Source organism: Lithobates pipiens, unplaced genomic scaffold, assembly GCF_037356315.1.
Source record: "Lithobates pipiens isolate NorthernLeopardFrog02 unplaced genomic scaffold, aLitPip1_a1.2 Scaffold_25, whole genome shotgun sequence".
Classification (NCBI taxonomy): domain Eukaryota; kingdom Metazoa; phylum Chordata; class Amphibia; order Anura; family Ranidae; genus Lithobates; species Lithobates pipiens.
The window spans coordinates 94,052,507-94,174,402 of NW_027507787.1; the positions used below are offsets into that span (position 1 = coordinate 94,052,507).

General features: G+C 44.0%; 1 protein-coding gene across 1 annotated transcript; it reads left to right on the forward strand.

The window, feature by feature from the left end:
- The first annotated feature begins 22,417 nt into the window (after positions 1-22,417).
- LOC143930415 (uncharacterized) lies at positions 22,418-121,404 on the forward strand. The gene is made up of 7 exons (XM_077454718.1): positions 22,418-22,603; positions 22,680-22,964; positions 54,517-54,627; positions 61,074-61,130; positions 65,131-65,253; positions 67,697-67,819; positions 118,241-121,404. The coding sequence occupies exons 1-7, from the start codon at positions 22,433-22,435 to the stop codon at positions 118,385-118,387; spliced, it is 1,017 nt and encodes a 338-aa protein (XP_077310844.1). The 5' UTR covers positions 22,418-22,432; the 3' UTR covers positions 118,388-121,404.
- Positions 121,405-121,896: the final 492 nt, after the last annotated feature.

Below are 121,896 nucleotides of genomic sequence, written 5' to 3' on the forward strand. Positions count from 1 at the left end.
GCAAGAGACGGGTTTAAATAGTCTGTTTGGCGCCAACACGGACGCACGAATGCGACCGCGCACGATTGCGCGCACCCGCGGTGACGCCCGCGGTCGCAAACCAGAAGACCTGGGGGTCAGTTTTTTCATGTGATTTTCATGACATTGCCCCCTCCCAAGGGGCAGCCTCCGGATGCCCCTTCGGGCAAATTTTTCCGGATTGGCCCTTTTAAAGGATTGAATCAGATTTTTTGCATGAATGTTGTCCTCGGGCTCCCATGAGTTCTCTTCGGGACCATATTCTTTCCATCTGATTAAGAACTGGTTCTGGTTTCCTCTTCTTCTGAAATTTAGGATGGCTTCTATTTCAAATTCTTCTTCACCGTCTGCCAAGATCGGATCAGGAGGAGTGGTATTTCGGTTAGGAAATGGATTGGGAGTGAAAAGTTTCAATAAGGACACATGGAATACCGGATGGATCTTTAGTGAGTCTGGAAGTTCTAGTTCGATAGCAACTTCGTTAATCTTCCTTTTAACTGGAAAAGGTCCTAAAAATTTGGGACCTAGTTTCTTTGAAGGGCACGCCATCTTCAAGTTTACCGTGGATAGCCACACCAAATCACCGGGTACCAGTACTAACTCCCCTCGTCTCTTTATGTCAAAGGCTGTCTTGTTGTGCTCTTGAGTTCTAGTCATTGTTTCTTGCAGAAGTTTGTTGTTGGTTGAGAAAAAGTTCATCTTTTCCTGGACTGCTGGCACTGAGCATTCAGGAAGGGAGTTAGGTAGAAATAAAGGGTGGAAGCCGTAATTGGCGAAAAAGGGCGTCTGTTTGGTGGCGGAATGGAGAGAATTGTTGTACGCGAACTCAGCTACTGGAAGCAGGGAGATCCAATCATTTTGTGCAAAAGAGGAAAAACAGCGTAAATATTGTTCGAGAGTTTGGTTCGTCCTCTCAGTCTGCCCATTGGACTGAGGATGATAGGCGGATGAGAAAGACAGTTCAATATTCAAAGCCTTGCAGAGGGATTTCCAGAATCGAGAGGTGAACTGTACCCCTCGATCTGAAACTATATTGGCTGGTACCCCATGGAGCCTAATGATTTCCTTGATGAATACTTGTGCAGTTTCAGAGGCTGAGGGGGTACCCTTCATGGGAATAAAATGTGCCATCTTTGACAGACGATCAACCACCACAAAGATAGTGGTATGATCGTCTGAAATCTAAGGACAGCATTTTCCAAGGCCTGTCCGGAACAGACAGCGGTTTAACTACGCCCCAGGCCTTGGTCTTACAGCTCTTACTTCTGATGCACGTAGTGCAGGTGTTCACATATCTCTTGCAATCCTCCCATAACTGAGGCCACCAAAAAGTACGTTGTACCAAATCAATGGTTCTAGTGATACATAATGCCCGGCGAGTGCGTGGTCGTGACACAGCTCTAAGATGGATACCCGCAGAGTTTCGGGAATGTAGATCTTGTCTTTATACCACAGTAACCCACCTCTGGCTTGTAGTTCTGGTTCTGAAAAAGGTTTTTGTCCCATGGAGGCGTGTCTAAGTTGGGAGAGAAGATCTTCCTGAAGCAGAAAGAAATTCCCAGGAGCGAGAATGGTATCTGGAGGAGAAATTTCCTGGGACTTGTGGAACATCCGTGACAAGGCATCTGGCTTTATGTTCTTAGACCCTGGGCGATAAGTTACATGAAAAGTGAACCGGGAGAAGAAGAGTGCCCACCTGGCTTGTCTTGGTTTTAGTCTTTTTGCAGATCTTAAGTACTCCAGGTTCTTGTGATCGGTGAATATTAAAATTGGATGAGAAGCTCCTTCTAACAAATAGCGCCATTCTTCTAATGCAGATTTAATCGCTAACCTCTCCAACATCGTAATTTTTCTCGGCTGCTGATAGTTTGCGCGAAAAGAAAGCCACAGGATGGAGCAGGGCCCTAGTTCCTCTCTTCTTTGGGATAATATAGCCCCTACGGCAATTTCGGATGCATCCACTTCTAAAACAAATGGCAGGGAGGACTCTGGATGTCTTAAAATAGGAGCGGAGGTGAAAAGTCCCTTGAGAGTCTCAAATGCTTTTTGAGCTTCAGAGGTCCAATGAAAACGGGTTCCTTGTCTAGTTAGTTGTGTGATGGGTGCGACAATACCCGAAAAACCCATGATAAATTTGCGATAGAAGTTGGCGAATCCAATAAAACGCTGGATTCCTTTCCGGTCTACAGGAGTTGGCCAGTCCAAAATCGCAGCAATCTTCTGGGGGTCCATTTTTATACATTTACTAGAAATAATCAGCCCCAAGAATGGTATACTTTCCTGTTCGAACAAACACTTATCTGCTTTTGCATATAGTCCGTGTTGGCGGAGCCGACCCAACACGCTTTTGACGTGCTTGCGATGGGTTTCAAGGGAGGAAGAAAAAATTAAAATATCATCTAAGTAAACGACAGCGAATATGTCCAGAAAGTCCCGGAGCACATCATTGATAAAGTATTGGAAAGTGGCGGGGGCATTACACAAACCGAAGGGCATCACCAATACTCAAAGTGTCCGAATCGGGTACGGAAAGAGGTCTTCCACTCATCTCCGGCCTTGATACGGATAAAGTTGTAAGCCCCGCGGAGATCGAGTTTAGTGAAAATGATAGCAGTTCCCAGTCTTTGGAATAACTCCGGAAATAAAGGAAGAGGGTACCGATTCTTTATAGTAATGTTTAATTTGCGGTAGTCTACACAGGGTCGGAGAGTGTGGTCCTTCTTCTCAACAAAAAAAATACCTGCACCTGCTGGGGATGTAGACGGGCGAATGAACCCCTTCTTAAAATTTTCATCGAGGTATTCTTTGAGTTTCTCCTGCTCTACCTCTGTTAAGGGGAAAACCCTTCCGAACTGAATTTTGGCTCCAGGAAGTAACTCAATGGGGCAATCATAACCTCGGTGAGGCGGGAGCACCCCTGTCTTTTGTTTACTGAACACGTCTAGGAATTCATGGTAAACTTCGGGAATGGCCTGACGTAATTCGATCTCTGAGTCGATACATAATAAGGTTGCTGGTCTCAGGGAACCAGAGGAACCACAGAACTTCTGGTAGTAAGGTGAAGAGAAAGTAATTTTCCCTGTGGCCCAATTTATGGTTGGATTGTGGGTACAGGCCAGGGCATCCCAAGTATTACAGGAAAGATTGGAGCCGTGATAATGTCCACACGGAGGAGCCGTACCTTATAGTAGCGAGCCCGGATTGCGGAAAGAGGCCTCCCTTACAACTCCCACTACTGGTTTCCTGGTAATGTAACAGGGAACACAGGAGTAAGGAGGGGTACAGGTGCCTGGCAGGATAAACAGATGAGAGGGATGAATTGGTGAGGTTCAGTTTTGCAGACTGGAGCACAACAGCATGGGGAAAAGTCCAGTGGAACAAGTAATCACAGCGGATGGATCAGCAGGTAACTTATAGCAAATGACAGTTCAGTAAAGCAGGAAACTTATAGCAGGTGACACAGTTCAATGAAGCAGGTAACTTGCAGCAGATGAAACAGTTCAATATAGCAGGGAACTGACAGCAGATGAAGACAGTTCTATATAAGCAGGTAACTTGCAGCAGATGAAACAGTGCAGTGAAGCAGGCAACTTGTAGCAGATGAATCAGTTCAATAAAACAGGCAACTTTGCAGCAGATGAAACAGTTCAATATAAGCAGGTTACTTGCAGCAGATGAAACAGTTCAATATAGCAGGGAACTAGCAGCAGATGAAAAAGTCTATATAAGCAGGTAACTTGCAGCAGATGGAAACAGTTCAATATAAGCAGGTAACTTGCAGCAGATGAAACAGTTCAATATAAGCAGGTTACTTGCAGCAGATGAAACAGTTCAATATAGGCAGGTTACTTGCAGCAGATGAAACAGTTCCATATAAGCAGGTTCACCTTAGCAGATGGATTGTCAAAGCAAGCCGGGTCAGATATCAGACTGGAAGCGAAGTACAAGGGAACAGGCAGGAGAATCGTCACAACAAGCCAGGGTCGGGTGCAGGCAGATAGCAGATGGGTCACAGGCAGGTTGGGTCAATCAGAAACGAATGCTACGGTTCAGGTTCACAGGTATAACGCTGTAGAGCAGACAGCAGAGACAATTAGCAAGAGACAGGTTTAAATAGTCCGTTTGGCGCCAACACGGACACGCGACCACGCACGTGCCCGCGCACCCGAGCACGATCGCGCGCGCCACGGTCGCAAACCAGAAGACCTGGGGGTCAGTTTTTTCACGCGATTTTCATGACAGGGATATTGTTCTTCAGCCTAGTGAGACACAGAACAGTATCTCGATCCCTGAAATTGAGCAACTTGGCGATGAATGTTCGAGGTGGTGCGCCTTGAGGGGGAGGTTTAGCTGCCAGCCTGTGCGCTCTCTCCACGACAAATGAGGTGGAGAACTTGGCCCAACCGAATGTGGTTACGAGCAAGTTTTCCAGGAAAGAAGGGGGGTCGGAGCCCTCGGCACCTTCAGGCATCCCCACAAAGCGTAAATTGCACCTCCGTAATCTATTTTCAAGATCGTCTTGCTTTGCGAGCACTGCATTTAGTTGGTATTGTACATGTTCGGTGGTGTTTTGGAGCGGCGGTATTTCGTCCTCCACCCGACTAATGCGGTTCTCTGTCTCAGTGACCCGGTCCCTCAATTTCTGTAAGTCTTGACGGATTAAGGAAATGTCTATCTTCACCTCCTCAAATTTTACAGCTAAGGGTGCTTTTGCAGTCGGATATTGCTTTGAGCACGCGGCAGTGTCTTCAGCGGCCATGTCCACAGGGGAAGGTGAGCCAGTGCCATTTTCCCCCACAGCCCCCCGGTCCTGATGGCAATTTTGAAGCCGCCTCCATCGCTCTGTTTGATGGAGACATGCTCTCTGTTAGTGCAGACTATTGTGGGCTTCCTTGTAGGTTATGTCTGGTGATATTAGCCCCAGGATTTGCATCTACGGATTTTGGGCAAGCGGACACTCCTTGCGCCATGCCGGTCCAGGCCATGCCCTGGGTAAGTTAATTTTGCATGTCACATTCTCCCCATGGGCTGGGTTTTTTGCAGCCGGTTATCGGCTGCTACTGCAGGGGTTAAGTCCTCTGCACACTTTTTCCATCTTAATCGGAAACATCGGGAGGACTTGAGAGTAGAGTATGATGGGAGATCGGTTTGTATGTCGGAGGGGGGTGAGCTAACTCGAATTGGGGTTTTTACGGATGCTACTGGGTCATCAGGTTATAGGGCTTTCTACCAGGGAGTTTGAGTGCGGCACCTTGGCCGCATTCTTGGTTAGACGCAGGTTTTTTGGTAACAGGGTGCTCCTGGTGCTTCTTCCGGTAGTGCTGGCCATGGAAGTCTGGGGAGAGTTGTTTGAAAATTAAAATTAGGTTGAATTGTGACTACATGGGAGTGGTTCATATTATTGACCGCATTTCAGTCCGTCTCAACCCGGTCTAAGGCTGTTGTGCCACAGGGTGGTTCGCTGCCTGCCTCTTTCTATATGCTGTTCACCTCCCTGGGGTAGACAATATGCTAGCGTTCTCATGTCTCGGTTCAGTGGGATACGTTCAGAGGGCTGGCACCAGAGGCCGAGCAACAGGGGGTTCCTTTGCACGGGTGGTTGTGGGAGATTGTAGTGGAGCAGGTTGGATCAGGAGGTCGGTGAGTGAGGTTACAGGGACAGCCTATAACAAGTTATGATGGTAATGGTGGTAGGTTTGTTAGCTTGCGTGGGTGGATCAGGTGCAGTCAGAGGTAAGGATGAGGGTCCTTTATTCTGTCCCTAGGAACATGGTGCGGGGTGTGTCGGTGTCTTCAATAGAGAAGAAGCTGGTGGATTTAGTGTTTTTCTTTAAGTTACAGGGCAGGTGGATGTTACAAAAAATATTTTGGGTTAGACAGGCAGTAAAAGGATATTGGTAGTCACAAAAACGCAAGGATGTTAAGCGGCTGGTGGTCTTTGCAAATTTGTAGGCCAGTTTGGCATGGCTGGGATCACTGTGTTCATTCAGCTATGAATTTGCCTTATTCGAGATGTGTTTTTATTTTTTTTATTTTTTTCACCGTTTTTTGGGGGGCATTTTGGACCAGCGAGCTGGTCAGTATGGCTAGGAAGTTTGGGGGGGGGGGTAGCTGGGTACAGGAGGTGCTCTGGTAGTAAGGACAGGTGGAGCGTACTGCTGCACAGGTCAAAGGCAGACCAGAAGGCCCAGGGTGCATGGGTGCAACTGTTTCCCTTGCCAGGAAACAGTTGCCACAGTGGCTGCTCGGTATGTGTTGGATGAGGCGGCTGTGGAGTGGAATAGGAGATGGGACTCCAGAACATTCCGTAGTTACATTTGCCCTCTGTGGTGGCTGATTAATTGTGGAAAATGGGGGGGGGGGGGAATTTATCAGGCTGGGCAAGTATTTATGGTTGTGTGGGGGTTATACAGTGTTTTGTTCTTTCTTTCAGAAGGAGTGCAGCACGCCTCGTCTGGATCTGGGGTTACTCTTATGTTCTGGGGGCCAGGCGAGCTGCTGTTAAGAAGGATTGTAGGTGGCTAGGCATTTTTCAGGGGGGAGGCGGCTGTCCGCTGGTTAGTGGTACCGGGGATGAGGTGCAGCAAGGAAGTGCCTGAGGTGCATTACTTTGCATGCCTTGACAGGCCACCGGAAATTCTGGTACTACATGTTGGGGGGAAGGATCTGGGGGGTTCGCTCCAGTAGGGAGCTCATTCAGGAGGTTGAATTTGATTTCTGGCGGCTCTGTACAGCCTTCACGGATATGCTGGTCTTGTAGCCCAACATGGTGGCTTGGACTACTTGGCGTATGGCACGGTCATTTCTGAGATTTTACAAAAAGGAAAAAAAAAAGTTTTTATAAAGTGGTGGAGTATTTTATTGTAATATTGGAGTCCAATACCGGGCAGTACTACCCTGGGGGTTGCATGATGGCAGTCAATGTACATTGTGGGTGTGGAGGGGCCCCCAAGGGTAAGGTGTCACCCTAGTGGGTGGTGGTGGTGGTGGTTGGTCTTTTGACGGTGGAAGAAAATATAGTTGAGATGAAAGTGTGGGGGGCTCATCGGTGGTATGTGCCCCTCTGGTGTATTCCAGTTATTAAGGTTAGCTGGAATACGGTAATGTTTCCACTGTGGGTTTGGGTTGTTTCCGAGCTGGTGTCACGGCTGGAGGCCTGGTATGGTAAAAGGCCCCGCAGTGTTACAAGTGGAACAAGTTGGAATTCTGGGTGCCGTCATAAGACCAACAGGCTGATAAGTTGTTTTTGTTAATAAAAAGGCCGCTATGGCCATTTGTACTCCAATTCATGTGTGGTCTCATTCATTTAGTTAAGAGAAAGGGGGATGATGAGTACTCATGGTCGGGCAGACAAAAAACAAGGTGGGACATCTTATCTACACTGGTCATGTCCCACAGAAGGGGACTCTTGACGGAGATGTAAAAGGGCGACACAGTACCTCAAAGATATTCCGAAAAAGTTTCAAGAAATCAGACAGGCTAGAAACCACTGGATCATTCAGTTCCCACAGAGGGGCAGCCCAGGCTAAGGCCTCGCCGGAGAGGCAGGATATAATATAGGCTACCTTTGCCAGATTGGACAGAAAGTTTTAGGGCTGGAGTTCAAAATGAATTGTGCACCGACTAAGGAACACCCTGCAAGCCTTGAGCTCACTGGAGTAACGGGACGGAGCTGGCAGTTGTACTAAATGTGTGACTGCGACCGGAATAGGTTGTACTTGAGGTTGCTGACCCAGGATTCCCAAGGAGGCCTGAAGCTCCTCAAAGCGGGAAGCCAGATCCTGGAGGAATCGCATCACCTGAGTCTGATTCGATTCCTGGGTCTCAAGTCTGCGGACTATACCCTGCAATGGAACATCTGCGGGAAGCGGCACATCAGCCGGCTCCATGGCTGATCAAACTGTCCAGGTGACAGATGCACCCCGTTGGGGTCTGGAGTGCACCTCAAGGTAGTGGACCCAATGGCTGACTGCTGCGGATGGAACACTGGGTGGTTCAAGAAGGCAGGTCCACTAGAGCAACAACACAGATCCCACTGGGAGTTGGAGCATAAGAGTCCCAAGGGTGTGTAGTTTAAGAGCCAGCAGGTGTTCACCAGTGTTGATTTCGTCAACAAAAATGTTTTCCTCATAATTTTCATCAGAGCCTTTTTTATAGTGATGAAAACGAAACTAAAAGTACAGCACATTTTCGTCAACTGACGAAAACTATGACAAAAATAGAATCCGTTTTCGTTAAGGAATGAAAATGGGATGTTAATGGCAAGGAGGGATGTTTACCCTCATGTATTTACTATATTTATCGGTGTATAACAGAATAGGGGGCGGGGATCGGGCGGTCCGCCCCTGGGTGCCACACATTGCGGGGTGGTCAAGCCAGCGGCCCCACCTCTCCTGGCCCTTGGACAGCACTGCCAGCAGAGTCTATCATTAGGAAAAAATCATTTACAGTCCCTTCTCTAATACTGCTCCTCCTGTGTAGGGATAAGCCGAACACCGGTTCGTTTTGCATCCAGAACATGCGAACAGAGTGAAAGTTTGCGCAAACTCTTGAACACCGTTAAAGTCTATGAACGTGAGGAATCAAAAGTGGGAATTTTTAAAGGCTAATATGCAAGTTATTTTCCTAAAAAGGATTTGGGGACCTGGGTCCTGCCCCAGGGGACATGTATCAATGCAAAAAATGTTTTAAAAACTGCAGTTTTTCTGGGAGCAGTGATTTTAATGATGCTTAAAGTGAAAAAATAAAATTGAAATATTCCTTTAAATATCGTACCGGGGCGGGGTGCCTATAGTATGCCTGCAAGCATGGTGGCGCGTGTTTCCCGTGTTTAGAACAGTCCCTGCACAAAATGACATTTCTAAAGGAATAAAAGTAATTTAAAACTGATTGCGGCTGTAATGTAATGTCGGGTTCCGGCAATATGGATGAACATTATTGAGAAAAAGGCATGGGTAACTCTCCATCCCATTATCAGGCCCTTTGGGTCTTGTATGGATATTAAGGGGAACCCCGCACCAAAATTAAATAAAGAAAAGGCGTGGGGCCCCAAGGCCCTATATAATCTGAACAACAGTATACAGGCGGTCCCAAGAAAGACAGGGACTGTAAGTTTGTTCTTAAGTTGAATCTGTTTGTAATTTGTAATTTACATTTTGTAAGTATAGCTCTAGCCAAAGAATCTATTTTTAAAGGGGAAGTAAAGTGGAAGTAAACCCATCGATTTAATAGTTTAAAAAAAACAGTTACATTCCCAGCATGCTGGAAATGCTAACTGTCACATTGGTTGTGCTCTCAACCAAACTGTCAAACTATCCAATGGCTGGCGTCATAACTGATCACATGTGCAGCATCATGACAGTTGAAGATTAAACAAAGGCCAAGATGGCAGCTTCCTTGACTGAAAGCGATAGGAGGGTTTACTTCCACTTTAAGCTTTTTGGAAAACATAGGGGAGGGTTATCATCACCCCTGTAACATTTGTTTTGCTGTCTGTGTCCCTATTCAGAAGATTTCACCTCACTTTCTGTCCCAATGACAATTGGATTTTGAAAATTTGTTTTTTTTTTAGGGAAACAAGGATTGGTGATAAAGCATCAGTGGAGGAGACACTTTTTTCTCATATTAACTCTTACAGGAGAAAATGTCCCTTCCTAGGGGTAGATTTATTCTCACTTCCTGTTATCTCCCTCCGTTTGTAAGTATGAGTCGTTTGTAAGTTGAATGTTTGAAAGTAGGGGCCTACCCTATATACTCTGCAGAAATTTGGGCCTTAGGTGTTGGTGGTACCAGAACACTGTAAGCCCTCACAGTTACTCTTGGTGGGAACGGGCCTTGCTGTGAAATATTATATCAAGAATTGTAATTACATGCCCCTGTTGAACAGGGTTAGAAAAATTGGGCCTTTGGTGGTGGTGTAGTGGTGTTGCCACAACACTCTAAGTCCTCACAGTTACTCTTGGTAGGCGAAGGAACGGGCCCTGCTGTGAAATATTAGATCAAAAATTGGAATTACACTTCCCTGTTGAACAGGGGCAGAAAAATTGGGCTTTAGGCACTGCTGCTGGTACCACAACACTGCAACCCCTCACAAATATTCTAGTTGAGAGCAGGAACAAGCCCTTCTGCAAAATATTACAGAAAAAAATTGTAATTACATGCCCCTGTTAAACAAACAATCAAACAGTCGATGTTCGAATCGAACTTATGTTCGACTCGAACTTGAAGCTCATCCCTACTCCTGTGTCATTTATTGTAAGCTGAAGCTCCTAACCTCAATAGCTTTGTTCTTGTTGGCCGCTCTCCTCCTCCTGCTCCTCCTCCTCCGAGTGTTGCTTTAGATTGAAGGAGGAGAGCGGTCACATGACCATCTATGAATCTTCAGAGGAGAGAAGCCATATGACCGCAGGGTCCATGCAAGAACGAAGCTATGAGGTACATTTAGAGACTTTTATTTACAATATTTACAATTGTGTATGAGAAAGGTCTGGCAGTGATTTATTCTTAACTTTAGAGTACGCTGGCAGTGCTGTCCCAGGAGACTGGAGGTCTCCTGGGAATGAAGGGGGGGGGGGCTGACTGTGCATTGTGGGGGGCTTTGTATTGTGCAGAGGGTGGGGGCTGTGCATTGTACTGTGGAGGGGCTTTGTATTGTGCAGAGGGTGGGGGCTGTGCATTGTACTGTGGGGGGGCTTTGTATTGTGCAGAGGGTGGGGGCTGTGCTGTATACTGTGGGGGGGGGGGGGCTTTGTATTGTGCAGAGCGTGGGGGCTGTGTGTTGTACTGTGGGGGGCTGTGTATTGTGCAGAGGGTGGGGCCTGTGCTATGTACTGTGCACATTCAATTTTAGTTTACTAAAATTATTATATTACACTAAAGTGTACTGGAGATTTTAGTCGACTAAAATATGATGACTAAAATGGGACTAAAACTAAATTGTCATTTTAGACGAAGACTAAGGCCGCGTACACACGGGCGGACTGTCCGTCCAACTAAGTCCGTCAGACAATCCGACAGACAGTCCGTCCTACTTTTGAATGAACGGACTTGACCACACACGATGAACAGACAGTCCGCTGAAAGCTTGCGCGATGACGTGTACAGCACGTACGACGGGACTAGAAATACGACGTCCAATACACTGCAATGCAACCTTCGGCCGTGTAAATCCTTTCTGAGCATGCGCCATACTTAGTCCGTCCAACTTGCCTACTCACGAGCGGACTGTCCGCTGAAACCAAAGTTGGACGGACAATATTACGGAAATTCCGAAAGACTTAGTCCGCCAGACTGTCCGCTGAAAAAGTCCGCTGAAGCCCACACACGAGCGGACTGTCCGTTGAAACACGTTTCAGTGGACCAAGTCCGTCAGACAGTCCGCCCGTGTGTACGCGGCCTAAGACTAAAACTAAAACACTTTCAGAAGACAAAATGGGACTAAAACTGAAATGGTATTTTAGTCCTAAGACTAAAACAAAATCGAAATTTGCTGCCAAAATGAACACTGCTCTTACATCATAATTAAAAATAAGACGCTTTTTGTTACATTCCAGGTGCCTGCGTGCTGCATCTCAGATCTCTCCTAGCTCGCACTTCCAGCATAAAGATCCAGTTGCCATGTAGTCACCGTTTTCTCACTTCCAACTTCACAGGGGGAGTCTACACGGCACAGCATCTGAGCCTAAATAGCCTGCTCCTCCCCTAGATAAATATTAACATATCCGCTCAACACCCAAGTATAAGCCAACGGGCGTTGGCTGTTCAACTATCCTAGTGTGCAATTAACCCACCATGGACCGTTGAGATTCAATCCGTATGTGCAAGTAACCCTATTTATGCTGTATGAAATTAACCTGGGGCTATTAATTTATTTTTATTTTATGTAATCTTTATTTGATTTTTATTTTTTTTTGCATTATACAACATACAAAAGACATAAAAGAATAAAAACATACAAAAAGAATCCTCGTGGTATCATACACTGTTCAATTGAATGATCACAAAAAGGAGGGGAACAAGGGGCAAAGGGAACATCATAGTCAACCCATATCAACCATATCATATGAACACAAACATCAATGTATCGTCCCTGATACCCCCCTGACATGTCGCTAAGGCCCCATTCACACCTGGGCGTTTTGTAGCTTGAAGCCTGAAGCTACAAAATGCTGAAGGGGAAAAAATCAATTATTCTCTATGGAGATGGTTCACATCTCCACTCCAAAACGCCTGAAACCATAAGCTACAAAACGCCTGAAGCTCAGACAAGTTCCGGAACTTTTTTTTTTTTAGGCAGATTTGAGCAATTTTCTTCTTTTTACATTGGTGACCTTATGCCTTGCACAAAATCGTGGCAAATCGTGGAAAAACACAGTAAAAAAGATGCAAAAAACGCTGTAAAAAACGTGGTAAAATCGTGCGTTTTTTTTTTGTGTGAATGGGGCCTAAGGGTGACTCAGACCCCCCAAACATGGATTAGAAACTGGAGAGAAACAAGAGGTAGAAGGATACAAAACAAAACCACATAAAATAGACAAAACCAAATAAAGTAAACAAAATATATTATATTACGGCAGCATTCCATGAAAAACACAGGCCCATAACAGGTATTTGGGTATAGTGGCTGGTCTGTGCCGTTTAAGGATCTGGAGCCTCCACACTCCCAACCCCTTCAACAGGAGGGGCTGCCACGTATGGGGACCCCCGAGAGCCCAGTGTGACTTTACTAGTATAGTGTATACAAGTGGCCCATATACCATAAAACTTGTCATAGCGGTCTTTACACTTCGCCATCCATTCTTCCGCAGCCATTATAACAGGGCATAAACTTTCAAGTCCTGAGCCACTAGCCAGTTCTTAAGAGTTACCCACCACCAGTTGCCCCACCCCTAAGCCCACCCCTAAACACACCCTTGTAAATTATCTCATGAAATTACACTGTTAAATGTTTTAAGCAGAATTAAGTTTCAAAAATAAATATTAACAACAACTTTAACAATATTAACATAAAGCATATCAGTACCCATTAGTGCAGCCTCACTGTGCCCATCAAATGCCCATCAAATGCAGCTTTATGGTGCCCATAAATGCAGCCTCACTGTGCCCATCAATGCACTCTCACTGTGCTCATGAATGCAGCCTTACCGTGCCCATCATTGCAGCCTCACTGTGCCCATCATTGCAGCCTCACTGTGCCCATCATTGCAGCCTCACTGTGCCCATCAAATGCAGCCTCACTATGCCCATCAACGCACCTCACTATGCCCATCAGTTCACTCTCACTGTGCCCATCAATGCAGCCCAGTGGTGGAAACAAAACAAAAAAAGTCCCTAAGTGCACTGTGTTCAGGCACTGGACAAAGTGCACTATGGGAAGCGCCATGTCTATGCAATCACAAGATTGCAGACAAGGTGCTTCATTGGCGGGGTTTGGAGCTGCTCTGTGGCGCAGTCCATCACAACGAACAGCTTCTGCCCGGCGCCCGTAGTGTATCGCTACACCCGGTTGCTTTGTCTTCAGTGTGAGAACAACATCAGCGGGCTACAAAACATGGCCGCGGCGGGAGGTCCCTCCCCTGTACACTGAACACACGGAGAAACCCGGGAATTAGCTGCCGCTGAAGGGGACAGAGACAGACGCGGCATGAAGGAGGGCTGTGCTGCTGAGGACTCATGTAGATGTAAGGCGGGGCTCTGCTGATGGGGACACTTATGTAAGGATGGCTCCGCTGATGGGAACACTTATGAAAGGAGGGGCTCCGCTGATGGGGACACTGATGTATGAAGGGGCTCCGCTGATGGGGAAACTGATGTAAGGAGGGACTCCGCTGATGGGGACACTTATGTAAGGAGGGGCTCCGCTGATGGGGAAACTGATGTAAGGAGGGACTCCGCTGATGGGGACACAGATGTGAGGAGGACTCCGCTGGGCGCACCTGATGTAAGGACGGACTCCGCTGGGGACACCTGATGTAAAGATGGACTCCGCTGGGGGCACCTGATGTAAGGATGGACTCCGCTGGGGACACCTGATGTCATCTGGTGGCAGGCGACTGTCAGGGCTGGTTTAGCCTTTCCTTCTCTGGGCTGGCTGCTCAGCTGTCAGCTAATTGCCAGCTCTCATCTCTCTCCACAGTTACCAGCTGTTCCTGATCATGCTCGTCTGACCTGCCTACTTAAAGCTGTCCAGCTTACTTCACCTCTGCCTTCGGCTTGGTCACATCACAAGAAAGCATCTCCTGTGGTTCTGTTTAAAGACTGGCTTGCTGACATCCCTTCTGGCTCCTTATCCTGCTTGCTGTTGCTCTACTTGGATCCCTGACTTCTGGCCTGGCTGATTACCCAATCTGTTATTGAACTCTGGCCTGGCTGACTACTCGATCCGGTTACTGGACTCAGGCTATGCTTTGACTACGCTTTTCCTATTTACCTTTTTATTTAATAAACAATTATGATTTAGTTGTACTTCTGTCTCGGTCTGATTCATGGTTTCTGACAGTAGGCGAAGGCCATGAATTCAGAAGATACAGTCAATCCACTTGTTGGTAATATTTTTTCCAGATTGGATGAGCAAGATCACCGCATGGATCAGTTTGCCATGGCGTTACAAACGCTCCTGAGTCGCACGGCTCACCTGGAATCCCCTACGGTGGCTGCTCCGGTACAACCTGAGTCGCAGACCGTCCCTGCTGCTGCACCAGTCTCTGTGCAGGCACGCGCCTCGAGTATTACCTCTATAAGAGGTATGTCTGGTTCCGCTCCGCTTCCCCAGCGATTTGGAATTGATCCAGTTCAATGCATCACAAGAAACCATCTCCTGCGGTTCTGTTTAAAGACTGGCTTGCTGACATCCCTTCTGGCTCCCTTATCCTGCTTGCTGTTGCTCTACTTGGATCCCTGACTTCTGGCCTGGCTGATTACCCGATCTGGTTATTGAACTATGGACTGGACTCTGGCTATGCTTTGACTACGCTTTTTCTATTTACCTTTTTATTTTTATTTAATAAACAAGTGTGATTTAATTGTACTTCTGTCTCGGTCTGATTCATGGCTTCTGACAGCGACGTGGCAGGTGACATGCTCAGGGCTCCCACTGATTCAGCATTATGGTGAGTTGAATCATTTCATTTTATATTACAATGTAATAATAGAAATAATGCACTTCAATCATCCTGACACCATAACAACCATGGCGCTGGGATGATTGAAGCACTAACACCAGGTGTTTGGAGTATCTTTATCTGCTGATTTCTGGAATACACATAAATCTATTGTTGTGTAGGTTCTGGGCCTGCTCTCTCTCCCTCTCTCCCTCCCTCCCTCCATCCCTCGTTCATCTCAGGCGCCTCCTTAGAGCCACACCCCTTTAAGGCACACCCACTATTTCACTGAAACCATGCCCATTTTGCCAAGTGGGAGGGGTCAAAAAGGAAGGGTGAGGTTTGGCCCCCCATCCTAAAACTTCACCAGCCGCCACTGATTCAGCCTCTCTGTGCCCATCAAATGCAACTTTACAGTGCCCATGAATGCATCCTCACTATGCCCATCAATGCAGCCTCACTGTACCCATCAATGCACTCTCATTGTGCCTATCAAATGTAGCTTTAAGGTACCCATGAATTCAGCCTCACTATTCACTGTGCAGCCTCACTATGGAACTCCAGTTTTGAGGAGTGGAGAGAGTGCTCCCCACAAGGAGGGATTCAAATAGGGTTAGAGAGCTCTATAGAAACAAGATGGATATATTTTCTCCATACTTTAAGTCCTGGGGGGGTTGAATATTGAGCTTGATTTAAACTGTTTTATCATGAACTGTTAATATTTTATACGTTTATTTTTATATATTGAATTCATTGATGGATTTATTTTATCTAATTATACAATGTCTAAATAATTATGTATTTGACTGTATATGTCTTCTATATATATATATATATATATATATATATATATATATATATATATATATATATATATATACACATATATATATACATAATATAATATAATTTTTTATTTTATATAAAATTTTATGTGAATGTTTTGTAAAGCCTAGATATTATTGCTCCACCCCTTGTGTGTATGTAATGCATTTACAGATTCAGGAAGAATTTAAATGTGTTTAATCGTATAGCGAAGTTATTGTTGGCTTTCTCTCGCCAAACGAGCGGTTAAGATTAAAAGCCGCGGGTTAATTTCATACAGCATAAATAGGGTTAATTGCACATACGGATTGACTCTCATTGGTCCGTGGGGGGTTAATTGCACACTAGGAAAGTGGAACAGCCAATACCCTGGCTTATACGTGGGTGTTGAGCATTAATATTAAGGTGAGGAGCAGGCTATTTAAGCTCAGTTGCTGTGACGTGTAGACACCCCCTGTGACAAAGTCAGAAGTGACGAAACACATTAGGGGTGTGACTACACGGTAACTGGATCTTTACACTGGAAGTATGATCTGTGAGTGCGAGCTAGGAGAGATCTGAGATGCAGACTGCAGGCACCTGCCATGTAACAAAAAGTGTTTTATTTTTAAATGATGTAAGAGCATTACCTTTTTTCATTAACCACTTGCTGACCGGCTCACACCGATGTACATCGGCAGAATAGCACTCCTACTCAAACTGACATACCTGTATGTCAGTCCATAAAAGCAGAATAGCGTGCGCCCGCCGCAAGCTGCGTGAGTGTGCTCATGGGTCCGGCGGACTCAATGTCTGTCAGCGGCCCGCAATCACAGTGAGGAGAGGCAGAACAGGGAACTGACTATGTAAACAACATTTTCCCATTCTGCCTAGTGACATGACAAGGATCTACTGCTCCCAGTGATTGGGAGCAGTGATCTCTGTCATTTTTCAGTAAGCCCACTCCCCACAGTTAGAACACACTGAGGGAACACACTTAACCCCTTGATCTCCCCTTAGTGTTAACCCTTTCCCTGCCAGTGTCATTTTTACATTGGTCAGTGCATTTTTATAGCACTCATCAATGTAATAATGTCCCTAGTCCCCAAAAAGTGTAATTTGGGGTCAAATTTTTCTGCCGCAATGTCGCAGTCCCGCTAAAAATCGCAGATTGCTGATATTACCAGTAAAAACAATAAAATTAAATAACAGTCCCTAAATCGATTCCTGTAGTCTGTAGACACGATAACTTTTGCGCAAACCAATCAATATACGCCTATTGCGGTTTTTTTTTTTTACCAAAAATATGTAAAAAAATATATCGGCCTAAACTGTAAATATCGGCCTAAACTGATGAATAAATTATTTATTTATTTTTGGATATGTATTATAGCAGAAAGTTAAAAAAATATATATTTTTTTTCAAAATTGTCGCTCATTTTTTGTTTATAGCGCAAAAAAATAAAAACCCCAGAGGTGACCAAATACCACCAAAATAAAGCTCTATTTGAGGGAAAAAAAGGACGTCAATTTTGTTTTGGTACAGCATGGCATGACTGTGCAATTGTCAGTTAAAGCAATGCACAAAAAAAATGCTTTGGTCATTAAGGGGGTAAAACCTTCCGGGCTGAAGTGGTTAAAATCGTTACCTAAGAGGTTTTACACTATTGGAGGCTCTGTGTTGATTTTATCTCTACATGTGGAGAGAGGCCTCATCTATTTTCAGTCTAGATAGTTCTGAGCGGAGCTTCGGATTGTCACCTGCTTGGAGCAATATTAATTGCAGATGCGACTGAATTGTATACAATCTGGCGAGCCTCAGTCTATAAGGGCTATAAGAATTGCCACTTGATCACGTTGGTGAAGGATTCTTGGTGATTTTAAGTTGAAACTTTTGTATGAAGATTTGCACCACTGTTTCACAATGGACTTTTGATTGATGAGCTTTTTGATATGGACATCTTTAGAATATGGACACTATTTTTTAAATAATCCTATTTTTTATGTTCATGTATATTATTTTCATTGCGCTACTGTGAATGAGTAGTTTGACACTACATTTGTTTTCACCTATTATTTTATTTTTAAGTAGCAGCACTATTTTTATTCATTAATTTTATATTAGTGCAGTGTCGTTTGATTATAATGATATACTGTAACCTCTATCAACCATCAGTTAGCAGTAATGATGTACTATAACCCCTAGCAACTAATCAGTGAGCCATAATGTGTGCTGTAACCTCTACAAACCAACCAGCAAGCAGAAATGATGTACTGTAACCTCTAGCAACCAGTCAGCTAGTGGTAATGATGTAACCCCTAGCAACCAATCAGTGAGCATTAATGATGTGCTGTAACCTCTAGCAACCAATCAGCAAGCAGACAGAAATTTTGCGCTATAACCTCTAACAACTAATCAGTGAGCCTTAATGTGTGCTGTAAACTCTAGCAGTCAGTGAGTGAGCAGTACTGTAACCTCTAGCAACCATCAGTTAGTTAGCAGTAATGATGTGCTATAACCTCTAGCAACCAATCAGTGAGCCATAATGTGTGCTGTAACCTCTACAAACCAACCAGTAAGCAGAATCAATGTGTTGTAACCTCTAGCAACCCGTCAGCTAGCGGTAATGATGTGTTGTAACAACTGTCAACCAATCAGTTAGCAGTAATGATGTGCAGTTATCTCTAGCAGCCAATCAGTTAGCAGTAATGATGTGTTGTAACCTCTAGCAACTAATCAGTGAGCCGTAATGTGTGCTGTAACCTCTAGCAACCAATTAGAAAGTAGAAATGTGCTGTAGCCTGTAGCAACCAGTCAGCAGTGTTGGTCATCTTACTTAAAAAAGTAATTTAGTTAAGTTACAAATTACTTCTCCCAAAAAGTAATTACGTTAGTAACTCGGTTGCTACATTGGAAAAGTAATTAGTTACTCAGCAAAGTAACTGTGACAGGGGTGGCAGTGGTGGTACTTGAGGGGGTGGCAGCAGTGGTACTTGAGGGGTGGCAGCAGTGGTGCTTGGGGGGGTGGCAGTGGTGGTGGTGTACTTGGGGGGGGGGTGGCAGTGGTGGTGGTGTACAGTACTTGGGGGGTGGCAGCGGTGGTGTACTTGGAGGGGGTGGCAGGCAGCGGTGGTACTTGGGGGGGGTGGAATCGGTGGTGGTGCCATCCTCTCCTGCCACCACCTCTGCCTCTTACTGATCCCATCCCCTACCACCACTGATCTCATCCCTACCCTATCGCCCCCCCCCCCCCATCATCTCTGTTGTAGAAGTGATGGTGGGTGAGTAGGGATGGGATCAGTAAGAAGCAGAGGTGGTGGAGGACTTGGGATGGATCGATTGCACTGCAATTCGAGTCATCATACAGTCACTTACTTGAATGCCTCCAGGGATGCCTTTCCTCATGGGGGGAGAGAGAGAGACCCTCCCCTTCACTCGATTGGTGTCAGCTGACCTAATTTTTCAGTGGCCGCCCCTCTTCCCTACATTCTCTCTATCTGGATAGGTGGGGTGGGAAGGGTCTGGTCCAGACAGTCTCTCTGAGTCTCAGCCTCTTCTCAGCTCAGCGGACGAAAAGCCCCCTTGCCTGCGGCGGAAGGAATGGCCAGGTAGCGCGGCCATGGCGGGCCTCCCAGGCGGTACATGTAATTGTGGTAACGCTGCCCAAGTAATGGGAACTGCGTTACCATGAGGGGAAGAGTAATCAGTTAGATTACTCGTTACCCTCTAAAGTAACTGCGTTAAGTAACTCCATTTATTTTTACTGAGTTACTTACATCACTGCCAGTCAGTGAACAGTAATGATATGCTGTAACCTCTGGCAACCAATCACAGTCGCTACCTGATCTGCTGCAGTCTATCTGCCATTTATTGTATGTCTCAGAGGTAGAGAGTGAAATTGCATGGTGGGGGGTAGGGGTGCCCACTCAATATTAAAGATAGCCCTGAACATAACACTTTAATGACTAACTGATAAGTCACTACCATATGCATATCAGTGCATAACATTTCACAGTGTAATTTGCTTTAGGCAAAAGAAACAGCAGCACTAACAGGGCACAACACAGTATATTACCCATAACATTCTCTCAGGTACATCACAAATAAAAGTGAAACAGGGTAAACAATATTACCAGCAACTTTTGAGTCCGGTCTTTGTGGCAGCCAGGTGCAGTTCTAGACATAATAGCATGTGTCCGGGAAATGGAACCACTCCCCAGTTTTGGGGTGGAAGCGGAGGAACTGGAGGTGCAGGTCTCCCTCTCTAGGCTACATAAGGATCACCCTATCCAAAGCAAGGTTCATAAAGACACGGATGAGCGAGTTTGGGGTGGAAGAACTTGACTGGCCTACACAGAGTTCTGACCTCAACCCGATAGAACACCTTTGGGATGAATTAGAGCAGAGACTGCTAGTCGGGCCTTCTCATCCACATCAGTGACTGACCTCACAAATTTGTTTCTGGAAAAATAGTCAAACATTCCCATAGACACACTCCTAAACCTTGTGGACAGCCTTCAGACAAGTTGAAGCTGTTATAGCTGCAAAGGGTGGGTCAACTCCATATTGAACCCTACGGACTGAGACTGGGATGCCATTTAAGTTCATGTGCGTGTAAAAGCAAGCATCCCAATACTTTTGGTAATATAGTGTATTTTATTAGAAACACAGTGCAATTAACAAGAATTAGTGTGCACCCCAACAATAGGCACCTGCCTACAAGCACATGTAAAACATATTAAAACAACTTGCCTGTATAGAAATCATTTAGCTTACAGTGCATCCAGAAAGTGTTTACAATGCTTCACTTTTTCCACATTTTGTTACAGCCTTAGTCCAAAATTAATCAAATTCATTATTTTGCATAAAATTCTACAGGATATGCCCCAGTAGAAGACTTTTTAGTCAAATCGCGTCAGCCCAGCACCTCCTGCTTCCCACATTGCTTTTTTATCTCTTTGTGATCACGTTTTTTTACCTTTTTTTTGTATGCTGCACTTTGCAGTAAAATATATTTTATTTGAATAAACCATTTTTTTTGGTTGACCTGCGCCATATGGAGCTCCTTTCTTCTTCCTTTTTTATATTTGGGTAGTGATGATTACCTTTCCATTAATATCATCCCTTGTATTGATCCGGTTCTGGAGCTGCAAACCAACCAGCGAGTGGCCTAGAGTTGCAGATTTACTGGCGCAACTCAGCCTGGCATCCACATACCATCGGGAATCCAGTATTACGAGCCTGTTTGACGCACTGCCATACGGTATGTGCGTCCACCTTATCCGGTAAGAGTACCCAACCTCTCATCTGTGAATTTCTCTGAAGTGCATCCGACAGTCTACTCTGATTATATGTTTCAACTTTAGTTGGAGGTTGAAGATATATATATATCTCCGTGTGGACATTGACATTTGTTGAGTTTTTTTGTGTTTTTAATTTTTTTTCGTGTTATATCATTCATTTCACACATACTTGTATGTATGATCTTATCTCTTAGGCCCCTTTCACACGGGACGGATCAGTAATGATCCGCCCCGTGATGATCCGCTCGCTCAGCGGGGATTGATCCGTTGTCCCTGCTGAGCTGGCTGCGGACAGGGCAGTCTCCGCACACTGTGCAGGGACCGCCCTGTCAGCTCTCCGCTCTCCTCTATGGGGATCGGATGCGCATGGACCGTCTGTCCGTGTTCATCCGATCCACTCTGCAGACGGATAGAAAAATAGGATTTTCCTCCGTCTGCAGAATCGGACAGTAGCGGAGGCGGATGAAATCGGGTGTCTGCGGATGTTCATCCGCAGACACCTGCTATCCCATAGGGATGAATGTATGCCCGTATTTCATCCGCAAACGGATGGATGAAATACGGACATATCGTCTGCATGTGTGAAAGGGGCCTTACACAAATACTTTGTTTATAGGTTGTTTTGAGTCACATATATCGATCTCAGCACACTGAGATTGACTTTTTGGATGTTTCCTTTCACTAGGTCACAGTTTTTTAGAGCTATATAATATTTTGGTATTTTGACTTGGACTTTGTTTGAGTGTTAGCTGCTATTTTTTTTATTTCACTTTGATTTGGTTTAGCGCAGTATTTCCCCCTTTTGCTACATAAAAAGGAAAGGTGCCGGGGATGTGGGGGAATGGGGCCTAAAATGTTATTTATATCTTAGCACAGATGTCTAACAAAATTATATTGAATTATTTGAAAATTAAAAGAACTACAGATTGAAATGGAAAGTATATTTTAAATTCCACTAAATTAAAAAAATGGCTTGTCCAGCAATTTTACATTTTTGCAGAAAATACTGTTAATCCTTTTAAGGTTGTTTTTAGAACATCACATATCCAAGAACTTGATTGGAAGCTCCTGTAGCACTTCCCTAACAATTGGGAATTTGTTTTGTTATGTATAGGTAACATAGGTATAGGCCACTTGGTATCCCTGTCTATTTTCCCAACATCATACAAGATGAATGGATGATCAGTGTAACAAAGTTTTCTGTTTCTATGAAACCTAAGAGCGTGACTACATCACAACCACAGAGATGCTCTCTTGTGCCTTATAATGAATCCCTGAGGGAGAAAAGTGTAATTTTAATGAGATCAAGGAAGAAAATAACAAATGGGCCATGTGATCGATGGGTAATCCTGGCTTACTGTTTAGACAAAACTACGCAGGTGATTTTTACACGTTAATCTTGGTGAGGAATTTTTGATTTATTATTCTTAATGTTTTTTCTGTTATTTCTTTCAGTACCTCTTCAAGATGCCCTCTTTGACCAGTGAAGCTAATCTGCCCAGCTATGAAGCTTTACCAAATGAAGTACCTATGGATGCTCCACAACCTAATGTGTACAACAATCCTGCAGAGTTTAATGTACATACAGTTCCTATGGGGTATGAAGTCCCCCCGGCTCCGCAGATGTGGAAAGTGCCTACTGTTGCCCCCCAGTGGAGCTTTTCTGCTGTCATACCTCAAATTACAGAGTCTTCAGCCTTTTACCAGACCTTTTTAAAGGCCAAGCCCAAAGCTCTCGGCGTAAGTATTAAATTACACATATTTATTTAGAGCAAAGATGGTTCGTAGTTTACATGTAAATCCCACTTCCCTAAGAAATTATTTCTGCATCTGTCTTGTAATGAGTAGTTGGCGTCGCTGTTTTATACAGTGCTTAGCACAGTGGTCTTTTTTGAGTTACATTGAAAATGACTGCTTTCTGTTGGGCACATTGTGATTCCCTCATTTCACCAGCAGATAGTACAGGAGGAAACATCTATCATTACAAAACAGGGTAAAGTCTAGTTGCAGTAAAGAGAATGGCCCCTTGTATCAGTTTCTAACCAATAGCCATGCTAATTGATGCTTTTTGCATTGAGACAAAGCCAAAATAGTGCTAAAATGCTGGCAAGCAATCTTAGGTGGGCACTCAAGCCTAGTGGTTGTAGGGGATCTGAGCAGGATTGGTTTACTTTCATACTCTCTCTGATTTAGATTTGATATGGATACTGTCCTCTGAGTCAAGGGGGGTGAGAGTCCTTGACTCATTTACTATGGTGTATTAATTGGACTTTGTACTGACATGGAATTTTATAGATAGGTAACTCCTAGCCTCATATTGATTAATGGTTCCAAATTAATAATAACTACTGCAGTAGGGAACAAACACAAAAGATACACTCCGCATCTTTTTAAATAACTGTTCTGCTTTATCATATCACAATTGAAGGTTTTTATACACATGATTACGTAGGTATCGCATTAATATTACAATTGTGCGTTTATAGTAACAAGGGGCTTAACATAGGCGGACTGATTCTAATCAGGACTTGAAAGAATGCAAACATGTAATGAAAACATTATTAGTGCCGTGTGCACAGTGAGGACAGTGTGCAATGCATACAAAATAGAATATAATTATATACAGAACTTAAAAACTTCCTTTACAGTAAGTTTCAGCTCTAGAAACAGATTTTTTTTGTTAGCAAAGTAGATGTTGAAACTCCAGCACCATCTGCTGGCTGAAAAGGAGATTCAAGAAATAATATAAAATATATTGTATTATCCTAACTAAAATATATATTATTAAGTTATTTATTCCTGACCATAATAAGGAAAAAATAGATACAGCTCCTCCACACATTCCCTATTCTGTACAATTATTAGAAAACAATATTTTCCATGGTAGTGTCCTTTAACTTAACTCAAAATTGCAAGACGACTTAAAAATTGACTGATGGTACACAAAATGTCAATAGGTAGTACAGCATATATGGCACCAATAAAAGAGGTAGATCAATTAGAACTTTGATATGTGGGTTTTGTTTCAATACATTTTTATTAATTTTTTGCACGCTACATAACAATGATTAATCACACATACTGTAAGATGCCTGGAATTAACCTAAGGTATGATCACAACTGAACAGCTTCATTACTCAGAATCACAATGGATCTACACTTGCCTGGTCATCAATATAAATGATACATTAATTAGGCATCGGGATGACCATACTCTCAGGTCGCTGTCATCTTGTTAAGTACCAGAATGTACCAATGAGTATAGCTCTTGGAGCAACAGAAGAGTGAGAGGTAGAAGAAAAGCAGAGAAAGTAATATACTGTATGTGAAGTGGAAAAGGGCACCTGGGAAAGGAGGTTGTACTTTGCAAAGGAGTTTTCCTTAGAGCTTAGCGAATGTGGGAAGGTTTCACTTTGGAATGAATACCCAATCACATTTAAGGAAAAAAACAAAAAAACAAAAAAACAAACAGCATTTTTGCTTGCGCATGGATGATTGGATGATGGTAGTCACCAGAGTTTACCTCATTCACTAAGCTCTGGTACAAAATCCCTTGCAATTATTTGGGTATTCCCACCATAAATGTTTGTGGGTGCCTAGTATATTACAGCCTCTAAAACATTGGTCTGATATGTCAGTATGACATCTAGTCAACCCCTAGGGAACCATGTACCAGGGTTATAAAAGTCTATAGTTAGCTTCCACCAGAAAGGATTCGATTGATTCATGGGCCATACAGTCCCAGATTTGGAGCAATTTTTTTTTTTTCTAAGTGGGAGACATGAATTTTTCAATTAAAAAACAAAGCTCAAAGCAAGGATTTATGTGTAATCTGAGCTTTAGTTATTGAATTATTTAAATAATAGGCTCTCTTCACTGAAGCAGATAGTATTAGTCCTGTAAACCGGTCATATATTTGGCTCAAAAATTGTAAATATAAAAACATTAGGCAGTATTTCTTATTTAAAAAAAGGATAAAACACAGCACCAAAGGTTATTATTGGGAACTGAGATATAGAGGATATAATAAAAATGCAGGATATTAACTCGTGAAACAGATAAAAAGGGCAAAAAACAGGCCTGAGTCGGACTTTAGAGGCACATTGACGATAATGGATAAAAAATTATATTTTAGTGATAACAATTCATTGTGCAAAAAGAGCAAAAGAATAAAGAGTTCAAAACATATGACACACATATGTAGTGCCCTGGGGTTTATTCAGGGAGCACCTCACAAATTTACTTGCGAGGAGTAGTTACCCTGGTCAATTGCTAGAGATCCACTGATTTCTCCCTGTTTGGTCTTGTTGTATTTTTGTCTTCTACCACTAGATGGCCGGGCACTTGGTGGTACTAGATATGAGAAGGGCCACCCAAGGACAGGTTATGGGTATATGGGGTATCTCAGCCAATGAGCGGGGGTTTTCTTGAATCCCTTGGCCTGCTGGGAGAACCTATATATTCGGGTGAGGTCAGGTGATCTATGTTCTGTGCCACCTGGATGGCTGTCTGGGTGGACTAGTGTCGTATGTCCCAGGATGCTAGGCTGGAGATTGGGCCTATTCTGGGGGCATCTGGCTGCCAGGCTGTCTGAGGGCCTATCCAGAAGTAAGAGGGCAGCGCAGGGTTGGGATTGCGGCTTGCAGTCCAACCATAAATTACGGTTCTGCTGGCTGGAGAACCAGTCGTGGTCGGAGGTAAAAGGAAAGCTGTCCCCTTTAAGGGATTAACCACCTTTACCAGGGACCACAGTAAGTAAATTAAGCAAGTACCGGAGAAGTTTTCTCACCGAATGGGCACAATGGAGAATCGTGAAACTTCAGGCAGTGATCAAGTCAGGGACCCCGCTAGTGGAGGTGACACTTGCGGAGCAGCCTTGTGAGTAAAGCCAGGTACCAAGCAGGTTAGCAGGGGTGAAGCTTGAGAAGTATCTGGAGTTCCAAGCTACAGACCCAGCAGGGAAGCGTGGGTGATGTTTGAGGGAGATACCACTGCAAAGCTATTAGGAGCTCCAGGGATTCAGAGTCAGTGAATCCTAGTGTCCAGTGAGAGACCTGTAGCTCAAGGGGCTGAAGAACTACAAGCATAAGTGAGACTTTGCTACACATAAAACATGAATAGATGGTGCAGAAAATGTCTGTGCACTGTATGAGCAACAGTGAGCCCCCTGTGGGATGCACAGGGGCTTAATGTTACTTGTACGGTGCACATACTCTTTCTGCACTATTTATTCATGTTTTATGTGTGTTATATGTTTGTAACTCTTTATTATTTTGCTCTGTTTTCACAATGAATTGTTATCAATAAAATATAACCATATTTGACTCAGGGCTGTTTTTTGCCCTTTTTTCTGTTTTATGAGTTATTATCAGCTAATACGGATGTGGCCACAGGAGTGCTGATCCAAAAATCCTATACGTCACCCCTCTAACCCTATAGTGAAGAAGATAACCATAAATGACAAAAAACTGAGAAAAAGTAACACAACACCAAGGAATTAGAGAGTGCTGTTCAACCCTGATTTCAATGGAAAAAAGAAAAAGAATATCCCCTATGGTGGGTTTTTTAGGCAGCAATATAATATCTATAATATAGTAAAAGGTATATATTTGTACACAGTAAAGATTTAACTACTGAAAAAACAGAATATTGGGTGAGTTTATTATTTTGTAATATTTATTAATAAAAAGGAGGATTAAATAACTGACATATTAGTCAAGAATTGAACTCCACTTGGCAATAAAAACATAGTGTAGATGCACATATATAGACAGAAAATAGATGTATCACATGAACACTGTACACCTGTATATACAATGAAGAAATTACACTGATGCGTTTCGACCCTCACAGGGGTCTTCCTCAGAAGATTTTGATACTGGACATATGACCTATAGTATACTATGTCAACTGACTTATTGTCAATTTGTGTTTCAAAGAAATCAATTTTTTATAACCATTTTGTCATTCTTTCAATATATGTACAATTGATGCGGTTTTCATATATATGTATATAATACCTGTAATTAATATCAATAATTGGGTGAGTTTTTATAAATCTTTATGTAATTTGACACATATGGCGATTATGTATGTCTTCTCTCTCCCTGCCTCTAGATGGCACCTCTGACCTATATTGCCGCTGTTTATTATAGGGCGGATTAATTTGGCGTGACTTCCCGGCCGGGTGAGGGGATGGGTCCGAGCGCGCGCGTGCTCCTCCCCTAGGCTCCCATGGTTCAAACGGGTAGGTACCGCCCGCCTCTCTGGGAGATGATGCCCGGCCGGAGGCATTCCGGAACAACTCCGGGCGCGGCATCCTAGTGCGCACGTGCGATCTCAGCGAGTGCGCACGACATGCTGACGTCACGCTAGTGCGACGGAGCTGTATCCATTTCGTCATTTCCGGAATGGCACTTCCGGAACGCCGGGGGGACCACATGCGGTCGGCCATGTTGGCGACCATGCAGGATGGATCGGCAGGCGGAGTACTGGGTGGAGCCCATCTGTGGCAGTTGGTAATGGATGCAGCTGGGCTATTATTGTTCAGATACTATATATACTCTGTCCTAAGGGAGGGCAACTTATCCCTCCCTATTCAGGAGATTATTTTTGCTGACTGTCTGCTGTGTACTGGGGTAAGTTACTTCTTTGACTTTACTAGGCACTTTTGATCTACTCTAGATCACTAGGCTCACTTTTGCCTTTATATTTATTCACAGACTCATGTCCCCTGTGCCCTATTGGGCCATATAAGAGCGCAGGGTGAGTGTCTTCTGGACCCTTGAGCCTTGGATCATATTATTTCACTTTTTTATCAGTACATCTGTTTTGGCCCATCTTTTATAGAATTCTCCATCCAAAATACACATATAGGTAAATCTTTTTTCTCTCTGTGTTTTGCCTTAGCATGTTGCTTTAGTATTTTCACATCCACACTACAATGTTTTTCTTTTCACTTATCACTTTTTCACCACTTGTGGTATGGCATCAAGTCTTTCACGTTTCCTTCTTACATCACTCACTGGTATGGTATTGGATTTATGGTCTTCATGGGTATACTATCTCTCCCTAACACACTTTTTGTCAGCCTTTAATCATCCTATGCCTCTTTACTCACTATTAGTAGGGGGCTCCCCTTATCTTTGGAGATGGTAATTTCTAATCAGCTTCTTTGCGTCCTGTTCTGCTACAGGGGTACCCCATCTGGCCTTCGACTGTTGATGCCTGTATCCCCCTCCGTGTATTACATTGGAGGTGGATTCGTGCATGTGATCCCTCGTAAGTCATACCTCTGGACTCCGTTTCCCTTCCTTCCCTCCTCTGGGTTGGTTACAGCGACAAAGGCCAACTGTACGATCTTTGGTACATCTTTGCAGGGCGGGAGAAAAGTAACTTAGACCACGTGTGTCTCTCAAGGAGTATCTCCACTGTGGACCATAGTCTCACTGCTTGTGATGCACATTAATTGGTAATTATACAACATTGTGATGTTTGCCTACAGCAAATTGTTCTTAATGTAATATGATGAACAACTCTTTTTTTATATATTCATTTATAGTTGTTTTTTCTTCCATAATAGACAAAATCTTCTGAGGAAGACCCCTGTGAGGGTCGAAATGCGTCAGTGTAATTTCTTCATTGTATTTACAGGTGTACAGTGTTCATGTGATACATCTATTTTCTGTCTATATATGTGCATCTACACTATGTTTTTATTGCCAAGTGGAGTTCAATTCTTGACTAATATGTCAGTTATTTAATCCTCCTTTTTATTAATAAATATTACAAAATAATAAACTCTCCCAATATTCTGTTTTTTCAGTAGTTAAATCTTTACTGTGTACAAATATATACCTTTTACTATACTATAGATATTATATTGCTGCCTAAAAAACCCCACCATAGGGGATTGTCACGTACCTAGTAGGCGAGCCCGGAATGCAGGAAGCGGCCCCTCGTAGCCCCTGGCTGAAGAACCCCTGGAGGTGGTAACAGAAGCTCAAAAGTTCAGGGGGCACAAGTGCCTGGCAGGTAGATGCTGGTCCGGATGGGCAGCAGGACACCAACAGCGAGTAGATGGAGCTGAAGACAATAGGCTGGTGTAGGCAGGCACAAGTGGTAGACTGGCTGGCAGACGGACGTCAGCGGATACAGCAGCCACAGGATATCCAACAGGTAGGTAGAAACAGCAGAGTCGGGTACAGGCCGGGTCAGCAGGTAGCGGTCAACGTGGTACAAGAGGGATGAGGCAGAGGCGTAGTCAGACAAGCAGGAGGTCGTAGGCAGGCAGCAACGGATCAGGGTCAAGGTCAAGCCGGGTAACAGGAACCAAGGTAACAGATACGGGTATAGGATAGCAGAATCTCCGAGCACGCTGTAGACTGGACAGCATGGATGGAAGGGAGCAAGTGCCTTAAGAAGACTATAGGGCGCCAAACGGTCACACGACGAGTCAGCGTGCGCGAGTGGACGTGCGCCCGTTCGTGCCCCCACGTGCACGCGTGCGTTCGTTCAAGCCGACGCGAGTGCGTCCGATCGCTCTAGCGCGCGTTAACGGAGCACGACGGGTCTTTGACAACAAGCTTCTGTGGGTAAGTCTCTCGTGCGCAAACGAGACGCCAGGACGATCGTGACACTGCCCCCCCCCCCAAAGGGCAGCCTCCGGATGCCCAACCGAGCCATCTTACTCGGATGGGAGTTCTTAAAGGCACGGATGAGTCTTTTAGCGTGAATATTAGATTCTGGCTCCCAAGAATTCTCCTCCGGGCCGTACCCCTTCCACTTGACCAAAAATTGAGTCTGGTTTCGCCTTCTCCTGCAATCCAGTATGGATTCAATCTCAAATTCAATCTCTCCATTGACCATCACGGGTTCTGGAGGGCCGGTCATCCTGTCAACGAAGGGGTCCGGGACTGCGGGTTTGAGTAGTGACACGTGGAAGACTGGATGGATCCGGAAGGACTCTGGAAGCTTAAGTTCGAAAGCCACGTTATTCAGTTTCCTTTTGATCGGAAAGGGGCCCACAAATTTCGGACCCAACTTCTTAGAGGGGCAGGACAGTCTAAGGTTCAAGGTAGACAACCAGACCTGATCCCCAATCTTGAGATCCAGCTCCCCCCTCCTTTTCCTGTCAAAAACTTCTTTGTTGTGCTCTTGGGACTTGGTCAGGGTCTCTTGTAGAAGTTTGTTGTTTGATTCAAGGAAGTTAAGACGGTCCTGTACTGCTGGTACCGAACATTCAGGGAAGGTGCCAGGCAAGAACACTGGGTGGAAGCCGAAGTTCGCGTAGAAGGGGGACTGTTTGGTGGCAGAGTGGACCGTGTTGTTGTAGGCGAATTCGGCCATCGGCAGGAGAGAGACCCAGTCATCTTGGGAGAAGGAGGAGAAACAACGGAGGTACTGCTCCAGAGTCTGGTTCGTCCTCTCAGTCTGGCCGTTGGTCTGTGGATGGTAGGCTGAGGACAGACAAAGATCTTTAAGGCTCCGCAGAGCGCTCTCCAAAATCTCGAGGTGAACTGCACCCCCCTATCGGATGTGATGTTAACGGGAATGCCGTGGAGTCTTACGATTTCTTTGATAAAGGTGTTGGCTGTCTCTGTAGCTGAGGGAGTGCCCTTCATGGGCAGGAAGTGAGCCATTTTGGTAAGTCTATCGACTATAACGAAAATTGTAGAATAGTTCTCTGAAGGGGGAAGTTCAACGATGAAATCCATGGAGATCATCCTCCATGGTCTATCAGGAACAGGCAGCGGTTTTAGCAGACCCCAGGCTCTTGACTTGCTGCCTTTGCTCCGGGTGCAGATGACACAGGTTTCCACGTACCTCTTGCAGTCGTCCTTCATGCGAGGCCACCAGAATGTGCGTTGGAGTAGTTCCAGAGTCTTGAATACCCCAAAGTGGCCGGCCAGTGGGTGATCATGACAGGCGGCCAGAACTGGGGTCCGAACTTCTTGGGGAACAAAGATCTGGTTCTCATGCCACAGAAGGTCATTGCTGGAGGACAACGGGATACCGGGTGGAGGCGTTAGGCCTATGGAAGCCTGCTTAATTTGGGATACCACATCCCCCTGGAGCAGAAGGAAGTTCCCCGTAGAGAGGATAGTATCTGTGGATGGCGAGCTCTCCGATTGGTTGTACATGCGGGAGAGAGCATCTGGTTTGGTATTCTTGGATCCGGGACGGTAGGTGATGTGAAATGAAAATCTGGAGAAGAAGAGTGCCCACCTGGCTTGACGGGGCCTCAATCTCTTTGCGGTTTTAAGGTACTCCAAATTTTTGTGGTCCGTATAGACCAGGATCGGGTGGGTGGCTCCCTCCAGCAGATAGCGCCACTCTTCGAGTGCGGATTTTATTGCCAGTAACTCACGATCCCCGACGTCGTAGTTTCTTTCTGCCTCCGACAACTTGCGGGAAAAAAAAGGCAACTGGGTGGAGTAAGGACTTGGCCCCCTGCCTCTGGGAGAGTATCGCTCCTACTGCAATCTCCGAAGCGTCGACCTCGAGGATGTATGGTAGAGCGGGATTGGGATGTTTCAGGACAGAAGCGGATATAAACAAATCTTTTAAGGTTTTGAAGGCCTCTTGTGCTTCGGGGGTCCAATGAAACTTCTGAGACTGCTTCGTTAGTCCGGTGATGGGAGCGATAATTGCAGAGAAACCCTTAATGAACTTGCGGTAGAAGTTCGCGAATCCCACAAATCGCTGAACTCCTTTTTTATCGGAAGGGGCAGGCCAGTCCTGAATTGCGGAGATCTTCTGGGGATCCATCTCAATTCCCCTCACCGAGATAATCAGGCCGAGGAACTGGATGCTCGGTTGTTCGAAAACACATTTCTCGGGCTTAGCGTATAGACCGTGAAGACGGAGACGGGTCAGGACCTTCTTAACGTGTACCCGGTGATCCGCTAGAGAGGGGGAGAAAATCAAAATGTCATCAAGGTAGACAATTACAAACAGGTCAAGGTAATCTCTAAAAATGTCGTTGACAAAATGCTGGAACGTGGCAGGAGCGTTACACAGCCCGAACGGCATCACCAGGTATTCAAAGTGCCCGAAGCGGGTACGAAAGGCAGTCTTCCACTCGTCACCTTTCCTAATACGGACGAGGTTGTAAGCCCCCCGAAGATCCAGCTTAGAGAATATTTTAGTGGAACCTAGTCTCTGAAAAAGTTCGGGAACCAATGGCAGAGGGTAACGGTTCTTGATGGTGATTTTGTTCAACGCCCGATAGTCCACGCATGGGCGTAGAGAGTGGTCTTTCTTTTCCACAAAGAAAATCCCCGCACCAGCCGGGGAAGTAGAGGGTCGGATAAATCCCTTTTCAAGATTTTCGTCCAAGTAGGATTTCAGAGTACTGAGTTCAGATTCAGACAGAGGAAAAATTCTTCCAAAGGGAATCTCTGCCCCCGGGAGTAGTTCGATAGGGCAGTCGTAGGGCCTATGAGGTGGTAGGGTTTCAGCCCCTTTTTTACTGAACACGTCTAGGAAGTCGTGGTATTCTCTAGGCACAGCTTGTCGGGTGTCATCATCTGCTTCCAAACAGAGGAGGGCCGGAGAGTCCCCGTTAATTGCTGGGTAACAATGCTGGAGGCAGTAGTCCGAAGGGAATTCAATTTTTCCGGTGGCCCAGTTGATAAGTGGATTATGTGCCTTCAACCAAGGCATGCCTAGAATGATGGGGAACAGAGGAGATTTGATGACGTCTAGGCACAGGAATTCTTGGTGAGTCCCGGCGATGACAGCAGAGAGGGGACTAGTCTCCTGAGTCACCGGTCCTGATTCTAGAGCGGACCCATCGGCCAGGTATACCGAGAGTCCCTTCTCTCTCGGTCTAAGGGGAATCTTGTTCTTCAGGGCAAAGGACACGTCCATAAAACCACTGCATGCCCCCAAATCAATAACTGCGTGGGTTGAAATAGTCCTTCCTGGGAGCTGCAAAAGAACAGGAACAGCCAGGTGAGAGGAGTTTTCAGACAGCACTGACGAAGGAACAGGTGGAACAAGAAGGCACTTACGTATCTTGGCTGGGCAGGAGCGAACAAAGTGCCCTGATTCTCCACAGTACATACAGAGGTTGTTGACCCGGCGTCGTTGGCGTTCCTCTGGGGTCAGTGATGGACGGAGTAGCCCTAACTGCATCGGTTCCGGGGGATCCAGCGTGGCTGTGGCAGGAACTGAAGGAGCTGGGTGGGCGGAGCTAGGCACCCGTGGCAACATCCAGACAGGGCGTGCAACTGTAGAAGAACGTTCTTGGCGGCGTTCCCTCAAGCGCCTATCAATTTGAACGGAAATGTCTATCAGGGCCTCCAGGGTTTCGGGAATGCCAACACGTGCCAACTCATCCTTCAAAGGCTCGGACAGGCCCATGCGGAACTGATATCGCAGGGCTGCGTTATTCCAGTCCGTGTCAGCGCTCCAACGACGGAACTCCGACACGTAGTCCTCCACAGGCCTGCGACCTTGCTGCAGAACGTGTAGGGCTGCTTCTGCGGTTGCAGCGAGTTGGGGGTCCTCATAGAGTCTAGACATTGCCATAAAAAAGGTGTCTAAGGTGTCTAAGGATGGGTCCTTGCGCTCCAGTAGGCGATGTGCCCAGGCTTGAGGTTCGTTCGTTAGGAGGGAGATAACGAACCCCACCTTGGTCGCCTCGAGGGAGAAAGTCCTTGGTTGCAGGGCGAAGTAGAGCTCGCAAGAGTTACGGAAGGCTCTAAACTTGTTCCGGTCACCCGTGAACCGCTCTGGGGTTGGTACTCTGGGTTCAGGTGGCATCATCACCACTGAAGGCGGGGCGTGGCCCCCTGGAGCAACGGGCGGAGAAGCAGATAGCGCTTGGACTTGCTCTTCCAGTCTGCCGTAGCCTTCCTGTAGACTCTTTACTGCCTGGGTAAGACCGGCCAAATGGCGGCAAAGCTCGTCCATGGGGGAGGCTCCCTGCGCAGGCTCGGACATGGCTGTCCAGTACTGTCACGTACCTAGTAGGCGAGCCCGGAATGCAGGAAGCGGCCCCTCGTAGCCCCTGGCTGAAGAACCCCTGGAGGTGGTAACAGAAGCTCAAAAGTTCAGGGGGCACAAGTGCCTGGCAGGTAGATGCTGGTCCGGATGGGCAGCAGGACACCAACAGCGAGTAGATGGAGCTGAAGACAATAGGCTGGTGTAGGCAGGCACAAGTGGTAGACTGGCTGGCAGACGGACGTCAGCGGATACAGCAGTCACAGGATATCCAACAGGTAGGTAGAAACAGCAGAGTCGGGTACAGGCCGGGTCAGCAGGTAGCGGTCAACGTGGTACAAGAGGGATGAGGCAGAGACGTAGTCAGACAAGCAGGAGGTCGTAGGCAGGCAGCAACGGATCAGGGTCAAGGTCAAGCCGGGTAACAGGAACCAAGGTAACAGATACGGGTATAGGATAGCAGAATCTCCGAGCACGCTGTAGACTGGACAGCACGGATGGAAGGGAGCAAGTGCCTTAAGAAGACTATAGGGCGCCAAACGGTCGCACGACGAGTCAGCGTGCGCGAGTGGACGTGCGCCCGTTCGTGCCCCCACGTGCACGCGTGCATTCGTTCAAGCCGACGCGAGTGCGTCCGATCGCTCTAGCGCGCGTTAACGGAGCACGACGGGTCTTTGACAACAAGCTTCTGTGGGTAAGTCTCTCGTGCGCAAACGAGACGCCAGGACGATCGTGACAGGGATATTCTTTTTCTGATAACCATAAATGAAACCTAAAAAGAATCCTAAATGCGGTAATGCAATACAGTGCAAAATAAAGTGCAAATTGTGCTCACAATAGTTACCAATCTATAACATATGCAGTAAATTTCATAGTGTAATTATATAACAAGTCCATAGTGATCAAAAAATTAAAAAACATGAAAATATGAAAAAATATGAAAATTTAGTGATAATCATAAAGTTCATAAAGTTCATCAATGCAGAAAAATGGTGACACTCAATCACCAGATATCTTGTATGTCGATACATTTTGTGAATATGACAGCCAGTTTGATCCTCCACGAGTCATACCAAACAAACTCACCAAATAGAATGGCTGGTAAGATTATAAACCAGCAGCTGCTCCTTTTAAGCAATAGATGCTTTGATCCAAAAAGCTGCTTGAACTACACAGTTTCCTCTCCAGAACTTGTGCCACGACCCACAAATTGGTAAAATGGATGGAGGCTCCAATAGTGTAATAACGTTTTTTTAAAAGGATTTATTAAAACAATAAAAAATGCACGCACATTTCATAAGGTGTCAGACCCGGCACTAGGGATTGAATGCATCTGTGTATTCCAAATCGTTTCCAGCCGCTAATGCTGGACGGATGGCGAACGTATCGCCATCTGTCTGTTTTGAGCGGATCTTGTCGGATTGGATGGCAGGTGGGTGTCAGCGGACACATCTCTGCTGACATCCGTCTGCCCATAGAAGTCAAAAACAGGCGGATCCAAGTGGGCCAATCATGTGAAAGTGGCAATAGAATATATACTTTCCTTAATTTCGATATTTCATAAACCAAAAATGAGAATAAGATGTAGAGGTTATAACTACCAATGTTTCCTATCCATTTACACAGGACAGCATTCACAAGAAATGTGTTTTTCATTTGTGCAAGAGGGTACAGGAGGCTAAAACACTGATGTGCTATTTAGAAATACATATTAAGTTTTTTTTTTTAATCGAATGAATACACAACTGGAATAAATCAGGGGTCTCTTGCAATTATCTACTTTACCCCCTCATTCAACCAGTACCAATAAATGTTGCCTAACCCCTAAAACTATCCACTAATCACTAGGGGTTAGTTCATGGCACCCTGCTCACATTATGCTCTGTATAACAGGCATGAGCTGGTGTGCCTTGTGTAGAAACCGTCCAATCCATTGTACTGCATCACACTGTGAAAATTTTTTTTACTTTGTAAAACTATAGTGAAACCCAGACCTACTTCCACTTCCCATCTTGGCGCTAATTAAGTATCAGATTTCTTAAATTGTACAGAGTACACAGATAAGTTCAAAATACATATTTAACGTTATATGTAAAATACCATTAGCTGCCGCTTAAATGCCATGCATAACAATATTGTTAAAATAGTAATGAAAATAATACACAGCAGCGCTACTGTCATAATGAATTGTGACCAGCTTTCATGTGTTAGAACCACCCAAGTAAGTACAGTTGATAGATGGTGAGTAAAGTCCCAGAAGACACACAAGTGATGATCCTACTACAGTAAACAACAGTCACTTCACACCAGAATCCGTGCGTCACACTCCCCTTTGGGGTTCACACTCACCAGAGAGACAAACACGTCAGGCATTGATATGTTTTAGCAACTGTCAGCCTCAGTATCATGTAGAGGGTCAGACTTTATCCTGGGGTCTTCACCAGTACTCAAATAGAAGAAAGCTCAAATAGTGTGATAATGTTTTATCTCACGTTTATTGTATTATAGTTTCAAGTCAGTAAATTCCATACATTTCCATGAGTCAAACTTCATATGAGATTATCAATCAGCGGTTACCACATGTCCATGGCAGAGTGGCTGGGATTTTTTAATGGTGTGGTGTGTTTGAAATTGGAGGAATTAAGCCTGCAAAGAAAAAGAGCGAAAATGAATAAATAAGAGATTAAAATCAACCAACTGCAATCGCAGCTGGACCCCATTAAGAAATCCGAGCAAATCATTGATTTTAATAACTGCAGCAAAAAAGACTAGACAAAGTAGATAGGGACACCCATAAGAAAAATTAAAAGATTTCATCGAGATCTGAATGATTTTAAAACTAAATCCATTTACTGTTGGCAGAATTGATCCCAATAAAAGTTAATTAATTGCAGATAGCCATAGCCATGTGGAAAGAATTCAAACACATACTCCCTTTCCTCCATGACCAGTGCATAGTAATGTAGATAGTGTGAAACCAATTTATCAAACAACTGAGTATTTGAACCCTAAGAGGGGCAACAAGAGGGGAGAGGGGGGGGGGGGAGAGGAAGAGAGGGTACCAACAGGAACCCACCACCTCCAGTTTATGACAATTCTTACCATGTACCCATAGCCAATATGTTTGAGCCCTTATGGCACTATGGTAACGATAATGATACATACCCTCCACGCCATTTTTTAGGGAGGGGGGGGGGGATCAGAGTAGAGGCTGTGGATATCCGGAATATATAATTTAACTCATGTTCAATTGACCCCAAAAGAAACAAATATTTTACATCTCGGTTTGAAATGTGGTCTGAAAATAAATTAGAAATAAATTTAATGTATTTGTTGATGCCAATAAATACATGAGGAAACTCACTATTAAAAAAATTTTTTTAAATAGAAATTCAAACTCAGTCAGCTCAAATGGTAATGCTTCAATAGCTGTGGATAGTGGGTAAAGAATAAATCATTATTCAACCCTTCCAATCTATCAGCACATCATTTGGAAGTCTTCAAAGGATTAGTGTTAAAGGATTTGGAAAAAGTGGTCCATAAAAAAGGTGTAAACCCAATATTATATACGGGAAGGTATAGAACTGCTTGAAACAAGGAATGACATGATCATCTGACCAGCGAATAAGGGTGGGGGAGTGGTAGTCTTGACTAAAGAATTTTATAACAATTAACAGAGATGTTATCAGATTGTGATACATATAAAAAATTTGAGAAATACCCTACCTCACAATAAAATAGAGAATTTGAGGCCTTAGTTGAACATGGTTACCAGTCGCATGTTCCTCCTAGTAGCACTCTCATTCCTATTATTTATAACCCCCCTTATACCCTCCCCAAAATACACAAAGACCTCCAAAATCCCCCAGCTAGACCCATTGTAGATGGCATTATGTCTGTCACGTCATGGATGGGCCAGTACCTGGACCATTTCCTCCAAAAAAGTGTTATAGTGATAAAAGCGTATCTCAGAGACACAAAAAATCTGTTACAATTACTCGAAGTGAGGTTTACTGGAAATGAAAGATTAATTCCTCGATTAATCGATTCATTTTTTTGATTGATCAAAATTCTTTTTTTTTTTTTTTTGATCAAAATTCTTTTGATCGCTACTCACCTCTCCGCCGGCTTCTGGGTCTTCAGGGAGTTCTGTCGGAGATCCAGTGATGTCACGGACTTCGATATCATCAGCTATGCATGACGTCACCCGCTGCTGCCCTATGGAACTAACACGATTGTCGGCTTTACATGCTGTGTTTTTATCATCTTTATGTGAGTAGTTTGTGTTTGAACACAAAAATTAAAACTTATACTTAACTGGTGAGCACGTAGATCTTTTATTTCTACCCATGACCTGGCGTCCTTGCTGAGATCTAAGAAGATGTGAGAGAAGTTTATGGTCCGTGTTATCCCTTTTGATACCCATTTGCATGACCACCTGTTTGCATATGGGTCCATGCCATAAAGTGAGAGTGATTAGTTAGACCAGAGGTGGAGGGATTGTCACGCTACTGTGGAAAAAAATTACTTACGTCAGTATTTGTGTGTCAGTATTTTCTGAGAAGTTAGGTCATGGATTGTGGAAACTAACTAGTGTCGGGTGATTGTATATAGTGTATACCATATTTACCACTGACTAATACAGAGTTGCAATGCAAGGAGATCAGCTAAAAGTAGTTGGATCTGTAAGTGCGTTATAATCAAAATTAATCAATTAAAAAAGAAAACAATTGATTGAACAGGAACATTTTAATCAGTAACAGCCCTACTGAAAATGATGAGATCTTTTTAGTCTCTGCTGATGTGTCGTTGTTATACACGGTGTTACAGCATGACGATGCCATATTGGCCCTGAATTGGGCTTTGAGCCAAAGAGGACTTACCCCACCCCCAGAAAGTTTTTTTTTACGAGATGCCCTTGATTTTTGCCTTTCCCACAATTATTTTTGGTTTAATAATGAGTTGTTTTCCCAAAAGAAAGGTGTAGCCATGGGCGCTAAATTTGTGCCTAGTACAGCAAATTTATTTATGGTTGAGTGGGAGGATAAATTTGTGTTTCAGAAGAAGAGAGATGAGCTGCTATTTTACAGGCGTTACATTGTCAGCCTTATGTTTATTTGGGCAGGTACTGAGTGTTCTCTGATAGACTTTTTAGACTATCTTAATAGTAACAAAAATAATATAATTTTAACTAGCGAGTGGAGTAAAAAACAGATTTTTTTGGATGTCAGTATCCATACCAAAGGGTCAAATGATGCGCGTTAAAAGGAATTGCTCAACACTAGAGGATTTTAAGGTACAATCTGAGGTATTAAAAGAACGCTTCGTGGAGAAGGGATATGATCCCCAAAGACTGGATATTGTTGTATGCAAGGTAAAAGCTATCCCGCATGAGGAATGTTTGAGAAATGGGACAACATCTAGGACACAGAAAGACCAGCAATGGAGTTTTATTTCAACATTTCATTCACAATATAAAGAACTAGTCAATTTTTAAAACTCATTGGCATGTTCTATGCCTATATAAGATTCTGAAACTTGTTCTGCCCACAGCCCCTAAGTTCATTTACAGAAAGGCCCCTAATGTGGGAGATAGGGTGGTAAAGAACATTTTAGACCCGCCTTGCAGACCCTCCATTTTTTGGGATAAAGAGGGCTTTTATGCCTGTCGTAAGTGTAAGGCATGTAGGGAAGTGGCTGTTCCTATGAGAGGCGTAGTGAAATTTACCTCAACTGGGAACCAGAGAGAATTTGAAGTGAAAGAGTTCATCATTTGTAACCTCACGCATGTGGTGTATGCTTTGAAGTGTCCATGTGGGCTTATGAATGTGAGCCGCACTAAAAGACCCTTGAAGGTCCGGATTGCGGAACACTTACAGAACATTAAACTTGGATTTAAAGACCGCAATTTTTTGTTACATTTCAAACTTCACCACAATCAGGACCCCTCAGGTCTGTGTTTTTAGGAGGTTGATCATGTAAAGCCATTGTGGAGAGGGTCAAACCAAGTGAGGGAACTCTCCAAATGTGAGACGTACTGGATTTTTTAAATTGATACCCTTACTCCTAAGCGATAAAAAATGTGACATTAGGTATAAATTGCTTTATTAGCGATTATTGATGTTCTTATGTTACTGACTTCACATAAGAGGATGGTTGGGTAATTTTAATATTATACTATTAAATTATTAGTATTATGTAGTTATATTGTATTGATTATATCATATTATTGATTATTACTCTAGTCTTCTGCTCTGCATTGTATGGTATCTATTGCTGTTACATAATTAGTACAGCTTTTATATTAAGCATTTATATTGCAGGCGGTCTTTAATTTTAATCATAGCTTAATATTATTTTTATATTTATTAGTAATAAATTATTTTAGTATATTATGGTATGAATTTTAGGAGTGTATTTTATTTAAATGTATTGCTTTTATTGTATGATTAATTATAAAGTATGTGGTACAGTTTTGTCCATTTAAAATATGTCCTTAGGAGGATGTTGCCCTATTGAATATTGCATTATGATAGACTGTTATGGATCTATTGGCAATTAAATTACACTATGCTCAATGTATGCGGATACAAAGGATATCTGTGTCATGTATGGTATATATTAGTATGCTGTCCATGCTGTAGTATTGACGTGCTGTGTTGGTGTGAGCTGCATGCACTTACAGGGTTAATCTCTGCATATCAGTGGGCTGATATATAGATCCAGTACGCTATACCATAAGGCCACACCCTCAGAGGAAGTCGTGATGATGAAACACGCCAGGGCGTGACCTTACAGTGAAAATTACCTGTGGATTCTACAATGAGGGAGAGACAAACCAGGAAGTAAGCGGTGGATGCTGCCTTCCTACAGTGTGGGTCTCATCACTACCTGGGTCGTGGTAAATGCTGATTGATGCCTAGATAATCTCAAGCGGCACAGTGGTGTAGTGGTTAGCACTCTCGCCTAGCAGTAAAAAGGGTTGCTGGTTCGAATCTCAACCATGACACTACCTGCCTGGAGTTTGCATTTTCTCCCTGTGTCTGTGTGGGTTTCCTCCCATACTCCAAAGACATGCAGGTAGGTAAATTGGCTTCTGTCTAAAAAAATAAAATAAAAAAAAAATGGCCCTAGTATATGAATGGGGACCTTGGATTGTGGGCTCCTTGAGGGTAGGGGCCAATGTGAGTGTGCAATGTACAGGGATAGGGACAATTATAGACACTCACTAAGGTTGAACTGGATGGACTGGTGTCTTTATTCAACCTTACTAACTATGTAACTATATGAAGTTTGGCTGATGGAATACACTGACTTGAAACTTCAAAAAATGTGAGATAAAACAGTACCACTCTATTTGAGCCTTTCTTCTATTTGAGTACCGGTGGAGACCCCAGGATAAAGTGTGACCCTCTCCATGATACTGAGGCTGGCAGTTGCTAAAACATATCATATGCCTGATGTGTTCATCCCTCTGGTGAGTGTGAACCTCAAAGGGGAGTGTGATGCATGGATTCTATTGTGAGGTTTACTGTAGTAGGATCATCACTTGTGTGTCTTCTGGGTCTTTACTCACCATCTATCAACTGTACTTACTTGTGTGGTTCTAACACATGAAAGCTGGTTATAATTCATTATGACAGTAGTGCTGCTGTATAGATTTTAGAAACTTGAGCTGGACTCTGTGTACTATTTTCATTACTATTTTAACAATATTTTTTTATCTATTTATTTAAAATTACAAAAAAAGACTTAGTTGAATTTTATGTTTGCACGTTTGGCGAATACCGAACGTTATGGCCCGTTCGCGCCAAATTCGTGTGGCGCTCACGGCCCACAATGCACTGTGCCATCGCAGTGCATTGCTGGCTCATGATTGGCCAAGCATGCACTGTGACCCCGCATGCTTGGCCAATCACAGCGCCAGCAGCGAGGAGAGCCATGATTGGAGATTGTGCGTGTTGTCTGCGTGCCTTGACCACACTATACACCATTATATCCACCTATATAGCTAGCTATATTGCTCTTCTGTAATAGAGCTTACAGTCAGTTGTAGGAGATTGTGCGTGTTGTCTGCGTGTCCTGACCGCACTATACACCATTATATCCACCTATATAGCTAGCTATATTGCTCTTCTGTAATAGAGCTTGCAGTCAGTTGTAGGAGATTGTGCGTGTTGTCTGCGTGTCCTGACCGCACTATACACCATTATATCCACCCATATAGCTTGCTATATTGCTCTTCTGTAATAGAGCTTTCAGTCAGTTGTAGGAGATTGTGCGTGTTGTCTGCATGCCCTGACCGCACTATACACAATTATATCCACCTATATAGCTAGCTATATTGCCCTTCTGTAATAGAGCTTTCAGTCAGCTGTAGGAGATTGTGGGTGTTGTCTGTGTGCCCTGACCGCAGTATACACCATTATCCACCTATATAGCTCTTCTCTAATTGAGCCATCTGCCATCTGCAGGAGTTAGTTGGTGTTGTGTGCCTCCAGCACAGCACATTATACACCAGTATCTACCCTTTAATTCCTGTTCTATAATAAAGGCATCTGCAGGAGTTAGTGGGTGTTGTGTGCCTCCAGCACAATATACACTACCCAATTGCTGGTTTTGCCATCTCCCTTCAGGCCATTACCATGTCTGGAAGGCCAACAAGGAGAGGCAGACAGGCACGAGCCGACAAAAGAGGGCAAGCAGGCTCTGTGTCTAGAGACAACAGTGCTGGTCGTGGACGCGGTGCATCGTCATCATCAGCACGTGGCCATGGGACACGCTTGTCCTTATTTTCGGCAGCTGGACGTGTTGAGCCGCATCATGCCGGAGACTTGGTAGAGTGGATGACCAAGCCCTCTTCATCCTCCTCATCCTCTCTCCCAGGCTCAGGGTACTAGCAAAGCAGCTGCCAACGCATCGTCTTCCCTCGTCTCAATGTCATCATCAGTGACTCCTTCCCTAGACCCACCACGTCCTCCTGAGGAGTCCCCTGAACTCTTTGAGCACAGTGTTGGGTACATGTTCCAGGAGGATGCCCAGTGTTTTGTAGGCTCTGATGATGATACTCAGCTAGAGGAAGGCAGTAGCGTGAGCGCAGAGAGAGGGGATGCTCAAGAAGGACAGCAATCTGGCAGTCATGTTCCACAAGCTGCAGCATACTACTAGGTTTGCTAAAGCGATGAAGAGGGAGGGGATGATGTGGGCACTGGCTCCACGTGGGTGCCTGGTAGGAGAGAGGAGGAGGAGGAGGAGGAGGAGGAGGCACATGTCCAATGAGGCAGGATGCCCTCCGGGGGCCAGCTTAGGAGCAGCACATCAACTGAATCCCACCGCAGAGCTCCACCTGTGCAGGGCGCTGCCTCTGTGCGTTATTCTAAAAGTTCTTTGGCGTGGGCCTTTTTTGAGACGAGTGCATCAGATCGCACCGCTGCTATTTGCAACATATGTCTCAAACGTATCTCGTTTGGCCAAAACATCAGCCGCTTGGGCACCACATGCTTGACCAGACATATGTTGACCTGCCATGCAGCTTGTTGGTAAGCGTACCTCAAAGACCCACACCAAAGAACAAAGCGGACCTCTCCTTGCTCCTCATCAGCTGGGATCTCCAACCCCACTAGACCTTCAGTCCTCTCTGAAACCTGCTCTGAGAGGAATGAAGGTGTAGAATTAGGTGTTTCACAGCCAAGTGCTTCCGGGCACTCTGCTAGCAGTACACCCACGTCCGATTATAGAAGGCAAATTTCCCTGCCCCAGCTGCTGGACCATCGAAAGAAGTTCACTCCCAGCCATCCACATGCCCAGCGGTTGAATGCTAGCTTGGCTAAATTGCTAGCACTTCAACTGCTGCCTTTTCAGTTGGTAGACTCGGCCCCCTTCCGTGAGTTTGTACAATGTGCGGCTCCTCAGTGGCAGGTCCCCAAACGACACTTTTTCTCTCTACCGGCATGTGGAAGGCAATGTCCTTGCCTCGCTGGAAAGGGCGGTCAGTGGTAAGGTGCATATTACCGCTGACTCATGGTCCAGCAGGCATGGACAGGGATGTTACCTGTCTTTCACGGCCCATTGGGTCACTCTTCTGGCAGCTGGAAAGGATGCAGGACAAGGTGCAGTAGTGTTGGAGGTTGTTCCGCCACCACGCCTCCAAAATGCTACTACTGGTTGTGACACACCTCTCTCCTCCACCCCCTCCTCTTCTTCTTCCTCCATGGCCTCTTCCAGTGCTCTGTCCTCAGAACCAGCGGTGCTCCGTAGGCGTTCCAGGGGCTACGAAAGTACGCAGGCAAAACGATGCCATGCCGTGCTTGCGCTGGTTTGTTTGGGGGACAGGAGCCACACTGGGGCAGATATTTTGTCAGCTCTGCAGGGGCAGGCCAAGAGGTGGTTGACGCCATGCCAGCTTGAGCCAAGAATGGTGGTTTGCGACAATGGCACCAATGGTGGTGCAGTGGTTCTTGGGCAGGCCCCTGGGATTACAGGATGTCCTGAAGCAGGCCAGGAAAGTCTGTGTGCATTTTCGACGATCATTTTATGCCTGTGCTCAGCTGGCTGAGCTCCAAAAGGAGTTGAACCTGCCCAAGAACCGCCTTATATGTGACATGCCCACCAGGTGGAACTCAACGTTGGCCATGCTGCATCGGCTGCACATGCAGCAGAGGGCCATCACTAAGTACCTGTGCAATTACGGCACCAGGACAGGGTCAGGGGAGCTTGGTTTTTTCTCACCAAGCCAGTGGGGCATGATCAGGGATGCATGCACTGTCCTGTCACCGTTTGAGGAGGCCACAAGGATGGTGAACAGTGACAGTGCATGCATCAGTGACGCTGTACCTCTTGTCCACCTGTTGGAGCATACGCTGTGTGGAATAATGGACAGGGCACTTGAGGCAGAACAGAGGCAGGAAGAGGAGGACTTCCTTGCCTCTCAAGGCCCCCTTTATCCAGACAGTGTTCCTGCTGTGCCACCCATCACACAGGAAGAGGAGGAGGAGGAGGATGATTGTGTCAGCATGGAGGTGGAGGCTGGCACTCAGCATCAGCAGCTTGTCTTGTAGGGATGATTTACAGTCCCAAGAAACCTGTGGACTTGTACGTGGCTGGGAGGAGGTAGCTGCGGATCATGTTGTCCTTAGTGACCCAAAGGACTCCGGACCGAATGCCTCAGCTAACCTACGCTGCATGGCCTCCCTGATCCTGCAAAGCCTGCGGAAGGATCCTCGTATTCTTTGGATCAAGGAGGGGGACCATTACTGGCTGGCCACTCTCCTTGATCCACTGTACAAGGGTAAGGTTGCCGAACTTATCTTGCCATCGCAGAGGGAGCAGAGGATGAGACATCTCCGGGAGGCCTTGCAGAAAGGTCTGTGCAACGCGTTCCCAGAGACTGGGAGGTTACAAACTCCTGGTCCTGGACAACGTGTTGCTGAGGCATCATTCAGAAGGAGCGGTGGAGAAGGTGGCCGTCTGACCGATGAGTTCAGACAATTTTTTAGTCTGCAGCCCCAAGGTATGATTGGTTCCAGCAACCATCGCCAGCGTCTGATTTACATGGTGCAGGAATACCTAGGGGCAAGGTCAGACTTGGAGGATGGATCACGGGTCAGAGCTTGCACAGTATGCAATTGAGCTACTGGCCTGTCATGCATCCAGCGTTCTTTCGGAACGCACCTTCAGTGATGCTGGTGGCTAGGGATGAGCTTCGTGTTCGAGTCGAACATACGTTCGACTCGAACATCGGCTGTTCGCCCGTTCGGCGAATTCCGAACGCTATGGGCCGTGCACGCCAAATTCGTGTGGCGCTCACGGCCCACAATGCACTGCATCATCGCAGTGCATTGCTGGCTCATGATTGGCCAAGCATGCACTGTGACCCCGCATGCTTGGCCAATCACAGTGCCAGCAGCGAGGAGAGCCATGATTGGCCACAGGCAGGATGCCTGTGGCCAATCATAGCTCAGGCTGTGTAGTACACGCCCCACACTATATAAGGCCGCCAGCGCGGTGGCCTTGTGTAGTGTGTTGGTGTCTGAAGCAGTTTGTGGGTGTTCTGTGTACCTTCAACACAGTATACACCGATCGTTATCGGACAATTTTCGATCTTGCTCTTCTGTAGTGGTTGTTGTCTGCGTGCCCTGACCGCAGTATACACCGCTATATTCACCTCACCTATATAGCTAGTGATCTATCTTTTATAATAGAGCTTGCAGTCAGTAGTGTTAGGAGCTTGTGCGTGCTGTCTGCATGCTCTTTACCCAGTACACACCGCTATATCCACCTACATAGCTCTTCTCTATTTGAGCCCACTTGCCATCTGCAGGAGTTATTGGAAGTTGTGTGTGCCTCCAGCACAGCACAGTATACATCTGTATATACCCCTTTATCTCAGGTGTTCTATAATAAAGGCATCTGCAGGAGTTAGTGGGTGTTTTGTGCCTCCAGCACAATATACACCTGTATCTACCCTTTATTGCTGTTCTCTAATAGAGCCATCTGCAGGGCTTAGTGGGTGTTGTGTGACTCCATTACAGTATACCCCTTTATCTCTGGTTTTCTATAATAAAGGCATCTGCAGGAGTTAGTGGGTGTTGTGTGCCTCCAGCACAATATACACCTGTATCTACCCTTTATTGCTGTTCTCTAATAGAGCCATCTGCAGGGCTTAGTGGGTGCTGTGTGACTCCATTACAGTATACCCCTTTATCTCTGGTGTTCTATAATAAAGGCATCTGCAGGAGTTAGTGGGTGTTGTGTGCCTCCAGCACAATATACACTACCCAACTGCTGTTTTACCCAACTCCCTTCAGGCCATTACCATGTCTGGAAGGCCAGCAAGGAGAGGCAGACAGGCGCGAGCCGATAAAAGAGGGCAAGCAGGCTCTGTGTTTAGAGACAACAGTGCTGGTCGTGGACGCGGTGCATTGTCATCAGCACGTGGCCATGGGACACGCTTGTCCTTCTTTTCGGCAGCTGGACATGTTGAACCGCAACATGCCAACGACTTGGTAGAGTGGATGACCAAGCCCTCTTCATCCTCCTCATCCTCTCTCACCCAGTCTCAGGGTACTAGCAAAGCAGCTGCCAACGCATCGTCTTCCCTCCTCTCAATGTCATCATCAGTGACTCCTTCCCTAGACCCACAACGTCCTCCTGAGGAGTCTCCTGAACTCTTTGAGCACAGTGTTGGGTACATGCTCCAGGAGGATGCCCAGTGTTTTGTAGGCTCTGATGATGACACTCAGCTAGAGGAAGGCAGTAGCGTGAATGCAGAGAGAGGGGATGCTCAAGAAGGACAGCAATCTGGCAGTCATGTTCCACAAGCTGCAGCATTTTGCCAGGTTTGCTACAGCGATGAAGAGGGAGGGGATGATGAGGGCACTGACTCCACGTGGGTGCCTGGTAGGAGAGAGGAGGAGGAGGAGGAGGCACATGTCCAACGAGGCAGGATGCCCTTCGGGGGCCAGCTTAGGGGCAGCACACCGACTGAATCACACCGCAGAGCTCCGCCTGTGCAGGGCGCTGCTTCTGCGCGTTATTCTAAAAGTTCTTTGGTGTGGGCCTTTTTTGAGACGAGTGCATCAGATCGCACTGCTGCTATTTGCAACATATGTCTCAAGCGTATCTCGCGTGGCCAAAACATCAGCCGCTTGGGCACCACATGCTTGACCAGACATATGTTGACCTGCCATGCAGCTCGTTGGCAAGCGTACCTCAAAGACCCACACCAAAGAACAAAGCGGACCTCTCCTTGCTCCTCATCAGCTGGCATCTCCAACCCCACTAGACCTTCAGTCCTCTCTGAAACCTGCTCTGAGAGGAATGAAGGTGTAGAATTAGGTGTGTCACAGCCAAGTGCTTCCGGGCACTCTGCTAGCAGTACACCCACGTCCGATTATAGAAGGCAAATGTCCCTGCCCCAGCTGCTGGACCGGCGAAAGAAGTTCACTCCCAGCTATCCACATGCCCAGCGGTTGAATACTAGCTTGGCTAAATTGCTAGCACTTCAACTGCTGCCTTTTCAGTTGGTAGACTCGGCCCCCTTCCGTGAGTTTGTACAATGTGCAGTTCCTCAGTGGCAGGTCCCCAAACGCCACTTTTTCTCACGGAAGGCGATTCCGGCTCTCTACCGGCATGTGGAAGGCAATGTCCTTGCCTCGCTGGACAGGGCGGTCAGCGGCAAGGTGCATATTACCGCTGACTTATGGTCCAGCAGGCATGGACAGGGACGTTACCTGTCTTTCACGGCCCATTGGGTCACTCTTCTGGCAGCTGGAAAGGATGCAGGACAAGGTGCAGTAGTGTTGGAGGTTGTTCCGCCACCACGCCTCCAAAATGCTACTACTGGTTGTGACACACCTCTCTCCTCCACCCCCTCCTCTTCTTCCTCCATGGCCTCTTCCAGTGCTTGCGCTGGTTTGTTTGGGGGACAGGAGCCACACTGGGGCGGATGTTTTGTCAGCTCTGCAGGGGCAGGCCGAGAGGTGGTTGACGCCACACCAGCTTAAGCCAGGAATGGTGGTTTGTGACAATGGCACCAACCTCCTCTCCGCCCTCCGACAGGGACAACTGACCCATGTGCCCTGTGTAGCTCACGTCCTTAACCTGGTGGTGCAGCGGTTCTTCGGCAGGTACCCCGGCTTACAGGATGTCCTGAAGCAGGCCAGGAAAGTCTGTGTGCATTTCCGACGATGCCTGTGCTCGGCTGGCTGAGCTCCAAAAGGAGTTGAACCTGCCCAAGAACCGCCTTATATGTGACATGCCCACCAGGTGGAACTCAACGTTGGCCATGCTTCAGCGGCTGCACACGCAGCAGAGGGCCATCAATGAGTACCTGTGCAACTACGGCACCAGGACAGGGTCAGGGGAGCTCGGTTTTTTCTCACCACGCCAGTGGGGCATGATCAGGGATGCATGCACTGTCCTGTCACCGTTTGAGGAGGCCACAAGGATGGTGAGCAGTGACAGTGCATGCATCAGTGACACTGTACCTCTTGTCCACCTGTTGGAGCATACACTGCGTGGAATAATGGACAGGGCACTTGAGGCAGAACAGAGGCAGGAAGAGGAGGACTTCCTTGCCTCTCAAGGCCCCCTTTATCCAGACAGTGTTCCTGCTGTGCCACCCATCACACAGGAAGAGGATGAGGAGGAGGAAGAGGAGGAGGAGGATGATTGTGTCAGCATGGAGGTGGAGGCTGGCACTCAGCATCAGCAGTCTTGTAGGGATGATTTACAGTCCCAAGAAACACGTGGACTTGTACGTGGCTGGGAGGGGTAGCTGCGGATCATGTTGCCCTTAGTGACCCAGAGGACTCCGGACCGAGTGCCTCAGCTAACCTACGCTGCATGGCCTCCCTGATCCTGCAAAGCCTGCGGACGGATCCTCGTATTCTTTGGATCAAGGAGAGGGACCATTACTGGCTGGCCACTCTCCTTGATCCACCGTACAAGGGTAAGGTTGCCAACCTTATCTTGCCATCGCAGAGGGAGCAGAGGATGAGACATCTCCGGGAGGCCTTGCAGAAAGGTCTGTGCAACACGTTCCCAGAGACTGGGAGGTTACAAACTCCTGGTCCTGGACAACGTGTTGCTGAGGCATCGGTCAGAAGGAGCGGTGGAGAAGGTGGCCGTCTGACTGATGCTTTCAGACAATTTTTTAGTCCGCAGCCCCAAGGTATGATCAGTTCCAGCAACCATCGCCAGCGTCTGATTTACATGGTGCAGGAATATCTAGGGGAAAGGTCAGACTTGGACACCTTTCCCACCGAAAATCTTCTGGCTTACTGGGTCTTGAGGATGGATCACTGGCCAGAGCTTGCACAGTATGCAAATGAGCTACTGGCCTGTCCTGCATCCAGCGTTCTTTCGGAACGCACCTTCAGTGCTGCTGGTGGCTTTGTTACCGATCACAGGGTGCGCCTGTCCACCGAATCAGTTGATCGACTGACCTTTATCAAGATGAATCAGTCTTGGATCACCCACAGCTACCAAGCACCTGAAGCTGATGTAACCGAATAATTTTTTTTGAAATACCACATCCCTTCAAGATTGCCTATGCTGATGCTGAGTGACTGTCCTGTTATGTTGATTGTCTATCCTCTTCCTCCTCCGCTGATATGTTGGAAGAACATTTCTGGTTCTGGGTGATGCCATCAGCCCAATTTTTCTGCCCCTGTTTAACAGGGGCGTTTAATTACAATTTTTGATGCAATGCTTTGCAGCAGGGCTAATTCCTGCAATAAAACTAGAGTATATGGGAGAGGTTGCAGTGTGGTGGCACCAGTGCCTAAGGCCCAATTATTCTGCCCCTGTTTGACAGGGGCGTTTAAATACAATTTTTGATGCAATGCTTTGCAGCAGGGCTAATTCCTGCAATAAAACTAGAGTATATGGGAGAGGTTGCAGTGTTGTGGCACCAGCACCAGTGCCAAAGGCCCAATTTTTCTGCCCCTGTTTAACAGGGACATGTAATTACAATTCTTGATATAATATTTCACAGGAGGGCCCGTTCCTGTGCCCACCCAGAGTAACTGTGAGGACTTATAGTGTTGTGGCACAAGCACCACAACCACCAAAGGTCAATTTTTCTACCACTGTTCAACAATGGCATGCAATTACAATTCTTGATATAATCGTTCACAGCAGGGCGCTCCAGTGCCCACCAAGAGTCACTTTCAGGGCTTACAATGTTGTGGCAAAACCAACACCTTGTTCCGCCATTTCTGCAGAGCATATAGGGCAGGCCCCTACTTTCAAACATCCAATTTACAAACATCTCCTACTTGCAAACGGAAGGAGACAACAGCAAGTGAGATGAAAAAAGATGTACGACAAAACAAATTATACAGGGGTGATAACCCTTCCCTATGTTTTCCAAAAAGCTTAAAAATAGTTTTTTTGACTGGAGCTACACTTTAAAAATGTACCAGTTGAAAATTACAAACAGATTCAACTTAACACAACAAACCTACGCAGTCCCTGTCTTGCTTGCACCGCCTGTATACTGCTGTTCTGAGTATATAGGGCCTGGGGGCCACACGCATTTCCTTTTTTTAATATGGGTACTGGGTTCCCCTTAATATGCGTACAAGACCCAAAGGGGCTGGTAATGGGCAGGGAGGGCTACCCATGCCATTTTTCTCAATGATTTTCAAACATATTGCAGGAACCAGATATAACATTAAAACTGCAAGCAGTTTTAAATGATGTTATTTCCGTTTAATGTCATTTTGTGCAGGGACTGTTCTAAACACGGGAAACACGTGGCACTTCACAGGCATACTACAGACACCCCCCAGGCACCATATTTAAAGGAATATTTCACTTTTTTTTCACTTTAATCGTCATTAAATTCAGTGCTCCCGCCAAAACGGCCATTTTTAAAAACATTTTAGGCATTGACCCATGTCCCTGGGGCAGGAGCCAGGTCCCCAAACCCTTTTTAGGACAGTATCTTGCATATTAGCCGTTAAAATTAGCACTTTTAATTTCGAACGTTCGAGTCCCATAGACTTCAATGGGGTTCTAAAGTTCGTATGAATTTGGTGTCCGTTCGAAAGTTCTGGTGCGAACCGAACCGGGCGGTGTTCGGCTCATCCCTACTGGTGGCTTTGTTACCGATCACAGGGTGCGCCTATCCACCGACTCGGTTGATCGACTGACCTTCATAAAGATGAATCGGTCTTGGATCACCCACAGCTACCAAGCACCTGAAGCTGATGTAACCGAATAATTTTTTTTTAAAATATCACATCCCTTCAAGACTGCCTATGCTGATGCTGAGTGACTGTCCTGTTATGTTGATTGTCTATCCTCTTTCTCCTCCGCTGATATGTTGGAAGAACATTTTTGGTTTTGGGTGATGCCACCAGCCCAATTTTTCAGCCCCTGTTTAACAGGGGCATGTAATTACAATTCTTGATATAATATTTCACAGCAGGGCCCGTTCCTGTGCCCACCGAGAGTAACTGTGAGGACATATAGTGTTGTGGCACCAGCACCACAACCACCAAAGGCCCAATTTTTCTACCACTGTTCAACAATGGCATGTAATTACAATTCTTGATATAATCGTTCACAGCAGGGCGCTCCAGCGCCCACCAAGAGTCACTTTGAGGGCTTACAATGTTGTGGCAACACCAACACCTTGTTCCGCCATTTCTGCAGAGCATATAGGGCAGGCCCCTACTTTCAAACATCCAACTTACAAACGTCTCCTACTTGCAAACGGAAGGAGACAACAGGAAGTGAGATGAAAAAAGACGGATGGCAAAACAAATTATACAGGGGTGATAACCCTTCCCTATGTCTTCCAAAAAGCTTAAAAATAGATTTTTTGACTGGAGCTACACTTTAAAAATGTACCAGTTCAAAATTACAAACAGATTCTACTTAACACAACAAACCTACACAGTCCCTGTCTTGTTTGCACCGCCTGTATACTGCTGTTCTGAGTATATAGGGCCTGGGGGCCCCACGTCTTTCCTTTTTTTAATATGGGTATGGGGTTCCCCTAATATCCGTACAAGACCCAAAGGGGCTGGTAATGGGCAGGGGGGGGGCTACCCATGCCATTTTTCTCAATGATTTTCATCCATATTGCTGGAACCAGATATTACATTAAAAACGCAAGCAGTTTTAAATGACTTTTTTTCCGTTAAATGTCATTTTGTGCAGGGACTGTGGAAACACGTGGCACTTCACAGGCATACTATAGACACCCCCCCCCCCCCCCCCGGCACGATATTTAAAGGAATATTTTGCTTTTCTTTTTCACTTTAATCGTCATTAAAATCAGTGCTCCTGCAGGAGCCAGGTCCCCAAACCCTTTTTAGGACAGTATCTTGCATATTAGCACTTTTAATTTCGAACGTTCGAGTCCCATAGACTTCAATGGGGTTCTAAAGTTCGTACGAATTTGGGGTCCGTTCGAAAGTTCTGATGCGACCGAACCAGGGAATGTTCGGCTCATCCCTACTCCTCAATGACAACATCACAGAGCTGGTGGATGTTAGAGACCTTGCGCTCTTCCACCTTGCATTTGAGGATGCCCCACAGATGCGCAATACGGTTTAGGTCTAGAGACATGCTTGCCCAGTCCATAAGCTTAACCCTCAGCTTCTTTAGCAAGGCAGTGGTCATCTTGAAGGTGTGTTTGGGTTTGTTATTATGTTGGAATACTGTCCCGTGGCCCAGTCTCCAAAGAGAGGGGATCATGCTTCAGTATGTTACAGTACATGTTGGCATTCATGATTCCCTCAATGAACTGTAGCTCCCCAGTGCACTCATGCAGCCCCAGACCATGACACTCCCACCATCATTCTTGACTGTAGGCAAGACACACTTGTCTTTGTACTCCTCATCTGCTGCCACATACACCTGACACCATCTGAACCAAATAAGTTTATCTTGGTCTCATCAGACCACAGGACATGGCTTCAGTAATTCATGTCCTTAGTCTGCTTGTCTTCAGCAAACTGTTTTCTGGCTTTCTTGTGCATGATCTTTAGAAGAGGCTTCCCTCTGAGACGAGAGCCATGCAAACCAGTTTGATGCAGTGTGCGGCATATGGTCTGTGCACTGACAGGCTGACCCCCACCCCTTCAACCTCTGCAGCAATGTTGGCAGCACTCATATGTCTATTTCCCAAAGACAACCTCTGGATATTACGCTGAGCACGTACACTCAACTTCTTTGGTCAACCATGGTGAGGCCCGTTTTCTCAGTGGAACCTGTTCTGTTAAACAGCTCTATGGTCTTGGTCACTGTGCTGCAGCTCAGTTTCAGTGTGTTGGCAATCTTCTTATAGCCTAGGCCATCTTTATGTAGAACAACAATACTTTTTCTCAGATCCTCAGAGAGTTCTTTGCCATGAGGTGCCATTTTGAACTTCCTGTGACCAGTATGAGAGCATGAGAGCGAAAACCCCAATTTTAACACACCTGCTCCCCATTTACACCCGAGACCTTGTAACACTAAGGAGTCACATGACACCGGGAGGGAAAATGGCTAATTGGGCCCAATTTGGACATTTTTACTTAGAGGTGTACTCACTTTTGTTGGCAGTGGTTTAGACATTAATGGCTGTGTGTTGAGTTATTTTGAGGGGACGGCGAATTTACACTGTTATACAAGCTGTACACTCACTACTTTACATTGTAGCAAAGTGTCATTTCTTCAGTGTTGTCACATGAAAAGTTATAATAAAATATGTATATATGTATGTGTGTGTGTATGTATGTATATATATATATATATATATATATATATATATATATATATATATATACACACACACACACACACACACTATGTATAAAACTGTCTTCTTTTTTCTCTCCAGATTGTTATTATCGTGGCCGGCCTCGTGCAGGTTGCTTTGGGAATCGGTTTAATATTTACTATCTTTTCCATTTCTTTGCCCAGTGGAATCCCCTTCTGGGGACCTATTATTGTAAGTACTGAAAGCAACTTTTTGAGTCCAAATTTTCAATGTATGTGGATAGATCATAATATTGTATTTTATGCTTGTGGTGTACCTCAAAGCGATGTTTAACCAAAAACGTACTACTGTATATTGCAGCTTACCAGTCATTAGATGTGCTGGCTGTATTTGTTTTCTTTTTTTAGGCTTTTTCCCTCTGTTTTCCTCTGGTGATCTGGCCAGTAACGCACATCCTGTATCAGAGTGGCCCTACTCTGGATGAAGGAGCATAGGGACACCTTTGGACAGCAGCATTGTTAATCTGGGGAGGAGTGGTAGATGTATGGCAGATGCAGATATACTAACAAACTGAAGCCAAACTCCAGCTTACCCTACAGTTACACAAGCCGTTACATCATGCAGGTTTTTATTTTGTTTGGTGAAAATGGTTTTACATGCATAAATAAAAGCTGATCATTGTTAGCAACCCTGTCAGTGGTAGATGGTTTGTCTAGTCTGTTAACAGCAGTGGTGGCTGGTCCTCAATTTTTTTTGGGGGGGGGGGGGGGGTCACAAAAAATTCTGCATAAAAACATCTATTGCAGCCTCACTGTACCCATTAAATACAGCCTCACTGTGCCCATCAAATGCAGCCTCACTGTGCCCTTCGAATGAAACTTCACTGTGCCCATCAATTACAGCTTTACTGTCCTCATCAATTGCATCCTCACTGTTCCTGTCAAATGCAGCGTCAATGTGCCCATCAATTGCAGCCTCACTGTGCCCATTATGAGGGGTTCCTACCATCCTGGTGCTGAGTTCCTGGGTCTGTACACATGTGCACATCAATTACAGCCTCACAGTGCGCATCAAATGCAGCCTCACTGTGACTGTCAAATGCAGCCTCATTGTGCCCATCAATTGCAGCCTCTCGGTGCCCATCAATTACAGCCTCACTGTGCCCATCCAACGCAGCCTCTCTGTGCCCATCAATTGCAGTCTCACTGTGCACATCATGTGCAGCGTCACTGTGCCTGTCAAATGCAGCCCATCAATCAGATCACTGTCTCCATCAAAATGCAGCCTCACTGTGCCTATCATTCAGCATCACTGTGCCCATCAATCAGCATCACTGTGCCCATCAATCAGCGTCACTGTGCCCATAAAAATGCAGTCACACTGTGCCCATTATTCAGCATCACTGTTCCCATCAGCGTCACTGTGCCTATCAAAATTCAGCCTCACTGTGCCCCTCATTCAGCATCACTGTGCCTATCAAAATGCAGCCTCACTGTGCCCATCAGTCAGTGTCACTGTACCCATTAAATACAGCCTCACTGTGCCCATCAAATGCAGCCTCACTGTGCCCTTCGAATGAAACTTCACTGTGCCCATCAATTACAGCTTTACTGTCCTCATCAATTGCATCCTCACTGTTCCTATCAAATGCAGCGTCAATGTGCCCATCAATTGCAGCCTCACTGTGCCCATTATGAGGGGTTCCTACCATCCTGGTGCTGAGTTCCTGGGTCTGTACACATGTGCACATCAATTACAGCCTCACAGTGCGCATCAAATGCAGCCTCACTGTGACTGTCAAATGCAGCCTCATTGTGCCCATCAATTGCAACCTCTCGGTGCCCATCAATTACAGCCTCACTGTGCCCATCCAACGCAGCCTCTCTGTGCCCATCAATTGCAGTCTCACTGTGCACATCATGTGCAGCGTCACTGTGCCTGTCAAATGCAGCCCATTAATCAGATCACTGTCTCCATCAAAATGCAGCCTCACTGTGCCCATCATTCAGCATCACTGTGCCCATCAATCAGCATCACTGTGCCCATCAATCAGCGTCACTGTGCCCATAAAAATGCAGTCACACTGTGCCCATCATTCAGCATCACTGTTCCCATCAGCGTCACTGTGCCTATCAAAATTCAGCCTCACTGTGCCCCTCATTCAGCATCACTGTGCCTATCAAAATGCAGCCTCACTGTGCCCATCAGTCAGTGTCACTGTGCCCATCAATCAGCATCCCTGTGCCCATCAGAGAGCAGCCTCACTGTGCCCATCAATCAGCACCACTGCGCCCATCAATCAGTGTCACTGTGTCCATCAGAAAGCAGCCTCACTGTGCCTATCAATCAGCGTCACTGTGCCCATCAGAAATCAGCTTCACTGTGCCCATCAGTCAGCGTCACTGTGCCCATCAATCAGTATCACTGTGGCCATCAGAAATCAGCCACACTGTGCCCGTCACTCAGTGTCCCTGTGGCAATCAGAAAGCAGCGTCACTGTGCCCATCAATCAGCGTCACTGCGCCCATCAAAATGCAGGCTCACTGTGCCCATCAGAAATCAGCCTCACTGTGCCTATCAATCAGCATCTAAAATGTAAAAAATGGACCCTCGCGCCACTAAGTGCTAAACGTGAAAATGTATCTAAGTACGTGTAAAAAATGGAAAATATACCAATACACAATATAAGTGAAATAACCAGTGAAGTGATACAAAAGTGCAAGTGCTACTAAATAATACAAAATGCAGCGGGACAAAATAGTAAACACAAACTATCGCATCAAAATGAATAAAATAAAGAGTCCTGCGCAAATCGTGCCACTAAAAAAATTGATGATGAATATAAAAATATAAAAAATAAAAACAGTCAATAAAAAATCAAAAATTAAACACACCGATGAGTGAAGGTATAAAGTGGAAAACAAGAGAAAGAACGGGACCAAATGTTCCAAAATATATAAATCCAGGCTCTCAGAACTCTCACCTCAAGATGAAATATTCAGACAAATGAAAATAACCCCAAAAACTTCTCCTTTGCTTCTTTGTATACAATAACCAAGGAATTGCAGATAAAGCATGTAGTATACACTTCTGCCACTAGAGGGCCATTTCCAGCTCTTGAATGTAATACTGCAGCTATGGACTTGTATTTCCGTGGTGTGGAACTTGAAAAGAACACAGAGGAGAGGGGGAAAGGGGGAGAGAGAGGGGACTCCAATCGTGTAGTGGTTTCAATAAATGAACAAATTTATTAAGCGATAAAAATGGACTCTCCCATTTAAAAGAAAAAATTCAAACAGATAGAGTAAGATGGAGATCTGGCGTCTTCTGCCAGTCTTACGCTACTTCCGGTTTGTCCTACGGCCGTCAGCCATCAGAAATCAGCTACACTGTGCCCATCAACCAGGGTCACTGTGCCCATCAGAAAGCAGCCTCACTGTGCCTATCAATCAGCGTCACTGTGCCCATCAGAAAGCAGCTTCACTGTGCGCATCAATCAGCATCACTGTGCCCATCAGAAATCAGCTACACTGTACCCATCAATCAGCGTCACTGTGCCCATCAGAAAGCAGCCTCACTGTGCCTATCAATCAGCGTCACTGTGCCCATCAGAAAGTAGCCTCACTGTGCTCATCAATCAGCATCACTGTGCCCATCAAAATGCAGCCACTGTGCCCTTCAATCATTATCACTTTGCCAATCAATCAGCATCACTGTGCCCATCAGAAAGCAGCCTCACTGTGCCCATCAATCAGCGTCCCTGTGCCCATCAATCAGCGTCATTGTGCCCATTAAAATGCAGCCACTGTACCCATCAATCAGCATCACTGTGCCCATCAATCAGCATCACTGTGCCCATCAATTTCAAGTCCACCTCACCAACTAACCCACCACCACATCTTCCCATATTGCAGAGTAGGCTGCAGCACAAGGCACTAGTGATTGATTCTTGGCCACCGCTGGTACTAACCATCCAGCCGAGACTAACAGAGGAGGCGCCACTCAGGCCGTGCATTCCATCCAGTGACAGGCCCAGTGGGAAACCGCAAGTAATGCTGCGGCTCCGTGTAAAGCACCGCTCACGTCCTCTGGACCGTTCCAATGACAAACCCCACACAGACAGGATAATGCTGAAGTGGGAACGTTCCTGTCACATTGCTCTGCATCCCGAAGACACTCCAGAGCAAGCCAATAAAGCATCTGACCTGACATCAGGTGATTGTGAAGATGTCACGGTTCCAATAGACACCTGTGTGTCCGTCGCCCGGTAAAAACTTAAAGGGATACTTTTTTTTTTTTATATCTTTCTGGTTAGCATGCTGCTAGAGTGCTGACAGGAGATGGAGCCCATCCAGGCTGAGGTTGCCGCTCCATTCATTGCAGCAGGAGATCACATATATACGACTTCCAGGGGCCGCCCTTCCTTCTTTGAACCTGTGCAGGAGCCAGGATGGGCTCCTTTCCCTGTCAGCACTCTAGCAGCAGCTGCAAATGCACTGTCTACATACCCCCTCCCTATCGAGCCTCAGCGGCCCACCCACTTTTCCCAAGTCACAGCCTCAGATGATACACAGAGATGAAACATATCTCCCTACATCATTTTTGTTTGTATATATGCTGTCTTCAGCTTTCTACACTGTTTAGAAAGTAAACATCGTATGAAATTTTTTTCTTTCTGTTCCACCACTGGATGTCTAGACAGATGCCACGTACAGATGATCGGAAATTCCAACCAAACTGTGGATTTATTTCCAACGGATGTTGTCTCAAACTTGTTTTGCATACACACGGTCGCACAAATGTTTTGGGAGATTCCGATCGGCAAAAACGCAGTGACGTACAACACGTACAACAGCACTAGAAAAGGGAAGTTCAATAGCCAGTGTGGCTCTTCTGCTTGATTCTGAGCATGCGCAGAGTTTTGTGCGTCAAAATTGTGTACGGATTTTGTTGTCGGAAAATTTGAGATCAAGCTCTCAAATTTTTGTTGTCGGAAATTCCGACAGAAAATGTCGGATGGAGCCTACACACAATGGAAGCTGATAGGCACATAGGCAGAGGAATGAAGAAACATGCAGAGCTGGGCTGTGAATAGACAAGCTCTCTACCAATCTATCTCTATGTACCCACCCTGACACAAATTTTAAGCTGCTTTTAGCTCGTGTGTCGGAGGGGGGGTTGTTAGAAGTTATCATGCTGATAACAGAGGAATGAAGCAGCAGAAAGACACAGGACTTAGGCAGGGCATTTTTTTCAGTGTGAATGTGGGAAAACGCAGTTCCGGCACTGAATGTATGTAATTGCTATTTGTAATGGCAGGGAGGTGCTGGAGGATACATTGCTGGCTGCTGGGGATCTGGTATCTCTGGAGGGGATCTATTGTTGCAAGGGGGACTTTTGTTGCTGGTGGGGAATCTATTGTCGCTGGGAGGTACCTGCTATTGAAGAAGGAGTCTATTGAAGCTGGATGCTGGGAGATCTATTGTTGCTGGGGTGGATCTATTTTGCTAGGGGGAGGTATTGTTTTTGGCGGGAGATCTATTTTTTCCTCAGGTGTTCTATTGTTTGTGGGGGGTCTATTGCTGCTGGCTGCAGGGAATCTATTTTACTGCTTTCCTTGTTATCATTATCACATTCCATACAAATTAAGTAGCACCACAAAATGATACTTGGTTCTGTATTTTTTCAAAAGGGGTGATACTGAGAGGTGGATAGGGGGTGGAAACAAGGGACAGTGCTCTGAGTTGGGTAGGTGCTGGAACCAAGGGACAGTGCTCGGTGGTGGGTAGGTGGTGGAACCAAGGGACAGTGCTCGGAGGTATGTAGGTGGTGGAACCAAGGCACAGTGGTCGGAGGTGGGTAGGTGGTGGAATCAAGGGACAGTGGTCGGAGGTGGATAGGTGGTGGAACCAAGGGACAGCGCTCAGAGGTGGGTAGGTGGTGGAACCAAGGGACAGTGCTCGGAGGTGGGTAGGTGGTGGAACCAAGGGACAGTGCTCGGAGGTGGGTAGGTGGTGGAACCAAGGGATAGTGCTTGGAGGTGGGAAGGTGGTGGAACCAAGGGACAGTGCTCGGAGGTGGGTAGGTGGTGGAACCAAGGGACAGTGCTCGGAGGGGGGTAGGTGGTGGAACCAAGGGACAGTTCTTGTAGGTGGGTTGGGGACAAAGAAAAATGGTGAGTCAGAAGAAGGGAGTACCTGCACCTATTCTCCAAGAAAAAAAGCCCTGGACTTAGGGCTTTGGAGAGAGATAAGTAAACACTGCATATATATGTGCCTACGTCAGATTTCATGAATGGCGTTTACATCCACTTTAAAGTAAGAATGAGAAGTCTGTGTCATGGCCAGGTGGCTGGAGTTGGGAACTTCAGTGCTCATATCTCACTTGCAGTGTTTTTGTGGGGAAGAGGAAGTGATTTAAGTTGCTAAATTATCTGACTATAACTGAAATATAATATCTAGATGGATTAAGAATGTAATTAGACTGATGGCAATAAGTATTTGCCCAGCTATAAGGCATACCTAATATTACCCTAATAAATCTATTTTATTGTGTGTATTTCTGTAATTGCATTTATACATTTTTAAGGTGTTTATTTTTGTGTAGTTAGAAAAAAAACAATACAAGCTGGAAATTATTTGTATTTATTTTAATGATGAATGTGCTGTATTTTGCAGTATGTCATTGCTGGATCACTGACAATCGCAGCCAAAGCCAAACCTAACATTTGTCTGGTGAGTTTAGCATACAATAAAGGAGAAAAATATACTTTGCCTACTGTGCATATTTTACACCCTCATTATATAGATATAATCAATGAGAAAAGGATATAAAATTAATAATGATCTGGAAATTGTATTTTGGAGCTACAATATATAAACAAATCTTTACAGATTAGTAACATCCTTGCATAACATTTTTAGAGCATTTTGCAAGACAAGCCACATTTTGAAATACATTTTGAGTTGTATATCAAGACATCGCTTGTATACCAAGTAGCGTCATGTCACAACTGAGTATAAAAGAGAAGAGAGGCACCTCTAATGCTCCATACACACAATGAGATTTTGGACGAATGATCATCCGTTTTTTTTTTGCATACTGATCTCAGATTGAATCTGATGAGTTTACTAAAGTCAAGAAAATTGCTGTATGACAGAAATTTTTTTTGGAAGTGATGTCGTGTTGTAATGCATTTGTATTGCATTTTAGAACGATAGCTGTACTGATTAAACAAAATCGTTCGATATGGCATTGTATAAAAAAAAATGTCACGCATGTCCAATAGAATAATATAGGATGAACTGTCATGATCGCCTCTCAGAAGCTCTGTACTAACGATCTGATTATTGTACAATCGCTTTGAAAGAGGTATTTTCCTACGATTTTCTGATCGTGTGTACAGGGCTTAAGTGTACCAATATAGTTACATTTAATGAAGGCACAACGTTTGTCAACTCATATGGTTGATGATTAAAATAGGCACATCTAAGTATGCAGGCTACTGGGGTAAAGCTGTCCACATAAACCATCCTCCGCACCACTAGGCTTGTGCAATTCGTTTCGTAACGAATCGAAATTCGCCCGAATTTTGCATCTTTCGGACATTCGGATGCATCCGAATGTCCGAATAAAAAACGAATAACAACGAATACGAAAGAAATATAACGAATGAATTCGTATGAATTTGATAATTCTTTAAAGATCGAATGAAACAAAAGGTCAGCTCAAAGTAAATCTTATAGTCCAATCAGCTAATACATTTTGTGCCGGAGGATGGATTACTGGCAAAGTGCATTCCTGAGAACTGAGTTATGCAGGCCATACACGGTCGAATTTCGAATGAATTTTCTTTTCAAAATCAGAAAATTTGTTTCTTTTGTGATCCGATGATGCCACCATTGATTTTCGAAATTCGGCCGACCAAGCCTTCAATTTCACCTCATGTTGCTACAGAAAAGAATTTTCTTGGCTGGGAATCTTCTTTTCTCTCCGTACATTTTCTTTTATCTCCGTACATTTTCTTTTATCTCCGTACATTTTCTTTTCTTATTACGTTTCTCGCACGATTCTCCCATCATTGATTAGAAAATCGTTTGTTTTTCTAAAAATTTCCAACATGTCCGATTCCTCAAATTTTATTTCCGCACGAAAATCGGCTGTTGCTGCAGCCCACTAATGGTGCGAAATTCATACGAAAATTCTTAGATACGATTTTCGAAAGAAAATTCTTTCGAAATTAGAACCGTGTATGGCCGGCATTAGAAGGGTGTTGTATTGTATTTGAGCCGAGGAGAAGAGACGTTGTCATTGTTTGTGTTAAAAGATTCAATAAACAAATGACTTTCCAAACTACGAATCATTATCACGAATTTCTATACATACATAAATAGCGATTTTCAATGAATACGAACTAATGAATTCAACACTCTACGAATAATAACGAATTATCCGAAAACATATTAATGTAACATAACGAATATAACAGAACGAAATTATGTATTTTACGAATGACGACGAACCCAAACTAAACAAAATTTTCCGTTGTGCACAAGTCTACGCACCACCATCAACATCGTACCTTCCACGCAGCGCACCTCGAGCGGTTCGGTTGATCTACTGCAGGGTAGTCTTCCCGGTTACAATTGCAGACTGAAAACTGTAAACTGAAGGACTAGGAATAAATGGTTGTGGAACTAATCATTTGAGTTTCCATTATTTCTTATGGGGAGATTTGCTTTGATATTCCATTTCTTTTGGATTACAAGCATGTTTCTGGAACTAATTATGCTTGCAATCCAAGGTTTTACTGTAATATATATATATATATATATATATATATATATTATGATATAATAAAACATTTACAAAATTAAGACATATAATGCTGGTCCCATTAGGTAAAAATTGTATGGCTGGTGATGGTTCAAGCCCTGGGCAATTAAAAAAGGGAATTTTGGAGCTTGAAACTGAAATATGAGTACAGCATTACAACATGTACTATTGTAGCCCAAATTTGATTAGATAGAAGAGCATAACATTCTCAGTTTAGATCAGTGTTTCACAACCTTTTTTCAGTCAAGGTACCCTTTAAAATTTTTCACAACCTTGAGGTATCCCTTTCTAAAATATAAAAAAACATATAGTTTTACATAATACAGCAACATGCACAAGCTTAGGACACCCAACATTACAGGTGACGCAAAAACACCTATGTAAGCTGGTAATGACTAGTATTCTAGTGGCTCTTTTTCCTTAATTTCTCTCCCTCACTCAGCTAATGTGACCCCAGTGCTGATAGAGAGTGGCAGGGGAGGGGTAAATAAGAAGGTGTGCAAGGACCCAATGTCCTCTATATCAACTGATGGCGTTATTGGTTGTTATGACCCTGGTGGCTAGAGGGGACAATAAAAACCCATGGCTTTGTGTAACTAAAAGGCTTCTACCCACTAGCTTATATACATTTTTTGCAATTTTTTTTAGGCATTTTGCCAAGGCACCCCTAAAGACACACGAGGGCACCCTGGTTGAAAAAGCCTGGTTTAGACCACACCAAAATTTATACAAAAGGTTATTTATCTGATATAACTCTTGTACCAGGACAGGAATGCTGCATATGAAGATGCAAAATACAAATTTTCCTTCGTTAAAAAAATTGTGCAGGAATAGGTTCTTTTCTGGTATGTTTCAAGCTAGGCACAGCAATTTCTCAAGCTTTGAAACATTTGGTTGATCTGGTGGAGACGAGATGAGCCACCACAAGTGATGTGATTGCGGAGACTGATCTTACCCAGAGCGGCATGTGAAATATTTGACATAACTGTAAGGTTTTCAACTAAAGTATTAAAAGAAGTGTGGCCAAAGTTTTTTTTTTTTTTTTTTTTTTTTTAATCTGCACTCCTGTGACCAGTTTTAAGCTGACAGCGGGCTAAAGTCTGCTGTTGGCTTACATCACTTAGCCGGTCCAGGTTGGGGAAAGATCCCAAATTTACAGTCGGATCCACCCAGATGCCTGGATCGGCAGATAGCCACTCCTCTTAGCAGCACCACAGGGTGTCTGAGCCAGCCGCTCCCTCTCCTCCCCAGCTTAGTGCTCCAGTGAGCACTGGAGGGGCAGAGCAGAGAGCTGGTGACTAAGAAGATGTAAAAACTGAAAAATTCTCTCTATAAAAGATAAGTGCAATTGGGTTTGTTCATGAAGGAAAGCCTTTTTACAAGAGATTTAAATAAAGAAGTCTCCAAAGGAAAATTAGTTCAATTGTTAACAAAGGGGACTATAATAAAAAAAAAAAAAATAATTATATATATATAATATATATATATATATATATATATATATATATATATATATATATATATATATATATATATATATATATATGCTAGCTTACAAGGCAAGTGATAGCAATCTGCTGTCTCCCAGTGGATTGATGTAAAGTGTGCATAAATCCACATCTCCAATTCTCCTAGGTAACATTGGTGCCAAAAAATATGGTGGCCATCAACATTAGGTACTTTTAAAACACTTTCTAAATATTAATGTCCAGTATACAGGTCAGGTGTTTTGTAAAGTCTGAAATTGTGGCCATTGTGAAAAATCTGCATGCCTAATCTAAAGCTAGAGGTATTTAAAAAAAATAAATACAAGTATTATTTACATGAATAGTGAAAAGTAAACAGATATATTTGTACGCTAAATAAAAAAAAATCTGTAAACTGTTTTACCTTGCCCAGGTGAAAGGTTCCTTGGCTTTGAACATCATTACATCAATATTCACATTTATTGGAATAATCCTGACTTTTGTCGACTTTCACATCGTCTGGTGCTTTAACCATTTATCGTGCCACAGAAGAATTGTAAGTTTTAGACCTCAAGTTTTTAATGCTATTTGTCTTTTGTAGGACCAAAGTGACTAAGTATGACTGGAATTTTGAAATTTATGTGGAAGTTTTTAGCAGTTTTTTTTACCCTTGCCACAGTATTGTTGTGCTATCCTCAATTATAAGGCAAATGGATCCAGCCATTGATAGAGGTTGTTCATACCCAACTTGTCACTGGTACATGAGTGATATCAGGGACCAGTAGATCAAGTGAAGCCTAATCAATACATTACTAACATGGCAGATTGCCAGCATACTGGAAGCAATCAAACCAGCAGCAGCTGAGACTGAACAGGCCTAACTAATCGTTCAGCTGCACAGATTACCGTGAGCTAGAGCTAAATTTGCCTGACCCAGAAATGGTTACAGCTGAGCCAGCACTAAATATACCTAATCCTAGCACCCAGGGGTGGACTGACAACTCATGGGGCCCCCAGCAATAAGAGACCATGGGACCCCTTGTGTCCACACTCAAGCCACACCCACAGAAAGCCCCACCTACATATTGCAGCTCAGCTGCATAAAGGGGAAATTTAAATATCTACAGCAGCATAGCCTGCATGGAAGTTCCCAGCTTCTTTACATAGAAGCTGCTGGGCGCTTCCAGGTTTAAAGGTGACAGCCTTATTTATGATGCAGCCAGGGGTATTTTTGAAAGCAGTATGCCTGTGTGCGAGATCATAATTTGGGCCCTAAGAGGAGGGAGTGAAGGGGGGGCAGAGAGGGAGGTGAGAGACAGAGGGGCTAGAGAAAGAGGGGAGTGGGGTGAGAGACAGGGAGAGGGGTGAGAGACAGAGGGGGTTTGGGGGGTAAGACAAAGAGGGGGTTAGAGAAAAGGGGGGTATGAGAGACAGAGGAGGGGTGAGAGACAGAGGGGAGGATGAGAAGGAGAGGGTGTGTGAGAGACAGAGGGGAGGGTGAGAGGGAGAGGTGAGAGACAATGGGGGGGGGGGTGAGAGAGCAGGGATACAGAGGAGGTGTCAGAAAGGGGGTGAGAGAGAGGAGAGTGCAGAGTTCAGGAATGTGCTACGTGCAGAGGACAGCGTTCAGGAGTGCATTACATTCAGAGTGCAGGGTTCAGGATTGCGCTACATACAGAATGCAGAGTTCAGGATTGCGCTATGTACAGAGGACAGTGTCCATGAGTGTATTACATTCAGAATGCAGGGTTCAGGATTACTCTACCAACAGAGTGCAGCATTCAGGATTGCGCTATGTACAGAGTTCAGGATTATGCTAAATACAGTCTAGGGTTCAGGACTGTGCTACGTACAGAGTTCAGAGTTCAGGATTGCACTACGTACAGATTGCAGAATTCAGGATTGCACTACATATAGAGTGCAGAGTTCAGGATTGCGCTACGTACAGAGTGCAGAGTTCAGGATTGCACTGCATACAGAGTGCAGAGTTCAGGATTGCACTGCATACAGAGTCCAGAGTTCAGAATTGCACTACATACAGAGTGCAGAGTTCCAAATTGTGCTACGTGCAGAGGAGAGCGTTCAGAAGTACATTACATTCATTGTGCAGGGTTGAGGTTTGTGCTATGTACATAGTGCAGGTGTGCATATCTCACAGAACACCCCCCCCCCCCCCCCCCAGTTCAGAGCTCTCCCATAAAATGTCATCCCCCAGTACGCCCTGGCCAGTGCAGAGTGCCGCTATCCTCCTTTTCCAGTACGGACCTCTCCTCCCTGTCTAGGACACAGGGCTCCTCTGCCCTACAGAAAAGAATGGACTGTTACTTACAGGAGGTAAGGCTGCCAGCGCGGGCTTCTTGTGATGCTGCAGGCTCAAGGATAGAGCTGTCTTCTGTGTTTTATAAGTGACTGTAGTGAGCGGCAATGCAAGGGGCCAGCGCTGAAAGTTCTGGCTGGGAAAAAAATCCATTATAAAAGTGCATTAATAAACTTGAAGCTGCCAGCTGGTTGGGCCCCCTACATCGGCGTCCCTGGGTACCACCATCGCCTCCTCTGCTCCTCTCACCGGCAGTCCCCTGCTCTCTGTGACACATGTGCAGCCTCTAATGGGGCCCCCTACTTACCCCCAAGTCCTCGGAACATGGCCGAAGTGCCCAACCGGCGTCAACCCGCCCCTGCTAGCACCGATCTAATACTAAATCATAGAGGTTGATATTTTACCCTGCCTTATTTATAGCAACTTTAGTGTTTTAGCCACAAAACGGCTACCCCCACCCACTCTAGATTATGCTAGCAAAGCAGTAGCCTTGAAAATCACCTGTGTTCTAAGAACAATTTACAAATGCTTAGAAAACATTTTGAACAATATTTTGGTGGGCAGTCATTCTAAAACTCTAAAAACTGTGGCCATTGCTCTATTTCCTATATTTGTAGTCAAACTATATCTTATGACTACCACACATGATTTCGCAAAGTTCTTGTGTTTGTGTATTGTACAGGTTGGTGGATATTTTATTCACTCCATCCTTCTACTGACAAACCTGCTGCTGTTTTGCACATCTATAGCTGTCTCTGTATTTGGATGCCGTTCTCTGAGTCATGCATCATCCATAGTCCCTCAGGTGAGAGAAGCATGGAACATGGGCCTTGGTTGGTCTTCAATTAGATGTTATCTGAATATCTGGATGGCCAGGCTGAAGGTAATACAAACTTATCCCTACAAACGAAAGCTGCAAAGGTAAAATGCAGAAGTGTTTCTATTAGCTGTACCATGGTCTATGATCTTTCCTGGCCAGAGAGAATGAAGATCAAGGGGCATCTGAAGACATCTTTACTGGTGAGAATGAAGATCAAGAGGTATCTGTTTATCCATAGAGAGTGTTTCTAGGGTTCTAAAAGACCTGGGGCATGCCTAGGAACCTAAATTAAAATGTTTTAGGGTTTTTAGTATATAACAATATAAAGAAGGTGAGGCTGTTCTCTTTCATGTTTGATCTCCTCTCCCTCTCTCTGGCACTTGGAAATGCTGATATAGAAATCCTCTTTGAACCACATTTATAATTTTATTAGGAATCTAAAGAGGGAATGTTATTTATATGCTTTACCTATCTCTCCATGAGCACATTTCCAAAGCTATTAGTATTTACATTTTATGATGGTTTTTGATCCCACCATCTGTAGATTAATGTTCCCCTGCATGATACTCCATGACCATGATCATAATGCATTCTAATCTACTTCATCCCTTTGAGATATGAACATTGAATTATTGTCAGGTTAGTATAAATTACATAGTTACATAGTTAGGTTGAAAAAAGCCCATCTAGTTCAACTATAAAAATAAATAAATAAAAAATAATATCATACAATCCCATATACTGAATCCTATACCCACAAGTAATCCAGAGGAAGGTGAAAAACTCCAGCAAAGCATGATCCAATTTGCTACAGCAGGGAAAAAAAATCCTTCCTGTTTCCCCAGTGGAAATCTGATTTTCCCTGGATCAACTTTACCTATAAATGTCAGTAACTAGTTATATTATGTACATTTAGGAAAGAATCCAGGCCTTTCTTAAAGCAATCTACCAAGCTGACCAGAACCACCTCTGGAGGGAGTCTATTCCACATTTTCACAGCTTTACTGTGAAGACACTGTCATGGACTCCTGTACTCAAGATGAGTTTGTCCACCGTAAATGCTTCCTTTGTCCAGTACCAGCACAATCCAAGGTCCCTTAGCCCACCCAGCCACTTTGTCGAAGCATCAGTGTAGGGTAAAACAACAAGTTTATTCAAACACATGAACAAAGATACATACTCGGGGCACAATCACCCCTCCCTTTGATTCAGGCCGGGGTAAACCATCCAATCGGCAATAAGGGACACACAGATTGGAATTCTTCTTCCATGAAGGTGGAAGAGGAATGGAATGGTATCTGTGCCTCTCCTCTCCTGCTATCCAGGCCTTGGTTCCAGGTGGCGGTTTGGATGTGTTCACGACCAGGAAGTATGATCCCACTGCTGCCAACCAATTGTGACAGACCTTGTACTCAAGATGAGTCTGTCTGCTATAAATGCTTCCTTTGTCTGGTACCAGCATGATCCAAGGTCTCTTAGCCCACCCAGTCACTTTGTGGAAGCATGACTGTAAGGTAAAACAGACTGTTTGTTTGTTTATGCAAACACATGCACAGAGATATACACTCAGGGGACAATCACCCCTCCCTTTGATCCAGGGCGGGGTAAACCATCCAATCAGCAATAAGGGGCACAAAGGTATTCAACACTTCAACAATAGAGCACCTTATCAGCAGGGAGGCTGTTGGAGAATTCCCCCCCATCTCCACCAGTAGCATGACACAGGGGGATTCAAACATCTCATCAGTAGACTGTCTTTGGGGGGGGGGGGGCTGCTAGAGAAATCCCCCCTCCCCTCTCACAGCTAATCCACATAGACATACGTCCCATAATAGTTTGCTTTAAAGGCAGAATCAAACAATAGAACAATGGGCATTTAACAAACACATAACAACCCTCACCAACCTCAAATTATCTAGCAATGGTCTGAAATACTCTCTAGCAGTCTTAAGGGTTACATAGTTACATAGTAGGTGAGGTCGAAAAAAGATACAAGTCCATCAAGTCCAACCTATGCGTGTGATTACATGTCAGTATTAAAAGGTGAAGGATTCTGCTCACAAACATTAAAGTTCTAAGTGAAAAGAGCCTCTTCACTTCTTCAGCACAAACCACACACACAGAATCCAGGACGACAGTGTCAAAAGGAAATGCTGAGTCCGGTGTGGTTGTACGGTGAGTTGGGTTAGGCAGACCCAACTGAAGTTCTCGGTCACCCTGTGCCCCTAATAGACACAGGGTAACTTACACATAGGAGGGGTCAGGGAAGCTGGACAAGGAGCTTACAGTTCTCTCCAAGGTATACTGGGTTCGACAAGCCCCCCCGCCCAAAGTAAATCCAGTCACACATCTCCCCTTTCGGGGGGGGGACTAACAGAGGAGGAGACCCCAGGAGGGTTGACTCTGGAGTTAGTCCGTAGTCCCAGTTCCCCTAATGCCGGTATCCACAATGTACCCCAAATAAATTGTCCCAAACATAGCATTAGTCACCCAGCCACCCGCAGGAGATGGTTTCTTGTGATGTGACCAAGGCGAAGGCAGAGAGGAAGTGAGCTGGACAGCTCTAAGTAGGCAGGTCAGACGAGCAGGATCAGGAACAGCTGAGTAACTGTGGAGAGAGATGAGAGCAGCCAATTAGCCAACAGCTGAGCAGCCAGCCCAGAGAAGGAAGGGCTAAGCCAGCCCTGACAGTTAGGACTGCAAGCATGCACAGGGTCCTGTGAAGAGGCCTTGCAGCTTATGCATGCGTTTGCAAATAGGTGCTAACTAAACAACTGTTTTTAACGCAAGCTGTTGGACAGGTTAACTTGGTCAGTTGGTAGACTGGTTGGTGAGTTGAGCTATGGAATGTTCTGTTTCTGTCTTTCTCAGAACATACCCGCCACTGGGGAGAAGTGCGGACTGGCCCTTCTCCCTGGAGTCCTTTCAGCCGTTGGATAGAAGACAGAGTGGCTGGGCTCACTTCATCATGCTGTTGGTAATCTGGGCTGACTGCCCAGCATCGCTGTAGTATACAGGTGGATACCACATCTTTTGTTAGTTGGGGGCAGAGGCCAGCAGCACTACCCTTTGCCAGCTCTTCTGCTGGGTCGGTGGCATCATTCTAGGGTGTCGTCTGCTGCTGGGAAGGGAAGCTGCTCCATCTCTCTTAGACCCCTTTCACACTGAGGAGGTTTTCAGGCGCTGTGTAGCGCCTGAAAAAATGGCCCCTTTCACTCCAGTGTGAAAGCTGGAGGGCTTTCACACTGGAGTGGTACGCTAGCAGGATGGTGAAAAGTCCTGCTAGCTGCATCTTTGGAGCGATGAAGGAGCGGTGTATTCACTGCTCCTAAATCGCTCCTACCCATTAAAATCAATGGGGCAGCGTGGCTATACCGCCGGCAAGGCGCTGCTGCAGTGGTGTTGCAGCGGGGCTTTGCGGGCGGTTTTAACCCTTTTTCGGTCGCTAGCGGGGGTTAAAACTGCCCCACTAGTGGCTGCATACCGCTGCTAAAAGGACGGTAAAGCGGCACTAAAAATAGCGCCTCTTTACCACCGATGCCCGCACCACCCCAGTGTGAAAGGGGCCTAAGCCTCATCTGGCTGTTGGGAGGACATGTCTCTGGTACTGTCTCCCAGGTGCATGGATCTTTGATGGGGGAGGAAAGATCCCTTCCTCCACCCTGGCCAACTACCCTTGGATCTTAATCCAGTTCTGGGGAGTGACCGCCACCTTCTCACCCTGGACGCTCTGTCCAGTTGTCAGCGCTTCAGCTGGAGAAGTTTCTGGTAACTCCACAGAAGCTGCTGGCAGAAAATCCGATGTCTCTGTCAGTGTTGTGGAAGAAAGGACAACTGTCTCTTCTCTCCTGGAATCTGAAGCTGCTGTTGGTGCTGGGCAGAGCTCAGTGATCTTTGGCCCTGATGCCAGCTCTTCTGCTGGAGGCTCACCAGGTTGTCCTTCCTCAGCAGAGAAGTCTATTAAATCCCCAGTCTCTGAAAATGGTGTATGGGGATAAAAGTTCGCCATCTCCTGTTTGTAGAGCAAAGAAGATGTTACTGGTGCTAGGCAGAGGCTAGCAGAGCTCTGTCCTGTTGTTAGCAATTCAGTTTGAATTTCAGTAAATGTTACCTCCTCCAATGAAAAGTCAATTAAGTTCATACTTTCTGTGATCTGTGGCTGGGGATTGAAGACAGCTTCCTCTGGCTGCTGGACAGACACATCTAAACTCATCTTCTACAGAAACAGGTTCATCCAGATGAGTTAAAACTTGCTGCATCTGCCATAAATGTTGAGCTTCTATAGCTGGAGGTGGAGGTGAGCAAAGCGCACTGTTACTCTGCCCCATGGCCAACACTTGAGCTGTAATTTAGGACTGTTGGCTGGTACTTCTGCATAGTCCCAGGCAAAGGGAGCCCCACTCTGCTCCTGAGCAGAGTCTAACAGCTGTATGTAGGTGATCTCCAGCTCCCATTCCTGAATGGCCAGAAACACCAAATCTTCCTGTGCTCAGAGCACTTCTGAGACATTCAGTCTTCGCTCTCTGTACTGGTTTTTTCCTCCAAACACCACTCCAGATCACTCCCAAAGTCAGGGTCCTTGGTCAGCCTCCAGTACAACAGTCCCAGGCCACCATAGTTAAAGCCTTCAGTGGGGCTGTCATTCGCTGTCCATGGGCACACTTGGGCTACATACCACTGAAAGGCTCTGTAGCTCTCATCCAAGCGCATATCTGCTCGGATCAGGCTGATTAACTCAGTTATCCACTCCTGGTTCGGTTGTTCCCCCAATACCAGCACTCTCACTTACATGGATGGAGGGGACAATTTCTCCCTGGTGACACTGCTCTAGAGCTAGTGCTTTCTTCCAGAGTTGCCAACGGACAGAATCATACCATCCCAGCAGGACCTGCACTGATACTGGTCCCCTGTGCTGTATCTGCACCTCTCGCAACCTCCTTTGGAATTCTACTTCCATGAAGGTGGAAGAGGAATGGAATGGTATCTGTACATCTCCTCTCCTGCTATACAGGCCTGGGTTCCAGGTGGCGGTTTGGATGTGTTCACGATCAGGAAGTACGATCCCACTGCTGCCAACCAATTGTGACAGACCTTGTACTCAAGAGGAGTCTGTCTGCTATAAAAGCTTCCTTTGTCTGGTACCAGCATGATCCAAGGTCTCTTAGCCCACCCCGTCACTTTGTCGAAGCATCAATGTAGGGTAAAACAGACTGTTTGTTTATGCAAACACATGCACAGAGAGATACACTCAGGGGACAATCACCCCTCCCTTTGATTCAGGATGACTTCCATCACAGAAAGCTTTCCGTATTTGCAGATGAAATCTCTTTTCCTCTAGAGGTAAGGAGTGCCCCCTTTTCCTCTGTGTTGACAGTAAAGTGAATAACTCAACACCATGTTCACTATATGGACCCCTTATATATTTGTACATGTTAATCATATCCCCCTTTAACCTCCCTGGCGGTAATCCCGAGTCTGGCTCGGGTTGGGATTTTACTAACAGGAGCGGTAACCCAGAGCCAGACTCGGGATCGCATCGCTGGATGCAGGGGAGGACACAGGGAGAGTTACTTACCTTGTCCCCTGGATCCAGCGATGTCCTCCGCGCTGTGTGATCGAGCCGTCCTCCGCTCGATTCACAGTGCCGAATGCCGCCGAGCTCCGTTCCCTGCGATGTTACGGTGCACGGGAGCGGAGATCTGCGGCAAATTCAAAAAAGTAAAAAGACACAAAACACACACAGTACTGTAATCTTACAGATTACAGTACTGTATTAAAAAAAATACACACCCCCTTTGTCTCTAGTGGTCTGTGCAGTGCCCTGCATGCACTTTTATATTATAAATACAGTTTTTTCTGCCTGAAATTTGGAGATTGTCCATAGCAACAAAAAGTGTCCCTTTTTCATTGTTTTAGGATTTGATTACATTATTGAATAATTTTTATTATATTATAAACTTTATCATATCCGCGATGTCTACTAGACTCTGGTTTGAACAGATTTAAGAGAGTTATTCCTAAGAATTACAGGACTACAATATAAAACGCCAAATTTCCATGCAAAATAATTGTACCGCTTTCAGCACCTAAAACCAGACTGAATCATACCGCCAGGGAGGTTAATCTCCTCTCATATTTTGCCTTCTCTGGCTCCTCCTCTCCTCCATCAACCTGATAATGAACTTATTCAGCAAAAGATTTCTGTTTTCATTTCATACAGTATGTAGACAGGTGCTGTCCATTTTCTCCACTGCAGGTGGTGCTTGTCCACAGCAGCAATGCAGATGCAGAAGGAAGTCGAAGGGAACCTAGATCCTCTATGGTTTCCTTGGTCACAGGGAGGCAGCTATCCGATTGGATGCCGGCACCCCATGTGACTTTGATGGTCATCTTGGGTGAGGCAGAGTCTATTGAAGACCCTGGCTCCTGGGTTTGATGCACATTTTGCACATAGCTAGAGTATGAACAGGTCGCCCGTATATGTCAGGGACAGTGCTTAGAATCAGGGAAAGGTTCCGGAGGAGTAGGGAAAGTGCAGGGACAAGCCATCCTTCATGGAAGCTTCCCCAATTGGGTACAGACTGACCAGGCCACATTGCGCTCCTTGAGAAAGATGCTGAGGGCACCTCGGAGTCTTCAATCTACTGTCTCATCACTGTTACAACTTGGTAGTGTTCCCAGGTGGGTTGCCATCCTGCCAGGACTGCTGTATATTACTTATATTACAATATATTCTTGTTACTGCACTTGGACTTGTGCGTTTTCTGGCCACTGGATCACACTGCACCTACCTACACATACCTTACTTCACCATCCCCGGCCAGTGAGACGTCTGCTCTGGTACTCCTTCAGAACTCCATTCCTTCTACACTTGCCCCAGGCAAGAAGACTGATTGTCCCTCTGGCAACGGCTTCTCCTTTGCCTCTGGCAATGATCAGGATCCCCTCAGGCTGAGCCTCTTTACACGTGGCTAGGCCTCAGGCCTTCAGGCCTACACCTCAGCTACACACACACACCCAGGCCGCAGCCTGGGTGGAAAGTACCCAGATCATCTGACTCTCTCCAAATAAATAGACTATCCCGGCATCTTCGTTGGCCAAAGAAACTCCTGCTGATTTGCTGAGAAAAGCATATTCACTCATAACCTGAATTCACTGTAATCTATCTTTCTAAAGTCAAAGGCAACAATGCCACCTATTGACAGAAGAGAGGAATCACAGTTGTACTCAGAGTCACTCTGTGGATGGTGAGGAAAGGAACAAAGAGCAACAAGGAAACAAAGACCTGAAGTGTGCCAAAGGTCACGTGGTCAGTATGCCTAAAAGGGGGCATACCCAAGTATGAAATGTAAAGAATGAAATTAAAAGAAAAAGGGAATGGGTGGGTGGGACACGAGACCCGACGTCCAACGAGAAGGAGGCAGAGGAGGGCAGGCTTTATGCAGCCTGACTCCTCCTACAAATACAGGCTTACCCTGCGGTCAGCCTTTACACTTGTACTCAGAGTCACTCTGTGGATGGTGAGGAAAGGAACAAAGAGCAACAAGGAAACAAAGACCTGAAGTGTGCCAAAGGTCACGTGGTCAGTATGCCTAAAAGGGGGCAAAAAATAACACAGTAGGAAGAAAGCTCAACAACCAGATGACCCAGTGAATAACGTCTAACCTGGAGTGGTGGCAAATGAGTTATGCCTTTGCCGCAGAGAAGGAAACGCTAAGAAAGGCAGTAGCCCCTCCCCTGGCTTCAGGAACCACAAGGCCAGCTATAGCACCCCCTTGAGCCCAACCCAGCGACCAACGCAAGATAAACCTGAGAGTACGTGAACGTCATAAAATGAAACCCACAATGGAAAGTCAGCTAAGCACAGCAGGGAGTCCCCACCGCTGGAGACCTGAATGGCTTCAAACGGAAAAGCCGAAAATAAAACAACCTGACAGATCATTCAGCATGAAATGCTGGGACTTAACTGGATATGCCCAGAAAGTGCTGAAGGCTGATACAAGCTGGAGGAGGCAAAAAAGGAAACTAAAACAAAACAGAAAAGCAAAAAGGAACTAGACGTTTCACCATCAGGACTGGAAACCTAACCTGGAAACATGCCAAGCAGTGTCATGGGCCATCCTGGAATTTAAAACAAAACCCAATGATCAAGGCTGCAGTGCCAACCAAATGGAAAACCAATCTACCACAACTGGAACTGACAAGAAAGTGCGTCACTGGAACCTGCTTCTGAGACCCGAGCCTACAGATACTGGCCCAGGCCCCGTGATCCACGAAAGCCCCTGAGCCAGTAGAAACTGTGGATCAGTGAAAAACTGACTAACCAAACTTTCCATACCCCAGGACAACTCCTGGCCGGAGACGCAGCTAGGAAATTAAAATAAATAGTGAGGAATGGCACCCAACTGATCAGGAACACAACTAGCGAGAGAATCGTGATCAAACAAAAAATACCTGCGACAAGAAAGAAACCTGCGATAAGGAAACGTGACTGAACGAAAACATGAGAAGCGTGAACTGATCACCGTGAGCGGCTTAAGAACCGCAGCTGGTAGAAAACACGACCTGCCTAGGAAATGCAGGTTGCACAAATCGATGAAAAACACAAAAGAAAACCCTGGGGGGTACACAAGAGAAAAGAAAAGCATAAGACACAAAACGTTCGGCATATAGGAATATGTAAGAACACGAGAAAAGGCAAGAAAACACGAGAAACAAAAGAAACATGGGAAACGCGAGAAGATGCATGAGACACGTAAATAGCATCAGACACGTACAATACATCCGACACTAACAAGCATGAGGAACGTAAAAAAGCCTGAGAATCATGAAATTACACAAGGGTAATGACATGAAAGGCATAAGACATGAAACGTGCGGCACATGGGAAATACGGAAGGAAACACCGGACAACACGTAAGGAAACATGTGAATACGTCAAAACCATGGAAATACGTCATAAAATGCTTAGAAAAACATGGGGAAACGTCAGAAACAAGGGAAACACAAGAAGTTGCATCACGTAAATAACAGCCACGAACATTACATCCGATACGTGAATTGCATGAGAAATGTAAAAACCCTAATAACCATAAATTTATGAGAACCATAAAAGCGCAAGAACTGTAAGTCGTTTAAAAACCTTCAACTGCCAGCAAAACACACGAGAACGCATTTGTATGAGAAACTGTGAAATTGCATGGAAAACCATCAAATGTATGAGAAACACCAACTTCATATGTAAATCACATGAGAGACCCAAATCACATGAAAAAACAAAATTGCGTAAGAACCGTAACTTCAAGAAACACCAACTGCATGGAAACCGTGAATTGCATAAACTGAATTGCATGAGAAAACGGCAATTGTATGTAAAACCGTAAAACGAGTGAGAACCGGGCATGAAAACAAAGCATGAGAACGTCAAATCGAATGAGAACATAATCGCATGAGAACGTAAAACGAAACGAGAACATAAAATGCATGAGAACGTAAAACGAAAACGAGAACATGATTGCATGAGAACGTAAACGAAACGAGAACATGAGTGTATGAGAATGTTAAAATGAAACGAGAACATGGGTGCATGAGAACGTAAAACGAAACGAGGACATGAGTGCATGAGAACGTAAAACGAAACGAGGACATGAGTGCATGAGAACGTAAAACGAAACGAGGACATAACTGCATGAGAACGCAAAACATGAAATGCCAAAAAAGCATGAAACGCAAACGCATGAAACGCAAAACGCATAACGCTGGAAAGCGATAGAGAAACCTGGAAAGTGAGAGAAAACCTGGAAATCGAGAGAAACCATAAAAATGCATGAGAAACCGTAGTTGCATGAACCGTCAACTGTACCACGGGAATACGTCAGAACCACGGGAAACGTCAGAAAACGCTATGAAAACATGGGGAAACGTCAGAAACATGGGAAACGCAAGAAGTTGCGTGAGACACGTAAATAACATCTGATACGTAAATTGCATGAGAAATTTAACATGCCTGAGAACCATAAATTCATGAGAACCATAAATGCGTAAGAACTGTACGTCGTTTAAAAACCGCCAACTGCCTGCGAAACGCACGAGAAACGCAATTGCATGAGAAACCGTAAAATTGCATGGAAAACCATCAATTGTATGAGAAACAACAACTTCATAAGAAAAGTAAATCACATGAGAGACCCAAATCGCATGAAAAACAAAATTGCGTAAGAACCGTAAGCAACGTGCTTGAAACCAACAAGCATGAGAATGTCAAATCGAATGAGAACGGAAAACGAAACGAGAACATAACTGCATGAGAATGTAAACAAACGAGAACATAACTGCATGAAAACGTAATCGAAACAAAACATGACTGCAAGAAATGCAAACGCAAGAAACGCAAATGCAAGAAACGCAAATGCCTGAAGATGCAACTGCCTGAGAAACGCAATTGCCTGAGAAACGCAACTGCAAGAAGATGCAACTGCCTGAGCGATGCAACTGCTTGAGAAACGCAACTGCTTGAGAAACGCAACTGCAAGAAGCTGCAACTGCCTGAGAAACGCAACTGCCTGAGAAACGCAACTGCCTGAGAAACGCAACTGCGAGAAAACGCAACTGCTCGAGAAAACTCAACAGCAAGAAACGCAACTGCAAGAAACGCAACTGCAAGAAGATGCAACTGCATGAAAATGCAAATGCATGAAAACGCAACTGCAAGAAGATGCAAATGCATGAAAACGCAAATGTATGAAAAACGCAACTGCAAGAAGATGCAAATGCATGAAAACGCAAATGCATGACAACGCAAATGCATGACAACGCAACTGCTTTGAGAACGTGACCGCTATGAGAACGTGAATGGCCTGAGACCGTAAACGCATGGGACCGAATCGCATGGGAAAACCATAAAATGCACCAGAACGTAAAACTGCATGAGAAAACCGTGAATAGCACGAGAACGTGGAGCTCAGGCGGGGGCAGGCCACGTGGAGCTCAGGCGGGGGCACGCCACGTGGAGCTCAGGCGGGGGCACGCCACGTGGAGCTCAGGCGGGGGCACGCCACGTGGAGCTCAGGCGGGGGCACGCCACGTGGAGCTCAGGCGGGGGCACGCCACGTGGAGCTCAGGCCGGGGTTGGGCACGCCCCGTAGAGCTCAGGCGGGGGTTGGGCACGCCACGTGGAGCTCAGGCGGGGGTTGGGCACGCCACGTGGAGCTCAGGTGGGGGTTGGGCACGCCACGTGGAGCTCAGGCGGGGGTTGGGCACGCCACGTGGAGCTCAGGCGGGGGTTGGGCAATCTAAAGGACCACAACATACATGTATATACCCTGGTTGCCCATCATCATGGGGATGACTGCTTGACCCAGAGACAGCCAGCTCCCAATGACATTAGCAATTAATGGGTTAACGAAAATGTGAACTGTATAACACCAACAAAAAGGAGAGAAAAAACACATGGGGGGAGGAGTTCCTCTTAAGGCTAGGTTTTAGAATGGTGCCTTAAGTATACCTATATAGTATTCTAGAAACTTCTGACTTTTAGGTTCTGTTGCATAAAGAATCTTTATATGCAGCCTCTTTTTTTTTTTTTTTTGTGTCCAGTGAGTGTATATCTGCAAATTGCAGCTTTTTTTTTTTTTTCCAACACTCTTGATGCATTGATCCTGGCATGGTAAACAAGTCCCTGACTCTGCTTCGATTGCCTGGGAATTCCAACACTTTTACAAGTCCCTTTACTATCTCCAATTTACTTCCCCCATGGAGAGTTCTACGGCTTTTATTGAACAGGTTTGGGCCTATCTGCAGAAGTCTGCTCTTCCTCGGTTGACAGAGGACATGTTATCTGAACTAGAATGACCTATTACTTCTGACAGATGGAAAATGGTTCTACCACAGCGCTCAGGGAAAAGACACAGAGGATTCCGGAAAGCTCCCAGGCTGGAAACACATGTGAGGGGATAGGGTAAGCCGGCGACGGCCGCCCACCCCCCCTCGCCAGGAGAACCGGCGGGCGCTCCGCATGTGAGGGGAGAGGGGGAGCCGGCCGATCACCTCCCCCTCCCCCCCCTCGGAGAAACGGCGGCTGCACTGCACATGTGAAGGGGGAGGGGGGGAAGGGGAGTCGGCGCGGCCGAATACCTCCCCCTCCCCCCGCCAGGAGAATCGGCGGTGCAAGCCCCCCCAGTGGACGAGCGCTTACCGCAGAATCACCCAGGGAAAGCCTGGGACAGGAAACCTCCCTCCCCTCCAGCCGAGGCAGCCGGGAGAAAGCCGCCCCCGTGCAGACAGCCACCGTCTGGTGAAGCGCCCCCCCCCCCTGCAGCTCCTCACAGGGGAAGGCTGTGGCTGGCACAGCGGGAGAAGGAGGCGGGTGGACGACAAGGGGGAGCCTGAGACAGAAACCCCCACCCCCCCTCCCCTCCAGCAGAGGCAGCCGGAGAAGGAGGCGGGCGGGAGGAAGGATCCCCCATGCAGACAGAAGCTGCCGGTGAGAGAACCACCCCCCCCCACCACCGATGCCCACAAACGGAGCTGGCGGGGGCCAAAAGCACCCCCGTCCATGAGCGCCCGAGCCGCGGCATGTCATCCTCCTCCAACCCGCCGGAAGTGACGTCAGCCACACGAGACCCGACGTCCAACGAGAAGGAGGCAGAGGAGGGCAGGCTTTATGCAGCCTGACTCCTCCTACAAATACAGGCTTACCCTGCGGTCAGCCTTTACACTTAAACTCAAGCTTAGGAGAAAACTATTTGATGAAGACTACAAATTCGCCAGGCTAGTTACCACCTAGCACAACTACATTTACTGCTAGCCCTGTTTAGGCCAAGAGTGCTACATGTACTATTATTAAATACAATCTGCTCATTCAAAGGACACAAGAATACCAAGTAACAAAAATTGAAATTGAAACACCACTTGTCAGTTAATCAGTTTACCTGTTGCGGACGGCAAATATCCCCAGATGTACTGAATACACTGCAGCTATACTATTATATTATCACCTTCTAGGCTGCACAGATGCTGTTGGTTATTTGGTTTTAAATATGACCCTGAGGAGGGAGTATTTTATTGTGCTGCAGCACTCTGAACAATGAGACCACTGCTCACGCACAATACAGCTGTTAGGATCTCCAGTGGTTCAACAAACCCCTTGCACACTGCTCCAACGAACAACACTAATAACTGACTTCTCTCAAACTGGCTTGTTGAAAAAAAAAAATATTTGACTAGTGTTGCAGCCGATTAGCTGTTGTGCTTATCAGTGTATTCCCTGCTGTCAGAATACAGTGGCACAGCAGGGAGAATTCCTCCATCCATCTTGCTTGTATGTCTGCTGGCTGATAAAAGAAACTGATCCATGTATGGCAGGCCTTAGTCCTAAGACCGCACCCTTTTTTATAACCATTTTTATGCATCTTCGTGATTTGGGAAATTTGTAGATTGTTTAGACCACAGGTTCCCGCAAAATGTCATATAATACACATAGCCAAGCTGTAGGTTGTGAATAAGATGCATAACACATTTTAGCTGCTTTTAGATTTAATAAAGGAATTTGTATGTTAAACACAGCTTTCTAAGGTTATATGTACAGTATATAGATTTTTGAAGATAGGGATTTTTTGATGATGTGCATAGGTCTGTAGAGGCCTGGAAGTCAGGATTGGAAATGTTTTTGTATTTTGTATTTGCTATACCTTGAGCCAAGAAAGTGGGCAGATTCATTCAATATCTGTAAATACAGAATAAGAACATGTACTGAGAAATATGCCCAGCATAAAAAAAGTAGTGATACTGTACAATATCCATAAATGCAGAGCAAATACAGATACTGAGAATTGCACTCCGCCACAGAATAAGTGGTGATGTTCAGCATCCCCATACATAGAAAAGAAGGACAGAAATTGAGAATGAACAAAACAAAGTAAGATATGTGCTACTGTGTTTTGTCCATGCATTAGAATAAGGGCATATATTGCCCTTATTCTATATTGAGAATTCAAACCAGCATACAGAACAAGAGAAGCTGTTCTGGGATATATGAGTCCATATACAGTATAAGAACAGATACTAAGACTTACACTCAACAGTGGTGGCCCGTCCATACAGGGTGCACAGACGTTGCCCCCCCCCCCCCTCATCAGTGCATCTGGCCCGCTAATCTACACGCAGGAGATCGAGGTACTACTGTGCAGCATCCATATATACAAAATAGGAAGAGATCAATATTATTATTATACAGGATTTATACAGCGGCAACAGTTTGCTCAGCGATTTACAACATGGGGGCAGACAGTACAGTTACAATACAATACAGGAGGGATCAGAGGGCCCTGCTCATTAGAGTTTACAATCTAGAAATACTGAGAAAGTTTCCAACTAAAAAGTATAATCATATAGGTTATGGTGTGGTGGATTCAGTTGAGCTAAAGTTCCCCAACTGAACCAATACAAAAAACCATAATGTCTACTTAACGCAAAAAGTATCTTCTTTTCTCAGTTCAATAGTAAAAAAAATTGTTAAAAACATTATATTAAATAATCTTAAAAAATATATACTAAATAGTTTGTCCTCTATGGGGTCAATTCACTAACGTTTACCGCCTTTGATAACACAGTCAAGTGACTCATTTGCATAAATTACCACATGAATAATAAATAAGTAAATAAAGTCCAATTCATAAAAAAATATATATAATCATTTTGTTGGTAAATATTGTCAAAAAGCATGTGGTACGCTGTTAAGTCCAATTCAAACAGAGCAGGAAGTAAAAAAAAGCCACAATATATAACACCAGGGTTTTACTGGTGGTAACCAGTGCAGTATTTTCTGCTTGAGAGACAGAGAGTAGGGTTAGCAGCATTACCAGCGATGGAGGTGTTTGAGTGCAATTTAACATGCCCAGAAGGCATATGAGAGGGAGGAGAAGGGTGATGGCTCCACAACATTTTGCTGAGAGGACTCTCCTGTATGATTTTACAGAGACTGACGCTCTTCAGAAGTTCCTGCTGACCAGGGAGCTGATCCTTATGCTGTATGTGAGGCTGCGGATAGTACTGCAGACCACCACCCAGTGCAGTCATGCTATACTGAGCATGACGAAGTTGCTCGCCATGCTCCATTTCCTTGGCAAGGCTTCCTACCAGATGGTTGTGGATGTTGTTGGGATGTCCCAAATTCCTTTTAAATGTATTACTAGTTATAGTAGGTAGTTTATTTGCTAGTGAAGGCTAAAAGGTTAGTGTAGATTAGCTCATTTGGGTAGGTTAATGAATAGTTGTATTATTTTATATTTAGAATCATTCTCAAATGTCGAGGTTAGTGGGTTTGGTACTCTGACTTTCCCTAACCTGATATAGCCCTACCCATCAAGGCAAAACTGTAATCTAACAAAGGAAAAATGTCAACTGAGACTTCCCCGAACCCAAAATGTTGGAACTCTGAATAAGCAAGCATACTATAAACTGAAATTTAGCAATCCCAAGTCTGAGAAAAAGTTGCCTTAATGCTAATTTGTATCTAAAAAACAGTTTTGTTCTTTTTCTGGAAAGACTTTATGGTTGATTTACTAAAACTGGAGAGTGCAAAATCTGGTGCAGTTGTGCATGGTAGCCAATCAGTTTCTAATTTAAGCTTGTTTAATTAACCTCCCTGGTGGTATTCCTGAGTGCATATTCCCAGTATTGCATCGCAGGATCCATGTACAGCTTACTTACCTTGTCTCCTCTTGATCTATCACAAGACCAAAAGCTCTGTTCCCTGTGTAGAAATTGAGTTATTACTGTATTAATAACTATATTTCAATAATTCATATTGATGAGGAAAGTTCCAAGAAAATCCGTTCAGTTCTCGTGTAAAAATACCAAAATCGATTTAATAATAAAAATAGCAAAATATTACAAGAACAGTGTCAAAATGTAGAATATAAAATAGCATCGATAAGTTTCTTATTCTTAAAATGAAGATAAATGTATCTTTGTGTATGTGTGTGTGTGTGAGAAAGTTTGTCAGCCTCCTCCAAAGTCTGTGTCAGTCTGCGTCTCTGCAAGTCTGCCCTGTGAAAACTGCCTGTCTGTATTTTCTACCCCTAAAACTAAAAACCCCCACCCTTTTCCCAATTAAGAATGGTTTAACTGAGCCCTGTTGTACCACAGGGAAAGCCCGCGAATTCTGAATGAGCAAATTCCCTCCCACCTCATCCAACAGGATGTTGAAATACAAAACCGTCTCTAAAACATTCCATTGGGATGGCAAAACTGCCATGTATTAAACCATTTAAGTTATACAATACAAGTTTCCTATCTTCTAAACCAAATTCTACATATATCAGTAAATAGATTATATACGTTTAAAATGCAATGTACATAATGATAATCCTAATCAGGAAATACTGTAATATAAAGAAATAACATGTATCATACTGAAACTCTGTCTTTTAGACAAGGATGTAACATTACCTCTTAAAATGGGGGAGGGGAATGATCAACTGGCTCTAAATTACAGCCATATGTGAAATGTACATAGAACTACTTCCCATGAAATGCATATGAAGCTTTAAAAACACTTTTACATAAATATATGTAAATATACATATATATACATACATATATACGCATATACATGTACACAGACATACACATACATATATATATATATACACATATACACCCATTTCACTTTATCCATATCCAGAATATATAATGATATACATTAGCAAGTCAATCATACTCAAGACCCAAACCATATATACATTTTAATATTCTAACAATTCCCTCTCAAAATGAATGATTAAACAATCTTTTCATTTTAAATCTGTTATCAATATCTGAATCTAAATCTGAATCTAAATCTAAATCCATTTCTAAATCCATTCATACCTCAAACGCATCACATTTGTATTCATTCATACAATTAGATCTTAAGATAATTGACTCGAATGTACATTTTCAAATTTTGATTCTATATAAGGAAAAGTGAATTTCATAAACCTTTTGCTTCATATACCATAAAAAATATTTTCACCCTTATTATTTTCTTATTCTTTTACCAAATAAATCAATCCCCTTAATTTCATAATTCATAAATGTAACATTGTTGTACAATACTTTGAAATATGAATATCACTTCAAAAATGTATGATTCATATTTTTTCCCTCCAAATTATGTTTAGCATAAACCTTGTCAAAATTAAACATAAAATATGTTTCTTAACTTCAATTTGTTCATATATGTGAGATGATTTCAAAACTAAATAGTTACATATTACAATGTAAAAGTTACTCCTAACTTGTCTATATGACTTTTAAGAAAAATGTACTCTGTCTTAATTAACACCAGATGTTCCCTCTAACTAGAATGACTCTATTGTAAGGATGTTTAACCTTTTCAACTCTGAAAATACACTACATGTGTTTATAAAAATCAATGTGTAAAAAATATCTCATCTTGATATGAGAACCATATTTTGTCACATAAAAATAATATATAAAAAACTGCAATATCTGATGGATAAATTATTTCATCAGTAGTCAAAAAATCAAAAGTCCATTGTTTTTAAAATGTCCTCTCTTATCAGAGGTTCTCTTGAGGGTTTTTTTTTTTTTTCTTCTTCTTGCTGCACTCTGTAAAGTTGAAAAACTTTATTGAACATAGAAAGACAACAATAATTATAACGAATGAATCTCTTCTGTCAATTCTTCTCCCAGAACGGATATTCTTAAATTTCAATATTTTGTTTTCATCTGGAAGGTCTAGAAATATAAAATTTCTTTCTTTTGGTGACTTACAAGTCAGATCCTAAAAAAGAATGCAGTATCATTATTTTGAATTTAAATAAATGCAAAATATACCTTCTTTTATTTATTCATTTAACATACCAAAATTCTAATATTTTATTATGACATACTAAACATATTTTAATAATAACATTTCTAATTACCTTACTTTGCTCTATTTTTCTTAAACTGACCAATACTCCTTAATTTATTAGTTTGTGTATTTAAACTATAACAAGACGCAATTTCTCTTTTTTTGTCATGATATAAAACCTTTGTTTTATCAAACGAAAGAAAAGGTTTTAATTCAACCGTAGAAGATTGAAGCAAACTATATATTTACTTCTCCTCTTTAATATTTCAGAGTAATGCGTGTTGTACTGTACTTCTAGCATTTTCCAATTCAGCATTTTCTGTAGAACTTTTGCTGAATAGTATAACCATGCTTTGGGTAACACATACCTGATGAACAATTCTTAATAGCATTAACAAATCCTGGCTCACAGCCTCTCTCAGCACTTGTTCTAACAATACCATTTACAGGCTTTCTAAATACATTTAACTGAGAATGTTCTGTTATCACATCTACCTGTATGGGTTTAGATTGTACAGTTTTAAAAAATGGGCAATATTTGTCATATAATTCACCTGAATGAATTCTCTTTAAAAGAATTTTTACTGACCGATAAGGTGTCTGTAATATGATCTTACTAGATCTCACAATCTTTTCTGTTACTTTGACTGCAAAATAAACACTTAACAATTGCTTCATATTTGTGTCAAAAGTCTTTTCCATATTCGTCAATCCTCTGGAGAAAAAACCTATTATTTCCGGTTCACCATTTTTTACCTGGGACAAAATCACTGATATGGAATTCTCAGATATCTTAGTAGACATTAGAACAGGTGTAGATATTCCAATTTCAATTGCATGCAATGAGACAGCATTCTGCAAATCTTTTTTCAACATTTCAAAGGCATTTGTCTGGGTTTGAGTCCATTGATCAAACACAACATCTTTTTGTTTCAAGAAATCCATTAATGGTATAACTTTATCATCATATTCCTGTAAAAACTCTTTACATAAATGTACTTCACTCAAAAATTGATATAATGCCTTGTAAGATGTTGGAATTGGAATAGCAGAAATGTTTCTAACTTTTTCCTGTGATAACTGTCTCTGTCCCTGACTAATTTGCATATGAAGAAAATTGACTTTATTTTTCATTAACTGAACTGACTCTGTGTTCAATTTCAACCCTGCTGTTTGTAACAAAGTAAATAACTCCATCAACAGAGTGACATGTTCCTCTGTATTTTGTGTAGACAGCAAAATTTTGTCCACATGTTGAAAAATACATTTTGGTCTAGAAAATTTTGATAAAACTTTCTCCAAGCACTCGTGTACTAAACCATCACTGATATCTAATCCTGGAATTATTCTAGTGAATGCATAAGTTTCTTTATCAAAGCTGAAAGCAAGTTTATAATGACAGCTGTTTGTCAATGGTACTGAAAAATGACTATTGGCTATTTCCAGTACTGAAAATACTTTGGCCTTGGCATCCATTTGTGACATTAAATTTAAATTAGGAACAATAGGTTTGTTATTTGTAATGCATTTATTCAGTGATCTTACATCAACTGATATAGAATACGAATCATCAGCATTCTTGATAGGCCAAATACAATTATTTACCACTGATTGTGCCTTCGTTAATATTCCTTGCTGTAAAAATGATTGTACAATGTCAAAAATAGGACCTATTGATTCTTGTGGCAACTTATTTTGAATTTGGGGCTTCGGATCTCTTCCCTCAATTTCTATCTCAATATCTTTAAACAAACCTGTATCCATTTTGGTCTGACTCCAAAGACTTTTATGTGCTCTAACCGATTGTTCCAATTCGAGATTGGTTCCTGTGTGTGGCCAATTAAAATCTGAAGACATGTCAGCGACTGCTGTACAAATACTTCCAACGTTACTGTACTTTGAGGAATCTATTAACATAGATTTGGGCCTAGATGAATCTTTCCCTATAGTAGAATTACTTAAATCAATAATCCAATCTAATTTACTAATCACATCCATGCCTAAAATATTCTCTGTATTTTGGCAACACCATATGTCTATATTTGTTTTTAAAATTCCGGGAATTTCGAGAGTCACATCAGAAACTTTAACTGCAACTGTATTTTCTTTTCCATTGAAATCAATTAAATTACATTTTGGAGAATCAATATTCACAGATAATTTGTGTTTAGTTAAACTGAGTTCAGATCCTAAATCTATTAACCATTTAGTATTCTTACCATTTAATAAACCACGTAACCATGGCCTTCCACTTTCATCTATTAAAAGTGAAGTCACATATTTTAATCTTGGAGGTGACTCAGAACCTTTTTCCCTAAATCCTGATGGTGATGGAAGTAATCCATCCCTCTCATTTTCATCATTGTTTGTCATATTGATTGAACTGTCATTAACAGTCAATGTACTGATCTGTTTGACTTCTGAGGCATAAGGCAAATCAATCAAACTATTGTTTGAAGAAGAAAGAATAAATTGCTCAGAAATATGTTCTGTATTTTCTACTTTCAAAGTTTTCCTTTGTGTACTATGTATAATGGGAATAACATTTCCTGTCTGCTCTGAACCTTTAGCTCCGCCTGTGACGTGTAGCTCATCATCTCTGGGTGTGGCATTACACGTGGCAACTCTTTGAATGCCATTTTCTCTTTGTTTGTCTAAAATATGTCTACATGCTGAAACTTTATTTAATATTTTTCTTTTAAGCAAAACTTCATGTTCCTGGTCATATTTTCCTATAGACCGCTTAACTGGTACCAAAGATAATTTTGGTTTAAACAAACCTTTCTGTTCTTGGTCATCAACCTTGATAGACCGCTTATCTTGTACAAAAGACTTCTGCATAGAATCCGCATTAACATTCATAGAGTCTGCATTATTAATCTCTAAACTCTTGCTTGACTCTGTTTTAAACTTTACATTATCCTGTAACTCAGACAACTGCATATCCTTTATTTGAATTGCACTCTGCAAATCATCTATCCGCTCAGACAAACATACCTGAGTCTCTGTTTTCCCCTTAGTACAAACTACATTTTTTTCAGGAACTCCTGATATCATTGTATCATAAACTTTAATCAATTTAATCAAATTCCTAACCTGTTTGCTGAATTTCTTAAAAGTAAGTTTTGACTTTTGTATTTTGATATTAGCTTGTAAGCATTCATTGAACATGTAACACCATAATTCATCGTCTTTAACAAACTTTGACAGATTTTTAAATTCTAATTCACTCTCATCAGACAATTCATGAATAAGATTCATACTTACCAATGTAGGATAAGCTTCATTCATGTAACACGCGTTCCCTCTCTTGGCGGGAAATTACTTCATCAAGAAACAGATTTTCTTGCACGTGCGCAAACGTCTCACCAATTTTGATAATTCTTTTTCTTCCAAGTTCAATTCAATGATGCCGAAAATGTGCTTTTTCGATTTCTTCTGAAGCTTGACTCAATAGTCAATGTTTGTGCTTCTATTCCCTCTCGTCAAGCGAAAGTAGAAATATTTTAAAAAAAGTTCGATATTCGGATAAATTGACACTGGCAAGGCTCGCCAAAAATGTAGAAATTGAGTTATTACTGTATTAATAACTATATTTCAATAATTCATATTGATGAGGAAAGTTCCAAGAAAATCCGTTCAGTTCTCGTGTAAAAATACCAAAATCGATTTAATAATAAAAATAGCAAAATATTACAAGAACAGTGTCAAAATGTAGAATATAAAATAGCATCGATAAGTTTCTTATTCTTAAAATGAAGATAAATGTATCTTTGTGTATGTGTGTGTGTGTGAGAAAGTTTGTCAGCCTCCTCCAAAGTCTGTGTCAGTCTGCGTCTCTGCAAGTCTGCCCTGTGAAAACTGCCTGTCTGTATTTTCTACCCCTAAAACTAAAAACCCCCACCCTTTTCCCAATTAAGAATGGTTTAACTGAGCCCTGTTGTACCACAGGGAAAGCCCGCGAATTCTGAATGAGCAAATTCCCTCCCACCTCATCCAACAGGATGTTGAAATACAAAACCGTCTCTAAAACATTCCATTGGGATGGCAAAACTGCCATGTATTAAACCATTTAAGTTATACAATACAAGTTTCCTATCTTCTAAACCAAATTCTACATATATCAGTAAATAGATTATATACGTTTAAAATGCAATGTACATAATGATAATCCTAATCAGGAAATACTGTAATATAAAGAAATAACATGTATCATACTGAAACTCTGTCTTTTAGACAAGGATGTAACATTACCTCTTAAAATGGGGGAGGGGAATGATCAACTGGCTCTAAATTACAGCCATATGTGAAATGTACATAGAACTACTTCCCATGAAATGCATATGAAGCTTTAAAAACACTTTTACATAAATATATGTAAATATACATATATATACATACATATATACGCATATACATGTACACAGACATACACATACATATATATATATATATACACATATACACCCATTTCACTTTATCCATATCCAGAATATATAATGATATACATTAGCAAGTCAATCATACTCAAGACCCAAACCATATATAAATTTTAATATTCTAACACCCTGTGAGCGTCGCAAAGCACGGAGATGGAGCCTGGCACCAAATTCAAAAAGTGAAAAATACATACAGTACTGTACATTGTAATCTTACAGATTACATTAATATACCGTATATACTCGAGTATAGGTCGACTCGAATATAAGCCGAGGCCCCTAATTTACCACAAAAAAACTGGGAAAACTTATTGACTCGTGTATAAGCCGAGGGTGAGACATGCATCAGCTACTGTTACAGCTTAAAAGAGTGGAAAAGAGGGTCAAAAATGCCCATCTGCAGCTGTATACCTCCCTGTGTCCCTCCCTGTGTCCATCCCTGTGTCCATCCCTGTGTCCATTGCAGCCTACCTGTGTCCTGTGCATGCCTCCGTGTGCCAATATGCAGCCTCTTTGTCCTTCTGCAGCCTCTGTGTGCCATTTTGCACCGATCTGCATGTATAAAAAACATACGGCGGCCATGCCAGGATTCAAAAGCCGCACCTCTCCTCCTCGTCTGTGACAGACGGTGGCCATTCCACTGTTCAAAAGCCGCGCCTCCGTCTATGATAGGCGGAACACTCAATTTCCCAGCAGTCAGTGTTCCGCCTATCACGGACATCCTCTCATCCTCGTCCGTAGTATGAGGATGAGCGGATGTCCGTGATAGGCGGACCACTGACTGCTGGGAAATTGAGTGTTCCGCCTATCACAGACAGGGAGGCGCGGCTTTTGAATAGTGGAATGGCCGCCGTCTGTCTGCACGACACGCTGATCGGGTAGGCAGACGGCGGTGACTCGAGTATAAGCCGAGGGGGGCACTTTCAGCCTAAAAAAAGGGGCTGAAAATCTCGGCTTATACTCGAGTATATACGGTACATCAAATAATTTCACATCCTTTTTGTCCCTGGTGCTTTGTCCAGTGCCCTCCAGGCAGTTTTATATTGTATATATACTGTTCTTTCTGCCTGGAAACTGGAGATTGTCCATAGCAACCAAAAAGTGTACCTTTACTTCAAAAGTGGTTTTAGACCAGATAGAAAACAGCAATAATAAATTAGAATCACTTGTAGAATTGAGCGATAGTGATTTGTGGGGATATTAGTCATCAAGCACCGAAAGTGACGACAGCTACAATTCAGCAACTGAGCAAATGTTTGTGTTTTTGATTTGATTACATTATTGAATACGTTTTTTATTATTATATTATTATTTGTTATAATTGTTTATAGTTATTTATTATATTATAATTTATGATTTAGTGTTTCAAACTTTATTATACTCGGGATGTCTACTAGGCTCTTGTTTGGACAGATTTATTTGAGTTATTACTAAGAATTACAGGCCTACAATATGAAACGCAAAATTTCCATGCAAAACATTGTACCGCTTTGAGCATCAAAAATAGGACATAATCATACTACCAGGGAGGTTAAAATGAAAGTATGGGGTTTTTTTTTTTGCTAATCAAACTTACCTCAGTGGTTGGAGCATCAGACCGACACTGCAGCTGTCCCCCGGCGTCTCTGCACTGAGAACCAAGCCACTGAACAACGCTGATGGCTCGGTTCTCACTCCTCCCAAGCAGAGCGATGCCGAATGTCACAGGAGTGCAAAATGAATTGCACCCCTGTGACTCTTAGAAGAAGCCCAGCCTAAAAAGCTCAGGCTGGAATTCTCCTTTAGAGTGGAAGTAAACCCATCGATTTAAACAGTTTCAAAAAACGGCATGCCGGGAATGCTAACTGCACATTGGCTGTGCTCTCAACCAAACTGTCAAACCACCAAATGGCTGGTGTCATTACGGATCACATGTGCAGCACCGTGGCAGCTAAAGATTAAACAGAGGCAAGATGGCAGCTTCCGTGGATGAAAACGATAGGGGTGTTTACTTCCACTTTAAGTTTTGATTAAAAAAAAGCTGATTGGTTTCTATGCAGAGCTGAACCAGATTTTGCACACTCCAGTTTTAGTAAATCAACCCATTTGCTGGTTACATTTTGAGGTTTATATCTGGGGATGTGCAAATTATTTAAAAGTTACATTGGCAAAAGTTACAGTGCCACTCTCACTCTCTGGGCTTTTTATCTATTTTGTTACATTACAGCCTTTATTTCAGTGTTTTTTTTTAATCTGAATTATATGTGATGGACCAGAACACAATAGTCTAAGTTGGTGAAGTAAAATTAAAAAAATATGTAGCGCTGGTACTCCTGAACCCGCTATGTCTGTAAATTTCTTTTTTTTTTTTATATTTTAATATTCTTTATTCCGTTTTCCTTCACGTTTACAAAACATCATAATACTCAATACACATTAACATCATTTTTTTTAAAAGGGGGGGGGGAAAAAAAAGAGGCAGTAATAAATCACTATTACAAAGCTTATATCTCATTACAATAATTCTTATTCTCTATGTTCCGTGTTACCTTACTTATCGTCGGTTTATCCCTATCCCCTCCCTCCTCCCCCTCCCTTCTCAAAAACCCAGCTTCCCTCTTTAACATTGCAATTCTACTACACTTTTTCTTTTCCTGCTTTTAAGATATTTACTAATAGCTTAGATTGAAGTCTACCTTGCCTTATTTAAATTTAAACTTTTCTCTGTCCTTTTCCTTTCTAATCCATAGGGTATCCCATCTCATTTACCCAAGGGCTCCATATTTTTTAAAACTCTCTAAAATTACACCTTTTTACATGTACTGTCTTCTCTTTCCATATTAATTCACTATTGGCTTGGGTCCATTCACTCACCAAGGGGGCCCTTTCCGCCTGCCATCTTTGAGCAATTATTCTACGCGCTTGAAATAGACAGCGCATAACTGCCACCGTAGTACATTTTTGTTCTCCCGGCTCCTTCCTATAGCCCAGCACACAAAGTATCGGGGTCCATTTCCAATTCTACCTCAAAGATTTTATTAATGGTTTCCACCACACCTCTCCAATACCGAAACAACTTTGGACATCGCCACACCATGTGCATAAGGTCTCCCTGTCTCCGGCATCTAGGGCAACTGTCATCGGTTTTCCTACCAAACAAATATAATCTCTTAGGTGTCTAATAAGCCCTGTGTACTAGCATCAGATGTGAGATTTTTTGTGAGGGAGAAACCGATGTCATTGGCCCCAGTTCCATTATTCTCCTCCACTGCCCATCTGATATTTCCCCAATATCCTCTTCCCACCTCCTCTTTAGGTTCGGGTGATCAATTTCCTGATTAAGATTCATACATAGCTGATTATAAACTACTGATATACACCCGCTGACCTTATCCATTGTAATTACCTTCCAAAGTAGAGGTGTTTTATCCCACAGTGGCATATGTACCCCAAACTGTGCTGCTAAAGCGTGTCTCAACTGTAGATATCTAAAAAATGATTGTTGTGGTATATCATATTCCTTTTTTAGGTCCAGGAATGTCTTTAAGACATTACCATCATATAGTTGGATCAGTTTAGTTATGCCCTGCCTTTCCCATATTTTAACCTTCCCAATTGAAAGTAATTCCGGTAAGTTTTTGTTATCCCATAGAGGCGTAAATTCTGGCAACCCTGAGTACCCCATTATTATTTTTAGCGTTTTCCATACTTTACCCACCATCCCAGTTACAGAGTTATTATACTGGAAGGAGTCTGCCTCCAAGACCTCAGCTATGGATTCATGTAGGGCTCCTATCGTCATGATCCCTCCTTTTAGGTTTCTTCCATGCTCCGAGTCACAACCCGCCAGATGCTGCAGCTGCTCCGCCAGATAATAGTTCCTGGGGTGTGGCACCGCCAGGCCCCCTCTGTCTATTGGTAGCTGCAAGGTCTGGAGCCGGATCCTAGCCGTACCCTTCCTCCAGATAAGCTCCCGGAAGAGGGATTCAAGCTTTTTAAACCATTTTTTGCATATCCATACCGGTGCATTATGTAGGACGTATAGCAATTGGGGCATCCATATCATCTTAATCAAACTACAACGACCCATCACCGATAACGGGAGCCTGCTCCAGACGTCACATTTTCGCTTAAATTTATTTAGAAGTGGCATTAAGTTTTTGTTAATGTACTGGTCAGGGTTTGCTGTCAAGTATATACCGAGATATTTCATAACATCTACCACCTTCACCTGTGGCACCCCCGGCGCAACCGCAGCATCCAGGGGGTCGACCCGGAGCAGCTCAGACTTCCCCCAGTTTATAACCAACCCTGTAAACCTTCTAAAACCTTCTACTAGACTGACTGCCTGCTCCAGAGACGGACCAGTATCCCCCAAAAAGAGGAGGACATCATCCGCATATAAAGCGATCTTTTCCTGTCTCTCCCCCTTCCTTTGGAATCCTTTTATCCCCAAGTTTGCCCTAATAGCGATTGCCAATGGCTCCATAGCAAGTGCAAAGAGCAGAGGCGACAATGGGCAACCTTGCCTTGTCCCTCTGCTCATTTCAATCTTTTCAGAATACTTGCTATTGACCCTTACCCTGGCACTAGGGGCATTGTACATCATTTTGATCCATCCAATAAAGGAGGGGCCAAATCCTATTTTCTCCAGCACACGCCAGAGATACTTCCACTCTAGGCTATCAAAAGCCTTAGTTACATCCAAGGACATTATGGCTCTTGCCCCCATGTACTCTGACGGTGTCTGCATATTTAAAAAAGTCCTTCTAATATTCATGCTGGTTGATCTTCCCAGAATGAATCCCGTTTGGTCTGGATGTACTAACTTTGTGATAAATTGATTCAGCCTATTTGATAATACCTTGGCTAAAAAATTTTCATCCGAGTTCAATAACGAGATTGGCCTGTATGAGGCCACCTCTAATGGGTCCTTTTCTGCTTTGGGAATCACAATAATAGTTGCTTCTGTCATCGAGACGGGCAATTTCCCCTTCTCCACTGCCCCTCTTAATGTCTTATACAACTCTGGAAGCAGCGTCTCTCCATAATATTTCTATATCTCTACCGGAAGCCCGTCAGGTCCTGGGGCCTTTTGATTAGCCATCCCAATCACTGCTTGTTGTAGTTCACCAAGGGTTATCGGGGCATCTAATTCTTCCCTCTCCTCCTGAGTGAGAGTCACCATTTCCAATCCCTCCAAAAAACTATCCATTTCCCCTTCCTCCCCCACTCCTTGTGAACAATACAACTCTCTATAGTAATCTCCAAAGGTTTCTACTATCTCCTCCCCTCTTAGGGACAGTGCCCCATTCGGAGTTCTGATGCTAGAGATGACAGACGGAGGGGAATTTGTTTTTACCAGCTGAGCCAGCAATCTGCCCACCCCCTCCCCTTCCCCAAAGTAGCGCTGTTTCTGAAATATTCGTTTACTCTCCTCTTTCTTTTTAATTGCTATCTTATACCCTTGTTGTTTATTTAACCATATTTTTTGTTTTTCTGGGGTTGGATCTTTTACATAATTATTTTCAGCCTCTATCAGTTCCTTCCTAATACTCTCCTCCCACATCCTAGATTTTCGCTTAATTCTTACTACCTGCTGGATCAGGATGCCCCTAAGGAAAGCCTTTAGAGCATCCCAAGTTACACTAGTTGGGGCGGTACCCACATTGAAACTTATGAACTCTTGTAGTTTTAACGTGACCTCCTCTACATCCTTTATTAGTTCAAACCAAAATGGGCTAATCTTCCAACCCACTTGGGTTCTCTTCTCCTCCGTGTTTAGTACCACCCTTATCAATGAGTGGTCTGAGATCCCTCTGGGCATGTATACTATGTCCCTTATATTTTGTGCCATTTCTACATTCCCTAGGACCAGATCTATTCTAGAAAGGGTAGCGTAGGATCCTGAAAAGCAAGAATATTGTTTAACTTTCGGATTTCTCTCTCGCCACAGATCCATTAACCCTATTTCCTCCAAGAAGCAACACAACCTAGTTTCACCCATATTCCTGGGCCGCACCCTAGGGGGGTATAGCATAGCTATCCAGTTGCTTTCTCATGCTCTTAACCTCCGATTGCATTGGGTGTACATCATCTTCTAGTTGACTCATTCTTGTTTCCAACACCGTTGTTCTTTCAACTACTTTTTGAATATCTTGACAAACTAGTGATATTTCCTCCTTCATTCCTGTTAGCTGGACAGCCAGTTCTCCCAAAGAAAATTTACATGCATTTACCGCTTGCAAAACATCCTTCAGAGTTGGGGCCTCCTCCACAGATGGACTAATACTCACGGCAGGCTCCAAATCACATTGGATATCCCCCTGGCTCTTATTGCTTTTACTCTTATGTCCAGATACTACCAAGGCCATTGTAGATGATTGGCCTTGGCTTTTTCTACCGCTTCCGGAAAACTTCGGGAAACTTCTGCACTTCGGCACCTCCTCGGCGCCCGCCCGAGGCTCTTCCAACAGGCTCCTCTCCCGCTGCGCTCTCCCAGAGCCTACTCAGCATCCAACAGCAGCCTGTACGTTCATCAATAGAGAGACAGCGTGGCGGCGGCTAGCTCACATCTCTCACTCACATGCCGCACACCACTCTCATCCGGCCACTCCCCTGCTTGTGGTAGGTTCTTCCTGATGTCTGTAAATTTTAGTTTTTTCTCAAGACTATAGTTGAGTCTTGGGGTTAATTGTTCTAAATTGTGGTTTTGGCATCAGTTTGGCTGTGCTGTATTGTTCTGCCTGGTCATAGGTGCAGTTAACACCTTTGACAGGCATTAGAAACCAGTCTGGTTGGATGCATTGTGTACCAATCTCTCTCTCGGAGCCAATCAGTGTATCAGGGAATTATTAGACCAGACTGTGTGGACTGCACAGAGGAAACCCAAAATGCATGCAAGTGAAATAACAAAAGTGTTTATTATAAATGACAAGAAAGTGAAAACAGTGCACTACCAACCACAAACAACAAGTAATATATACAATAAATGGGAAATACCAGAGTCGTCAACAAAAGCCAGGCCGAGGTCATACAACGGGGAATCAGTAGATGGGTAAGGAAAGGGAACCAGCAGGAGAGGGAGAGGACGGATGGATGGGCTGCAGAGCAGGGATCTTGGGTAACAGGAGACAAGAGGGACAGGTCCAGGATGGGCTCAGGATCAGGAGGGATCAGGTCAGGTAGATACAGGCTCAAGGTCCAAGTTCAGGCAACAAGATCAGGGCACATGGAGAGAGTGATACCAAGACAAGCATGTGAGGGCTTGCCGGGTATTTATAAGACTACCAATGATTAACCTCACGTAACAGCTGAGCGCAGAAGGTGTTGTCTGCTCCACACTGCTGGAGTACACCCGCTGGTGGGCACCGGTACTACAGCCCAAGGATCCAATAGTGCCACCAGGAGTTAGGTCCTCTTATTACAGGCCCTGGGTGTTAGAAGACACCCGCTGGTGGATACTGGTACTGCAATCCAAGAGACCAACAGCGTCACCAACGGGTGGACCTTTTCATGACACAGTGGGTGCGTTGTCTCGCTGTGTATTCTGGGAGAGAGTACTTAAGGTGCTGAAGTCACGTGGTTCTGGGTTCCGGTCCAGAAGTTATGTTCTGACTCCATAGTCCTGGTCCTCCTAACCAGCCCCCAGAGGCCCTCATGGCCTGGGGTGCGGATATATCCGTTTCCGAGTCTCGGTACTGGCTATTCCGAGGCACAGTAACTGGAAGGATGATTCTAAAGTGGTCCGGTCTCGGGTTTTGAAGAGGCCCAGCAACTCGTCATGCAATCAGGGGAGAACTCATTGGAAGAGGGCCACACACAAGGCTGGCTGCTCGGTAAGAGCCTGGATGTTGAGCTGTATGGACGCTAATTGAATCCACATTTCTTACGGTATCGCCGGACCGCCTGCAAGATACTGGTATTGCAAGAACGTTCGTTCCTATTCCTATCCTTCTGTTACAACTAAGTTCCTGTGAGAGACTTTCTGTGTTCATCTAAAAGTTTGCAACCAAGTCTGTGGCAGGGACTTTGCTAAGTTTGATTAATATGTCGGCTGCTAAGTCCCAAAAAACAGGACTTATCCGACAGTGGAAATATCCAGCTGCGAGTGGCTAGATCCTGGGTTATCTAGAGAGAGATATTTATTAAGTGTCAGCAGTTTCAAAATTCCTGAGCTTCCATACCTGTACCCTCTATTTCCAAATGAGAGACTGCGTTACTGTTCAATGATTTTAAGCAAATAAAAATTCTAAAAGGAATTCAAGTGTCGGTCTCTGCAGTTATTGGGCCATCAACCTCAGGAACCCCTAGACAAGAACGACGAGTTACGAGGAGGTAAACGGTAAGCCCAAATCAAACCAGCCTCTCTTTCGGGGGTCAGTGCTACAAATATATACATAAAACTATTTTTCAGAAATAAAAAACTGATAATTGTCATTTGCGTATGTATTCACCCTCTTTGTTATCAAGCCCATAAAAAGCTCTGGTGAAACCAATTACCTTCATAAGTCACATAATTAGTGAAATGATGTCCACCTGTGTGCAATCTAAGTATCACAGGATCTTTCATTACATATGCACACCTTTTTGAAATGCCCCAGAGGCTGCAACACCTAAGCAAGAGGCACCACTAACCAAACACTGCCATAATGACCAAGGAACTCTCCAAACAAGTAAGGGACAATGTTGTCGAGTACAAGTCAGGGTTAGGTTATAAAAAAAATATCCAAATCTTTGATGTTCCCTAGGAGCCCCATCAAATCTATCCTGACCAAATGGAAAAAACATAGCACAACAGCAAATCTGGCAAGAGACTGCCGCACACCAAATCTCACGGACCGGGCAAGGAGGGCATTAATAAGAGAGGCAGCACAGAGACCTAAGGTAACCCCGAAGGAGCTGCAGAGTTCGACAGCAGATACTGGTGTATCTGTACATAGGATGACAATAAGCTGTACGCTCCATAGACTTGGGCTTTATGGCAGAGTGGCAAAAAATAAATGCCACGTTTTGAGTTTGCAAAAAGGCACGTGGGAGACTCCCAAAATGTATGGAGGACGTTGCTCTAGTCTGATTAGACTAAAATGTACCTTTTTGGCCATCAAAGAAAACGCTATGTCTGGTGCAAACCCAACACATCACATCACCCAAAGAACACCATTCCCACAATGAAACATGGTAGTGGCAGCATCATAAAACAGAGGGGGGGTGTGTTGCGCTTCCTTAACCGCTTCCTGCCCGCCCTATAGCCGAATGCCGGCCTTAGGGCGGGCGGCTTCCCGTGCCTGGCCGTCCCTGGACGGCCTGGTGTTTACTTCCGCAATGCGCGCCGCCGCGGGCGCGCATCGCGGAAGTTCTGTGTTTGCCGTGTCCCCCGGGGACAGGCAAACACAGATCGCTGTAAACGGCCAATCACAGCGGCCGTTTACAGCGTGATCGGCGTGTCCAATGGGAGATGATCTCATATGTAAACATATGAGATCATCTCTCAGCGCCGCTCTCCCTCCTCACACAGACAGCGTGTGAGAGGGGAGAGAAGAACGGCTGCAGCAGCCGTCAGTGTAAAAAAGAAAAAAAAAAAAAAAAAAAGTAAAAAAAAAGTTTAATAAAAAGTGCCATCCTCCCCCAGAGCCATCCTCCCCCAGTGCCACCCCCCCCCCAGTGCCATGCCCCCCCCCCCAGTGCCATCCTGCCCCAGTGCCATCCTGCCCCAGTGCCATCCGCCCCAGTGCCATCCGCCCCAGTGCCATCCTGCCCCAGTGCCATCCGCCCCAGTGCCATCCGCCCCAGTGCCATCCACCCCAGTGCAATCCACCCCACCCCAGTGCCACCTGCCCGCAGTGCTATCTGTCCCCAGTGCCACCTGTTGTCAGTGCCATTTGTCCCCAGTGCCATCTGTCATCAGTGCCACGTATAAGTGGCATCTGTCATCAGTGCCACGTGTTATTAGTGCCACATAGTGCCATCTGTCATCAGTGCCACGTATTAGTGCCATCTGTCATCAGTGCCACGTATCAGTGCCATTTGTCATCAGTGCCACCTGTCAGTGTCACGTGCCATCTGTTGTCAGTGTCACGTGTCATCAATGCCACTTATCAGTGCCATCTGTCATCAGTGTCACGTGTCATTGGTGCCACGTATTAGTGCCATCTGTCACCGGTGGCACGTATTAGTGCCACGTATTAGTGCCACATGTCATCAGTGCCACGTATTAGTGCCACGTGTCATCAGTGCCACATATTAGTGCCACGTGTCATCAGTGCCACGTATTAGTGCCACGTGTCATCAGTGCCACGTATTAGTGCCACGTGTCATCAGTGCCACATATTAGTGTCATCTGTCATCAGTGCCACGTGTCATCAGTGCCACGTATAAGTGTCATCATTGCCACGTATCAGTGCCATCTGTCATCAGTGTCACGTGTCATTGTCCTGGTATTTCAAAAGTGTAATAAGTAGTCAACAAGTTAGATGTGTAATTTATGCTCCTAGAACACGTGATGGCGCTCCCTGCATGTTGGGCCTCTCTATGTGGCCAGGCTGCGAAAAAGTCCCACACATGTGGTATTGTAATACTCAGGAGGAGTAGCAGAATTTTTTGGGGGGTGTCATTTGTGGTATACACATGCCACGTGAGAGAAATAACCTATTACAATGACAATTTTGTGGAGAAAAATAAAGAAAATGAAAAATCTTCATTTTGCAAAGAATTGTGGGAAAAAAATGACAACATCAAAAAGCTCACCATGCCTCTTACTAAATACCTTGGAATGTCTACTTTCCAAAAAGGGGTCATTTGGGGGGTATTTGTACTTTCCTGACTTGTTTGGGTCACAAGAAGCGAGATAGGCCACCAGTACATCAGATGTGATCAATTTTGTGCGATTCGCACCACAGCTTGTAGACTCTCTAACTTTCACAAAGACCAAATAATATCCACTAATTTGGGTTATTTTTACCAAAGATATGTAGCAGTATAAATTGTGGCCAAAATTTATGAAGAAAAATTAATAATTTGCATAATTCTGTCACAGAAACAAAGAAATATGCGTTTTTTTTCAAAATTTTCGGTCTTTTTTCATTTATAGCGCAAAAAATAAAAACCCCAGAGGTGATCAAATACCACCAAAAGAAAGCTCTATTTGTGGGAAAAAAAGGACACAAAATTCATTTGGGTACAGTGTTGCATGACTGAGTAATTGTCATTCAAAGTGTGAGAGCACCGAAAGCTGAAAATTGGTCTGGGCAGGAAGGGTGTTTAAGTGCCCAGTAAGCAAGTGGTTAAATACCAAAAGAAAAATAAACAATAAACTTATGTGATAAAAAGTGACTGTCAATCCTTCACAAAATATAAAAAACAAGTGCAAAGTGTGTGGTACTGTAAAAGTGCATGGAAATGAACATCTGATATAAAAATATTAATAGTGCATCATACCAGTGTCTATACAGTAAAAAACAGGGGGGCTCCAGCTATACAGTGCAAATAGTGAATTGCAATAGCTATATAAAATAAAGTGAATCGTCTAAGATAAAACACAAAAAGGGAAAATCAAACATCTAAAATAAAACTACAAACATTATATATCAATAACTTAGTGTAGCAAATAATCCAAAAAAATCTATGAATGGTTTAAAAGTGCAAAAAACATAAAAACCAACAGTATAATCCTTAGTAAAAAGGAAATAAAAATAGCAAAAAAATAGCAGCGACAAATAGTGAATCTCGATAGTGTCCCATACACAGTCCAATCGTGCAGATCTAAAATGTCATTTCACAACCAAGCATAAAGTGCAAATGTGCCAAAGTAGCTCTCCTCCAATCGGTATCCCGTGTTAATGTGGAAAAAAAAAAAAATAATTACCTCACAGCTGTAAGGCTACAGCGAGAAAGTAAATTTGCAGGGGAAATTCCGGGGGATCAGATGGGCTGTGACTGGGACTTCTGACAGTGCCGCTCTTCCTTGTAGTTTTAGTCAAACAAACAATGCACAAAATAACAAGTAAAAGATATCCTCCATAGTGTAGTAGTTTTAAAACGAACGATTTATTTGTAAAACAAACTATATCTACTCACAAACAGGAGCGAATAAACAGGCACACACAACTAGACGGATCGATGGATGATACGAACGTCACTTCCGATTTCCTATGCGTTACGTCACGAATGGACCAGTTGAAGTCCATTCGTGACGTAACGCGTAGGAAATCGGAAGTGACGTTCGTATCATCCATCGATCCATCTAGTTGTGTGTGCCTGTTTATTCGCTCCTGTTTGTGAGTAGATATAGTTTGTTTTACAAATAAATCGTTCGTTTTAAAACTACTACACTATGGAGGATATCTTTTACTTGTTATTTTGAGCATTGTTGGTTGACTAAAACGACAAGGAAGAGCGGCACTGTCAGAAGTCCCAGTCACAGCCCATCTGATCCCCCGGAATTTCCCCTGCAAATTTACTTTCTCGCTGTAGCCTTACAGCTGTGAGGTAATTATTTAGGATTATCCACATTAACACGGGATACCGCTTGGAGGAGAGCTACTTTGGCACATTTACACTTTATGCTTGGTTGTGAAATCACATTTTAGATCTGCACGATTGGACTGTGTATGGGACACTATCGAGATTCACTATTTGTCGCTGCTATTTTTTTGCTATTTTTATTTCCTTTTTACTAAGGATTATACTGTTGGTTTTTATATTTTTTGCACTTTTAAACCATTCATAGATTTTTTTGGATTATTTGCTACACTAAGTTATTGATATATAATGTTTGTAGTTTTATTTTAGATGTTTGATTTTCCCTTTTTGTGTTTTATCTTAGACGATTCACTTTATTTTATATAGCTATTGCAATTCACAATTTGCACTGTATAGCTGGAGCCCCCCCGTTTTTTACTGTATAGACACTGGTATGATGCACTATTAATATTTTTATATCAGATGTTCATTTCCATGCACTTTTACAGTACCACACACTTTGCACTTGTTTTTTATATTTTGTGAAGGATTGACAGTCACTTTTTATCACATAAGTTTATTGTTTATTTTTCTTTTGGTATTTAAGGAAGCGCAACACACCCCCCCTCTGTTTTATCTATTTTTATTGAGAGTTCACTCATAATAGTGTCTGCTGCTCCGATTAGAACTATTTTTTCACTCTACTTCCAAAATTGTTCTTCTTTGCCATAGAGCGCAGGAGCCTTTTTACATATATACTAAGTGGCAGCATCATGCTGTGGGGATGTTTCTCAGAAGTCGGCACTGGGAAACTGGTCAGAGTTGAGGGAAATATGGATGATGCTAAATACAAGGATATTCTTGAGAAAAACCTGCACCACTCTGTGTGTGATTTGAGGCTAGGACGGAGGTTCACCTTCCAGCAGGACAATGACCCCAAACACACTGCTAAAGCAACACTTGAGTGGTTTAAGGGGAAAAGTGTAAATGTGTTGGAATGGCCTAGTCAAAGCCTTAAAGATTGCTGTTCACAAGTGCAAACTATCCAACTTGAAGGAGCTGGAGCAGTTTTACAAGGAGCAATGGGCAAAAATCCCAGTGGTAAGATGTGGCAAGCTCATAGAGACTTATCCAAAGCGACTTGGAGCTGAGGTGGCTCTACAAAGTATTCACTTTAGGGGGGCGAATAGTTATGCACATTGACTTTTTCTCTTCTTTTGTCCTATTTGTTGTTTGCTTCACAATAAAAAAAAAATCTTCAAAGTTGTGGGCATGTTCTGTAAATTAAATGATGCAAATCCTCAAACAATCCATGTTAAGTCCAGGTTGTGAGGCAACAAAACACGAAAAATGCCAAGGGACTTTTGCAAGGCACTGTGGGTTCATTTTTTTTTTTAATGTTCTCTGTTTCTTCCTAATTCAGGAAATAGATTTTTTTAAACCAAAAAAAAAAAAAAAAAAAACACACATTTGGATTAGCTTCACCATATAGTAAAAGATTTTCTTTGCTGCTTCCTTAGGAGATTGAGGTGGCACCTACTTACAGGTGTGCTTATTTAGCTCTTACTACTCCACTGGAAATGTTCATGATAGCACCCCTACAACATCCAATACAATACCAACTTCTGTATAATTGATTAAGGGTGCTACAGTCATCTCATCAAAACATTTTAAAAAACATTGTTTTTCTATAACGGACATGACATGTCTACACCTTGTAGTTAACACCAAGGCACTAATGTATGCACCAGATGGATTACATGATATTGTAAGCAAGAGGGTCCATTTCAGAATATAACGAAATCACTTGGTTTATTAACAAATGTGCTGTTTTTGGAAATTTTATTTTAAAGGTTGGTGATTAACCACTTGGGATCCGCGCTATTGCCAAATGACGGCATTAGCGCGGACCTACTTTTCCGGGACTACGTCTATTGACGTCGTCCCGTGCACGAGGGGCACGCGCGGCGCGCTCTGTGATCGGCGAGTCCATGAGACTCGCCTGATCACCGATCCGTGCAAGGGGTCAATCCCGACCCCTTATCACGTGATCAGCTGTCAGCCAATGACAGCTGATCAGGTGATAGAACGGAGCCGGCAATCGGCTAGTATTCCTCCTCGCGCTGAAAGCACGAGGAGAAAAAAAAAGCCGATCGCCGGCGGCCGTGATCGGGACATCAGTCCCGATCACGGCCAGCAATTCAAGCGACCATCTGCCTCCTGCCAGTGCCCACCTGCCCCCCGCAGTCCAATCCTGAATAAAATTAAGTGCCCCCCCGTCAGTGCCACCCAGCAGTGCCCATAGTGCCACCCAGCAGTGCCCAGTGCCACCCAGCAGTGCCACCCACAGTGCCACCCACAGTGCCCACAATCTGCCTCAAAGGTGCTTCACCCCAGTGCCGCCCATCAGTGCCCAGCAGTGCCGCCCATCAGTGCCCAGCAGTGCCACCTATCAGAGCCACCTATCAGTGCCACCTATCAGTGCCCATCAGTGCCACCTATCAGTGCCCATCAGTCCCATCTATCAGTGGTACCTATCAGTGCCCATCCGTGCCACCCATCCGTGCCACCCATCCGTGCCACCCATCCGTGCCGCCCATCTGTGCCATCTTATCTGTGCCCATCTTTGCCCATCAGTGCTGCCTTATCTGTGCCCATCGGTGCCGCCTTATCTGTGCCTATTAGTGCCGCCTTAACTATGCCTATCAGTGCCCACCAGTGCAGCTCATCAGTGCCCACCAATGCAGCCTATCAGTGCCGCCTAATCAGCGCACTTCAATGAAGGAGAAAAATGACCCGTTTGCAAAATTTTAGAACAAACTATTAAAACATGATTTATTTTATTTTTTTTGCATCTTTTTTTGTTTGTTTAGCAAAAAATAAAACTCCCAGCTGTAACTAAATACCACCAAAAGAAAGCTCTATTTGTGGGAAAAAAAATGATAAAAATTTCATTTGGGTACAGTGTTGTATGCCCGCGCAATTGTCATTCAAAGTGCATCAGCGCTGAAAGCTGAAAATTGGTCTGGGACTGAGGGGGGTTTAAGTGCCCAGTAAGCAAGTGGTTAATATTTCCTAAATTTCCAGTTTAATTTTGCATGTTGCTGTAGATTTGAGTTTATTTATCACTCATACCGCCAATCCTTCTGTTTCATAGTTAGTAAAGTTGAATAAAGACACCAGTCCATCCTGAGTGAGTGTCTACCCCTATCCCTGTACATTGCACACTAACATTGGTCCCTACACTCAAGGAGCCCACAATCTAAGGTCCCCATTCATATACTAGGGCCAATTTTGGACAGAAGCCAATTAACCTACCAGCATGTCTTTGGAGCATGGGAGGAACCGAAGTACCCAGAGGAAACCCACGCAGGCACAGGGAGAACATGCAAACTCCAGGCAGGTAGTGTCGTGGTTGGGATTGCTAACCACTACACCACTGTGCCGTTCATTGACTTTATCTCTTATTATTGTAATTTTCTTCTTGAGCTGTTTTTCAGTTACCAGAATTTTTTCTCTCTTAGCAAAGCTTTCTTATTGGGCGGACATTTACATTTACTCACATAGTAATACTTATTTATTTAAAAGAGTTTGGAATGTTCACACACTAAATTGTTTGAAGAATCATTTCAATTATCCAATCATGTTAAAAGAAAATCTCTGCTTACTTATTTCCCCTGCATATAATTGGATAATAAAGTGAATCTTTGCACAATGCATTGTATAAAAAAATGGCAATTCTTTGGTTGAAAAAGCTTTGGTTCAATAATCGTTCAACTTTAGAAAGGTTAGTGGGCGCATTTTGATTCTCGAAATAATTTTATGCCAAAAGAAAGATCTGTCAAGTCATTAGCTTGTTGCCTAATCAAACTATTTTGTATCCATATATGGCCAGCTTTAGTATATAAGACTTCACTAAAACATACTGTACATCATTTTTATATTCCATCACAGTGGTGATCAAAGCAATAAAAAAAACAAAAAAACATGGGGTTCAAAGTCATCACCTGGTGGATAGCAGGGGTTGTTTATGTACTTATATTTCCATGAAATAAGATATATGTAAGGGAAACAAAAAATGAACAGTATAAGGATTTCCTGACAGGCTCCATGGCAGCATACGTGTGGGTTAGCGCCGCCTCCATAACTACCCAATAGGACCCCTTCTCCCATAAATCTTTGCTCCATGCTGCTATCCATGTTCCTTTTTTGTCCTCCTCCAGGTTTTTCTCCTACCTGAAAATATCTTCACTACGATCAAATCGGCCGACTATCAAGCTATGTTCCTCCGATAGGCCCTGTATGTTAAGCATGGGTATGGAGTGTATGGCAGAGTAGCGCTGAAGGCTCGGCTTTGAGCAGAGATAAGTGTGCACGGCTTATTACCTGTTATGTGAGGTGGCCATTATCTGCCAGGATGACCGGTGGTGTGTGCTTGAACAATCTCGGCCAGGTGATCGTTGGTGGAGTGGTGAGCTGTAAAGTTTCCTTTTTTTCATGGCAGCAGTGTTTATGTGTTTTTCTAACTGTGTTTCTTTCATGTGTCCCCAGCTGGTTCTTTTGCATAGGCGCTGACGCTTCCGCATTCCAGCAGCCTCTCTCCACCTGTTTCCGGGTCCAGAACTGCGTTCTGCGCATGTGCGGACCCAATCCAAAGCGAGGGCTGGTTCCCGCGCATGCGCGCGGGCACCTCGCGTCTGACGTCGCTGATGACGTCATGAGCGCCATATTTAAAACACAGTGAGAGCTGTCAGAGCCTGGGAATGATTGCAGGAGACTCGGCGACTTCCCGGGGCCATTTTCTGATTGGTGTAAGGTAGGTCATGGTCTGCGCTGATGTATTGATGCTCCTGTGTTTTGTTTGGCTGCTTATGGGGGTCTATTGTTGTTTTAGCCAGCGATCTTTAGTTATGGATGCCTCACTGCCTGCTAGTGACCTGCCGCTTGTAACAGGTATGTACTGTACATGGCTGGATTGCTGTGTATATGTGGAGTATTCTTTAGCATGTGATACCAGCTGCTCTATATATTTTTTTCTCTCTTTTGTACATCTCCTTATAGCCCTTCTAGGTCCGAGCCGCAGTATAGTGCTCATAGTCGCAGTGGATCGTCAAAATCGCACCACCGTAAATCATCGTCAAAATCTGGTCACCATAGGTCTTCCAGATCTGAACAACGCAGCAGGGGTTACTCGCACTCGAGTTGAGGACCAGATAAATCATGTTGGGGTTGTAAGATGCCCATTCCATCAGACAAATCGCTCTTGCTTTTTTAAAGCCGCAGATGAAAGAGATGGTGCAGATCAATGCCTGGAGTCTATGGTGAGAAAAGTGGTAAAGGAATCCTTGCAGCACAGGGAAGTTCATCACTCTATGGAATCCCCTTCAGACCCATTGTGTCCTTCAGGAGGTGAAGGGCTATTACAAGAGACCTGTTCCCTTGTCAGACAGCGATTCGGATCCAGAGGACCCAGGAGTGGGATTTGATTATGCTTTAGTACCTGCTCTAGTCAAGGCAGTGAAAGAAGCTCTAAAGTGGGAAGAGCCTATTACTTCTCCCCCAAACAAAGAAAGTTTTTCAAACAACTCAAAAATGAACGGCAATATTTTCCTTTCTTATCTGAATTGGGAGAAATCATTACTGAGGAGTGGATCAAGATTGATAGGAAAAGCTCCATGCAGTCGTAAGTGTTTAAACTGTACCCCTTTAAAGAGGATGATGTAAAGCACCTTGAATCAGCTCCTTTGGTAGATGCAGCACTCATGTGTTTAGTCAAATATGTGACTCTTCCTTTGGAAGACACGGTATCTTTCAAAGATCTGTTAGAGAGAAGAATTGCCAGGGATGGCTTGTAAACCAACTTTGGCATAAGCCGCAGTTTCAAAGCCTATGGAATCCTGGGCCGACAATGTGGAAGAGTTCTTGAGAGGTATCTCAGTGAATACGGCTAAAGACTCTCCCATTCAGGAGATTAGAATGGCATCAGCCTTTCTTGGGGAGGCATCTATTGACATCACCCGCCTGCTGTCCCGGGCTATGTTGGCAGCAGTCTCGGCATGCCGTGCTTTGTGGCTCCGTCCTTGGTTGGCGGATCCAACATATAAGCAGGCCTGGTGTCGTATTCCATTTGAGGGAACCTCCTTATTTGGTAATAAACTAGATAGCGCCATATCTCGGGCCACGGGTTGGAAGTCTCCCTCAAGACAGACGTCTTCAGAACCAAAAACGTCTTTTTCCAAGAAGGCAGACTTTGGATTGCACTAGAGAAGCGCACAGTTATAGACCCGGCCGGGAGTTCTCTAGATCCTGGAGGTCCAAACAATCTTCCCTTAAGAAAATCTCAAAAGGGAGTTCCGCAGGTAACCAAGATTATACTAAATCTTTTTGAAATTGGGCCCGCTCAAATATGTCAGGTGGGGGCTCGCCTTCTTCACTACCGGCATGTTTGGGCGACCTCAATTCGAGATTATTGGACCGTCAAGACTCCTCTGGTCACAAGTGGACTTTCATCAGCACTCTGAGGTTAAGGTTCGTTCCCACAACAATTCCAGGCTCAGAGGAAAAGAAACAGGTCCTATTGACCTAAGTAAGTTGTTTACTGGATCAAGGTGCGGTCATACCCGTGCCAGAAGACGAACGTGGCGAGGGCATGTATTCCCCTCTGTTTATGGTTCGGAAAAGAAATGGCGCATGGAGGCTGGTGATAGATTTGACCCACCTCAATTCCTTTATTCGCAAGGAAAAGTTCAAGATGGAATCTCTTCTAACGATCCAACAGTCTGGAAAATTGGTTAATATCAATCGATTTGAAGGACGCATACTTGCACGTGCGTGGGAAAGGATTTTCAGCAGTTTCTCTGTTTCGCAGTTGGCGAGCAACACCTACAGTTTACTTGTCTCCTGTTCGGGTTAACAACATCTCCTCTGGTCTTCTCCAAGGTACTCCTAGCTGTAATAGCTCTTCTCCGAGTCAAAGGAGTTTGTCTCCATCATTATTTGGACGATTTGCTCCTACTATCTCAGGACAGAGATCACATTCTGGAGCACAAGAGTTTAGTCATCTCCACTCTGCAGGCGTTTGGTTGGCTCCTGAACCTGGAGAAGAGCCATCTGGTTCCAACTCAAGTCATCATGTTTCTAGGGGCTCAGTTCGACACATTAAAAGGCACTATCTCCCTGCCGGAGGAAAAGATCAGTGTGATCCGAGACAGGATTCACGCAGCTCGGGAATCATCTCATTTTTCAGCTCTACAATGTTTAAAGGTGATCGGCACAATGACAGCCACCATCCCTATAGTGAAGTGGGCCCAGTGGCACACTCGTCCCTTCCAGAAAGGGTTTTCTGCAACAGTGGGACTTGTCCAGTCAAATACAACGCATTCTCCTGACCCCAGTGATGAGGATGCCTCTCCTCCATTCTCGCAACCATCATTCGATAGTTCCCATTTCTTGGGTGATAATAACTTCAGATGCCAGCAACCAAGGTTGGGTCGCTCATTGCCTTTCGGATGTAGCTCAAGGAAGGTGGTCGTTCCCGTCGTTGGGGGTGGTCTCCAACATTCTGGAGTTGAGAGCAGCCTTTCAAGCGCTCTTAGCATTTCGCCATCTGGTGGCAGGGGGCGTCAGTGATGCTAAGGTCTGACAACACAACCGCGGTGGCCTATGTAAAGAAGCAAGGGGGGACTCGCAGTTGGTCCCTATTATGGGAAGTAGAGCCGATAATGAGTTGGTTCAGGGGGTTCAGGGATCCTGAGGCGTTCGGGACAGATGCTCTCACGGACTTTTGGAAGTTTCAGAGAGCCTACACCTTCCCTTCAGTTCCTGTAATCCTGCAGCTCCTTCTGAGGCTCAGAGGGGAGAAGGTGGAGATCATTGCGATAATACCATTCTGGCCCAACAGGCCTTGGTTTCCTCTGCTGCTCCTCAGTTATCAGGATCCAGTTCCCCTGCCTCTCAGGCCAGATCTACTGTCCCCGAGCACGCTATTACATCCGTGCCCATCCTGTCTACACCTCAGGGCATGGTTCTTGAGAGGGGAAGGCTAGAAGCTCTGGGTTGCCCAGAAGACGCAATTCCAACCCTTCTTAGTGCCAGGCGGAAGAGTACGAATAAAGTATACGAATGCATATGGGCCAGGTTTATGGTCCACATGTCTTCTAGGTCAAATTCATATAATTCACCGGCAGTCCAAGATATATTGTCTTTCCTTCAGTCAGGGCTAGACTTGTCTCTGGCAGTTAGTTCTTTAAGAGTACAAGTTTCAGCCATTTCAGCCTTTACAGGAGTTTCGTGGGCAAATCATACCTTAATACGATAATTCTTTAAAGGAGCCATAAGGCTTAGACCTCAAAAAAGACCCAGGTTCCCCAAATGGGATCTTTCTTTAGTACTGGACTTTCTTTCTGATCTTGGAAGAAATTTGGACGCTCCCTTGTCTTTAGGAGATCTGACTATCAAGATTGAGTTTTTGGTGGCAATAACCTCAGCCAAAAGAGTGTCGGAGATTAGGAATCTTGGCTCGGTGGAACCATTTCTAACCTTTTTTTCCGACAGAGTGGTTCTGATCCCTATGCTTGGGTCAAATCCAAAAGTTACGTCAATATTTCATGAAAATCAGGAAATTGTTCTATCTACGTTCAGAATGTCAGACAACCAAGAGATTCACCCTTTGGATGTTGGTCGCACGTTGAAGCAATATTTGGATGCCACAGCTCCATTCAGACGAACAGACTTTCTTTTTGTTCTTCTCTAAGGCAAAAATAAAGGGATGCGAGCATTAGTTGGATCAATCTCATCTTGGGTGGTCCAAACGATTCAAAGGGCATACAAGACAAAGGGCTTGGTTCCTCCTGCACCAGAAGTTATCTGTTATCTGTATCCTGGTCTTCAATTAATACTTTTGTTTCCCATTATTGTGTGGAGCCAGCTGCGCTTTCTTCTGGTAATTTTGGTTTGCAAGTATTGTCAGTGGACAATGAAAAATAAAATTCTGGTTTCTTTGCTCAACATTTTTAGCCCACCCGAGTGTGTTTGGCGAGTTATTTCCCACACGTATACTGCCATGGAGCCTGTCAGGAAAATTGAAAATTTATATCAGACACCGTAATTTTCCTTTCCTGATAGGGTCCATAGCAGCAGGAGTTCCCTCCCAAATGTTGGAGTAGGCTAGTTACGGAACACGGATAGCAGCATGGAGCAAAGATTTATGGGAGAAGAGGTCCTATTGGGTAGTTATGGAGGCGGGGCTAACCCACATGTATGCTGCCATGGAGCCTATCGAGAAAGGAAAATTACGGTAAGTATCTGATATAAATTTTAAATTTTTTTGTCAATGCACAGTTAAAGCTCTACAGGAATTAGAGTAGGATCAAAGGACCACATTCAATTAAAGACACTTTTTTGCAAAAAAAATACTAGTTCAAAATGTGTTCCGTTTGGACATTTTTTTTATGCTCCTCTTCTACTTTTTCCTCTGTTCCCTGTCTGTGATTCCTTTGACCAGTCTCCTAAATACTACAAGACACAGTAGTGATATAGGGTCTGGAGTAGGAGCTATACACCCAATGGGGAACAAGGAATCTGGAACTCCTGGAAGTGTTGGATTCTGAAGATTCTTCCAGTGGCAGCTTCTCTGCAATAGAACAGCAAATGGCACTGTGGGCAGCAGAAAAGATGAGTATTAAAAAATCTTGAATGGAGGGGAAACATTCTGAATTATTTTTATTTGAGATAACTATAGATAATAACTTATTAACTAAGTTATTAAAGTTGAAAGCTTTTAAGGCCCCTTAGATTTCTTCCTCAGGTGTTATACGAACCTGGGAAAAATGTTTGGACAATGTACTGGTCACTGTGAGTGTAAATTAATACCTATTGATACATAGAAATGGACTTCCACCAGCAAATCGGGGGTATATGCACATTATGAACACAAAATAACCAATGAAAAAAGATCTAAAATACCTAAAAGGTGCAAAAATGAGTAAACAAGAATATATAATGTAGAAGAGGGACAGCATTAATTTAAAAGAGTGGTCCCACAACTCTGAGATTCTTTATTTCGCATTACCCCTCACTGACATTTCCTCTCGTATAGGTTACTGAAATTCTAGTGCCACACGCCTGATAGTGTGTCCAACTCTGCATGCCCTTTTTCTCTCAGACAGGAATTCACTAGGTCATGTGTCTACCACCTCTTCATGCCTTCCCAATGTAGACTACCACCAATCATGCATAACTTCCTCTAGGCCCCCAGGAAAGAACTACTGATTCTCAAAACAAAGGTCATGAGATCTGATAGACCCCACCCTCAGTTTCCTAGTCCTTTTTGCGCTTTCTCTGATACTGACAGACACTGCAGTATCAAGCTCTTTATTGGCAGGGTCAACTTGCAACTGTCCTAATTACATTACCTACTGATTCTTTTGTGATGAGTAAGGAATAATTGGCATCCACACATAACTGTTGTTGACCTTATTTCCATTGAAACACATCTTCTTAACAGCATTCAACATAATGATTCAGACGACAGTCTCTCATTATTGGCAAGGGTGTCAACAAGGAGAACATCCTCAGTAGGCCACTTACTTCACAAAAAGGACAGGGAACTCTCTTCACCTCAATGCCACAGGGAAGACTTTCTTGAAGACCCCAGGGAAGCATGGTCCAACAGTGGTACACTATCCTGGGGTACAGAACCCCCAACAGCATCTACATTTTGACATATCATCTTCTAATTATCTTGAGATATCTAATTATCTTGAGCAGGGGCGTAACTATAGGGGGTGCAGCAGTCGCGACCGCAACTGGGCCCTGTGATGCAGGGGGCCCATGCAGCCCCCTCTACATATGCAGCATAGGCAGCTAGGGGTACCAGTGCACCATGCACATGGGTGGCTGGAGGTGGAGGGTGACTAGCAGAGCTCCATGCTTGACTATCGCACTGGCTGCTCTTTAGTTGTGGATTCCCCGCATGACCTGTGTCCTCGGCCGGCTCCTCAGAGTACCCCTCTCCTGCTCCATGCAGTACACTGGATGGAGCCCAGGTCAACATGGATGAGTGCGCGGCCTGCAGCTTGGTCATGGTGAGTGAGAGGACCCCATCCCCCACACACCATTACATACCCCCTCCATCTCCCCCTGTGGACAGGGGCCCCTTCTCACGTGGGGACAGGGACCTCCATCTCCCCTGGGGACAGGGACCCCTTCTCACCTGGGGGCAGTAACTTCATCTGCCCTGGAGAAAAGGACCTCATCTCTTCTGGGGACAGTCCCCCAATGGGGCACCTAAAAATTAAAAAAATAAAAATCACCGATGCCAGTGGTGGAACTACAGGGCTCACAAAGGTCATACCTGTGACCACGCCCTGGAGTTCCACCGCCGGACTCGGAGGGAAGGGCCCTGGCTGGGGTTCAGGGGGCCCTTAATGGTTTCTTGCATCGGGGCCCTGAAGGTTCTAGTTACGCCACTGATCTTGAGCATGACCTATCAATACTTGGGTTTTTACTGAACTGTGCCACACCACACATGCTTACATGCTCTCTGGGGAAATCTACCTTAAACTAGAGAAATCTACCAATCAAATATAGAGCAGGCCTCACTAAGATTTCCTTAACTGAAATGAATGACATCCACTTAAGGTGTAATTTTGTCTTAACACATTATTTGATATGTTGGTAACTAAGGCTTAGGGTAAACGGATGCTTCAGTTGCATTTATCATGCGTTTAGATTGATTTGTATGGAGGTGTACACTAGTACATAGTTGGAAAGTGCCCTTCTTTCTTTAGGACAGTCTATTCTATTTTGCAAATTGTCCTATGTCCTGCCATTGGTATGACAGGAGAGTGTGCCTGGCTTGCAATGGAGCTAGTTTACACATGTTCGGGATGGCTACGGTCCACGTTTGGAAAGGGTCCTTTTTGTCTTTTGTCACAATTCAGGTGCGAATTCAGGCAAAAATGTGGACCTGATTCGGACCTGAATCATTGAACAGGGAAATATCGCACCCCCTGCTGTGAGCCACAACAAACAAAAAACTTGACAGAGGTTCTAACCCTTCCTTACCTTGTTATAGAATAAAAAATAAGTTGCAGTTGTAGCATTCCCTCATTTATTGTTACTATATGTGTATTAGTATATTATAGGGAGGTCAAGGTCATGAGAACCACTGCCAGGTTGCAGCTAGGCTTGGCATTATGGACCACTGTTATGGGAATGTGCATATACTGCACCAAAGCACACGTTGGCATAACATACTATTATATTACAATTAAGTTGAGTGTAGACCTATTACTTTATGATTGTTAGTTCTTTTATAGGAGGTTACTCCTCACATGCATTTCTGTTGGTGGTAATGTGACTTCTTCCATAGTTATCTCTTCCTATTTATTCTTCTCACACTCTATCTTCATGAGGATAGCTTATATAATAATTTGAGACTGAACAAAAGCATACGTGTGAGATGAAGCATATTGACCAAAGTGCTCAACTGGTGTTCAGAAATGATCCATGCCCTGAACTTTCTGAAGATTTCATGCATAAATATGTATACTCTAGTCACCTGAATGTTTAATGTAATACCATGGAGGTGAGTGTGGTAGGTAAAAGAAGGTGCAGTTTTGAAAAAACACGAATGATTAGAAAAATCTGTGCATTTGATCCCACAGTGGTTGACCAGAAACTAAAGCCCCATACACACGATCGGGCTTTGTACAAACTTTCCCGTGGACTTTTGTACAAAGGCAGTTGGCCGTAAGTTTGTATTAAATACACACGATCTGACTTTTTAGGCAATAAACACAAATGTAGTGATGTTTCAATGTACTGATGACACTTCAAAAGAGGACGTTCAATTACTCCAACGCCACCTTTGGTCAACTTCTGTATTGTTGTCTGATCTTTTGCATTCGTTCTGAGCATGCGTGTTTGTACATTGTACAAAAGTCAGATGGTTTTCTGTACACACGATCAGACTTTGCTCAATCGGACTTATGTTGTCAAAAAGTTTGTCCGTTCGTACAGCCAACAAAAGTCCGATGAAAACTGAAAAAGTTTGTCCGATGGAGCGTACATATGGTTGGATGTTGCTCCAAAACAGCTAATTTGCATGTTTGTTGTCAAAAAGTCAGATCATGTGTACGGACTTTAACTGTGTTTGGTGCAAGGACAAAGTACAAACACAAACAAAAAAAACAAAACAAAAAAAAAGTACAAAGTACAAACACGCATGCTCAAAACCAATGCAAAAGGTCAGACACTAATACAGAAGTTGACCAAAGGTGGCGGTAAAGAGCAGAAAAACCACGTGATTTGGTGAAAGTTGGCTGAAAAAGTCTTGCCGCGTGTATGCAATACAAGATCTCGGCCAACGCCCTTTGTACAAAAATCCACAGGAAAGTTTGTACTAAGTCTGATCGTGTGTATGAGGCTTTAGGGTAAACCTTTCAGAGAATAAAAATTGGGGCCACCATTGCTAACCTGTTCCTCTGAAAATCCTAGTTGTCTGGCTGTCATGCTAACCCATTGGCTTCAATACTTGGAGATACTGAACTGGAACAAATAAGCAGATAGACTGATATTTCACTCACTTAACCACTTGGGTACCGCGCTATTGCCGAATGACGGCATTAGCACGGACCTAGATTGCCGGGACTACGTCTATTGACGTCGTCCCGGTTACGAGTGGCCTGCGCGCCCCATGAGGGGCGCGCGCGGCGCGCTCTGTGATCGGCGAGTCCGTGAGACTCGCCTGATCACCGATCCGTGTAAGGGGTCGATCCCGACCCCTTATCACGTGATCAGCTGTCAGCCAATGACAGCTGATCATGTGATAAAACGGAGCCGGTAATCGGCTAGTATTCCTCCTCGCGCTGACAGCGCGAGGAGAAAAAAAAAAGCCGATCGCTGGCGGCCGTGTTCGGGACATCAGTCCCGATCACGGCCAGCAATTCCAGCGGACACCTGCCCCCTGCCAGTGCCCACCTGCCACCCGCAGTGCCATCCTGAAATAAAGTAAGTGCCCCCCTGTCAGTGCCACCCAGCAGTGCCCATAGTGCCCACAGTGCCACCCAGCAGTGACCACAGTGCCACCCAGCAGTGCCCACAGTGCCACCCACAGTGCCACCCAGCAGTGCCACCCACAGTGCCACCCAAAATCTGCCTCAAAGGTGCTGCACCCCAGTGCCGCCCATCAGTGCCCAGCAGTGCCGCCCATCAGTGCCCAGCAGTGCCGCCCATCAGTGCCCAGCAGTGCCACCTATCAGAGCCACCTATCAGTGCCCATCAGTCCCATCTATCTGTGGTACCTATCAGTGCCCATCCGTGCCACCCATCCGTGCCACTTATCCGTGCCACCCATCCGTGCCATCTTATCTGTGCCCATCTTTGCCCATCAGTGCCGCCTTTTCTGTGCCCATCGGTGCCGCCTTATCTGTGCCTATTAGTGCCGCCTTAACTATGCCTATCAGTGCCCACCAGTGCAGCCTATCAGTGCCCACCAATGCAGCCCATCAGTGCCCACCAATGCAGCCCATCAGTGCCCACCAATGCAGCCTATCAGTGCCGCCTAATCAGCGCACTTCAATGAAGGAGAAAAATGACCCGTTTGCAAAATTTTATAACAAACTATTAAAACATGATTTTTTTTTTTTGCATCTTTTTTTGTTTGTTTAGCAAAAAATAAAACTCCGAGCTGTAACTAAATACCACCAAAAGAAAGCTCTATTTGTGGGAAAAAAATGATAAAAATTTCATTTGGGTGTTGTATGACCACGCAATTGTCACTCAAAGTGCATCAGCGCTGAAAGCTGAAAATTGGTCTGGGACTGAGGGGGGTTTAAGTGCCCAGTAAGCAAGTGGTTAACTAATCTACATACTGGTTTCAAGCTGGTGATTCAGAAAGAATGGAAACCAACAAGCATTTTGGAATGAGGGAATTTATGGAAGGAGCCCCCATATTTTTCATGTAATGGGCTGAATTTAAAGAATAACTGAGAGATCTTCAGCAGCCACATAGGTCTCTTCTTTGTCATGTGTGTTATGCCTCATACATACACGGTCGGACATTCCGACAACAAAATCCACAGGATTTTTTCTGACGGATGTTGGCTCAAACTTGTCTTGCATACACATAGAACGTGGTGATATACGACGAACCAATAGCCAGCGCTGCTCTTCTGCTTGATTCCGAGCATGTGTAGAACTTTGTGCGTCAGAATTGTGTACACGCGATCAGAATTTCGGTCAATGGATTTTGTTGTGGGAAAATTTTAGATCCAGATCTCAAATTTTGCGTGTCGGAAATTCTGATGGAAAATGTCCGATCGAACATTTTCCGTCGGAAAATCCGACCATGTGTCCGCGACATAAGAATCTTCACTTATTTCTATAGAGAATTCTGTTAGGTGTCAGACTTCTGCAAAGACAGCAGCGTCCTCCCTGCAGGCCAAACCACTTAAATCTCAGAAAAGTGAGGGCAATAAATGCCAGACCTTGGATGTTTGCTTGGGAAGGGGGCCATTTAAAGGATAAGTGTACTAAATGTTTTTGAAGAACCATTCTAAATATATATACTTCATTTAGACCATAAGACTCAGGTTAGTTTTCAAAATATTAATATTTGCTTTGAAGTGTTAGGTTTTCTGCTGAGCTGTCTAATCTTCATTGCAGGTATTTGTGATCCAGAATGACGTGGTGATTTCAATGCCCCCTTCAGTATATGCAGCTATGGCACCAGAATTTCCTCAACCACCATCAGCACCACCTCCTCCACCACCTTATATGGTCCAGGAAGACAAAGCCAGACCAGAAGCCTAAGAAAGCTGGTGAAAAATATAGTCTAGAGGAAACAGTGGATACAAACTGAACCTATGATATACCTGCAATAAGTGTAATGTGAAAAATAACTAATTTTGGACCCAGTTAGTTTTGGGTGGGGAGAGTTAGACAATCTTTAATTTTTGTAATGTATACCATACAGGACACCTCTGGAGTCACTACTATTTAAAATGACACTAAACTGTATACTTATTTTTTTTAAACAATTCATACACATTCATTACATAATGTCCCTGCAATCTATTTTTCATGACATAGTTTCTTTCTATATTTATTAGCCTCCTTGTTACATCCTCTGTGAGCTTTTCCCCCTCACTTCCGTTTGTTTAAAACAAGCAGTACATGTTACTTGTGGTCATACTACACATGCCATAGTCCAGAGTCTCTAGTCCAACTTGAGTGAGAAAAAGAGGCTGGCTACGTTCTTACAGTGGGACCGTGAAGAACCAACATAGCCACCCCCTAACAGGAAGTCAGATCACAACCGAAAAAAAGAAAAAGAAATTGGAGACTTGGAAGAGGCTGTGAGCAATAAAAAGTACTTTTTTGAATTAAGAATAGATAGTGTATTAGAATATTGGAATTTTTCAAATGAAAACCACATTCACTGTTAGAAATTTGTTCATTCGAGAAACATTTTCCATCTTGTTCCTTAGAATTTGCTCATCTCATAAAGCGTTGATTTTGACCCCACTAATAACAATTAGAAAATCAAACAAACATTCTTGACATGAAAAGTTTTGAACACAGTTCTACCAATGTATGTCCAGCTTTAATCAGGCACATAGTGTTGGGATGGGACAGAAGAATGACTCTTCACAAGGTGACATCCATTTCTTGGCTGATAGTGACAAAGGCAAGGCCTGAGCATTTTCACTTGGGGGCTTGCCTAAGCTTATGGAAATATAGACTTTTAGATATCAGTGCTTCCATAATATAGTCATGGGGCTGCTGTGGTACTTTTAAAAGTTTTGCTGATAGTCGGCTAATGTGCCTTATGGAGCACACTATACAGAATAACTTTTGTTTCAAAATGCTTTTATTTAGTACTTAAGCATGGATATACTGCATTACCTATACTAAGACATATACAGTATCTCACAAAAGTGAGTATACCCCTCACATTTTTGTAAATATTTTATTATCCCTTTCCCTGTGACAGCACTGAAGAAATTACACTTTGTTACAATGTAAAGTAGTGAGTGTACAGCTTGTATAACAGTGTCAATTTGCTGTCCCCTCAAAATAACTCAACACACAGCCAATGTCTAAACGGCTGGCAACAAAAGTGAGTACACCCCTAAGTGAAAATGTCCAAATTTGGCCCAAAGTGTCAATATTTTGTGTGGCCACTATTATTTTCCAGCACTGCCTTAACCCTCTTGAGCGTTCACAAGTAGCCGCTGGAGTCCTCTTCCACTCCTCCATGACGACATTACGGAGCTGGTGAATATTAGAGACCTTGCGTTCCTCCAACTTCTGTTTGAGGATGCCCCACAGATGCTTAATAGGGTTTAGGTCTGAAGACATGCTTGGCCAGTCCATCACCTTTACCCTCAGCTTCTTTAGCAAGGCAGTGATCATCTTGGAGATGTGTTTGGGGTCATTATCATGTTGGAATACTGCCCTGCAGCCCAGTCTCCAAGGGGAGGGGATCATGCTCTGCTTCAGTATGTCACAGTACATGTTGGCATTCATGGTTCCCTCAATGAACTGTAGTTCCTCAGTGCCGGCAGCACTCATGCAGCCCCAGACCATGACACTCCCACCACCATGATTGGGTGCAGGCAAGACACACTTGTCTTTGTACTCCTCACCTGGTTGCCACCACACACGCTTGACACCATTTGAACCAAATACGTTTATCTTGGTCTCATCAGACCATAGGACATGGTTCCAGTAATCAATGCCCTTAGTCTGCTTGTCTTCAGCAAACTGTTTGCAGGCTTTCTTGTGCATCATCTTTAGAAGAGGCTTGTTTTTGGGATGACAGTCATGCAGACCAATTTGATTCAGTGTGTGGCGTATGGTCTGAGCACTGACAGGCTGACCCTCACCCCTTTAACCTCTGCAGTAATGCTGGTAGCACTCATACGTCTATTTTCCAAAGACAGCCTCTGGATATGACGCTGAACATGTGCACTCAACTTCTTTGATCGACCATGGTGTGGCCTGTTCTGAGTGAAACTTGTCCTGTTAAACTGCTGCAGCTCAGTTTCAGGGTCTTGGCAAACTTCTTATAGCCTAGGCCATCTTTATGTAGAGCAACAATTCTTTTTTTCAGTTCCTCGGAGAGTTCTTTGCCACGAGGTGCCATATTGAACTTCCAGTGACCAGTATGAGAGAGTGAGAGCGATAACACCAAATTTAACACACCTGTTTTCCATTCACCTCTGAGACACACCTTGTAAAACGAATGAGTCACAGGACACTGGGGAGGGAATATGGCTAATTGAGCCCAATTTGGACATTTTCTCTTAGGGGTTTACTCACTTTTGTTGCCAGCGGTTTAGATTAATGGCTGCGTGTTGAGTTATTTTGAGGGGACAGCAAATTTACACTGTTATACAAGCTGTGCACTCACTACTTTACATTGTAGCAAAGTGTCATTTCTTCAGTGTTGTCACATGAAAAGTTATAATAAAATATTTTCAAAAATGTGAGGAGTGTACTCACTTTTGTGAGATACTGAAAATATAATATTTAATTGCACATAGATATAAGAGACAGAGAAATATTATTCTTAATTTTTATGGCTTTCATTAAACAGTTCTAAAATATTTTTCTGTAGTTATGTATGTATTTTGTTAGTAAGAAATTTAAAATGCTTTTGGAGATATTTTAAATAAAAATAAACTCCATATCATACTGAAATCAGTTCTAAAATTAGTGTTAAATTGAACTTTCTCTTTTATATATGTTTAATTGAAACTATATATAAAATATACCTTGCGCTTAAAATAAAACAAAAATTATAATAAACCATACAAAACACACTTCTGTGCTTTTAAATTTCCTGAATACTGGAAATGGGGCAAATGAGAACAGAAAAAAAGACTGCGCTGTCTGTGATCAAGTATATATAAATTCTCACATGAATGAACTACAAGTGATGTAAACCACAAAGGAAAAAAATATGACTTTAACACAAATTTTCTAATAAACTTATTGACATCAATTGAATGGTTAAATCTGTGTCAGAAACACAAAAATACTAAATTCATCACAAAGCATCCAAATAATTAAAACAAAATGACCTATAAAGCTGCAAAAACAAACAAAAAAACAAAATGGTAATAACACCTCCTTAGTAAAAAAAATGTCCAAAAAATAAGCAAAATATTATTCTTACAAAGTAAAATATATTTAGACCTCCACCGTCCTCCACCAGTGCTCTTTAAAACAAAGCCTCTTAACAGATCAGCATGATATCTATATTATAGGAGATCATGTACAGCATGAGATCAAGTGTCTTTCACATCCAGATA

Excerpts from the sequence above, each read along its gene's own strand:
- LOC143930415 (XM_077454718.1), top strand. The coding sequence starts at position 22,433 with ATGAAACCTAAGAGCGTGACTACATCACAACCACAGAGATGCTCTCTT. Across the intron at positions 54,628-61,073 it reads CCTTCTGGGGACCTATTATT|TATGTCATTGCTGGATCACT; the intron begins GTAAGTACTGAA and ends TGTATTTTGCAG. Across the intron at positions 61,131-65,130 it reads CCAAACCTAACATTTGTCTG|GTGAAAGGTTCCTTGGCTTT; the intron begins GTGAGTTTAGCA and ends TACCTTGCCCAG.